This window comes from Sciurus vulgaris (genome assembly GCF_902686455.1).
Source record: "Sciurus vulgaris genome assembly, chromosome: 2".
NCBI classification, from domain to species: domain Eukaryota; kingdom Metazoa; phylum Chordata; class Mammalia; order Rodentia; family Sciuridae; genus Sciurus; species Sciurus vulgaris.
This window is the reverse complement of record NC_136462.1, coordinates 92,473,433-92,592,816: the sequence shown is the minus strand read 5'-3', so window position 1 is coordinate 92,592,816 and position 119,384 is coordinate 92,473,433. Positions and strand designations below refer to the sequence as shown.

Genomic DNA, 119,384 nt, shown 5'->3' with positions numbered 1-119,384 from the left:
CCTACTTGTTCTTGGTAGATTCCTTAGGATCTTCTATGTAAATAATCATGTTATCTGTTAATAGAGATCTTTCCTTTTTCATTCTAATCTTCCCTCTTTTATTTCTTTTTCTTTCCTATTGCACTAACTAGGATCTCTACTTCAGAACTGAAAAGCAGTGATTAAAGAGAGCATATACCTTTACTTGTTCACAATCTTTAGAGGAAAACATTCAATACTTTTAAATTTGATGTTAACTGCAGGTTCTCATAAATTCTGTCAGCCAATCCACATATTTTAAATTTTGAAACTTCACACAGGAGAACTTACGCTGTCCTCATGCTCCTACCCCCAGTTAAGGCTAGCATGACTTTTATATTGTGAAAACGACTTCACAAAAAAGTTAAGAAACTAAAATCTTTTGTCCCACTAGTGTTTATCTATCTATCTATCTATATACACATATACATACACACACATATATATTAAACAAAACATGGACTACAAAATTGTCTATACCAGTTTCACTGAATATATTACGTATACTTTCATGTCATTAAATTTTCTTTTAGAACATTTTACAGGCTGTAAAACATTCACATTTTATGGATAAAGCATTTTTTTAACTATGCAATATCTGAGTGAGTGGGGGTAAAGAATAATAAAATGCTATGTAAGGTTACAAATACATCTAAGAACGTCAAAAACCTAAGATCTTCCCTCTACTCTATTCCCTAAAAGAAAGCAAGCTTATTAGAAACTCTTAGTAATTGAAATTAGGGATGTCATCAGCCTTTCTTTCCTCATACCAGGGGAAAATGTACATTCTAACAAGCAAAGCAATTCAAACATACTTTGGTATCTAATGAATTATCTTACCATTCAGAATTGATCTTAGTTGTCCCTTGTCTTCAGCTAAAGGAGCCATGATATGTGAGTTTATGTAAGTCTGCGCAGGTGTCCGTTGTGTAGGGGAGGGATCATAGGAGACCCAAAGAATTCTAGTAACCACAACATTACCACTATTGAAAATAACTTTTGAATTGAGGAAAATGTTGAGTAGTAAGGTGGAAATCCTGGAAACTTGCACAAGAAAAAGCTCAAGTGACAGAAACTGATTTAAAAACAAGCTGCAGCAGTTTACTTCTCACTCCTCAGTCAACTATTCTCTCCTACATTGGAGCAAAGACTTTAATCCCTCTCAAGTATTGACAAGGATAATCATGAGAAGGGCAAAATCAGATTTCAGCAGCTAGCTTTGTCACTAGGATCCCCAAATAGATGAACCCTGGCTATTGGGCATTCACACAAACCTAGGGTGTCCAGTGTGGCCTGGCATCAACAGTTTTGGGGGCTCATACTTAGGAGAGTTAAAGCAAATGAGGGGAATCTCATTAAAGTTAGCACAACATAATAGAGCTACTGTCAAAAGCTAGCTGCTTAAAGGTCTTGGTGATCATGTGTTTCCCCTTTCTCCTTACTTTAGACTAGTATTTCCAAAACTTTTCCTAATGAGAAATTACTGTGATTTCCCTGAAGTTCCATAACTGCTAATGAGGAAAAAAATTTACTTAGCAAAAACTCTAGTTCCTTCCTATTAGAAGGAGCATGGAGGTAACCCATTAAGACCTCAAGGCCTACTAACAGCAGAGTTTTGAAACGAAACTTGATTCCCTGCTTCTGCTGGCAGGTGAGACTGGAGTTTCTCTGCTTCTGCTGGTGGGTCTACATAAGGATACAGGTCTCCGCAGCCAAGAAGTGTTGTAGCTCTTAATGATGGGCCATGCCCTCCAGTGTTCCAATTTCTTCTTGTTTGTGGATTCTTGTCTTATGGATTCAAAGAATGAAATGCACAGACCAGGATGAGTGAGTATAAGAGTAGGACTTACTGAAGAAAATAGGAACAGAACGCTGCTGTGTAAGAGGACACCAGATGGCAGGTTCTAGTTCATCTGAGTGTGCTTGTCCAGGGGTTTATATAGCACTTGGTTCAACACTATTGGTCTAAACTTATGCTAATTAGGGTTTGAAAAAGTACTGTTTGTTATTGGTTCAAAATTATGCTAATTAGGATTTGGAAAAGTACTAACACTGTTGGTTATCCCTGAATTCCATTAGGTTTGCCTTGCTTCCATTTTCTCCCCACTTTTTGGGAAGCAGGAGGTTTGAGGTCAGCGAATTGCACATGCTCAATAGGGGCAGAGGTCCTGGAACAACACAACCCTGTGAAACCCTGTGGAGCCCCATGGGGTGGGTGTCTGCACTGTTGGGGTCAAGCTGTGGTGGGATGACAGGTCAGTGGCATGCCTGTGGCACTGGTCCATCCTGGTTGAGGCCCTCTGCACTTCAGGCCCACGGCAGCATGGTAGTCTCTGCGCAGCCATGGCCAATGCTTGCCTCCTGCATTCCATCTGGCCTGGGCTGCTGCTCTGCCACTCCACTGCTCCCCTGCTGCTTCTCAGCAGGGACCAATGGCTAGTTGCAAGGCTTGGCAGCCAGGAAGCCATGTCACTACTAGTCAGTTTAAGATGTATTTACTGAGTACCTGCCATGTGTAAGGTCCTGGTGATAAAGCCCATAAATTTGCTATGCTTTAAAGGAAGTGGTAGACAATTTACTAAGTGGGACATAGCAGAAAGATCTTGTTTGAAACATATACAAAAGTAGTTCACCTTTGGCTGAGGATTTGGCTCAGTGGTAGAGGATTGCCTGGCATGAATGAAGCCCTGGATTTGGTCCCCAGAACCCGCCCCCCCATTCCCAAAAAAAGTAGTTCATCTCTTTACAGCTCAAAAGTGTAACACTCTGGGCTTCAGATGATTCCACTTCTTTCTCAATTCAGATCTGGTGCTGTCAGAAGCAAAGATGTAGCTGATGGATTCATAAGACAGATCCCACACCTGAGACTGGGTCAAATTAAATGTTTCAGCAGCCAGTTGGTACTCTTGAGAAAGATATGTTGCAAAAACACCCTTATCATCAGTCTGTCAATATAAATAAGAATGTTTCAAAATGAGTAAGGAAAATACTTTTAAAAAATAACTTTTTTTAATTCCCCCAGATATTGCCCAGGACCCCTTCCTTTAGAACCAAACCAGAGTCATTCTGGCCCTTTGCAGCCTCTCAAGGACAAATCCCCTCTTAACACTTTTACTCAGGCATTCCCCTCAGGCACTTAAAAGCAACTTACTTAAAAAAAAAAAAAAAGCAAAATACTTTAAACAAAACACCTTACACAGATCACAGAAGGATGAGCAATGCTGTACCAAAATCCAAAGTGATGCTGGTCATAAGATGGAACTGTCTGACTTTTGATGTTTGAGGTCAAACACAGTTCTAGATGGAAGGGGGAAAGGAAAAAAAAAACCTCATTTAAAGCAGGTAAGTAAACTCATTCAGTGCTCACCAAGATAACTGGTGAGAAACCTTTACAAACCATGTTGGTTTGCAGTAGTTTTATTATTCTACAAAACTGACCTTATGTGTGATATAAAAATTTACAGTTCAATTAATGTAGTTGTACAGGAAGTATGTGCTTAAGTATGGCAGCAACTATACCAGGCAAGGAGTTATATTCTTTTCACAGCCACATGATTCCCTTTCTTTACCAGAATGAAGAGCAAAGAAGAATGTTATAAGTTAGTCATGATGAACATTATGACAGTAGAGCAGAAGGTTTTTTGAAGGGTTATTGTAGTTCCTCCTAGTCTTATAGTAGAGACCAAACAAAGGTAAGGAAACCTTTTTTAACACTGCTTGAGTGTTACAGCACTATAAAGAGGCAAGAGTGAGTCATATATTTTTCCCGTGGCTTCTAAGAAAACTCCTGAACACCCTTTACCCAGACCATCCATTCACTGCCTGCTACTTCTGGGTAAGTTCATCTTAAGAATTTGTTGTGCTATTAACAAAATTCCTACCTTGAAACACTGTACTTGGCTCCTCAGACAGAGTAAAATACTTCACTGACTTGACTGCTGGCATCTGCTCACTTGGATAAAGGAGCCTCAGTACAGGTCCATCAAGTCCAGGTGATGCCCCCTCACTTAGCTGGGAGTAGAGCTGGGCCACCATACCAAATAAGATCATTATGAAAGAGGTTTCCATTCTCTCTACTTTTGTGGATATTTAAAAATCTTAGTAAAAAAAAAACTCACTATGAATTGCTAAAAACTCCAAATAATTAAAAAAGTATCCATCAAAGGTTTTAGTAAACTGATGGATTTGTAAATTTAGTAAATTGACCATTCAGTAAAATGATTTGTAGGCATTCACTTCTTGCCTTCTTCAGAAAGATCTTCCCTGACCACCAAAAAAGTGGTTATCTGATCACTATTTTATCAGCCAGTTTAATTTTCTTCATAGACCATAACAGTGATAATTTCCCTTGTATTTGTTTACTATCTGTTCTCCACTAGAATGATTTACTTGAGAAGGAAACCCTGCCTGTTTTGTTTATTGCTATATTATAAGCAATTAACAGCAATAACAACAAAGTAGGCACTTCATAAATAAATCCACCAAGTATGTAAGGTCAAGAGACATATAAAAATATATATTTGAGAAGGAGGGACTGTATAGTGGGAAAAGAGGGGTGGGGGGGAAGGAAAAAATAACAGAATTAATCAAAACATCATTACCCTATGTAAATGTATGATTACACAAATGGTATGCTGTTACTCCATGTACAAACAGAAACAACATGTATCCCATTTGTTTACAATAAAAATAAATTTAAAAAATAAAATAAAATAAAATTAGATTAAAAAATATTTTATGTAGTTGAATAGAAAAAAATTTTGATGTTGTTGGACTCTTTATACTATGATTTCTATGCATTAGTAAGACAGGTTAGCAAGGTGATTTGTGATGCATGCTTAATTTTGTTTTATGTTTAATTCATGCTACTTAAAAAAACATTTTCATATTTTAAATTAACTCGTTGCAAATTTAATCAAACCCTAAATAAAAGCTCTGCAATTGAAAAAAATATATTTGAATTTTCCATAATTAGTTTTTAAATAAATGTTACATATTTTCATTACATGTCAATTTCATAAAAGCTATTTTCAAAATCCTGGTGACCCTTAGTCCTTCAAAAAATACTTACTGAAGATTATAGGGTGAACAAGACAGAGAGGGACCCACTTTCATAGAGCTTTCATTCTAACAGGAGTTAAAACTCACTTAAATGAGGCTCAGAAAACACATATCCAATGCATCTTTGAATTCTATATGGTATTTATAATTTCAGAACACTACTTTTCCATTTATGGCTTGCAATCTGGGGGATTAGAGAAGAAAAGCCAGAGAGTTATCTGGGAGACCTGAAATCTAAGCCTTACCCAGTGGTATCCGGTGTTGCCTCACAAAGTCCACCAGATCAAGGGATCCTTCCTCAGAGGAATTGAGAAATGTTCCATGCCCAATTCTGTCAGGAAGCAGATCCAGGAGCATTTGTGTTTCTTTATTTTGGTTTGGAATCTTCAGAAAAGTGAAACAAAGGGATAAATGATCTCTTTCATTTGTTCTTTTTTAAAAATGTTTTTAGATATTGGTGGACCTTTATTTTATTCATTCATTTATATGTGATGCTGAGAATTGAACCCAGTGCCTCACACATGCTAGGCAAGCACTCTACCACTGAGCCACAACCCCTACCCCTTTCAGTTGTTCTTACAAGCTTTTTTTTTCTACAGTGCATACTCTGTCCCTCTATGTAGTTAACACAGATAGCTGAACTATTAATATCTTTCCAGCTCTCTTTATCGTTTTTTGTTTTAGTTTTGGGTGCTGAGACTGAATGCAGGGCCAGGTACTCTACAGTACACTGAGCTACATTCAGAACCCCTTCTTCCTTTTATCTTATTCATTCCTCAATACTATTCTATATTCATTTCAGTAATAACAATAAACTTAAACTTTCTATGAACTTGCTTTATGCCTTTCCACATCAATTCTTTAAGAATATTACAAAGTGTTAAGATGAAGACATTAAAACTCAGAAAAGATAATTTCAAAAAACAAAATACCTAACTCTATATGCATGTGTGTTTTGTGTTGTGTCTATGTGTTCAAAGATAATCAAAAAGACTTAGAAAAATATAAAAACAAAACTGTTAACAGCATTAACTCTGGGGAATAGAATTGAAATAGGAAGGGGACTTTCCATTTTAATTTTTTTCCTTCTGATTATACTTCCCTGTACTTGAAATTTCTTCAGGTACATAAAACTTTTATAGTTAAAAATATAAAGAATTTTTAAAAAGTTGTTCAAGGTCCTAGAGCTAATGTATGGTGGAGATTAAGGGTAAAACCTAACTCCATCTGACTCCAGGGCCCAGACATCTCACACATAATGTGCTCCTATTTTATTCTGACAAAGCGCACTACCACAATTACCATGAAAATATCCAGCTGTACTCTTTATCTCCTAGATAGCCCAAAGGCCCAAAAGGTAAATGATTGGAACATTTTTAAATGAAATGTTACAATTCAAACAAGAAGAGCAATAGAATCTAAGGTATACCTCAAACAGAAACTTCAGCCAGGTGCCTACCACCACACCTAGCCCTTACCATTTTAATTTACATTTTAAAATATTTCAAGGCTGGGCATGGTGGCACATGCCTGTAATCCCAGTGGCTCAGGAGGCTGAGGCAGGAGGATCACAAGTTCAAGGCCAGCCTCAGCAACTAAGCAAGGCCCTAAGCAACTTAGAGACCCTGTCTCAAAACTTAAAAAAAGGGCTGGGGAAATGGCTCAGTGGTTAAGTACCCACGGGTTCAATCTCTAGTATCAAAAAAAAAAAAAAAAAAAAAAAATCTGCAACTAAAAATATTCGTACATTCCCCCTTCAAAAATGTTTTTTCTAAGCCAGGTTTATTTTTAGTTACTCAAAAATAACTATTATATTCTGTGAGAATCTGCCCTCTTTCACTTAAGACAATATTATTTACCTCTGAAAGATGCAATGCCAACTTCAGACCTGTTTTTTTAGCTTCTAAAAGAGGTTCCAAGAAATCTTTTGCTTGTCCTATCTTGAAGATAAAAGTTAAAATGAGGATACATGAGAATTCTAGGCAAACTGAGGAACTGGATACTCTGTCCCATTAAACAAATAAATAAAAAAATGGCAGACCAATTTGCACATTTTATAAAACACCTACAATGTGCTATACACTTTGGGGAATACAAAGCTGACAAAGGCACAGTCCCTGCCCTCAAGAATCTTAAGCCCAATATCAGTGAACCTGAGGTCAATCAGCTAGACTATATATGGCAGTTAACACATTTTATTTTTGGAAAGATATCTAAATATGTAGTGCTCAGGAGAACTCACTTGATTCAGGAAATTTTATGATTACCAAAAAACTGTTAAATGAAAATAAGATGCAGGGCGGGGTTGTGGCTCAGTGGCAGAGCCCTTGCCTAGCATGTGTGAGGCCCTGGGGTTCAATTCTCAGCACCACATATAAATAAATGAACAAAATAAAGGTCCCCCTTTGGCTTATTACATGTGAGGCCAATGACCCATACTGGGGTAGGGGCAAGGCAGGTGTATAGCCAGGCCTCTGCCTGTTAGGAGCCAACTGTCTGACTGCTGAGGAACAGGAAGCAAATAGTTACACAAATAAATATATAACTAACATTGCTTTAAAAAAAAAAAAAAGAAAGAAAATAAGATGCAAGTTGGATGTGATGGTGCACACCTGTAATCCCAGTGGCTTGGGAGGCTAAGGCAGGAGAATTATACAAAACAAGGCTGAGGATGTGGCTCAGTAGTCAAGTGCCCCTGAATTCAATCCCCGGTACCCCCCGCAAAAAACCAAGATGCAGAATAGTCCACGTTTAGACAAAGTCATTAGAACTAGTTTCACTGAACATTCTAATCATTCAGGGGTTTTCAGCTAGACAATCTTGCTCTCCAGGGAACATCTGGCAATTACTGGAGATATTTTTGGTTGCCACATGGGAGGTTGTTACTGGCATCTAGTAGGTAGAGGTCAGGGATGCTACTAAACATCCTATAAGGCACAGGGCAGCCCCCACAACATAGAATTATCTGGCCCAAAATGTCAAAACGTCTGCTTGAATCTTTCACTCAAGCAACTCAGGAAAACTTTTCTTATCTGGGGATTCTATGAGAATAATTAAGCCTTAATACTCTAAGACATCCATCCCCTGTACCTAAGGAACTAACTTATCTTCCATGCATATGAGCTGGTAACAGTTGTGCACCATCTTTAAAGAATGGAGAAAATGGTTACATAATGAGGCAAAAAAAAAAAAAAATTAAGGATGTTTAATTCTTTCATAGAACTTTGTTGAGAATAGCTGTTCTATCTAGACATTCATCATCCAAGGCAGAACAAAGCTTCATTCACAGAGTATGGGGTGGAATCTCTGGAAAAGGTAGGATGCTCCAAGTTAATCCTTACCTCACTGAATGATTCTACCTTTTAGAAATAAAATACATTTAGAAAAACTTACAGTAGGGTCTCCACTGAGGTCAAGGCCAAGAACTGTATCCTCAGTAGAAAGGAAGAACTCTTCAGCAAGTTTAACAGTCTCCTTGGCTACTAAAGGGCCACCTCTTCTGTCAATTGCCATCAAGTATCTTTAATATAAGATGAAATATAATAGATGAAAATTATAGTGGTATAAATGAAATAAAAAACAACTCTGGTGTGGCTGGACAGGTATAGCAAGCCACATGTAATACAGCTTACTAGGAAAAGCAAAGCCTGCATCTAGACATCATGACATTTTACTATACCAGGGAGAATGAGATGTGAATTCTTAAATAGCATCAAATATCTAGTTAGTGTTCACATTTCTAATTGTCTCACTTATTTTGTTTATTATTTGACTTTTTATAGTTTGTTTTTACAGATTTTTTTTTTTTTTTTTTTTTTTTTTTTTTTTTGTGGTGCTGAGGATGGAACCCATGGGCCTTGTGCATGTGAGGTATGCATTCTACCTAGTGCATTATATTCCCAGCCCTGTTTTAACAATTTCTTGATACAGAACCCAAATAAGGTCTACATCTTGATTTAGTCACTGTATCTCTCTCTTTTTTCTAATCTACAGCCACTCATTCTTCTCCTTCCCCCATTTCCAACCCCACCTCTTTTCTTGTTATTTATTAAAGAAAATCATGTTGTTCATTTTGTTGATTATGTCTGGTGTTAACATGTTCTCCTGTCTCTTCTACTTCCTATAAACTGATAATTGGATCTAGTCTAGAGGCTTAATCAGAATAGATTCAATCTTTTGGCAAGAATAAATCACTGATAGTATTTTCTCAGGAAGACAGATTCATTATTTCATTAGGGATTACAAAATTAATATAATTCTAATTCTAAAATATATTAAATATTTGATACAAACTCATTCTTCATATATTAGTTGGAATTCAATAGGACTTAAATACCCAAAGAACCCCTGCTTTATTGTTGTGATTTTCTTCAGCATTTATTAATTTATTTATTCACAAAATAAATTCCTCTAGCATTTGTTCATTTATTTACAAAATTTGGATCAACTGTATAGAAGACACAGGGTCTTTTCCTTCATTCAATTTCCTATGCCACTGAGTAATGCTAGAAAATAGTATAAATCATATTAACATACCATAATGTAATTGACCTCTGATGGCTGGATATTTTAGGATATTTTCTTTTTTCGTTATAAATACTATAATAGTCTTATGCATACATTAATCTATCTCCTTACAATCCATTTCCAGATCTGTTTCTTTTATGATTCACTACTGATCAGAGGAAAAACCTTCAAAAATATTGATACACAGTGCTCATTAAAGAGATTTTATTAATTACATATGGTATATTATACAACAGCAGTGTATAACTTAACAAACATTGGTTCTTTTTTTAAACTACTGAAACAAAACTGTGATCCCTCCTTTTAAAACTATCTGATTAATGAGGATAAATATTTTCTATATATTTAGTGACCATCTGTATTCTAGTCTTGTCTTCTGCTTGGTCTTTTATTGGGCTTTTAGTCTAGTTAAGTTTAATTTTTTAGAGATCTTATAGCCTGAAACTACCTAGCTAACTTGCCTTCTTTCTTCACTCAAGGACTTACTGAGTCCCTACTATCTGCCTGCTGTTCAAAGTACTGGAGACAGTGGTAAACTAAAGATAAAGCCTCTGGCCTCTCTGAACTTAAATTCTGGTAGGTGGGTATATGTACACAAATAACAGAAGATAATTCTGTATCTCTTATAAAAGGAATGCCATAAAGGAAACAGATGGTGACTACAGAATTTGTGTGTGTTTGTGTTGGGGGGTGCACTTAAAGTGCTAAGGAAGGCTGTTCTGAGGAAGTGACAGCCAAATTGAGACCTAAAAATAATGTGAAAAAGCCTGCTGTGCAAGGATACGATGGAGGGGAAAGTGGCAGGAAGTACAAGGTGGTAAGTGGGATAGTTTTGGCTTATTTTAGGAACAGAGTACAGACCAGTGTGTAGTAATTGAGGATAACTGGCCTAGATGAGCTGTTAAATAACAGAGGCAATCAGATCACAAGGACCATGGAGGCCATGGTAAGAAATCCACTTAAACTGGGCATGGTGTCACATGCCTATAATCCCAGTGGCTTAGGAGGCTGAGGTAGGAGGATCATGAGTTTAAAGCTAGCCTCAGCAAAAGCGAGGTGCTAAAGCAATTTAGTGACACCCTGTTCTCTAAATAAAATACAAAATAGGGCTGGAGATGTGGCTCAGTGGTTGAGTGTCCCTGAGTTCAATCCCTGGTACCACCTGCTGCCAAAAAAAAAAAAGTCCACTAAAAAGTTTAACAGCAATGAGAAGCCATACTCCACTCAAGTAAAAATACTCAGAATTCAGAATTCTATTGCCACATGAATAAATTCAGAATTGTATTCTCATCTTAAACAATAAGGTTCTTGATTCTATTTTTTTCTCTTATAGGTAGAAATCAGTTGATGGTTAATTTTGTAAAAATCCATAACATCTATATAATGATGTAGAAAAATATCACATTCTACTGTTTTTGTTTGTTTGTTTGTTTTTAATGGCTAACTACTAAGGTACAATCTTCTTACCTAACATCAATGTCTAAATTTTCTTGTTTGGACTGTTTTATACCCTCAAGTATGGATTCCACGTAGGTCTTTTTAGTCATTCCTGGAAAGAACACATAGGAAAGTAACAGTAGAAAAATGAAAGAGAAAAAACAGCACTATTTGAAAGTGGTAGAATCTTAGGAGGCAGGGCCTAATTGAAGGAAATAGGTCACTAAGGGCTAAGCCCCTGGGATATATACAGGGACCCTGTTTTCTCTCTCTTCCCACATCCCAGCTATCTGAGGTAAGTAGTTCTGCTCCATTATATGCTCCCCACCATGATATTCTGCCTCACTTGGCCCTGGTGAGGCAGAAAGGTCCCCATGAAAATAGACAATAGTGTAAAAGTTAGTGCTTCATGCTCCCAACTTCTAAACACATGAATGATCAAAGCACATGGGAAAAGGGACAGTATGTTCACTGAGAAGGAATTAAATTCTACCAGTATCATTTTCTCTTCTAGGTGTGCTTCTCAGTTCCAGGTACTTGACACCATCATCTGCAAACTCTTTAATGACATCTTTTGTGACCTGATAATAAAGGCAATGTACACAACATCATTAATACTAGAGCAATGGTCACAGTGGAAGTGCTAAGTTGTATAGCTTTATTTCATTTATTGAATTTGAATTGTGACCAGGTGTGGTGGCACATGCTTATAATCCCAGCTGCTTAGGAGGCTGAGATAGGAGGATCACAGGTTTGAAGCCAGCCTCAGCAATACAGCAAAGCTGTAAGCAGCCTAGTGAGCCCTATCTCAGAATAAAAAATAAAAAGGGCTGGGGATGTGGCTCAGTGGCTCAGCACCCATGGGTTCAGTCCCTGGTAACAAGAGAAAAAAAAACATGATAGCTGCAACATTTCCAAACATCTCCCATCATTCCTCTCATTCCCACATTAAATCCAAATCTGCACATCAGTCACATTCTCCTGTGCTTTTAACCATTCCTCTATTTCCTAGCGTTCCTAATGGCAAACTGATAAAACAAAGAAATGAGGCAAAAACAACTGGAATCATCCATGTCGGTATAGTGCTAAGAAATGTATATATAGAAATAAACAAATAAACCCTTATTCTTTTTCACATATGCCAGGCAAGCACTTCACCACTGAACCATGTCCCCGACCCCTTTTCTTGTTATTTGGGAATGAGTTGTATTTTTCTATAAATTCTGGTAGGGTTAAATTTTCCCCCAAAGTATTTAGGAAAATGTAGGCACAGAAATTGGGTTATAACTAAAAGCAAAATAGTATCTAATATTGTTTAAATTTTAACAACCAAAAAGTACTGAAAACATGTTTTCCTTATCTACCATAAATCCTAAGGAAAATCTAATCTAGATGAAAATAGACCAGGCTGAGGATGCTATGACCAGCCTGCCTTAGTTAGCCCTTCAGTTGGTATCCTAATCTTAATCTGCTTTGACTATGTGCATATAAGCAAGAAGTCCAGAGTCCTAACAAAGGAACAGGGTTGACTGTGCAGTGTCTAATGGTACGGTACTATGTTACTGAATTCCTAGAAGTCCAAGGTCTGGGACATTTTAAAAAAAATTTCCCACTAAAGCCAAAAAGAAATTCATTATAATGTAAATGGATGGGGAGTTCAGATTCACCAGGAGGTATGGAAAAACACACTTGAGACTACCCAGCTTAAGACAACACTACAGCATTCAAAATCATGTACCACTTCTACACCATGTAAGATGCCACTGCTACCTCCACTACTGGGCATAACCCTGCAGCCTCCAAGCCTTCACTGCTGGCACCTGACCCTATGGTGACATTGGCAGCAAGACCTCCATCTTGCTGCCAATGTCACCATCAACGTGTGGGTCTCATCTTTGCAAGCTGGATCTTATCACTACTCCAGAACCAAAGAGACCCAGAGGAACCAACCCATCCTACCCCAGCTAACTTGAGACTGACACAGAAGCCTGTTAGAGAATGAAGGGTTGGGCTGAATGAGGGTTTGAAACAGCAGTCCCTTCCAGTGACTAAAGTGATCACAGTCACTATACAAAGCCCTCCTTTTCTGAGTATTTTGTTATATATGAAAACAAATGATTAATGAAGAGGTTGCTAGCAGGTATGTGACAAGAACAAAGTGAGGAAGATTTATCAAGACCGAGTGAGGCCTATGGAATCATCCCTAATCCACACCCAAGAACCCTTCCCTGGGATCCACACTGTTATCTGCCAGATTTAGCCCCTTCTGTTCATTGTCGTAGGTTCTGAGGGCAACTCTTCTCTTTTTTGGGCTTTCCTCTCTCTGGACTGAGAATATCTTTTCCAGTTCTTTCTCCAGATAGAGTACATCACAATTAGTTAAGCTCCTGAATGGGAAAGCTCATGGGCTCTGAAATCAATCAGAGACAGTCAGTTCTGCTACTTATTCTCTGCGTGAGACCCTGAACAAGTTCCACTTAATCTCTTTTGGGTGGGGAGCGGGGTAGTGCTGGGGAGAGAACCCAGAGTCCTGTGTAAACTAAGTGTGTACTCTACCATTGAACTATTCACCCAATCCCCATTTAACCTCTTCAAGATCATTTTTCACCTGTAACAAGGGAACAATAAAAATACCTACTTCAGAAAGAAGTGTTGGCACACATAATAAGGAATATTGTTTCCAGCTACATTTCATCCTCTCTTTGACATTCTACCCAGGTCACCCTGACTACAGTTTTAAGTGATTCCCCCTCTCAGTGCCACATTTACAAGCAAACAATCTCTTGGCTTACTCTCACAGATGTTTCAACTATTATTTGGGTACCTCACTGTCATCTACCACCACCTGTGCTCATTCCAGTAGCACTAAGCCTAATGCTCAGAATCTCACCTCATTTAAGAGCTTTTTACCTACTTTCATTTTGAAATTAATGAAGTGATAAGAATGACATTATTATACCAACGAAGTATGAAGCTCTCAGAATCTAAAATTACATCACTTTGAAATACTGAGAACAAAGTGAAACTTAAGTCTCTATGGCAGACATTCCTACCAGTGTTCAAAGATCTGTTGAGGGCAGGGGATGTGGCTCAGTGGTAGAGAGCTTGCCTAGCACGTGTGAGGCACTGGGTTCAATCCTCAGCACCACATAAAAATAAATACATAAAAATACAGGTATTGTGTCCATCTACAACTAAAAAAAAAAAAAAAAAAAAAAAACCTTAAAAAAAAAAAGGTATCTGTTGAGTGGCTAATTAGAGAATGTTTCTTGAGTTCCTATAAATACCTGTGTATATCTTGAACACAGAGCTTACCATGTTATATTGAATTCTGCTGATGGGTCTGTCTGTCCAACCTGACTATAAATTCCTTAGGAATAGAGGCTGTATCTATCTTTATATCTCCAAGTCTTTGGCATAGTGTCTAGAACACTGCAGGCACTCAGTCAACTTCTGCCGAACTTAACTATTAAACTTAACTCTCCTCTAAAAGGTAGTTAATGAACATACTACTTAACATGAAAATCAGTCTTGGCCAAGAAGGAAAATGTTTCTCTAGAAACATAGTATACTTCTTACTTTTTTTCTTTCCTTTTTTCATTCATTCTTTTCTTTTTGCTTGCAGTGTTAAGGATCAAATTCAGGCCTCACATACACTAGGCAAACATTCATCTCTGAGCTACATCCCAAGCCCCATTTTTTCCTCAATGGTTAAGAACACTGAAAAGATTTTGCTTCTCTTCACTTACAAAGAGATTATTTTAAAATGTTATCATGGAATACCTAAAAAGAACAAATAAAACAATGTTTTGAAAAAATCAAATAAAATGTCATATTGGTCAGATCAATGATACATAAGCTAGTCTTCCATGTCAGACTCTAGTATCATGACACTTCAGAGAGAACACAGTGGTATCCTTGAGTTCATCATCCCAAAAGAGGGCACAATTTCTCTAAGGATTAATCACTCAATCTCTAAGTGCTTCATGAATTTCATTGTCTACAATGTCCACCTAGGCAATGAAAAATCTCCTCCAGAATATAGATAAGTCTTACCAAGAGCACTGCTATCTGAGGTCAAATATTTCATATGATAGGTTATATATGGAAAACCGGATTTTCTCCTCCATAGTGTGTCCTAACCAATAGAAAATGCTGATCTTGGTTCTTTCCTCATATCTTTTACATTAAACAGTACTTTTTTTTTTTTTTTTTTTTTAACATTAGCTCTTAGGAAAGTGTCTTAAAACTGGTTTTAAAAAGAGTGGTCATAAAAAAAGAAGACATTTTTCATCAGACTCTTGATGAAAGCAAAAGGTCATGTTCAACCACAGAAGAGTAAATTAGTTAATAATTTTTAAATCATTATAAAAATTCGTTCATGTCTCACCATGAGAATATCTTCAGGGCTAGTAGTAAGTTGATGGATAATTTGAAACATCTGGAAACACCTACAATATGAAAAGTTTTAACATCCTAGTCACAAAAAATTTGTCACTTAAGAAATTTCCTAAGCTGAATTAATAAATAGATTTTAGGCTAACAGTAAGTATATATTTAGATTTACAAAGAACTATAGAATAGGTTTTTCAAAAATTACATATATCTGGCAAGGTAATCAAATGACTGAAAATAAAACATTATTCTCTAACCTTGCCTCTGCTGCCTTTACTTTCAAGTCTAAAGAATATTCAAATATAGTATCATTCATAAATAACACAAATCATTAAAAATACTGTCAATAGTCTGACAGTTGAAAAAATGCTACATTGTATTCCCAGTGCCAGATGACTACCCTATTTCTTTTAACTACTAAAAGACTGAAGTCTTATGTATTAAATTATTACAATCTGAAAATACTGATTAAAAAAAAGAGAAGAAACAGCAGCCAGGCACGGTGGCACACACCTATAATCCCAGTGGTTTGGGAGGCTGAGGCAGGAGGATCATTAGTTCCAAAGCCAGCCTCAGCAACTTAGTGAGGTCTTAAGTAACTCAGTAAGACTCTGTCTCTAAATAAAAATACAAAAAAGGACCGGTTCAATGGTTAAGTGCCCATGGGTTCAATCCCTGGTGCCAAAAAAAGAGAGAAGTATTTCCACAACTTCCCCAAACTCACTCTTCTAGAGTTCTTTTCTTTCCCTTGTCAATCATAGTCATCTGATCATGGATTTTAAGATTTGGCTTCTTGGCTATTAATTTCCTCATGGTAGTAGAACTAATGGATCCATTCAAGTGGGCATGAAGTTCCTAAAACAAGAGAATACAATCAGTAAGAACTTATCAAGTATTCACTGGCTGCACAGCATCATACTAGGTACTAGATGTTTGTAGTTTGAATTAAACAAATTGCCTATTAGAGTTAGCTATATAACTTGCAAAGTTTATAAATTCTACTCATGAAATTTACTTTTCTTTTGTGGAAAGAAACAGCATAAAAGTCATTATAAGGAGTAACCATTCAAGAATTCTCACCACTTTTGGCAATTCTGAGTAAAAGCTGGTCTTCCGTGGCTGCTGATGTTCTTCTACCTCCATGATCTTAGCACGAGAAATAATTCTTCTCCACTCTTATTCTTGGTTTGAACAATACATTGTATTTCAGCTGATAAATTCTGTGGTTCTAGATTTTCTTCAGAATGATTTACTTCCATGCATTTTTATAATATTGACTCTACATGTAGCTCTGGACTCAATTTTACCTATTTTAACAAATGTGAACATTTTCAGATGCTGATATATAAGCAAAGGACAGAATTTTGCTAATATACGCTTTAAAAGGCAAAAGCCCCTACAAAGCTAACTTAAATGTATCTAAAGTGGAGAAATGATTGGTAAGCAGTAATTAATCAAACAAAAAATAGGAAAAGGCCTCAAGGTAGTAAGAGGTGTATTAAAACCTGAAATCTGGTTGTTTTTGTTTTTGTATTGGGGATTGAACCCAGGGCACTCAACTACTGAGCCACATTCACAGCCCATTTTTGTATTTTATTTAGAGACAGGGTCTCACTGAGATGCTTAGGGCCTTGCCAAATTGCTGAGGCTGGCTTTGAACTTGTGATCCTCCTGCCTCAGCCTCCCAAGCCACTGGGATTACATGCATGCACCAGTATGCCCGGCAAATTTGTATTTTTTTAAATATATATTTATTTTTATTGTAAACAAATGGGATACATGTTGATTCTCTGTACATGGAGTAAAGGCATACCATTTGTGTAATCATACATTTACATAGGGTAATGTTGTTTGATTCATTCTGTTATTTTCCCCCTACCCTCCCACCCTCTTTTCCCTCTATACAGTCCCTCCTTCCTTCATTCTCTCCCCCCGCATTATGTGTCATCATCCACTTATCAGCGAGATCATTCTTCCTTTGGTTTTTTGAGATTGGCTTATCTCACTTAGCATGATAATCTCCAGTTTCATCCATTTGCCTGCAAATGCCATAATTTTATTATTCTTTATGGCTGAGTAATATTCCATTGTATAAATATATCACAGTTTCTTTATCCATTCATCAATTGAAGGGCATCTAGGTTGGTTCACAATCTGGCTATTGTGAATTGAGCAGCTATGAACATTGATGTGGCTGCATCTTTGTAGTATTCTGCTTTTAAGTCCTTTGGGAAATTTGTATTTTTAATTGTTTAAAATATACAAAGGAAAAGCAGAGATGCTTTCGGATTGGTGTTTGTCCCTTTACCAGTGCTGCATTCTACTAGTTGTAAGACCCTGTTACTTATTCCTCATAGCTTTAGTTTCCTTATTTGTAAAAATAGCTACTGACAACTGTAAGGGTTAATAAGGTAAACTGTTTCATTAAAGTGCAAAATCATACCTACTCTTGCATAGGTAAAGTCAACTTACCATAAATTGACTAACAGGTTATATATCTGTTATCCAAAATGCTTGGGACCAGAATTGTTTTTAGATTTTGGAATGTTTGTTTCATATACATGTTTCACACAGGGCCTAGAGGTAATTTTATACAATATTTTAAATAATTTTTTGCATGAAACAAAGTTTTATGGTGTGAAATTTTCTACTTGCAGCATGGTCAATGCTCAAAAAGTTTTAGATATTGGGGCATTTCAGATTTAAGATTAGGAAAGCTCAACAGGTATAAAGTAAATATTAATCAAAATATTCCCCACAAAAAAATTCCTAAAAAAATTATTCTAAAATTCATGTGGAAAACTTAACTTGTAAAAATAACCAAAAAAAAAAAAAAAAAAATCTGAATCCCAGAAGAATAATACTCAATGTTGGTAAAGGTATGAGTAAAAAGTCTGATAGGAAGAGAATCTGCTAGTCTTTAAAAAACATTTTGGCAATATCTGTCAATGTAAAAACAAAACAAAAAAAATCCACTTATTTTTGACCCTTTAATTTCACTTATAGGAATATATCCTGTATCTTATAAGATGTACAAGTATTTTCTTATAGCATCATTTATAGCAGCAAAAAACTAGAACTAACCTAACTGTTACCAGTTTGGTACTGACTAAATTATATATCCATCGACTGAATATCTATGACTATATGCAAAGATTTCTATGACAGTGTCACTTTCAAAAAGTAATGGATTATTTAGGAAGATGACATCTATTAACAAAATGTAAATATGTATGTATGTGTACATATATACATACATTCATATATAGACACAAGAATTTTTATTTGTATCTTTATGCCTAAAACACACTGTTACCACTAAAAAGTAGGCTGGGAATGGGAAAGGTTGGGAGAGAGTATTTTACTTTTGTTTACCTTATATATATTTTTGTGTAACCTGAAGTTCTTACAAAAAGTATGTGATTATTTTATTATTATTATTTATTTTTATTTATTTATTTATTTTTTTTTGGTACCAGGGATTGAATTCAGAGGCACTCAACCACTGGGCCACATCCCCAGCCCTAGTTTGTATTTTAATTAGAGACAAGGTCTCGCTGAGTTGCTTTGTGCCTCACCTTTGCTGAGGCTGGCTTTGAACTTGCAATCTTCCTGCCTGTTTCCCAAGCTGCTGGGATTATATACGAGCACCACTGTGCCCCAGCATTGATTATTTTTAGCTTTAGTATCATGAATTGCAAGGGGAATTTTATGTTTAGACAATAGAATGACAGCCTAAAAAGGCACTTAGTTCATTTTATAATGCAAGCCTACAACAAAACTAACAGTTGGCCAGCTTTCTATATACACTTTCAACTCTATTCCAGGATACTGAACTTATTTTGTAACCCACTCAAACTGTACCCCAGACTGACCTTTAGTTGTAAGCAAATTTACTGGCCCACTCAATGTCAATCTATGGAAACCTGAAAGTCACCCAAATAGTCATGCTGTTCTTTGCCTAAAATGCTGCTTCCCAACAATACCAAGTCCTGCCAAATCCATGCTTCCTGGGCTGATTTTTGTTTGGGTCAGAAGAAACTGGGGTAGGGGTGAGAATCCAAAAGGCAATGAACACTGGTGTAAGTTCCTTCTACATTAGTGGTATTTAATTGAGTTAGAGTAGTACCAGAACCAAATCTGTCTCCCAGGGAACTTTTTTCATATTGTCATCCCTCCCAAAAAGGGAACTCAGATTAATAAAAATATTTGTTACTATTTATTATGCACTTGCTATGAGACAATCACTGTGTTAAGTATCTTAGAAAATTCTTTTAAATCCTCACAACTCACTAGGTATTATTATCCCTATTTTACATAAACATAAACTGAGATTAAAAATAAACACTCATAAGGTACCCAAATCACAAATTTTACTCCATTTTCTTTCTTCTTACATATTTTTTCTTGCTCTGCTCTTTGCAAAAAAGAGCAAAAAGTATTTTAAACATGACATCTACATTTTACTAATTTGTCATTAAATAAATTTATTTCTACAGTGCTTTCTTTTAATTTTTTTTTTTTAGTTGTAGATGGACACAATACCTTTATTTATTCTATGGTGCTGAGAATTGCCCAGGGCCTCACACATGCTAGGCAAGTACTCTACCACTGAGTCACAACCCTAGTCCCTACTTTTTTTTTTTTTTTTTTGGTCCTTCAATTATTCTTTTTCTCTCTCAACTGGCCTAAATCAACACTGAGATACCTCAAGAGCAGCACTGAAACTTCTCATTTTAAAGATGAGACTCCAAAGAGTCAGAATGCTTAGATGAGTCCTTCTCTCAGTCCCTTCAGAGGCAACTCTAAACTCAAGTATTCCACCAGATCCAACTGACTTATGCTAAACTGATAACCCTGCCACCAACTTTACAGAGAAAATAGAAAACATTAAGTATGAATTCCTTCTATTTTTCTTTGCCTTCATCTAATTCTAAACTAATCTTTATCCAGATTCTTTTGAGTCAGAGAAAAATGCTAATGTTTGCTGGGTCCCACTTCCTATCTATTCCAAGTTGTTACTCCACCAGTGAGTTATCTTCTCATTTTTCAGTTCCTTCAACTTCTCCCTCTCCACTGGCTGATTTCCTTCAGGGGAACAACATGCGTGTGCAGCATGTATTTGCTTCCACCTGAAAACAAAACAAAACAAAACTCTTATCTCACTTTCTTCATTAGCTACTACACTCTTTTCTTCTTCTGAACTAAGCTCCTTGAAAGCATAATTTAACCTAGATGCCTCCATTGACTTATCTCTTATTCCTGAGACATGGATTCTACCCTGATTGTGCCACAGAAGCTGTTTCTCCCTAAGGTCATCAATAAGCTCTTAAGCACCAGAGCTAAATTATATTTTTCAATCACCAAATCTTCATCCTGATCTAAGTTTTTTATTGACTTTAGTATCCAAATTAGCTGGACTCCAAAACTCATGCTCTTAACCATTTTGTGGTACTGCTTGGAGGTAGATACAATTAAAGTCATCCTGATTTCCTTCTCTATTTCAGCCAGGCACAAAATTGATGAATTGTAAATTTCCTAAATATCTCTGAAAGCAGTTTCTTATTGGTGACTGCTAGGCACCCAATTTGGAAGCTTTATTTCAGAATACAGCCTGAATTTCCTCCTTAAAAGCAGGCTCATAATATGTCACAGGGAATAATCAACTCTCTTCCATTACCTATCATGGACATATTCAACATCACTTTAGAACTACAGAATTTTGGAAGTGAAGGGGAGTAACATTTTACAGATGAGAAACAGAGGGTGAGTCTTTTACTCATTCTTAACCTCGCAGAAGAATACAAGATAATCAATAATATACATCTGTGGGGGAAAGTTATCATAAATACTTATAAATTATCTGTAAAGGTCTGTTTCTTCACATTCCATCTGGCCTGATTTTAAACAGATTCTCTTTTGTACGACGAAAGCATTAAGTAAATTAGCAACTATTATTAGCATTCAAGAAACGACTTCTTGCTCTCTAAAGGTCCGTGGTGCTGACCCCTTCTTGGTCCCTACTAAACCCTTCCTTCGCCATCCAAGGAAGTCAGGTCGTCAGTTCCCACACTCACCTCTGACAGATGCCTCAACTATAAGGGCCTAGATAAGCTTCCCCTCAGACTGAAAGCGTTGAAGAAAAGTGCCAGCCCCAGCTCCCCTACACACGTTGTCACAGAGGTAGCAAGATGTCTTCTTGAGGAAACGTAATCCGCAGAATCAAAGAAAGGTCATTCGCAGTTGAACTTTAGGACAAGTAACACCCTCCTCAATCCTGATTGGAGAACCGCACTCTTCTCGGAAGTGACGTAACTCGCACACGGGCGTGGTGACCAGGAGGAGGGGTAGTTTTTCCTTACGGAGGAACGTGAGATCTGTACAGGCGAACAGCCGGCAGTTCACGACTGTGACGGACGCCGTTCCTGAGTTTCTCCTGGCCATGGGCCCGCGGAGCCGGGAGCGGCGAGCGGGAGCAGTACAGAGTACCAATGACAGCAGCGGTCTCAGCAAGAGTTCCCTGGCCGCGCGCGGGTACGTGCAGGACCCCTTCGCTGCGCTGCTGGTTCCGGGGACCGCGCGCCGCGCGCCGCTTATTCACAGAGGTTACTACGTCCGCGCGCGCGCTGTGCGGCACTGCGTGCACGCCTTCCTGAAGCTAACGCGTGCGTGCCCCGAGGCACCTCGCGCCCAGATTTTGTCTTTGGGGGCGGGTTCTGACTCGCTATACTTTTGCCTCAAAACTGCTGGCCTCCTGACCAGGGCTGCAATGTGGGAGGTGGATTTCCCGAATGTGGCGCGGCGCAAAGCCGAGAGAATTGCAGAAACACAGGAACTGTGCGCGTTAACTGGGCCGTTCCAGAGGGGCGGTCCAGCGTCTGTGCTGTGCTTTCAGAGCTTGGACTACTGCATTCTGGGCTTGGACCTACAGCAGCTCCAGGAATTGGATGAGGCCCTGGCCGCCGCGGGCCTGGACGTGGCCTCACCCACTCTGCTCCTGGCTGAGGCGGTACTGACCTACCTCGAGCCGGATAGTGCTGCATCCCTGATCACGTGGGCAGCCCGGCGTTTTCCTGATGCCCTTTTCGTGATCTATGAGCAAATGAAGCCTCAGGATGCATTTGGGCACTTCATGCTGCAACACTTTCAGCAGCTGAATTCTCCCCTTCATGGTCTGGACCGCTTTCCAGACGTGGAGTCCCAGCGGTGCCGCTTCCTTCAAGCTGGCTGGACTGCCTGCAGTGCCATGGATATGAATGAATTCTATCACCGCTTTCTCCCCGCAGAGGAACGCCGACGAATGGAAAATCTTGAAACCTTTGATGAGTTTGAGGAGTGGCATCTCAAGTGTGCCCACTATTTTGTTTTGGCAGCTTCTAGGGGAGACACCCTGTCCCAGACTCTGGTGTTTCCACCCTCAGAGGCATTTCCTCGGGTAGACCCTGCTTCGCCTTCAGGAGTCTTCAGTGCCAGAATAGTCTCTAGTGACAATCAGGGCCCAACCCTTAAGGCATATGGCCATGCCTCTGTCCTCCTGAGCCGGGGCCTTATTCTCAGTACAGGAGGATTTGGAGAACAGGAGAGGCGGCACTGCCGAGTAAGCAAATTTCACTTGCTCTCAAGAAATTGTGACTCTGAATGGAAAGGGTTCCAAATAGACAGTTGGGGGACTGGAACTCAGTGGGATGGACGTCTTTATCACACCATGACAAGACTTTCAGATACTCAGGTTCTGGTTCTGGGAGGGAGACAATCCCCAGTAAGTCCAGCCTTGGGCCCTCTACAGATTCATTTATTTAAGAATGAAGATAATAGCACTGAGAGCCTGAATGTGACAGTAACAAAGGCTGACCCAGAAGATTTCACTTTGTCTTGTTGGCGGCATTCAACAACTGAAGTGTCTTATCAGAATCAGAAATATTTGTTTGTGTATGGGGGTCGAAGTGTGCTAGAACCTGTACTAAGTAACTGGCATTTCCTGCATGTAGGGACAATGACTTGGGTCAAGATCCCAGTGGAGGGGGTAGCACCTGAAGCTAGGCATTCCCACAGTGCCTGCAGTTGGCAAGGGGGAGCCCTTATTGCTGGAGGTCTTGGGGCTTCTGAGGAGCTATTGAACTCTGTACTCTTTCTGAGGCCAATCTCTTATGGATTTCTTTGGGAATCAATAGATATCCAGCCTCCCATTACCCCAAGATACTCCCACACAGCTCATATACTCAATGGAAATCTTCTACTGGTGGGAGGGGTCTGGATTCATTCTTCCTTAATCCCGGGAGTGACTGTTATCAATTTGACTACAAGATTGAGCTCTGAGTATCAGATTGACACAACATGTGTGCCGTGGCCATTAATGCTACACAACCATACTAGCATTCTACTTCCTGAAGAGCAACAACTCTTGCTCCTTGGAGGTGGGGGGAACTGCTTTTCCTTTGGCACTTATTTCAACCCCCATACAGTGACTTTAGACCTTTCTTCTTTAATTGTTGGGCAGTAAAGACTGAACTCTTGATATATTCAGAACTTACTAAAGTAGACAATAAAGGTTTCCACAAATTGGACTTGAATCTGGCTCTAGATATTGCTGCTTCTTCCTCCCTCTTTGTTTTTCTCCTTAGCTCTAAAGGAGTTTTAAGAAAGTGAAAAAGGGGGCTGGGGATATAGCTCAGTTGGTAGAGTGCTTGCCTCCCAAGCCCAAGGCCCTGGGTTTAAATCCCCAGCACCAAAAAAGAAAATGTGAAAAAAGGTATTAAAATACATACCAACAATCAGAGAGATGATATAGTTAGAACAATCATACAGTCCTAGAGCAAGGACTTTTGCATTCATGTATCCTGTTTATTGGACTTTTTCCATCTTCAAATCTAAGTTTAGCCATTTATTGAGTTTTAGTAGCCTTCATACTAAGGCAAGTATAAAATTTCCCAAACCTAGGCCTTGTGACTTGAGAATGTACCTTAGAAAAAGTTACACACAGATTCTTGGTAAGAAATAAAGTTGAATATAGTTGAATGAACATGAGGAACATGGCATTAATTTAATTATTTGTGTATGAAATCTAAGTGAAGACAGTTGAAGTTTTGTTAAGGTATTGTGCTTTTAAGTGCCACTCAACAGCTTTAACAGGAAGCATTGTACGGCTATTGAAAACCATGTTTTAATTTATTTTTTGCTACTTGTTTTATATTTATTTAGATTTATAAGTGTCAATAAGCCAGATATTTGATGACTCAATTCATATTGTACATGGCATAATAATGTTTCATTCTACTCTACCTTTCACTGTCCATCCATCCCTATGTTCTGTGCCCAAAGCACCTTATTTTGATGCACTGCGTCAATCAACTCTAGTTTTTGGTTGAGTTCTACTAGAGGCACTACAAGAGGGGAATAGTGGCAGGAAGAGTGAATCAGGGTATTCCCAGCCCTTCCGCTGCTGGTCTATGGATTGATGCCAGCAACATTCTTCAAAGGCTTAAATTCTATTGTACTATAGTTCTGTCCTGTAAGCTAGAGCTCTAATTCTGCATCACTACAGATTTTAGTAGTTGATCCTTTTCCTTAACCTCTTCAGGCTTAGGAGTTAAATGGCTCTTAGACCTGAGCTGCACTGCCCATTATCGTAGCTATTAGCAGCATGTAGCTATTTAATCAAATTAAGATTAAATCGAATTGGGGCTGGGGGTGTAGCTCAGTGGTAGAGCACAGGCCTGGCATGCATGAGACCCTGGGTTCCATCCCTAACACCAGGGGGGAAAAAAAGATAAAATAAAATTAGGAATTCAGAGACTTAGTTATACTAACCATGTTTTAAGTGCTTAATAGTCACCTGAGGCTAATGGCTACTATATTAGACAATGTAGATGTAGAACATTTCCATCATTGTAGAAAGATCTGGACACTGCTGAGATACTTTACCATTTGACTTGATTTCCCTAATCCATTCAGTCCCAAGTTTTCAATTCTGAATATTTCAATGGGATGTATGTGGGTGTATTAAAATAGATTGGAAATCAAAATCTAGAGCTTATATATAATTTATAAATATGTTCATGTACATATGTGGAAACATATTTTTCAAATGCTCTAATCATTTACCTATTTTCTCAAAAGAATAGAACTGTAAAAACAATATTTTAAAGTGACCATAAGTGGTATATTTGTTACTCAACTTAAGTTTTAATAGGTGTTCTATATATGGGGCAACGAGTTTAACTCTGATCATTAATAATAGCTATTAAACTCTCCTTAATTATCCCCTTTAAATAATTGGACAACTGTTTCCATATAAACCTGTGAGATCAACAAATATCTAGATATTTATTCTTAAACTTTGAGCCTTAATTTTTCATCTAAGTTGTTCATGCCTTGTGAAATTCATATGTAATGGCTTTGGTGATATTAAATTTACTACTTTAGTATTATTTCTGGTTAGTTTTTGATCCTAGAAACAGTGGTGTCTTGAGATTCTACAAGTTTTTAAATTAATATATTATCAGTGTTAGTATCTTGATGGACTTAGTATGGCACAGAATCCGTTTTCTCTAAGTATTTTTTATTAACTTTGCATATAAATGGATGTGAAAGGTGGCTAATATAAAAACAGTAGCAAATGCAAACTGAAGTGTATGGAGAGGGCAATGTTGGCTCTGTTCGATGAAGCCCCCAGGAGAAGACAAGCTGCATAAAGGGTTATAGTCTAACTTCAACTTTACCAAGACCATGCAAGAGCCTTTCATGGAACAAGACATTGGTTATGGCCATGAGTGATTCTGGGAGACAAAGGACTTATACATCCAGACAACATCTGGCAGGACTATTAGTGGCTAGGTACTATATAATTGGTAGGACTGTGATCAGTGTGGGAAACTTCTTCCTGTTTCTAAGTTCACCACAGCCTACCTCCAGCTTTGAGGAACAAATCAAAGCAGAACATTTTGATGACATGAGTGTTCTCAGCTACGTAGTAGATAGTACAAAATTCCTAGATCTTACTCAGAAGCCTAGGTTACACTTTCAGTTATGCTACTGCTTAGATGATGCCATATAATTTATAATTTATATTTTATAATTCATAATTTCAGTACTTCAGGGGAAAATAGGGTGTGATCATCACAACAATGTGGATGTGTGCCAGACCTAAATTAGTAGTGCAGTGGCGCCTATTGTCTTGAGCACTGCCCAGTATGGCACATTATGAGTAATTGGACTTGTTCTACCCAGAGAAATTAACCACATTTTCTATAAGTGATTATCAGATTAAGCATGCCCTCCACCTCTAACCCTATTTTTGCATCATGCTCAGTTAAGGAATTATTCATCTCTCAAACTCTGTACATTAGAGCAATTAGAAGTTTTATTAGCAACAGTTACCCTGTGACTTTGGAGTAGCACTTGGTATGTATTTAGTTATGTACTGGTGCTGGATCACAGCTTTGGTAATATTAAATATACTACTTTAGTATTACTTCTGGTTAGTTTTTGATCCTATTTTTAATTACTATGATTTCACACTGTGTTTTGATTTTCTAGTGATAATCTCCTATTTTAATATTATATATTTATTATTAATTTATTACTTATGTTAGCTTCACTAAACCACATCTACATTCACCAAGAGAGGGACCCTATTTACCCCAGTTAATATTGCAACACACTACCTCCACCCCCATGAACTCCTGATATCCCCCTTACCCTACTTTACTTTTTTTCCCAAGTCCTTATAACTTCTAATATAATATTTAATGTACTTATTAGCTTTATTGTTTTATTTCTTGTCTTCCCCATGATAGATGTAAATTCCACAAGGGATTATTTTTTGTTCACTGATATAGCTGCTTAGCTATATAGGTTATATATATAGGTTCACTTAAGCTGCTCACTTAAGTGTTGAGTGGATGAATGATCAAATATCCTCAGTTGAAAATTTTACTTTCCTGTATTCAAATTCCATACCCTCCCCCCTCACTTTTTTTTTTTTTTTTTTTTTGGTACTGGGGATTGAACCCTGGAGCAGTTTACTACTGAGCTACATCCCCAGTTCTTTTTATTCTGAGACTAGGTCTCCCTATATTGCTGAGAGTCTTACTAAATTGTCTTGAATTTGGGATTCTCCTGTTTCAACCTCCCAAATTGCTGGGATTACCAGCACGTTCAGACCAAATTTTTCATTTTTATTATATGGCAGAAGCTAGTATTGAGAAACTGAGGAATAAGTCCCAAGCATTTTAATTCCTTCACTGAATGACAAAGAAAAACAAAAATCTCTCTAGAGCATAACCCAAAGGAGAGGAGACACCTCTGTGAGTTTTTCTTCTAAGAAGACTCAAAGGAAAAGAGGAATTACAAAATTAGTTGCCTACTAGTATTTTAACATTTTAATGTATTTTCTCAATGTCTAGAAAGTCTGAAGTATATAATTAAACTTACTGAATTTTTTCCTCTACGTGTTTTGTTTGCATTTATGTGTTCTTTGTGGTCTTTCCTGCCATTTAGATTAAAGCATATTCTTTTACACTTGTCCTAATATTCATGTAATATAGGCTGAGGTTATTTTGTTTTATTTTAATTTGGTTCTGGTCTTCTTTCTTTTTTAAACATTTTATATATATATATATATATATTATATATATTAGTTGTAAGCAGACACAATACCTTTATATTATTTTTATGTGGTTCTGAGGGTCAAACCCAGGGCCTCACACATGCTAGGCGAGCACTCTACCACCGAGCCACAACCCCAGCCCCTGAGCTGGTCTTTAATTCACTTGGAATATATGTTTGTGATTTGTGAGGAATGGGGAACTGATATAATTTTTCAAAAATGCAGGTGATCCCAAACCAAATACTAAATAGTTCCTTTTCCTTCTATAAATATACAGATCAAACTCAGGAGTGGGAAATAACTGAATTGGAAATACACATTGTGACTTGAAGAACAGGAGAAGCAAATGCTCACAGCCCAAGCTTGGCTCCTGGCTCTTAGAACCAATTTTATTCAGACCTGTTGTCTTGTTTTGTTTTGTTTTCTGATTTCATTTTTTCTATATTTTATCTTATGCACTATGTGATTCTTTATTAGCAGCTTTTCCAGAAAACTAGAATTGAATATTCACTGTCTCACAGGCTTAACCCTTGTAATCACCATCTCACACTATTCCTTCTCACACCTTCTCCCCTCACTTGGCATCCTAGTTATATGAAACTATACCTACTTCCTGATGTATTCAGCCCTATTTCATGCTTCCATTCCTTTATTTACAATGTTCTTCCTGCCTGGACTCAATTCTACCCCTATAACCCACTCCCATGCCGTGCCAACCATGTTCACACACTCCTATTTGATTTTCAAAGCTTCTTTGGGAAGTATTCCCTGATTCTAACCCTCTCTTATTTCAGATTGAAACATGCTCTCCTTTTGTAATTGCCATAGCACCTTGTAAATATCCTGAATTTTTCATATTGTGCTATAATCTGTTTTTTAACATGTATTCTCCATACTGAAGTTCCTTGAGGTCAGGGGTAGTATCTTATTCATCTTTATATTCCCAGTACCAAGCACTCTACAAGCACTTGAACTGAAGAAGGTGTCTCACTGTGGGTATTTTACTTCTTGAAGCCAGAACTTTCTTATACCCCCTCAATATAATAAATTCCAGGCAAGAATGGAGGAAGGCAGAACTGTATAGAGGGAAAAGAGGGGTGAGAGGGTGGGGGGGAGGAAGAAATAACAGAATGAATCAAACACCATTACCCTATGTAAATGTATGATTACGCAAATGGTACGCCTCTACTTCATGTACAACCAGAGAAACAAGTTGTACCCCATTTGTTTACAATAAAAAATATATATAATAAATTCCATGCCACTGTCTTCCTGGGAAAGGGGAGAGAAACACCAGAGAAATCTTTGAAACACAGCTATGGTATTACATACCTGCTTTTAGGAATCCCATGCTTAGTTCTGCTTCTTCCTTCACCTCCTACTTAAGACATCTGGTGGATAAAGATAGAGGTAAATAACCATATAAACAGGTTGGGGTTTTTGCATTGTTTTAGAAGGCCAGAATATGAATCATTTTTATAGCTAAAAAGGTTCACGCCCCTGTGACTTGAACATGTAAACTATAGTCTAGCCCAGTTTCCTTTGATTTTTTTCAGTTCAGATTTCAGCTGAGCCCCCGGACTCATATCAATGTCAGTTCAACAACATGGGTTCAGCTAGAAAACACAGCAACTTGAAGTTTCTGTATCCTGATTTGTGCTGGTCAACAGTTCATTTAAAAGCCCTAATAGCTTCTACCTATTGTATGTCATAAGTGCTCATTGTAGAAATGCTAGAAAAAGCAAGATCTATTTAAAAACATTTTCTAGGATTTTCTGATCATATTAGGTGTCACATTATTTCCCTTTTTCGCAACTATGAATAAAATTTTCTCTCTGGCTCTTTTACATGACTCTTGTTTGTCCAGTATCTGCATGCCAATTCCTCGGGTTGATTAATCCCCTTACCGACGACTAATTGCATTATTCTCTTGCCTATACTTGATAAGAATAACTTCAAATCCCTACAGATATTAAGGTTAGGAAACCAAGACATATGATATTCTGCATGCCGCTGTCTTACAAGATGAGAAATATGGTCTGCAAAGTTAGTGTGGGGGAGACCTGAAGGGGAAAATATTATTCAAACGAAGAATGAAAACATTTCTACTCAGCGTTGGCAAGAAGCAAAATAGAAACCTGAGAATGTATAGTCACTGATAATGTATAGTCCCTGGCAACCTGAACTAATGTTTACTCACCCTGAAGACCTAACTAGAAAGAACTGTGAAAAAATTTACCCTGGACAACTGAACCAATGGTGGCCATGTCAGTAGTGGTTTAAAAGCATATGATTTGAAGTCAGACAGACCTGGATTTGAATCCTGATTTTACTCCTTACACCATGTGACCTTGGGAAAGTTGCTTAATAGCTGGAAAATCTGTTTCCACAACTGTAGAATGGTACAATGACACCACATTATAAGTTGATGATAGAATTGTATAAGATGATGTCAATGAGCATTTAACAGCATGTGAGACATATAGTAAAATAAATTAACCCAGGACATGACAAAGTAGGGAAGGATAGTCTATAAGCTCCCCCAAGTAGTTTGTCCCTGGAGTTTAACAGTCTCTTTTTAAGAACCGTTTAACATTGTGCTAGGTCTTGTGGGGGTAAACATGGTCTCTGCCCTCAAGAAGCCTACAACCTAACAAAAAAGTATTGCACTGAAGCAACTGTAGAACAATTGGTAGAACAGAAAGTCTTCAAGTCAGAAAAAAACAGATAAAGAGCTTAGTGGAAAGAGGTTACACAGTTACATGGGTGATTCTTGGAAAAATATGTTTTGATTGGAATAAAGAATGCCTCAAAGATAATATGGGATGAATGCCCTATATTGAAAGAATGAATAGAATACAGAAGAACAGAAAAAAAGAAATAAACACTTCTCAGGTAAATTAGGATAAGGCTTTTGAAATGTTTCAAAAGTAATATATTTTCCCTTCTTTTTTTTGGGGGGTGGGAGGGTGGGTACTGGGGATCAAACCCAGGGCCTTATGCTTGCAAGGCTAGCACTCTACCAACTGAGATATCTCCCCAGCCCCTTATTTTCCCTTCTTAATGATTCTTATTTGGTTCCCTTAGCTGTTAGCACTACGCCATGAGGTGTAGAAGAAAGGAAAGGCATAAGACATAAGAGAAGGACCTTCTAAATGAGAAGGTGAGCTGAAACTCCTAATATTGGAGGAGAAAGTCAAGGAAGGCATGTGGCAAGACTCTAAGAATATTCTGGTTTCTTACCCTTCCACCTCCATCTCTACAACTCTGAAGAGGAGGGGTAAATGGTGTGGAGCCATCCAGACGGACTTAGATAACTCTCAGTCCAGGGACTTTGTTCTCAATTCTTAGAGTGAAGCCTAGGGAAACTATAAACTGCTCAGAGAGGCTCCATAATCAACATGGCACCAGAGCAATATGGGCCCAACCAGGAAGTAGTTTAGAAATTGCTGTGGGTATGACGATCTGAAATAGCACCACAGTTTTTACAGCCTGTGTGTGGAAGGTAATGGAACCAGAAGTTTCTTCATAACTAGTGTAATGCAAAACTACTGGACTATTCAGTGGACCAGCAGAAGCCTGGGGTTAAGCTAAGGAAAACTACCAAGAGGGACCATGAACTTCAGTGGAGGAAAGAGGAGTCCAACATGAGTTTCGTAGAAAGCGGGTCAACTTGTACCTCAGCAGCCAGTGCAGGACACAGCAGGACCAGATGAGATCACAGGACATCCAAGATCAGGGAGTAGCTGAGGGCATGTGCTTCCATCCCTGGGAGGATATATGAGCTTCCCTCTCCCACCATGTCCAGAAACCATCTTAGGAAGAGGGCAGTGAGGGAGAGTTATATCTTGAGAGTGTAGAAACAGTCTGAATAAAGAGTTTGAATTTTGAAATAGCTAAAGGAACAGTTATTTAAGGTTGCACAGTTAGCAAGTGTTGGAGCCCCAGAGCATGTGTCCTCAGTCACTACATTATACCTGGATGGCACTGAGTAGGGTGATTTCTCAAGAGCCTTGGAAGTTTCCCAAAGGATGAATACCATAGGCACTAGGGAGCCATTATGAATTCTGATCTAGAGACCTCAATGGTATTTTAAGGAAGAACAGTGTGGCAAAGCCCTGTAGGATGGGATGAGGAAAGTCTGAAAGCAGAATAAAATGAAACAGCAGTATCTATAACATAGGCCAAAAATGATAACAGCTTAAAGTAGAGCAGTTGCAATTAAAACATAGGAAGGAACATATCGACTACTTGTAATAATAATAAAATTAGTAGTAGACTGTTTCATGCACTTATTATGTGCCAGCACTGTACTAAACATTACCTCACTTGATTCTCACAGCAACTGTTATTTTTAGTCTATTATTTTAAGTCTGGTATTTTTCCTTTTCAAAATTTATTTATGTTTTTACAATACTAGGGCTTGACCCCAGGAGCAGTCAACCACTAAAATATACCCCCATCCCTTTTAACTTTTAATTTTTGAGCTAGGATCTGTGATAAATACTGAGACTGGCCTTGAACTTGGAATCTTCCTGCCGCAGTCTCCCAAGTAGCTGGGATTACAGGTGAGCGCCACCACACTAGCTGTTATTTTTCCCATTTTGCAGATGAGGAAATGAAAGTATAGGGGCTGTTAAGTAATGGGCCCAAGGTCACACAGCAGTAAGTGGTTAAGCCAGGCATCAAACCCTACATGCATTTGTAAGGAAATATGCAAAGCAGTTTGGAAAGTAGTAACCTAAAGGTTCCAATGTAGTATGGTATGAATTCACTGGAAGAACATTGCAGAGAATGAATCATTTAAGAATAATGTTCTGTCTGTTCATAGAGCACAAGATCTTAACCAGTCTTCTGATCATGGGGAAAGAGGTAGAAGAATCAGAGATTATATCAAGACCCTCATTTTTGAGATTAGAAAATGGTAATATTGGTGACAGAAATGGGTAGTTGGAAAGGAGAGGTAGTAAAAGAGGAAATCATAGAAAATAAATTTAGTTTAGGATATGTTGAGTATGCCAACATGGCATGCACTAATCAACTTCCCAAGGGCTAGAATAGGGTTTAATTGGACATAAGTGAGTTTTTCTCGGCAAAATCTATAAATTTGAGTCTTTGGTGTGTATAGGGAATAGCAATGCCAATCTTCAAATGTAAAAACATGCATTATTTTTAACTTGACTCCTCTCTATTGTCTTTATACTATAATAAATAAGAAAAGAGTAACTTGTTTTCTGTCCATGATATTAGAGGTATTTACATCAAGTGACAAGTGAATTTAGAAATCTAAAGCAGAACATAAATTATCATCATTGTTTTACATTGAGCACAATACTTTTTGTTGTAATGTGAGGTCCAGCAATTTCTAGATGCTAGACCCAGGCTTTTGGTTACTCAACAAACATCTTCACCTTTCCTTCTTTCTTATATCACATAAGGTGTCAACAAGCCATAGCCCTGCCTTCTTCATTACCAAAAATCCTGAGTCATTTGCTGAGGTAATCACCTTGGGTAACCACCTTAGGACATAAGATGATCTATCCAGAAATGGAATGGAATGGAACAATGAGTAATGAAGTACACTATCAACTGGTCAACCTCTGTAGTTCTAGCCAGGGGGTCCTTCAACAAAAATAAGGAAGAGAAAGCAAAAAGAAGGGCAGACATGTGACTTTAAATAAATAGTCACAATTTTTTCTATTTATTGAGAGCTGACTCTGGGCCCAGAACTGGAACAAGTGGTTTCACGTATTACCTCTGTAATCCTCACACCCTGTAAAGAGGTACTATTATCATGTCCTCTTTGAAGATGAGGAAACTGAGGCTTAGAGAAGGGATGTCATTTGTTCATGGATATGGGCCAATAATAGAGACAGGATTCAAATTCAGGATCGAGAATCGTGTCATAATCCAATGTCAAGGTAACTCCAAGGTGTGGACTGAATCCAAACACACCATGCTAATCTTCTTTATAAGAACAACCACTACCACATTTTATAGGATCAAACTGGAGGAGTCAAGTTGGCACTTCAGGGAACCTGCTGCTGGTTGGACTGGCCATACAGGTGGCATTGACCCTGCCCCTGAAATGCCAAAACTCCCTTCTTCTCATTGTTAATCCAGCAACCTGAAACCCATTTCTGTTGACTTTGAGAACTAAACCTTACATAACCCTTCATTGACTTACTTCTTTTATAGGCCCATGATTTCATGCTACACAAAATAAGGAAGGCACAAGTTTCTGTCACAGTTGGTGAACACAAGCCATTAAGGAGAATCATTGTCCTTTTGTCCAAAAGAGCCAACCAAGCATGGAACTATGATAGAAATGTGTGGTATTTCCTGGGGAGGTGTAGGGCAGGCAAATATCCCAGGTGCCCAGTATTTATCTTACTGGGGAATGAATTAACATGGAAGTCATTCTCTCATCGGGAAATTTGCTGCTGTTCTACCAAGTAACTTAGAAACCAGATCCTTTAAGCTCCCTGTCTCACATCTTTAACCTCATTTGGTCAAAAGTTAAAGAATGGGTGCTAACTTTCAAATCCTCATATGAGGATATAACTACCCACATAAAAAAAATGATGTCTGCCCCAATAATAAAAGCTCTTTGAGAGGTATCTTTACCTCTTTTTAATACTACAGAAAAGTGTCAATTTCAGGGGGACTTAGTGAATCTCTGGCCAAGAACTGAGTGGAAGTGACTGTTTTGGACCTGGAACCTTGCTTAGTGGTTGCACATAGTTCCTGGTTATCACCACACCCCTGAAGTATTGGTGAAACCACAGGGCACCTCTGACACCTTGTCTCATTCTTTTTTTTTTTTTTTTCTTTTTTCTTCTTTTCTTTTGTACTGGGTGTTGAACCCAGGGGTGCTTTACTACTGAACTACATCCTCAGTCCTTTTATTTTTTATTTGGAAGTAGGGTCTCAATAAGTTGGTAAGGCTGATCTCAAACTTGCAATTTTCCTCCCTCAGCCTCCTGACTCACTGGGATTACAGATGTGTGCCACTGTACCCAGGTACCTTATCTCATTCTTAACACTATCCAGATGCTCCCTTTCAGGATACTATGTTTACAAACAAATGGGCTTCCCATTGCTCTCTCTTTAGTGAACATCCTGACTTTTTGCCTTCACAAGGAACTCCACTTAACTGATTCATTTGTAATTATTTATGGGGTCATAAACAATGGGGAAAGGAAGGCTCAAGAGAAGAAGACCAAGATGTTGTAAAAATACTAAAACTCTTTTCTGACACAAAACTAACACACCTTAGGAGATGAAGCTATCTCTCATTCAAGGCTTCTGGAGAAAGTGTTGCAATGATGACTTATCCATGTAGCCAAACTTAAAGGCTGGCCTGGCCCCTTGCCTAGGTGCAGGGCTTCATCACACCTCACTTTAATGATTTTTGCCTAAAGTCTATCCCAACCAATGAGTATCTAAACCAGAATAATCATTAACAACACTAAAAACTGACACAGAATGATCTTAGCCTGATTTCTTGTCGGGTTCTAAATAAACTTTCTATCACCTAGACCAGCTGCTTTTCTTCTGGTTTAAAAGTTGTTCAGAGAGTTGCTTGGGTTCATTCCACACTTGAGCTGAACCTTCCCCAAACAAAAGTCAGGAAATTATCATCACAGGTGGAGCCCTAGGAACTGGGACAAGGACTTAGGAACTGTGGAACCAAGGGATGAACATCAGGCAAGGGTGTTCCCTTTCCTTTTGTCTATAAAGAGATCAGAATGGGTCTTTGGGCTATGACCAAAATCTAGTCATAGATTGGTCAGTTAGAGAATATCTAGCAGATCAGAGTGCATACTCCTTATGGAGAAGCGGTTCATGCCCTTTTAAAAGGAGTGGGAAAGGCAAGACCCTTCATGGCAGTCACATGGGTCATAGAGTCATTTTAGAACCTGGATCCACCACTGGGTAGTCTGAGGGAAGTCATGTAATCTCTCTAGGACACACTTTCCTCATCTGTAAAGTGGGTTTGATAAAATCATCCACTTTATAAGGTGCTTATGAGGATCAAATGAAGTAAATATATTTCATGGTCCTCGTTAAGTAGGGCACACCCAAAACAAATGCTGGTTTTCATCTCTTACTCTGAAGTTCACATCAATTCCAGATCATCAGGGAACTGCTGTCCTGAGACCTGGGCATGAGACCTTACACCTTAGAGAGCGTGGCACTTTGGAGTGCCTTCCTCAAAGTTTTCTAAACCCTTTCCCAGGTTCCTAGCCTAGCCTCAACTTGGTTCCACATGGGCCCTCACTCCTGTTTCCCCTCTTTGGGACACTCTGACTCTCAACACCTCTCTCTTTACTCCCACATGTGGGGTTGATTGGATGCCATGAAGAGTTCCATGGCTCCTATTTGTGGGGTCGTCTCTGGGCCCTGTGGCCAGAGACAGGTTCTAGGAGGACAGCCTGGTGAGTGGATTATTGCAACTTGATATTTCTTTGAGGGACCTTCAAGATTAAACTGTCAGAATGGGACTGACATGCTGACTTAGGAACACTTAAATTTTTTTTTAGACAGGGTTCCTACAAAAAATACTTGCCCAGGGACCTTCAAACTCTAAGGGTATTTCTGCTTCTAGGAACTTGGAAACACTGGTCTTCATAGGTGGCAAGATTTATGTGGGCTTGTATTAAGCATAGTAATTATTAGTATAAGGACTGACAAAATTATCAAATGTTTAAGCTTTAAAAGTGGCAACAATTTGAAACATTACCTTTAAGTTAAAATTCCAGAATCATCCCCATTTTCCTCTCCTATCTATTAGACTCCTGTCTTTCTCACACTGTCACCAAATGCCATCAGTTCTAACTCTACATTTCTCTCAAATCTAACCCCTTCTTTCTATCTGTGGCCTTCAGATATCCAAGGGGCCTTTCTCCATCTGGACAATGGAGTCAATTGCCTGACTGCTTTTAGATTCTCCCCATACCATTCTTTCTCCCATGCTGACAGGGCAGGAGGAAAAGCCAATATGAAAATGTGCCATCATTCAAAGTAGCATCATTTACAACAGACAAAAGGTGAAGACAAATCAAATGTATATTAATTAATGAATAGATAAGCAAACCAAACATGTTATATCCATGCAATGAAGTGTTATTATTCAGCCAGACAAAGGAATGAAGTACTGGTACATGCTTCAACATGAAAAAACTTCAAAAATATTATGCTAAGAGAAAGAATCCAGACATAAAAGACACATATTGTATGACCCCATTTATACGTAACACCCAGAATAGGCAAATTCATAGACACAGAAAAAAGATTAGTGATTAGGGGAGGGAGGAACAGAGTGACAGTTTAATGGATATGGGGTTTCTTTCTGGAATAGTGGAAATGTTCCGGAACTAGGGGTGGTTATAGTTGTACAACATTGTGAATATACTAGATGTCATTGATTTGTACACTTTAAAATTGTTAAAAAGTGTTAGCACAATAAAAAAAAAAGTGTTAGCAAGTTGGTTACTGCTATGGGCACCTGGGGCTCAGTCTTGCTAGGATCCTCTATGGAGCCAGATAGAATTTACCTCAGTATTTTCTGCCCTCAAGGAAGCCAGAGGGAACATTTATTCACAGATCCTGGTCCCCAGTGGTTAAAGTTTGCTCCTTGGGTTATTAACTTTCTCCCTTTCTGGGTTTGCACATGTGTGAGTGCCTGGCAGATCAGAGAAGTCCTGGGGCAGAACATGACCAATTCCTGATAAAGGTGTGCTCTCAGGTCACACCAACTGCTGCAGAACTAGCTGAAGTTAAAGGTAAGCAAAGGGAATGTGAGATTTTGTACACTCTCAGCTTGAAATCCCACAGATATAGACTCACAGAACCAAGAAGTAGGTGGGGAGGAGAGTGAACAGGAGAGAAGTCTGGAGGCTTCTTTTCACTCCCTGATCTTCATTTTAGCTTCAGAATGTCATCTCTTCTCTCTTTAAGCAGCATTTTATCCTCAACCTACCTTCTCCCTCTCCACCACAATCTCCTGTGGTTCAAGCTTGCCCACCCAGCTTCTTCCACAGGGAAGTCTTCCTCTGCATGGTCATTAGGTCTCCATTTTCTCTCCATCCATCAACTTCTTTCTGTCATCAATTTTATCCCAAATCCAGTTTAGAATCCATGGTCCTTAATTTTAATCACTCTGACATGACAGTTCTAGACTCACCTCTATTAGCACTTCCATACCATGCATCTGATAAAATTCCAACCTCTGGTGAAACCAATTCTAGTCACAACATGAGATGAGCCCCATTAGAGAACAAAAAGCACATGACAGGCCATCTCACTGTGCTAGAGATGACCTGTTCTGCACTCTAGTCTGTATTCTTTGATAATAGGACCTTTATACCAAATTGGACACTTTGCCACCAGGGATGAAAGAGTGCATTTCCCAGATGCCCCTGTGTGCAGGTACAGTCATGTGACTTAAGTTCCAGCAAATGAGGGGGAATATTGAGGGTTGTAGGCAGGAAAGCTTAAAGAAAACTGACAGTAGTCAATTTTTTGTTAATTCAGTAGTCCCCTTTTCTGTCTTCTGACACAGTTCCTGTGGCCACTTTGAATCATGAGATGACCTTGACGATAGAAGCCTCCAGCAAAGATATCAAAGCAAAAACCAGTAGTTTCAATCACTAATGTAACCTACACTAGCCATAGTCTTACCTCCACAATTCTCTTCTGTGAAAGAGAAATCAATTTTGTTCTTATTTAAATTGCTATTTTTTTTCTGTTTTCTGTTACATGAGCTGAACTCAATTCTAATAAATATAATCACCAATCTCAGTAGAGCCTGGAATACTACCTGACAGTCCTACACCTTTTTCTGGCCAATTCATTAATGTGTTCTCATCTGTAGCTTTATCACTTTCCTGAAATATAGCTGACTTTTCACTTCCTACCTCATAGTCAGCATGTGACCAGGTCTTCTGCTTCACTGGCAAAACAGAAGTCATCAGATCAGAAATCTCTCAAGTTCCTGCCACAAACTTCCCTGCCTTCCTTCATTCCCCACTGCCTCTCCTCTTTTACCAGGAGGGATTGTAACCCTTCTTCACCTAAGGCACATCTCTCCACTTGGGGTTGGGGTCCCCTACCTCCCATTTTTTCAGAAACCATATTCTCCTTTTCCTGTCCTACCATTATACCATCAAAAACTCTCAATAAGATACCAATGGTCTCCATACCACAAAATGATGGACACTTCTCAGACTTTGTTACTTAATTGCTGGCAGGACTTCCTACCAATAAGCACTATCTACTTCCTCACACATTCTCTTTCTTTGGCTTCTTGGGACAATCACCACTCCCAACCCTGAGTTTTCCTCCTGCCTCTCTGGCTGTGGTTCTGTCTCCATTGCATCTTCCTTCTCCTCTACCCAACCTTAAATGCTAGAGTTCCGTAAGGATCTGTCCTAGCTCTCTATTCCATTCTCACTCTGTAATGGTTCCCTAGATGCCCTTATCCCTGACACCAATTACTATCTATTTATGTCTCTAATCCTGACCTTTCCTCTTAGCTCTGGGTTCATCTGTTCAACCAGATGATAAACTCTGTTACATGTCTCACGGACATCTCAAACTCAAGCATGTATCCTGAACTTGACCCATAATCTGACGCTCTAACTCTCCAAACTTGGTTGTTACCCAGTGTGTTCTATTTCAGAGAAAAGCATGAGACCAGGAATTGTAGGACTCAAGACATCTTCCTCTCCCTCACTCCATATATCCAATTAATTACCACAGTCTGCCAATTTTAGGTTATTTTTTCCCACATTTTAAAATTGGTGGATTATAGTTATACATAATGATGGGGTTTGTTGTTGCATATTCATACATGCACACAATATAACAATATAATTTGACCAAGGTCACTCCCCAATTTTAGGTTCTAGAATCCTCCACTGGGAGCAACTCTAATGCCACTACCCTGGTTCAGGTCTCCCTCATGCCTCACCTAGATTATTGCTGGAATCCCCCTGTGAGTCTCTTCCCTTCTACCTCAACCCCCTTCTCATTCAGTCTCCACACTAAAATCAGAATGATCTTTTAGGAATAAATCTAACATTTGACTACCATGTATAAAACCCTTAATGTCTTCTCATTACTCTTAGAAAAAAAAATTCCCAAAACAAAATCTCAGATATGACTTTGTTTCATCCTATGTTCCCCTTTGCTCAAGGGACTTCAGTCAGCTTTCTCTCATAAATGTTAATGGAATCACACTTGCTTCCACCTAGGAGTGTTTGTATAGCTGTTCCTATTGTAAGAAAAGAACCTTCCCATTCAGTATCATCTCATTCTCGAAATTCCCAGTCATTCTTCAAAACAAAGTCAACCATCACTCCCTGTGAGATCCTTCCAGTAGTGGCATTAGAGCTATTCCCAGTGGAGGATTCTAGAGGCTTGAGTACAGCCAAATAACCTTTGTCCTCCTTGGGGTTGTTGAAGGAAATTATGACTTAAACAAACTAGAATACTTGGTGCTTACCATTTGAGAAGCAGCCAGTTTCCAATATCAGCACTTGTCATTAAGTGTGAGGCCCCAATTTGAAATTGCTGCTTTCTCTGGTCACTGCATTTCATAAGCTGCATCTCTTCCAGCCTGAAGATTCTTATCTGCTCGCTGTTTTCACCACTGCTCTGCTCTGGAGGATGGCTGTCTCTTTGAGATAGTCTCCAAGAGAATCCCCAAAGATAGAGTTCTGCATGTAAATCATATCTTCCATCGTATCATTCTCAACGTACTTTTCTAATTTGATGAAAATCTGTGTAATTATATTTGCAGAGCCTGGAACAGTACATAGCACATAACAGGTACTCAATAAGTGCCTGTGGAATAAATGAATGAAATGCATCATAATGTGAGAGCATTTATGAAGACAAGCTCATGGGGTTATTGATAGCAGAATTAGGCCTAAACTTCTACCCTAGGTTTTAGATGGAGAAACTAAAGAATACACTTCCTCCATCACTTTCAAGGGAGAAAAAGAACATCCTGGGAGGAGGTTGGGGGATAGACCACGATTATTCTCCTTGGATATTTAGTTATTGAAACAAGTTTGAGCCAGATGTGGTGGCACACATCTGTAATCCCAGCAACTTGGAAAGTTGAGGCAGGAGGATCACAAGTGAGAGACCAACCTCAGCAACTTAGAGCTGAGCAAAATAAAAAACAAATAAATATAAAAGGGCTGGATATATAGTAGAATGGTAGAGGACCCTTGGTAGTTCATTCCCCAGTACTGTGAAAAGAGAGATAGAGATAGAGATGGAGAGATAGAGAGATGGAGAGATGGAAAGAGAGAGAGAGAGAGAGAGAGAGAGAGAGAGACAGAGAGAGAGAGAGAGAGAGAGAGAGAGAGAGAGAGAGAAACTGGGGTGGTGCAGCCTGGGGTTGAGGTCATACAGACAGGTGAAGACAGGAAAAGTGCAGCTCCCTAGCAGGAAGGGACCTTCAGAATGAGTATCTAGTATTCAATAACAGGAGCCCAGGAACTGATAGAGGATATAACTGGTTTCTTTAACACCTCCTGCCCTGCTCTCCTGGCTTTGTAATGGAAGGTCTCTGTGAACCTCTCAGGCCTGTGGACATCAACAGGCCTGTGTGACTGACCCCCAGGTAGGGTCAGTCAGCCCAATCTCAAAGAGTGTTACTGTTCCCATTCTCTAAGCAGGACCAGCTGGTGCAGAAGCAGGACTGATCTGAGGATACAAGTAAGCAACCCAGGGATTCTCTTGGACTTCTGGGGCAGGGGCCCTGAGAAATCCACAACTTCCAGTCAGTTTCACAGGGATAGGATTAGTGATGTGTAATACAGTTATTGTAGAAAATTGACATTATTTCATTGATGGCTAATTTCAGGTGGGATCATCTAAGTGAACACATGGAGAGTCTAAAGAGGAAGAAAAATTATACAAATGGCTATTTAGAGACTGATAGAACAGCAGTGTTCCAAGGGAATAAAAATGGGGGACCTCAGCTAGACAGGAAAAGCGTCTATGAGGAAGTGACATTTCAGGTAGGCTCTGAAGAAGGCAGAAAGAGCAGCTAGGGAAGGGAATGGCTTGGGGAGGGACTTTAATTTGAGAATTCAGTAATTGAGAAAATCAACCAAAAAAGATCAGCAAGCTAGGGAGAGGGAGAACTGAGGAAGGTATGGCTAGAGATGTGGTCAGAGTAAAGTAAGGGGACAGAAAGTGTGTTCTATGTTAAGACTGGACTCTGGAGCAGTATAAGCCATGGATGAATTTTAAGCTGGGGTGTGGCCTTATCAGTTTAGGTTGGATATGAGGTCTTCAGTTCCCCAAGAATAATCAAGCCAGAAACACTGACAAGAAGAGAATGAGGCTGGATTCTGTACTATTCCAAATTCTTCATGGTTAGGAATGTCTCCTTGGGCAGCTTAGCAGCAAGTCTTGATGTAACTTTCCACTAATATGAATCTCGTATTTGTGTGTGTGTGTGGGGGGGTGCTGGGGATTGAACCCAGGGCCTTGTGCATGCAAGGCAAGCACTTTACCAACTGAGCTATGTCCCCAGCCCAGAATCTTGTATTTTGAAGCATCATAAATGTTGTCATTATTGCTAATGAAAGTGGTTAATGCTTATGTAGTGCTTTATACTTTACACAAACATTATCAATTTTATTCTGAAACCAACCCCATGAAGTAGGCATTGCTATTAGCCCCATGTTACATGGGAGCCAAGTGGCGCTCAGTGAGACTAACTTGCTTAAGGTCAACTAAGTAGTAGAGCACAGAGGCCAGAGCAGGATCCTGAACCAGGTTCTATCCCTCTGCCTATATGACTTTCAAATAGTAGGTTCTAAATAATGAAATAATATGAATTTAGGGTTGTTGGGTAGAATTAATGAGTTCAATTTTGAACACTTTTTAAAATTATTTATTTATGTGGTGCTGAGGATCGAACCCTGTGCCCTTGGCATGCTAGGCAAGTGCTCTACCACTAAGCCACAACCCCAGCCCCTTGAACATGTTTAATTTCAGGTGATCACAGGATCTTCAAGTGGAGAAATGTAGACACACGTAAGGGTGTACAGCCAGGAAAGGATCTTAGTGTATCTGTCTTTATTTTAGAGTTAAAAGTCCTTAGAAAATGCTGTCTTGTTTTAGAGCAAATATGGTAGATTAATTAATTTAGCAGAGCTCAGTCTATTAATAAGGTTGGGATGAGTCTGTAGTAGAAAGCCCTTTTTGTTCTGAAAGCTAAATTAAAACTTGAATGTATCAGGTGTCTGTCTTACAGGGAAAACATTTGATCAATTAAAGAACAGAATTTGAGTCCACAGAAGTGACACATGCCTATAATCCTAACTACTCTGGAGGCTGAGGCAGAAGAATCACAAGTTCAAGGCCAGAATCAGCAACTTCATAAAACCCTGTTTCAAAATTAAAAATTAAAAAAGGGCTGGGGATGTAACTCAGTGGTAGAGTGTCCCTGGGTTCAATCCACAGTACTGTAAAACAAAAACAAAACAATAAGAAGAACAGGATTTGTAATGCCATGATAGGCATTGATCATAACTTAATCAGTTGATTATAACTTAATTCAAAAATTAGTTGTCTGATATAACTGGTTAGCTAGAGTGTGAGGTAGGAATGACAATAATGTATAAGATGCCAATATATGGTATAGCATGAAAAAAAAAAGCTAGGGGTAGTCAAAAGCTTAATTTGATTAGTGATGTTTAGGTTTTAAAACCAATCATCCTTGGGATTGGGGTTATGACTCAGTGGTAGAGCACTTACCTAGCATGCATGAGGCCCTGGGTTCCAACCTCAGCATCACATAAAAATAAAATAAAGATATCGTGTCCACCTACAACTAAAATGAAGTATTTAATAAAAAACAATATCCATAGCTATAAAACTCTAATATCTAAAGCAGTGCAGGGAACACAGCTTTGATTTTGCAGGTCTGAAACTCTCAAGACTCTGGCTCCTTTTCTTCCATATTGAGAACAACTGCTGTATAGAACAAGTTTTAGTTGCTGCAGGCATTCCTATGCAGGGTTTAGAAGAAGCCCCAACTGTCCTTACTTTTCCTACCTTGCTCATGCTGTGCCTTAGGCCTGGAATGCCTTTCTCAAAGTATCTCTTTTCTCTCAAATCTTCTTCATCCATCCTTCATTGGCACATCACAAACCATAGTTCCTTTTGAGCTCTTCTCTGGACCTGCTCTCTGGGTTTGAGCCTGCTGCCCACAGCAGTTTCCTTTGTAGAGGATATCTGTGTGTGTTTTGTCTTCGCCTATGGATTCTAACCTTCTTGGGGTTCAAGATCAGCTCTTACTTTGTGTGCTTTAGATCTTCTATTGTGTAACAGTAACAGTATAGTCATTCAGTATTTGTAAAATAAATAAAAGAATGAAAGAATGAAAAGTACAGTCATCCCTCAGTATCCAAGGAGGCTTGGTTTCAGAGGCCCATCTCCCCGACAATACCAAAATCTGTGGATGATCAAGTTCCTTAGGGGTAAAATGTGGTAGTATTTGTATGTAACCTATACAATTCTATCATCTACCTTAAATCATCGCTAGATTACGTATAATGCCTACAATGTAAATGATATGTAAATATATGTAGTTATTCTGTACTGTTTATGGAATAATGACAAGAAAAAGAAAAGACTATGTGTTCAGAATAGACATGACCATCATAGGCCTACATTCCATCTGCATTTGACTGAATCTGAGGATGCACAACCTGTGGATATAGAGGGCCAATTGTAGTAATAGAAATTGGGGAGGTTTCAAGATGGCGGCCTAGAAGGTGGCTGCATTTCATGGTGCTCCAGGACTCAGGATTCAAAAGAGGAGATATTTAGAGACTTGGGACCAGCTCAAAGCAGCCGGGTGAGTCTCTCCCGTTGGGGAGGCATCCCGGATGGGATGGTAGTCCCAGAACGCAGGGAACTTTGTGAAGTAGAGCTGCCGGCGAGGCACCCCTCCCCCCGCTGGAGCGGTGAACTGGGACAACTGGGAGCGCCGTAGAGGAGGCCGCTCAGCACAGCGCTGGGACTCGGAGCAAACACTGGGGCTCCGGTGGCTGCCCAGGGGAGGAGCAGTGAGGAGAGCTGTGTGGACTCAGAACACCGGGGCCTGCCCTGAGGAGGAGGAGAAGGAGCGTGGCCACTTGGATTCGGAGTGACTACACCAGAGCTACAGGCGGTGGCCAGAGGTGGAGCAGCGCGGCGAGCTGTTTGGACTCAGACCGCTTCTGAACACCGGGGCCTGCCCTGAGGAGTAGGAGGAGGAGGAGGAGGAGCGCGGCGGGTCGTTTGGACTCGCAGTGACTGCATTAGAGCTCCAGGCGGCTGCTCAGAGGAGGAGGCGATTGGTGAGTTGTTTGGACTTAAAGCGACCGCTCCTGAACACAGGGGCGCTGCCTGGAGGAGAAGCGCGGTGGGTCACTTGGTCTCGAGTGGCTGCACCAGAGCTCCAGGCAGCTGCCCAGAGGACGCATGCAGCGGGTCACGTGGATTCAGAGCCACTCAGAGCGACCGCTCCTGAACACCCGGGGGGTTACCTGGAGGAGGAGGAGGAACAGGGAGGGTCACTTCGACTCGGAGTGATTGATTGCCCAGGGCTACGGGTAGTTGGTGGGAGGAGGAGGCAAGCAGTGAGTTGCTTGGACTCCTAGTGACCGTACCGGAATACTGGGTGGCTGTCTGATAAACAAAAGCTAAAAGAATTTACAAAAAGAAAGCCAGCATTACAGAACATTCTCAGCAAAATATTCCATGAGGAAGAGATGAAAAACAAAGAAGCAAATCAGAAAAGGGAGGAATTATCCTAAAGGAATTGTCAAATAAAGGAGGAACCAAGTTGTGTCAAACAAATAAATAAATAAAATTTAAAAAATGAACCAAATGACCGGGAAACCAAATCATATCTCAATAATAACCCTGAATGTTAATGGCCTGAATTCATCAATCAAAAGACATAGACTGGCAGATTGGATTAAAAAGAAAGATCCAACAATATGTTGCCTGCAAGAGACTCACCTCATAGAAAAAGATACCCATAGACTAAAGGTGAAAGGATGGGGAAAAACATACCATGCACATGGACTCAGCAAAAAAGCTGGAGTATCCATCCTCATTTCCGATAATGTGGACTTCAAGCCAAAGTTAGTCAGAAGGGATAAAGAAGGTCATTTCACACTGCTTAAGGGAAGCATAAATCAGCAAGATATAACAATCATAAACATCTATGCCCCAACAGTGGCTCATCCATGTATGTCAAACAAATCCTTCTCAATTTCAGAAACCAAATAGACCATAACACAATAATACTAGGTGATTTTAACACACCTCTCTCACCACTGGACAGATCTTCCAGACAAAAATTGAACAAAGAAACCATAGATCTCAATAACACAATCAATAATTTAGACTTAACGGACATTTATAGAATATACCATCCAACCAAGAGCGAATACACTTTCTTCTCAGCAGCACATAGATCCTTCTCTAAAATAGACCATATATTATGCCACAAAGCTAATGTTAGCAAATACAAGAAGATAGAGACACTACCATATATGCTATCAGATCATAATGGATTGAAGTTAGAAATAAATGAAAGAGTAAAACACAGAAACTATTCCAACATCTGGAGATTAAACAATATGCTATTATATGATGAATGGATAACAGAAGATATTAGGAAGGAAATTAAAAAATTCTTAGAGATAAATGAGAACAAAGAAACATCATATCAAAATCTCTGGGACACTATGAAAGTAGTTCTTAGAGGGAAATTTATTTCATGGAGGGCATTTAATAAAAGAAGTAAAACTCAACAAATAAACGACCTAACACTACAGCTCAAAGTCCTAGAAAAAGAAGAACAGACCAACACCAAAAGTAGTAGAAGACAGGAAATAGTTAAACTCAGAGCTGAAATCAATGAAATTGAAACAAAAGAAACAATACAAAAAATTGACAAAATAAATAGTTGGTTCTTCGAAAAAATAAACAAAATTGATAAACCTTTAGCCACACTAACAAAGAGAAAGAGGGAGAAAACCCAAATCACCAAAATTCGAATGAACACAGAAATATCACAACAGACAGGATTGAAATACAAAACATAATTAGAAGCTATTTTGAAAATCTATACTCCAACAAAATAGAAAATTTCGAAGACATCAACTGGTTTCTAGAGACATATGAATTGCCTAAACTGAACGAGGAGGACATACACAATTTAAATAGACCAATTTCAAGTAATGAAATAGAAGAAGTCATCAAAAGCCTACCAACAAAGAAAAGTCCGGGACCAGATGGGTTCTCAGCCGAGTTCTACAAAACCTTTAAAGAAGAGCTCATTCCAATACTTCTCAAAGTATTCCATAAAATAGAAGAGGAGGGAACCCTCCCAAACTCATTCTATCAAGCCAATATCACACTGATACCTAAACCAGACAAAGACTCATCAAAGAAAGAAAATTTCAGACCAATATTCTTAATGAACATCGACGCAAAAATTCTCAACAAAATTTTAGCAAATCGCATACAAAAACATATTAAAAAGATAGTGCACCACGATCAAGTGGGTTTCATCCCAGGGATGCAAGGTTGGTTCAACATCCAGAAATCAATAAATGTCATTCACCATATCAATAGACTTAAAGTCAAGAATCACATGATTATTTCAATAGATGCAGAAAAAGCATTTGATAAAATACAGCACCCCTTCATGCTCAAAACACTAGAAAAAATAGGGATAGTGGGAACATTCCTTAACATTGTAAAGGCCATTTATGCTAAGCCCATGGCTAATATCATTCTAAATGGTGAAAAACTGAAAGCATTCCCCCTAAAAACTGGAACAAGGCAGGGATGCCCTCTTTCACCACTTCTATTCAACATTGTTCTTGAGACTCTAGCCAGAGCAATTAGACAAACCAAAGAAATTAAAGGGATACGAATTGGAAAAGAAGAACTCAAACTATCCCTGTTCGCTGATGACATGATTATGTATTTAGAGGAACCTGGAAATTCCACCAGAAAACTCTTAGAACTCATAAGTGAATTCAGTAAAGTAGCAGGTTACAAAATCAATGCTCATAAATCCAACGCATTTTTATACATAAGTGATGAATCTTCAGAAAGAGAAATTAGGAAAACTACCCCATTCACAATAGCCTCGAAAAAAATAAAATACTTGGGAATCAATCTCACAAAAGAGGTGAAAGACCTCTACAATGAGAACTACAGAACACCAAAGAAAGAAATTAAAGAACACCTTAGAAGATGGAAAGATCTCCCATGTTCTTGGATAGGCAGAATTAATACTGTCAAAATGGCCATACTACCTAAAGTGCTATACAGATTCAATGCAATTCCAATTAAAATCCCAATGATGTACCTTACAGAAATAGAGCAAGCAATTATGAAATTCATCTGGAAGAATAAGAAACCCAGAATAGCTAAAGCAATCCTCAGTAGAAAGAGCGAAATAGGGGGTATCGCAATACCAGATCTTCAACTCTACTACAAAGCAATAGTAACAAAAACGGCATGGTATTGGTACCAAAATAGAAAGGTAGATCAATGGTACAGAATAGAGGACACGGACACAAACCCAAATAAATTCAATTTTCTCATACTAGACAAAGGGGCCAAAAATATGCAATGGAGAAAAAATAGCCTCTTCAACAAATGGTGCTGGGAGAATTGGAAATCCATAGGCAGCAGAATGAAACTAAACCCATATCTCTCACCATGCACGAAACTAAACTCAAAATGGATTAAGGACCTCAGAATCAGACCAGAGACCCTGCAGATTATAGAAGAAAAAGTAGGTCCAGATCTTCACCTTGTTGGTCTAGGATCAGACTTCCTTAACAGGACTCCCATAGCAGAAGAAATAAAAGCTAGAATCAACCACTGGGATAGATTCAAACTAAAAAGCTTTCTCTCAGCAAAGGAAACTATCAGCAATGCGAAGAAAGAGCCTACAGAGTGGGAGAATATCTTTGCCAATTATACTTCAGATAGAGCACTAATCTCCAGAATCTATAAAGAACTCAAAAAACTCTACTCCAAGAATTCAAATAATCCAGTCGACAAATGGGCTAAGGAAATGAATAGACACTTCACAGAAGAAGATCTACAAGCAATCAACAAACATATGGAAAAATGTTCAACATCTCTAGTAATAAGAGGAATGCAAATCAAAACCACCCTAAGATTCCATCTCACCCCAATTAGAATGGCGATTATCAAGAATACGAGCAACAATAGGTGTTGGCGAGGATGTGGGGAGAAAGGTACACTCATACATTGCTGGTGGGGCTGCAAATTAGTGCAGCCACTCTGGAAAGCAGTGTGGAGATTCCTTGGAAAACTTGGAATGGACTCACCATTTGACCCAGCTATCCCACTCCTTGGCCTATACCCAAAGGACTTAAAATCAGCATACTACAGAGATACAGCCACATCAATGTTCATAGCTGCTCAATTCACAATAGCCAGACTGTGGAACCAACCTAGATGCCCTTCAATTGATGAGAGGATAAAGAAACTGTGGTATATATATACAATGGAATATTACTCAGCCATAAGGAATGATAAAATTATGGCATTTGCAGGCAAATGGATGAAATTGGAGAATATCAAGCTAAGTGAGATAAGCCAATCTCAAAAAGCCAAAGGACGAATGATATTGCTAATAAGTGAATGATGACACATAATGGGGGGAGGGAAGGGTTAGTGTTAGGGTTAGAGTTAGGGTTAGGGAGGGGGGCAAGTATGGAGGAAGGAAGCACTGTATAGAGGGAAAAGAGGGGTGGGAGGAGTGGGGGGAAGGGAAAAAATAACAGAATGAATCAAACAACATTACTCTATGTAAATTTATGATCACACAAATGGTATGCCTCTACACCATGTACAGAGAAACAACATGTATCCCATTTGTTTACAATAAAATAAAAAAAAAATAAAAGACATCTCTGATATCTTCAGAGAAGCAGAGGAAAAAAAAAAAGAAATTGGGACACTGAGTCTTATAATGGGGTCCTTAGGGTTGTTCAAATGAAACCTCTTCAAATTAACTCATATAATACCATTGTATTTACTTTTATTGTGACACAGAGAAACCTCACATCCCATTTGTCTTAATCTGTTTTCTGTTGATATAACAGAACACTGAAGACTGGGTGATTTCTAAAGTATAAAAGTTTATTCAGCTCACCATTCTGGAGTCTGGGAAATTCAAGGTTAAGGTGATGGCATGTGGTGAGAACTTTCTTGCTGGTAGAGACTGCAGAGTTCCAAGGTGATAGAGGGTTTCAAATGGTGAGAGGGGTACATGTAAAAGACAGAATCAAACTTACTAGTATAAGACCTAATCAAAATATAAACCATTAACCCATCCATACATTAATCCATTAATGGGTTAATCCATTCATGAGGGCAGAGCCCTTAAGTCTAATCAGTCCTTAAAGGTCTCACCTCTTGATACCTATTGATTAAATTTCAACAAGAGATTTGGTGGAACATTCTAACTATAGCACCACCTAAGTCCCAAAATAAGAGATGAGAAAGTTTATTTTTACAAGGAAAAATCTGTTATATTGTTAAAGCTTTATTTTCAAATTAGATGGTAAATTGCATTATATGGAAAATTTCACTTTTAAAGAAATCATATTTTCAAAGTAGTATATGATTGCAGCTTTGATAGAAAAAAAATAATCCACCTATGCATGAGAAAATAACAGGAAGGAAATTTACCAAAATCTATACTTCCTTCCACCATTAAAGAAAAAATCTATATTCAAAAAATCTATATTCATTTATATGAATTAGAAATTTTATTATAAAAATTATTTTCAAAAACTCCATCTTCTTCAAAAGAGCATATATTTATAGTATAAATTATTCTTAGCATTAGTACTCAGTTATATTTCTGACCCAAAGTATAGCAACTTCAACAAAATAAAAGCCCACAGAGTGCTCAGTAAACCTTTGTTAATGAATGAGGTTTTCGTGTCTGACTGGGGAACAGTTCTCAAATACACACTATACATTCAGAAAGGCAGGGTGTCTGACAGTTTAGGGTTACAGTAGGTGTAAGGAATCTTGCAGTGAATCACATGATTATCCCAGGGTATTATGAACCCTGTCATGCCTTCACAATGATTAGTAAACATGTAAATAGCTTTGTGTTTTCTCTGCTGCATTTACTCTGATCCATCTGAATCCCTCCCCAGAAGAATTGAATGGATACTTTCTTTAAACTCTAAATTTGGTAAACATAGAAACTCCTGCCATGGTCTTCCTACTCCTTTTCTCCTTTTTTAACTTTCTCTTTAAAAACTCATTTTCCCTCCCTGATTTCTCTTACACTCCAACTGTGGATTTTTTTTTTTTTCCTCTTAGTTCTGGGGATTGAACTCAGGGAGTTAGGTACTGAGCTCCATTCCCAGCTCAGAATTTTGTTGTTGTTGTTGTTCAGTAAAATATAAAGAAGAAAATCATAATCATTCGTAATCTCTTTGCTCTTAGACAACCACAATTTCTTATATTTTCTTCCATCTTTTAAAAATGAGTCTGTAAACATTGCTTATAGGGTGAGAAAGTTATAATGGTTTATATCCTACTTTTTCCTCCAGTTAACATCATGTCATAGGCATTTTTCCCTTGTCCTTAGAAACTTCACCAGCTTCCTTTTAAATTTGGAGCATAATTCTTCATTTCAATTTGCCTTACTTTTCTTCAAGAGGTAAAGCCGTGGGCTGTACAAACAACCCCCTTTTCATGACTATCCATCTTTGGCCTTCCTTGGGGCAGCTGTTTCTTCACTCATCCACTGACTATCAGGTGAGGCCAGACTGAGCTAGTCCCAGTTCCAGACTTGAAGTGAGAGGAGCAAAGGGATAGATTCAAGCCAAGCTTTGCCTTCCACATAAGCTAAGTCTTCTCGGCTTAAACAGCAGACCGCAGGAAAAACATCTTTCAGCAAATGTTTTAAAGGCTAAGGTTGAAGCTCCTTCCCTAAAGTAAAAGGAACCTGGAACAACGGGAAATTTCACAGAAGGGGTGGGAGGAGGAGGAAGTGGCAGCCCCACCCGACTCAGGGATGGAAAAAAAGGTTCTAGTAGGATGACTGTAAATGCTCAGGGAGGCAATTAGGTCTAGAATCCTAATGCTGACGAGCTGAAGGGTTTTGGCGGACGGGAGAAGGAGGGAGATGGAACAGGGTGAGTACTGGCAACTTGTTTAATATTTCTGAGGTACTGAAAGAGGAGAAGTTTAGAGAGGGTAGGGGGTAAACAGGAGAGACAGGAGATCCTAAATGGACAGCAGATGGTTAGTTGTATAATCTGGCTCCTTCTTCCTATTTTCCCATCTTCATCTGGACCTTTGGGCACAGATCGTACAGCTATTCGTTATCTATCTGAAGCTGTGAACAAGTTTTTCTTTAAAATGTTGGGGCTGGGATGGCCTTGGGAAATCTAAGGAGTCTTGGGAAGTCTTTGTCCCTGCCACCAGGTGTCTTTGAGTACCTGGGAGGTCATTTCTGTGGCTAGCCCTGGAGCTGTGGGAGGACTTCTTTCAGGCCCTTGACATTTCTTTGGTCCAGTTTCTCCTCTGGCTTTCAGCTCCTCATTGAGGCTTGCTGTTCCTGCTCCTGAACTCAGGTTCCTGGTCCCTTTAGGATCCTCTCAGAACCTCTACTGCTTAGGCCCCAACTCAGGGTCTGCCAGGAGAGGGCATCTCACATGAGTTATGTATTTCTTAATCCTATTATAAATCATATATCATAGACACTATCAGAAATTAAAGATGTGCTGGTTTTAAAATATAATTCAGAGTTTAATATAAAAGGTTCAAGTGGCTCGTCCATGCACTCCATTCCAGAATATTTTTGTGCTAAATTCTAGATTATCTTCCCCCTCAGTTATCTTTAACTAGGTAAACCTAAAATGTTACATTATCTTTTAAAATAGTATACTTTATTTTATTTTACTTTTGATGCTGCAGATTGAACCCAGGACTTTGCACCTGCTAAGTACATACTCTACAAATGAACTACATCCCCAGCCCCTGAAACAGAATACCTTAGTCAAACAAGTAATACATAAAAATATATACTGGGACTGGAGGTATAACTCCAGTTATACCTATAATAGAATGTGTGTGTTTAGCATGTGCAAGGCCCTGGGTTCAATCCCCAGCACCAAATAAAATAAAATAAAAATATATAGTGCACACACATACACACACTTGTAAAAAGTAAAAAGTTTTAAAATTAGAACTTAAAACCTCAAACACACCTTTGCATATATACATACTCCCAATCCTTCTTCTTCCCCATGGGAAAGCACCTATACTTATTAACTAGGTTAAAAATTTAATCAACTGCTTTCAAATAATATATTACATAAATTATATGTAAATTACATAAAATTTTAATAAAATTTACAGAAATGAGATTGTATAACATATTGTTTGATAGCTTTTTTTTAAAACTTAGAAGTGTATCATGGAAATCTTTCCATGTCAGTGCATATTGGTCTATCAAAAATTTGCAAAGACTTACAGTTGTCCATTCTTGGCATATAAGCACAATTTATTTAATATATTTGTTAACTTGTTTAGTTTGTTATTATCCCTTATTGATTGGAATTTAGATTGTTTTTAATATTTGCTCCTTCTAAATAATGCTTCAATGGATGTCCCTATTGATATAACTTCGTATATGCATACAATTTTTTTGTATGAAATATTTCTGAAAGATCAAATGTTGGAAAAGGCAATGACCACTTTAAATATTTAATAAATATCAACCAATGTTCCTCCAATTGTATATGAATTTACATTCCTACCATAAGTATATAAGACAGCCCATTTCCATATGCCTTCAACAAAATAGGTTACTAGTCTTTTAAATATTTTTGAATGGATCAAATATAATCATTGTTTTAATTTGCATTTCTGTGGTACTAGCAAACCTGTCTTAATATTTTCACCCAGTTTTATATATTATAAATAATAATCCTTTGTCACATCTGAGGCAAAAGACCTAATAACCTGATAGGTACAGTGGAACATGCCTGTAGTGCCAGTGACTCCAGAGGATGAGGCAATAGGATCACAAGTTCAAAGCCAGCCTCAGCAACTTAGGGAGATCCTGTCTCAAAATAAAAAATAAAAAGGGCCATGGATGTAGCTCAGTGATAAAGCACCCCTTGGTTAAATCCTCAGTACAAAAAAAAAAAAAAAAAAAGAAGAAGAAGATCTAATAATCTAACTTGTACAACCAACTGGGGAATACCTTTCTCATGCCAGTGGCTATTGGAATTGCTAAGTACCAGGTGTAAACAAATAATCACATAAAAACCAGTGAGCAAAAACAATGTTTCAAGGAAACAATATAGTAGTAAGTGATTAACTGAAAAATAGGTGATTCAGAGCCTAGAAATTATAGAGCAGGGAGACATCTGGGAATTCCTGGAGCTGGTACTGTCCTGACCCATGAGCTACTTGAGGGTTTGTGTCTTCTTTGGCATGTAAGGATGAGGAGGTTGAGACAGAGCTGTGGTTTTTGTTGTGTTGTTTGGACTCCTTGAGCTCTAAAGAGAAATCTGGTATAGAGGAAGATGCCTGCCAGTTCTTTCACCAGGGCAGCTGTTCTTTATTATATTTTCATTTGAAGAAAGCACAATAATTACTTGGGGGTTGGATGGGGGATGGTCAAAACCTCCACACCAGTACCACCAGCCAGAAATTAAAAGTTAGGTTTTATTTTATTTTATTTTTATTTTATTTTTTTTTACATTATAAAGGCAAATATCATCATTTAAAAGAATTTGCAGCAGTGAGATGTCAAAGCAAATTATAAATAGCCATAAATTAATCCATTTGGTTTCAAAAGATTTTCTAGTAAAGAGTTGAAGTATGTAGTAGATACATGCATAAAATTTGTAAGGGTTTTATAATATTATTGCCGAATATACTTTATCTTGAAGCAAGGCAACATTAGAATTTGGACATTATTGGAGAATCCAGTTTGGTAATACAGATAAAATTGGAAAAAATTAAATAACAATTAATAATAAATACATATCCTATAGTAAATTGCTCAAATAAAATTCCAAGCCACAGAACTCCATAGAGGCTTTCCAACTTGGTGAACTAAAAAAGGAACATCTCATACAATTCTTTACTCTTACATGCTTGTATGTTGTGTGTTTTGTTTAAAATAAAACATAATGTATCTTCAGAGTACAACTAACTATATTCTCATGCACCCCAGGCACATTTGCTTGCTTGTAGTAAAATAATTCCACTGGTTTCTAGGGCCAAAAGTTCAATACAGATGTGACCAGTATGCATGAGGTTGGCAAAAAATACTGTAGTACAGGCAATGCTACGAGTGGCAAATATCAGAAAACACAAATAAGAACAAATGATGGGAAATGCTAATGATTTTCTGCTCATATCACAAAACGTTGGGAATCCACAAGAATATTTTTCCCTTGTATTGAAGAAAATTGTGATTAAAAGTTTTTTTTCCCCCAATTTTCAGAATCAAAAGCATTTTAGAAGGTTTATAAGGCTACCATGAGTCTTCTAGATCTCCAGCACCCCCATCACTTTCTCTATGTGGATTCAGTCTACTATAAACAGCTTCAATAATATTGCACTTGCCAAAAGTTAGGTTTTAGAGTTGAATTATCTTGGTTTAAATACCAGTTTTTCTGCTTATTAGGTAGATGACACTGGGCAAATTACTTAATCCCATTGATCATCTTTCTACTCATCTGTTACATGGAGTTGATAATATCTCATTGGGAAGTTGTAGGGATAAAAGGAGATAATGCATATAATGCCTGGAGCTTAATAACACTCACTGAATATAAGCTAGATAGAAAACTATTGTTGCAGGTGCTAAATGTCCCCATGTTCTGAAATGCTTGGGAAGGAATTCAGGGAGGAGGTGGATGCTGAGTTTTGCTTGAAGAACTGGTACAATAGTGACACAGAATTAGGGAAGGGGCAGAGGCTATCCAGAGGTGGACATGGCACATTAGGAATGAAGCAGAGTTATTTTAGGAGTTATTGAGAGATAAGACTGGGGTATGTTGGAACCACACTGTGGAGGGATTTTGAACCCTTGGCTAAGGAATTTGGATTTGAAATATTAATTAGTAAGACACTTTTATTCTTGCACAGAGCACTGCAGTCATCACACCACATAGGAATCTCTTCATGTGCTTTTGCACAGATACCCTTTCACATTTTTTAAAAGGGAGGAAATGAAAGAGTGAAGTGTAAAAACCAACAATAATAAGAAAAAGTGGAAAAAGAAAAGAAGCTAGAAAACGGAGAGCCAAAGACAGAAGGGAAGGAGCTGAGTCCACCTGGCATTTAGTGGTTGGTGCTGATTATCTCTGCTGGCTGCAGGTATAATGTGCCCTCTGTGGTCTCCACCTGAAGCTTTCCAGGCCTTCACCACCAGCCTGATTGGTGTAGGACCTTGTCTGCAGAGGATTCCTTGACCCAGCCCCTGTCTTCATCCACACTAGCTGGGGTCTTAGGAAACCCTGCAAGTCAAGGCATTTCACCATGTATTTAGACTGCCACATGCCCCTGGTGCCTGTTCCTCACACATGAAGGGTGGTCCCTATTTTCCCCTTACCAACTTCTGTGCTTAAGTCTTCATTAGCCTTTGGCTTAGATCACAGTGACAAAACTCTCACTGCCTTCTCCACTCTTGTCTTTTTTCCCCTCTGGTCTAGGCTAAATGCCATAGCCAAATTAATCCTAAAGTACATTTTTGATCCTGCCATTCCTGTTCAAAAACCTGTCTTTAGTCAGGGTTAACACTTTTTCTTAAATGCAAAAGGAACCCATGTTCAAAACAAAAGCTGGGAGAGCATTGAAGAACTTAAAGAAAAATCTCCCACAATGTTACTACCTAATGATAATCTACATATACTATTTTGGTCTTTTTTATTTTACTTTTTAATATTTAGGGCATCATTGCCCCAGGTTCTTTGTTCTTTTTGCTGTTGCTGTTGGTGTCCTCTTTGTTGGTTACATCAGGTTACATTCAACTCTTCTCACAGGACCCTTGGTTGGCAATGAACATTCTTTTGCTTATATTGTATATGAATGATGATCTTCTTAGAAAAAACTCCTAGAAGAGGAATTTGTGGGTCAAAGGCATTGATGTTTCAAGGCTTTCTTTTGTTTTGTGATAAATATTGATAAATTACCCACAGAAAGGTATAACAGTTTATCCTCCATCAGGGATAGATATACCTATTACCACTGAAACAAACACCGGAAGTCAGGCCTCTCCAGCCTGGCCATGCTGTCCTCATAGGCTTATTCCCTCTTCTCCCCTACATCCAAGTCCAGCTTTGCATACATATATGCTCCAAATCCTGTTCCTCCCAACAGGAAAACACCTATGTTCAGCATTCTTGTGAACAATTTGATCAACACCTTCCAAATAATACTAGATATGGAATTGTTTTATGCAAATGAGATTATATAAAATGTATTATATGACGACTTGCTTGCTTTTTTAAAAAGTATCATACATCTTGGAAATATTTGCATGTCAATACATTTTAGTCTACTAAGAATTTATAACAACTTAAGAGTTTTCCATTTCGGGCATATAAGCACAATTTATTTAATACATTTGTTGATTTGTTTAGTTTGTTACTATCCCTTATTGATGGACATTCAGATTGTTTCTAATATTTGCTCTTATAAACAATGCTATAGTAGATGTCCCCATTGGAATAAAATGTGCAGATATTTTATACCTAACATTTCTGCAAGGGCAATTATTAGATTGAAGGTAATACCCATTTTAAGTTTTGATGGTAATTAACTGGTTTTTTCTAAAAGGTCTGTATGAATTTACTTTCACTCCCATAGTCAGTATATGAGACAGCTCATTTCCATACACCCTCAACAAAATAGGTTATTTTTATTTTTTTAAATATTTTTAAATGGATCAAATATGGATCTCATTATTGTGTTAGTTTGCATTTCTGTGATGATAGCAAGGCTGTCTTAATATTTATGGTCATTTTTGTATATTATGAATAGTAATCCTTTGTTACTGCCCTCCTGATGGATTATTCCTCAAATGTTATGCACATATGCATCTGACCCTTCAGCAAACATCACTGAGCACCCAGTGGGGAAGGCAGGAAATTATGAAGTTAAAAAGAGGAAAGACTCTGGAGCCAGCCTTCCTGGAGTTGAAACCCAGCTCTGCCCAGCACCTTCCTACATGTCAGGAACAATATTAATACTCCATCATAGAGTGGTTGTGAGAACATAAATTATCTTAGACATGTAAGATGTTTCAAACTTGGACTGCCATGGAGTTGAGAATTCCATGGACCTTAGTGATAGCTTTCTGAAATTAAGTACCATGCTGCATTCTAGGCTTAGAGGAGTCTACATTTAAGAGGATGACTGAAGTTTTTACTTCTGTGAAACTAATTCTAAGATTCTATTATTAAGTGTTCTACAGAAAATAAAGTGTTGTGATAGTGAGTAATTGTAGGGTGAGAGGTGGAGCATTATATTCTGTGGTGGAAGAAAGCTCCTATTCAGTGGTTACCTCTGAACCGAGATCTGAGTTGTGGGATGGAGGCGTCCATGAGAGCAGGGCTGTCTCAGGTTTTGGTTTCTCAGAAGACAGGAGTTTCACTTCTCCAAACTCCCTGCAGGCAGATAGTTGTTTTAATCTCTCTCTCTCTCTCTCTCTCTCTCTCTCTCTCTCTCTCTCTCTCTAAAGCTGATAATATATCAGGATATGATTATATAATTTGATCCTTTAATACCCCTGTCTTTGCATTAGTCATTAGTGCCAGGAGTCTTGTGTCTGGGGCTCACCTCTCCTCTTATGTCATTAACTCCCAAGGAACTGTGGCCAAGTCAGGCCTTGTGGGTGCTGACGTGTTTTTACTAATTGAGTCTGCTAGAATTCCTGCATTGTTGAACCTCTTCCTGATGCTCTTGGCTTTCTTTTCTGGCTCCTTTGGAAGCCTTTGCTTTTGTTCTCTTAAGTCATCATCTCCTTGACATGAAAAACCCTTCAGTGAGCTAAATGCATAATAATATTAAGTGGAATAGAAAAGATCCTAAGCGTCCCATGGAGAATGCATTTTCTCTGTGCACTGCAACTTTGGACAAGGAGAGGAAGACATCTTCCCTTCTCTCCCCTTTCCTTTCCAAACTGAGAGAAGCTGTGTAAAGCCAACATTGAGCTGGTTACCCTCAGGAACTATGCTCAAATTATGAACAGGAAAAGACTTCCCTGGCCCTGTTCCCTCCTGTGCAGGGCAGGTCAGGGTTCCCAGTGCTCACTGCCTCTTTTGGGTATATGTTTCAGGGTGGCCAGGCCCCTGGCAAGTATATATAGGATTCACGTGTTTCTGGGAAGGCTCAGTGGTCTTGGTAGGAAAATTTCAGGCCCCTTATGAACCAATGAGATGCAAACAGTTTCCAGCAGGATCTAGGCCAGTTGCTTTCAGACTTTTGACCATGACCTATATACAGTTTATATCATGACAAAAAATTGTTCTTGTTCCATCATGCTAAGAGAATAAGCCAGACTCTGAAAGTCAAGTGTCCAATGTTTTCTCTCATATATGGAAACGTGAGAGAGAGAGAGAGAAGGAAAAAAAGGAATTAAAAAAAGGGGGATCTACTGGTGTGACTCAGCACCATGTTCAGCCAGAGGAATGAGAAGTGATGCTCCATTTGTGTACAATGTGTCAAAATGCATTCTACTGTCATGTATAACCAATTATAACAAATTTTAAAAAGGGAATCTCACAAAAATAGAAGGGAAATCAGTAAAGGAAGGGAATGGAGAGAGAGGGAGGACAGGAGGGTATGAGGAAGTACTGGGGAAATGAAATACCAAATTATGCCATACCCATGTATATACCACAATGAATCTTATATATGAGATTATTTTAATTAGTGCATTATAATTATATATGCATATATATTAAAATAATAATAATAGAAGGGAGATCAATAGAGTAAAGCAAGTGAATGGGGGAGGGAGGAGGGGACAGAAAGGGTTAGGATTAGGGTTAAGGTACTGGGGAATGAGATTGATCAAATTATGTAATGTGCACGTATGAATATGAATCCAACTTTTGTGTATCATGATAATGCACCAATAAAAATAAAATAAAAAAGTTATACTTGTCATTTCTATGTGTGATGCATTATGATATTTTTGAATCTATTTTTCTTAATGGTGATCACCTTCCTCCAAGTTTATTCCACAAACTACTAATGGGCTGGATCTGAAGTTTAAAAATTGCTGTTGAATAACTGAAAGCCACCTTTCTTAGATCTTTCTCTGAATTTTCTGGTCTCAATGGCATATTTATTTAAGTGCCCAACTTACATCAAGAGGCTCAAAAACTTTGTACCATTTGGTTCAGTAATTCACCTTTGATGACTCTACCCCAAGGAAAGATTGTTCCCAGCAGGATGGTCAAAGAACCTTAGTGAACATTCTGTTTTCAGCTAGAGATTTGACAAACTTATGGGAAAGACAAAAATATGAAAGCTGGCTTAATTTTAGACTTCAACTGCAATTTTTAAACACCAAATTCAATTATTTTTACCTAGGTAATTAGATATAGTCACAGTTAGTTGAACAATTACACCCAAAGAGTATTCCCAATAGCTCAGTGTTAACCTGAAGGACAGCTCCAAGGATACTCCATTGGTGTCCCAACTTAAAGCCCTCATGCTTAGAACCATCTTATTACCAATGACTTGGACGAAGACATGGAAGACAGTTTTGCCAATCCACAGATGGTCAGGTAAAATATTTGGATGAAAGAATCAGGATTCACAAACTTCGGACAGGAGAGATGGAAAAACAGATAACTTATGTGGAAGTTCAGGATGCAAAGGGCACAAAAACTGGGAGCAAATATGAGTTTTTCCTCTAGGATGCTATTTAGCCACATCCCTGGTCTCTTCCCACTAGATCCCAGAAGCAACCTCTCTCCAGTCATGACAACAGAAATGTCTCCAGACATTTCCAAGGGTTCTGCAGGGGAGGTGGGGGGAAATTTCCTGTTGAGGTTCACTAGGATAATTTGATGCTCTACTAAGGGAAAGACTTAATGGGGTTTTGTTGACAATAAACACAATATAACTCAGCAAAAATAGCAAAGTGTGCAATCTGAGGCTGCATTTTTACTACTAAGATGATGCATCCTCTCACATGCCCAGGAAAACTCCATGAAATAGAAATATGATTGACTCCCCATTTTCCAGATGAGAACACCGATGTCTAAGAACATAAGTGACTTGCTCAAGGTCTCACAAGAAACCTGGTGGTGACCTTGGGCTGTATCACTCCGGAACCTGCATGCTTGCCTACCATGCTATGAGCATTTCACAGCCATATACTAGGTGTACATCCTAGAAAGCAGTCAATGCCCTCCTCATAGACCTGGAACATGGCTGAGAAGCAAGCAATAAGTTACAAGTAACCCTACACTTGCCTCGTATCCTAAAACAGGAACTTGCCCTAGAGTTGTAGCCCCAGCCTCCATCAGCTCAACTTCATTCCTACAAAATGCTAATATGTTTATTCTTATGTCAGCAGGATAATAGAGTAAATTTCAGTTACCTGGAATCATTTTGCCTTCTGGGAAGCCCAATCCTCTAGCACTGTGGCTCCAGGTCCAGGTGTGGAGGTTATCAGAATGGAAATCCTCCCCCTCCCAGGCCAGGGACTATTGGATTGCCCTCTGAGGCTGAGTCATGAAATTAAGAAACAGGAAGGCAGACGAGCTAAAACCTGAATGGGAATATTACCTGTCAGAGTCAGGTTCCACAGAAATGACTGAGAAACTTTGGGGACACCTGGACCCAAAGAGTCTCAGCTGGGCATTGACCCATATCCTCTTTTTCCCCAGTGGCAGCCTTGGAGCTCAGGTCTGTTGACCTGCAGAGCCCCAGGAACAACAAAGGACACCACACACAGGAGATGGGTCTGAAGCGGCTCATTGTGCGCAGAGGTCAACTCTTCAACCTCCAACTGAACTTCAGCAGACCCTTCCAGCCCCACACAGACTCCATCACTTTCGTGGCTGAGACTGGTGAGCTCTCCCTGCCCCTAGGCTCTACGCATTCCCACAAAACTCAGATATTAGCAAAGTTTGTCAGCAGGACCCTGCCTCTCCTTTTTGAGGTGCTCTCTCCCCTCTTCTCCTGGGATCTGCAGGAGCCTAATGCTCAGTACCCTGCTGTTAAGGAAAGATTTGGCCAGTTCAGCAAACTCTGAAGTTGTGATCATAACAGTCAATTTATAAGTCAATTATAATTTATAAGTCGATTATAACAGTCAATTTATAATTTATAGCCTCTGTGCTAAAACCTCACTCATGATTTCATCTAATCCCTGAGAGGCTTTCAGGTAGGTGCTTCATTTTACAGATAAGAAAAACGAACAAACAAACTTGAACCAAAGGTACAGAGATCTCAAGTGGTTTGCCCAAGTACTCTCAGTGGCAGTAAAAGTGTAGAACAAAGGAATTAGCAAGTGGTGGGAGATGGCAAGGATCCTTCCAGGTCAGAGGAATCCTATACCACATAGATTTTTGAACCTTCCTTTTGGGTCATTCTCTCCTACACAGGACCCGAGCCCACAGAGCTGCTGGGAACTCGAGCTACGTTCTTTCTTACCCAGGACCGGCAGGAGAAAGTTTGGAGTGCTTCTGACTTCATCATTGACTCCAATTCTCTCCAAGTCTCACTTTTTACACCAGCCAATGCAGTCATTGGCCACTACACGCTGAAAATAGAGATCTCTTGGGACAAGGGTCATAGTGTGATTTACCCACTGGGGACTTTCATCCTGCTTTTTAACCCATGGAGTGCAGGTAGGACTTGCTCACAGGTTATAATGCTAACTTGATCCACGAGGAACTCTGTGAAATTCGTCTGAGAAAGCCTGGAAGATGAGTTGTAGTCTATACCAGTGCAGTGTAGTACCATGTGCTCAAACTAAACATCATCTTTACAAAGAAATTTTAATGGTACCATGAAGATATTCAAAGTATGATGTCAAGCAAAATTAGTTCAGAAATTGGAAAACGATATGTTCTTAATTTATTAAACATATGTGCCTAGAAAGAAAGTGGACAGAATATATTACAATGTAATGGTGGGTGTCTCTGAATAGTGGGAATGAATGATTTTCATTGTCTTTTTTCTGTCCATCAATACTTTCCAAAACTACAATAGCTTTTAATTCTTACAATCTATATATATATATTTTAAAGTATAGGTTACATTTCTGGCCTCTGGAGAAGCATATGCTAGACTTAAGGGAATCCAGTCTTAATGTCTGTTGCCATCAATTCACTGACTACTTCTGTTTCCAGAAAGATACTGTCATTACTGGTTTTTAATTTTATTGCTCTGTTTTTTGGTTTGGGGTTTTGCTCCCTCTGCTACTCTTTACTGCTCAGAGGACGACGTGTACCTGCCAAGTGAAATACTGCTGCAGGAGTATATCATGAGGGATTATGGCTTTGTTTACAAGGGTCGTGAAAGTTTCGTCACCTCCTGGCCCTGGAACTATGGGCAGGTAATAGGATCACCTGGGGTGGGCTCCTAAGGCTGGTCACCACAACTCTGTTAGTTCATGAAGGACCGCTAACAAAAGGTACAGTGTGAGCTGCTGGGACAATTTCCCATCCAATGAGAGGGACAAGGAAGAAGGGGAAGATGTCTTTCCCTTGTCACCTTTTATGTTCTTATGGAAAGCTAAAACATACTCAAAGTAGACAGGTGAGTATAATAAACTTTCCATGTGCCTATCTCTCAGTTTCAATAGTGACCAATTTATGGTTTGACAAACAATAGCCCAGGGGTCAGATGTGGCCTACTGCCTATCTTGTATGGCCCACAAATAAGAATGTTTTTCACATTTGAAAGTTGTTGAAAAGAATTTCACAAGAACAATATTTGATGACATTGAAAATTACATGAAGTTCAAATGTTGGTGTCCATAAATAACATCTTATTGGAACACAGTCATGCTTGTTCATTTGGAGATTGTCTGGGGATGTTTTTGTGCTCAGAGGTAGAATTGAGTTATTGAGACAGAGCCTGTGACCTCCTAAGGCTGAAATACTTACTATCTGTCCTTGACTGGAAAGATATACCAATCCCTGGTCTTTACTCCTCTAATCCCTTTTCACCATGAATTTTTGTGAAGTACATTACATTACTTATCATTTAATCCAGTATACTTCAGAACATAGCTCCAAAAGATAATTCCTTCTGAAAAATATAACCACAACACATGATCAAAGTTAAAAAGAGGAACAGTAATTCTTCAATAAAATTAAATATTCTGTCCTATATGGAGGGTTCTTGGGCTCTGGACAACTTTTCCACTCCCAATCACCAACTGCGGTGGGTATGGTTTCTCTCTCCCTCCTACTGCCACTCAGTCATATGCACAAACTACAGCGGGGAAGAGCTGGGGATGTGGGAGAGTCTTGCTGAAGAAACACATTTTCTCCATTTTCCAACTATGGCAACTTGTGGAAAATTTGAAACTGAGATGGATATCAGTGCATTAAGGCAGCCAAAAGGGTTGTGACACATGTCACAGACACAAAATGCAAACCTATGTTGGGAGTTTACACCGGCTTTCCAATGCTCACAGTGTCAACTCTGAGTTCTACCTGATTTCAAAATCTGTCACAATCTTTTCCCTCTCCCCCTGCTGGCCCTATACCTATGTATCCATCTGATACTTTTCTGATCTCACAAGTCCTTGTGACCCACCACCACCATGCTCAAAGACCTCAGGTAAAGGTTTCCCACTCTTCTCACTTCCTGTCTACTTCATCCTTCCAGGCCCACTAGTTGCAAAGCCTTCTCTGATCTCTTCAGTCAACAAGATCTCTGACTCTCTGCATTCTCTGCATTTTCTATCAGAGTCACACGGTTTACTTTTTCCAAATTTAATACATTCCCAATTTGATTTATAAGCTCATGGAAGGCAGGACCTTGTCTCGTATTTATCCCCCACATCCCCACCACATACAAACACTCCCTAAAAGTCTGCCAGTGACTCGAAGTTTCAGAATTCTAGACATTTTGCTCTTCTCTCTTTTCTCTCTTGAAATGTCTTGGAAGTTTGAAGAAGACATCATAGATATCTGTTTTGAGATCCTGAACAAGAGCCTGTACTTCTTAAAGAACCCATCCAAAGACTATTCCCAGCGGAATGATGTGGTGTATGTGTGCAGGGTGGTGAGCGCCATGGTAAGGATACAGGCTTCCTGCCCCTCTCTGAGGACAGTCTTAATTTACCCTGGCACTATGGAAACCCCCTTGACTGTGCTTTGCAGATCAACAGCAATGATGACAGTGGTGTGCTGCAAGGGAACTGGGGAGAGGACTACTCCAGGGGCATCAGCCCCCTGGAATGGAACGGCAGTGTGGCCATCCTGCGGCAGTGGTCTGCTGGGGGTGGGCAGCCTGTGAAGTATGGACAGTGCTGGGTCTTTGCCTCTGTTATGTGCACTGGTGAGTGGAGAATCATTCAATTTTTGTGATATTCCTTTGAGACTGGGCTCATAAAGTTTCAGTAGCTCACCCCACAGCCACGGAGTGACGGGCATGCATGCTCTTAACCAGCATGCTACTCAATCTTGCAGGGTTGACCTGTTGCAGTCACTCCATGGTCTCCTTGATGGCATAGTGAGACTGTTAACATGGCCACCTGGATAAAGCAGCTTGTGGTCTCAAAGCAGAGGTAAAATGGCTTCTTCGGGCCACCTGCTTGGCTTATCAGCTCAAGGTGAACCTGGAGTCAAGGAACAGGTTGGGGAGTGGGGTGCAAGCAGATGGTCTAGGGTAACCTACCTTACTTGTAAGCTTGTCTCTCTTGAGGAGTGACAACTAGAGATGTATTACTTTGCTAGTTAAGGGGCATTGAGGTTTTATGCATGATCAGTTATTTACAATTCAGTGCAAAGTCATTGGCTAGATTATTTGTGAATTTGAGGGAGGGAGAGACAGAGTACCAAGGTGCTGCCTGTCTCCCCCATGCAAGACCAGCAGACCTTCACATGGCTGCCTTGTCATACTGTGGTACTCAGGAAATGTTTGCTCAACTAACAGGTTGACTCTGAGTTGGAGAAAGGAGGAGCACAGGACAGAGAGGACAGAGACAGGGGCCAAAGCCCTAGGTTTTCTGAGAGGATCAGCGTAGCCCGGCAGTTATGTTCAGGTGCTACAAAGAGAGGTTTACATCTGAGTGTTAAAGTCAAATGGACTCCCTTGCCTGTTTGTGAAATGGGGCTGGGGCTACACCAAAACTTAGTATTCCTGGTTTTGCTTGACCTGGGAAGTCTGCCAGTGGTGGCCAGGTTGCTATTATGGAGGGAGCCTTGGGTCTTCAGACTCTGGGGTCAGGAGAAGAAGGACTATGTTCACAACCTAGCTCCATCTCCAAGCCCTGGGGCCACTGAGTGGGGACTGCTGCTCCTGCCAAGCTGCCTCTGGTCACTTGCAGCCCAGACCTTGTTCACAGGAACTGTGCTGGGATTGGATAGGTGACTATAAACAGTGGCCCTCTTGAGGTGAATCAAAACAAAAGGATCAGTTACTCTAAGCAGTCCTCTTACTTCTCCAAGCATTGTAAGCCTCCCAGCAGTGTCAGTTGGTACCTGCTGCTCCTCCTGGGAAGGAGCCAGGCAGGATGAGCCTCTGAACGCCTTGCCACACTGACCAAAGTGTTACACACAGTTAAAGTTCATGCCTGGCTCTTGGCTTGATTTCATCTGGCTCTGGCAGATTGAGTGTGTGTGTGTGCTGGATTTGTGGCATCTTAATTCAGCTTTAAAAAGCCATTGTAGTACTATCCTGAGAAGCCACAAGAGGGAGCTGCTGCCTTATCAAAAATGGTCACTACCTTCTGATGGTTTCTCCTTATCTCTGATAGCATCTTCCATTGTTATCTCTAGAAGTCTACTGTATCCTTCTATCCATTTTCTAATGTCCTTCTTCTCTTCCCCAACTCTTGTCTTTAAGTAAAATTACAGATCCAGAATTTAATTTAATTTTAAAAATTTCTTTGGACTGGGGATCGAACCCAGGGGTGCTATACCACTGAGCTACGTCTCTAGTCCTTTTTATTTTGAAACAGGTTCTCACCAAGTTGCTGGTCTCACTAAGTTACCAAGGTTGGCTTGAACTTCTGATCCTCCTGACTTAACCTCCAGAGTTGCTGGAATTACAGGCACTGTGCCCAGTTAGACTCAGAATTTTAGAACTGAAAATCATCTGATCTAACTCCATTTTGTTACAGGCAAGGAGACTAACCCAGAGAAGTTAAGTCACTTAACTGGTAACTCAGCTTTTGAAACTGGCCACAGTATAGGTTCAAAAAAGTTTTTAAATTTCTAATTGCTTTAGGTTCTCTGTTTTTAACTTGGAAAGTTGCTGAGTATAGAAAGCCCTAAATGATATAAAGGCATTTGCAAATAAATGGATGGAATTGGAGAATATCATGCTAAGTGAAATAAGTCAAGCCCAAAAAACCAAAGGCTGAATGTTTTCCCTGATAAGTGGAAAATGATATATAATGAGGGTGGGAAGTGGGGAGTGAGAGAAGAATGGGGGAACTTTAGATTATGTAGAAGGAAATGAGAGGGATGGGGGTATGAAAAATGGTGGAATGAGACAGACATCATTACCCTATGTACATGTATGATTACACGAATGGTATGAATCTATATCACGTACAACCATAGAAACAGAATGATGCACCCCATTTGTGTATGATGAATCAAAATGCAGTCTGTAAAAAATTAAAAGATAAATAAAAAATAATTTTAAAAAGACTACCAAAAATGGAACACATCAGAATTTGTAGGATGTGGTGAAAGTGGGGCTTACAGGAAAATATGTAAAATAAAGTCTTTATATTAGAAAAGAAAAAAAAGCCCTAAATGATAAATTGAGCCATTAATTTAAGTGTTTTAAGTGACCATCAAGTGATTTCTTTCTCTTGTGAGATGGATACCATTGATGGGACCAGTAGGCAGCAGGGTTCTGAGCCTGGGTGTGACACTCTGGGAATAAAGGAGTTATTACAGGTGTGGATCTACAAGAATATTGACTTTTTTCTCTTACCAGCTTACAGTTAAAAATTATGCAAAGCAATAATTTTGCTTGCTTTGAGCTCAGCAATTCTCTCTTCTTTTTCTTTTCTTTAGTAATGAGATGCTTAGGCGTTCCAACCCGTGTGGTTTCTAATTTCCATTCTGCACACAACATGGATGGGAACTTGACTATTGATACCTACTATGACCAAAATGCAGAGATGCTGCCATCTGAGAAACAAGACAAAATATGGTAAGGGGAATTCTCAGGCAGGGAGGAATAAATACTTCAGAGTGAATTGTGTCTGACTCAGGAAGCAGCGGTATATCTGAAAAGGATGTATTAGGTTAGAATTCTGTCTGTGAGTGCATAACCTGAATCTAATCGTAATGAAAGATCAGATGAGCCCAGAATGGGAGCCATTCTGGTAAAATAAACAAATACTATTTTCAGAATGTCAACATAATAAATGAAAGAAAGGTTGAGGAACTATACTAAGATCAAAGGAGACTTAAGATACTGGACCACCAAATGAAATGTTATCCTAGACTAAATCTTGTACTGGGAGGGAAAGAATGCTACACAGGACATTATTAGGTCAACTGACAACATTGGAATATAGACAGTAAATTAGATAAAGGTATTATGTCCATAATAAATACTAAGGTTGGCTAACTGTACAGGGTTATGTAAGAGAAGATTCCAATTCTTAGGAAATACATACTGAAGTGTGAATGTATATATCCGTATCGATATTGAAAGAAAGTAAATGGGGAAAATGTTAATAATAGATGAATTGGGTATATAGATGTTCTTTGTACTTTTTTTTTATAACTTTAAGGTTGAAATTACTTTCTAATAAAAAGTGAAAAAAGCTAAGTGAGATAAGCCAATCTCAAAAAACCAAAGGATGAATGATCTTGCTGATAAGCGAATGATGACACATAATGAGGGGTGGGAGGGGGGCAAGAAATGAGGAAGGAGGGACTGTATAGAGGGAAAAGAGGGGTGGGGGGGGAGGAAAAAAATAACAGAATGAATCAAAACTATTATCCTATGTAAATGTATGACTACACAAATGGTATGCCTCTACTTCATGTACCAACAGAGAAACAAGATGTATTCCATTTGTTTACAACAAAAATAAATTTAAAAAAAAAAAGATTACACACACACACACACACACACACACACAAAGTGAAAAAAGAAGAAGAAGAGGAGGAAGAGGAGGAGGAGGAGGAGGAGGAGATCCTTAGGAAATTTAAGTCCTGACTGTTTCTTCCTTTCTGCAGGAACTTTCATGTCTGGAACGAGTGCTGGATGATCCGGAAAGATCTCCCACCAGGATACAATGGGTGGCAGGTTCTGGACCCCACTCCCCAGCAAACCAGCAGTGGTACGTGAGGAAGCAGGATCTGGGAGGCCAACGAGGGTGACTGACCATGTGAACAGGAGGCCAGAGGGGAGCAGTGTTTTCACACTTTACCCACTTCCCAGAGTCATAGCTGAGACAGCTTCAGACTGGGTCTAACCTTGTCACTGACAGTGAAGTCACCTAGATAAGTCACTGGGCTGCTCTGTTCTTTCCTCACCTGTGAAGTGGGAAAGATGGTGATGGCAATGGTCTCTTCAGAAGGTGAATCACATAAATTAATGAACTCAAAAGTGCTTGATACCTGGGGGACCCTCCAAGGAGGCAGGTCGTTAGTGCCACTGTCCACACGTTTCCCCACCTCCCATGGCCATGACCAACTGCACTGGTCCACGTGTCAGCAGTCACATCTCACAACTCCTGTTGCCTCCACAGGGCTGTTCTGCTGCGGCCCTGCCTCTGTGAGGGCCATTAAGGAAGGGGAGGTCCACCTGGCCTATGATACCCCTTTTGTGTATGCCGAGGTGAACGCTGATGAAGTCATTTGGCTCTTCAGGGATGGTCAGGCCCAGGAAATCCTGGCCCACAACACCAGTTCCATCGGGAAGGAGATTAGCACCAAGATGGTAGGGTCAGACCAGCGCCAAGACATCACTGACTCCTACAAGTATCCAGAAGGTGCTTGGGACGGGAATTAGAGGAGGGGGCGGGTGAGAACATCTTTCTACTGTTCCCCAAAACAGATAGCTTCAGGTTAAAACCATCACCACCTAATCACTTCCTCCTTATAGGGGACTTTCCTGGACCCTGGGCCTGTGACCTTCAGGTATGGTTGACAGATTTAGCAAATAAAAGTACAGCATGCCCAGTTAAATTTGTATTTCAGATAAATTCAGATAGACAAAATTAATTCAGTATAAGTAGATCTCAAATGGTTTATGTGACATACTAAAAAATATTCACTATCTGAAATGCAAATTTAACTGGGTGTGATTTTTAGTGTTTCAAATATTCCATGAAACATATTATATTAAAATTATTTGTTGTTATCTGAAATTCAAATTAAATTGGACATCCTATCTTTTATCTGGTAACTGTATCTCAGTGTTGTACCATTATCTTCCTGTGTCCCTGCCAGAAGGGGTAGCAGCAAGGAGGAAGGTGGACACTCAGAAGGAAAGGGCTCTAGGGCCTGTGAGAGGGAGTGGACATCCCCATGAAGAGAGCTGGGGTGGAGTCAGGTCACCTGAGAACTAAACAAGGCTCTGTCATGTTCTAGCCATGAAAGCCTGAACAGTCTCACCATCCCTGGGCCTCCACTGTAAAATGCGATAACAGTACCTCAGAGGGTTAAATGAACTAATGCATAGAATTCACAGGGAACAGCACCTCTGGCACACAGTAACTGCTCTAGTGGAGTCCACAGTATGGGAATAATTTGGGTCCAGCCTTAATGTTGAGTAGCTCCCAAGGGTGAGGTTTAAAGCTCTATTTATTTATTTATTTTTAGAACATTCTTTCTTTTTTATTTAAAAAAATTTATTGGTTCTTTTTAGTTATACATGACAGTTAAAACCATTTTGATATAATTATATAAGCATGGAATATATCTTATTCTAATTAGGACCCAAATACTTCTCCTTCCCCTTGCTTTCCCCAACCCCTGTTCCCCTCCAACTGTCAATCTTTCTGCCATTTGCCCATTCTTATTTTTATTTTCTAAAATTAATTTCTCATGTATGTACACAGTGGTGAGATTCACTGTGGTGTAGTCATAGGTACATAGGAAAGTTATGTCAGATTCATTCCACTTTCCTTTTCTTATTCTCCCTCCCTTCCCTTCATTCCCCTTTGTCTAATCCACTGAATTTCTATCCCCTTTCCTCTTATTGTGGATTAGTTCCCACATATCAGAGAAAACATTTGACCTTTGGTTTTTTTGGGACCAGATTATTTCACTTAGCATGGTCTCTAGATCCATTCATTTACCAGAAAATGTCATAAAGTCATCCTTTTTATGGCTAATACTCCATATATATATATATATATATATATATATATATCACATATATATATATATATCACATTTTTTTATTCATTGTTCTGTTGAAGGGCACCTAGGTTGGCTCCATAGTTTAGCTATTGTGAATTGTGTGAAGCTCTATTTTAAAAGTTTAATGTGTATCTTAGGAAAGATGATGTTGGTCAGGGGAGAAGCCTCTGACCTGGATGATGAAAGTGTTGTTGGTGGCAATATTGATGACAAAGAATAGTGCTGAGTGCTTACACTCAACAACGACTCACTTAACCCAACTTTTTTTTTTTTTTTTTTTCTTGCATCTGTATGATGAAAGCAGCTAACATCCCTGGGTTACAGATGACAGAACTGAGCCTCAGGAGGACTACTGGGAGTTGAGTTGCTAGTTTCCCCAGGAAGGGAATTGGTTCTCTCCACCCTTCCCCATGGATGTCTTTGCTGTGTCTCTGTTCTGCCAGGATCCCCTGAGGAGCGATCTGTTTTCATGAGGGCTTCCCGGAAAATGCTGGGACCAAGAAGAACTTCATCACCCCTCCTGGATCTCCTGGGGTCCAGGGACTTTGAGGACCGACCAGTGCAGCTGCAGCTTCACCTGGCCAGAATGCCAGTGTGGGGCCAGGATGTGCTGCTTATGTTGCATATCTGGATGGTACCAGACAGAGCCCACCCCTGGGGTCCTGTCAGACTGGTGGTGCGCTTCTGTGCACAGCCCCTGCTGCATGGCGGTGGCACTCGGGAGCCCCTCTGGAGGCAGATGGTGCACTTGAGCCTGGACATTGGGAAGGGTGAGTATGAGGCAGGCCTGAGAAGCACCTATGGGAGGAGAGCTTTGGGTCCATGAACAAGGCTGGGCTGTCCCAGTCAGATCACAGAGTCCCCCTTTCCCACCCCATAACACACACATGCTGGAGAGTGAGGCTGCTGTTGGTAGGAAGTCGAATGAATGCCTGCCGCTATATTTCTGAGGCATCCCACCAGGTGAGACAGAGCAGTGAGCTCTGGGGACAGTCTCAGGGTAAGCATGCTCTCTCTCTCATTCTCTTTTTCTCTCTTCCCTCTCTCTCCTGCCCTGTTTCTCTCTGACCCATTCCCTAGTCTTAGGATTTTTTTTTTTTTTTTTTTTGTCTGTACTCAGAGATACAGTGGCCACTCCTCCTGCCCTACAACAATTACAGAAATAAGCTGACTGATGAAAAGTTGATTCGTGTGTCTGGCATCGCTGAGGTTGAAAAGACAGGGCAATCCATGCTGGTCCTGAAAGATCTCTACCTGGAGCCTCCTCTCTTATCTATTGAGGTGAGGTCTTGGGCAGAGATGGGGGCCCAGGGATTCTCTGACTCACGAACACAGGGGCTGGGTGTATAGCAGTGAACAAGACACTGTGCCAGCCTCAGACACGAACCAACGATTAAAGCACAGTATGGCATTGTCTCTTGTGCTTCATATAAAGTGCAGGACAAGGTCTGGAGGCATCTCAGAGAGGCGACAGTTTGTGCAGACTGAATTAGAAGGTGCTGTATAGAGAAATGAGAAAGACATGAAGGCATTTTAAGTAAGGAAATTACTTTCCAAAGGCAAAAAAAAAAACAAGACAAGTATAACTGGGGGATGGATTCAAGGAGGCAGATTTGAGAGAGATCATAAGATGAAATTCTAAAGGTGACTGCTAATAAGATGAGGGTGATAAGGAAAATGAGAAGAGAGACTCAGATTTCAGGTTCAGGTGCCTGGATAAATGATGTGGCTCTTGCATTTAGAAGGAATGAAGGGCAAGTGGAGGAGGGCAGGAATGTTTCCCATTTCCTATTACCAGTATTTTCCTTCCCTGAAGGCTCATTTCCCCATCTTCCCTCCCATTCTCAAAGACTTTCCCACTGTCTTTTCCAAACCTGGCTCAATACCTGGTGGCTTTGTCGACAGCAGGACCCACCCCACCCAGTAGGATAATTGGGAGGCTCTAGATCAGATCCTAAATCTGCTGGCCCACTCCATGGTTTTTACCTGGCTATTGGTTCAGGTAATGCTGGGCAGACTCTGTGGTGGGGCAAGCAGTGGGCAGAAACCCAAGTGCAGTCAAAGCCTAATGCTGAGATGGGGCCCTTGCCTGTTACCTGGAGCAGAGCCCTGGTTGCAACAGGGTCCTGAAGCAGCATAGCAGATGCCAAGTAGGCTGTGAACTGGTCCCCCTCAGTAGGGGACCTAGGAATGATTTGTGTGACTGCTGGATTCTGAGGTTATTTTAACCTATTTTACTTGGACATCTTCATTAAGGACTTTGTTCTTCTGTTTGAATTCCAGATAAGTCAGGGTATGCTCTTCCTTCTGCTCAATTCTGTGGCCAAGTCAGAACACGCCCCTCTTATGATTGGGTGGTCAGAGCTCATTTCAGTTCAATACTCCTTTACTGATATCCATCATGTAGCTGGCACTACACTAGGCACTGAGGTTCCAGAAGGGAGTAGGACAGAATCCCTGCCTCCCACTCACAGGCCAAGGTCTGCCACCCCATGACAGCAACCTCAGGAGTGAAGCTTAACACACCTAGGAAAACTCAAGAGTGTGTTCTGATGATATATATGGAGCTTCAGCAGCACAGGGGAGAAATCTTGGGCTGGGGTCTGGGCCTGCTGGGTCAGGTCCATGGGCTTCATTGTTTCCTCCCTGATGGAGCAAAAGGGTGGAATGATGTCACTGATGGCACACAGGTGGCACATGACACTCTTTCTTTATCCTGTAACTGGGTCAGACACTATTAATTCACTATGATTTTTTGGATTTGTCCGTGGGATGTTGCTTAACACAGAACTACTGTTAGCTACCACTAACTCTTTGCACCTGGCACTTCAGTTGAACTCTAGTAGACATCTTGAACTAGATGGAGGAGAGGGAAAGAGGTTTTAACTTGGTTCCTATTCCTGATTGGTGGTATTGCTGGAGTATCTTGATCTTCTAAAACAGGCCAGCATGTGTTAATCTCAAACATTCTCAGCTCCTAGTTTCCTTTCCTAACTGAAGCTCTGAGTAGCAGTCCCTGGTGATAACCAGCAGGGTGGGGGAGAAAGGTAATTGAACAGAGTGCAGAGATGAGTGAGTTGCCCAGGATGCCTGTGTCTCCTCCCAATGCAGGTCTCTGAGAGGACTGAGGTGGGCAAGGCCCTGAGAGTCCACATCACCCTCACCAATACCCTAATGGTGCCGCTGAGTAACTGTGCCATGGTGTTGGAGGGAAGCGGCCTCATCAATGGGCAGATAACAAAAGAGTAAGTAAAGTTGTCCGTCCACCTCTTGAGTTGGTCTCTGAAAAGCAGTGCCTCATGGGGTCATAAGACCTTCTTCAGTCTCTGGATATACCTCCTTGCCCCCACTTTTCCACCTTGGTGGAACTTGGTGGTGCTGGGGAGCAGGAGGGGTCCTTGTCACCCACCCAAGGAGTCACTCTTCCAAGCTCTTCTTGGCTTTCAGCCTTGGGACTCTGATGGCTGGACACACCATCCGAATTCAAGTGGACTTCTACCCCATCAAGACTGGACCCCGCCAGCTGCAAGTCCTCATCAGCAGCAATGAGGTCAAGGAGATCAAGGGCTACAAGGACATCTTTGTTGCTGCAGCTTCAGCATCCTGAGTCCTACCTTGCCCTCTGGATGCCTTCCACCACCCCCTTTAACCCCATCTTGCTCTTTTCTACTCCTATTGCATTCTCTTTGCTCCACTTCTGTCCTGGTGTTCCCACCCTGGGAACAAACAATAAAGGTGTCTTTAGTTATCACTGGCATTGTCTTCTCCTATGCTAACAAACCACTTATTGCTACTAGCCTGGCTACCAGCTGTGTGACTGGACCCTCCCTGCCCCTCCTGTCCTCTCTTCTCTTAAGGACCTCAACCATGACAATGCCCACCATGATCCCCTCTACAGCTGCCTCTTTGGAATTAAGGATCCCAGGTCTCTCCACTTACATTGTCTTAACAAGCCTGCAGCTGGGGCCTGGAGACAGATCTGGCAAGGGCTTCCTGGATGGGCTGAGAGGATGCCAACTGCCAGAAGCTGACCAGCAGGACTTTTTGATGCAGACCTGAGAGCATCCAGCATGGCAGGGCAGCCCCTTTTCATCAAGCATTCATCCCACAAACATTACCTGAGGCCCCCAGGAGGCCACTTCACAGCTGGCTGCTCTCTGGCATCAGGCCCTGCTTTTCCCAACCCCATCCTTCGGCTCTGGCTTCCTCCTCATCTTTCATCCTCTCCCTGTCTCCCTAACTCCTCAGCCTCACTTCCTTTGTATCCTTTTTGTACTCTTTGGTACTCTTTTTCCCTGAAGTTATCAGAATCATTCCTATTATTCTTGATAATTTGGAAAGGACATAAAAATGGAAGAGAATGAAAGAAAACCCATCGGTAGCTTCCCCCATCCCAGAGGAAATCTTTTCTAACATTTTATATCATTCTGGTCCTCCCCCCCACCCCCCGACCCTCTTCATTGAGTTTTTTTTTTTTTTTTAAAGCTATCATTACTCCATGTACAAGGCCCTTAGTCCAATCCCAAGCATCACGTGAAAAAAAAAAGTCATCATTACAAATCTACAGCTGCCTCACAGATAATTTATAAAACCCCCAAATAGAGAAAAGTGGAGTATCTTCCTGTTGGCTCGTGTTCACTCCTCATCTGCTCCACAGCTCTGCATGTTCATCTGGCTTCACCCTCCTCTTTCTCCTCACCCTCCCACTTCCCCTCTTCTCTGTTTTGCTTGCTTGCCCCTAGTCCTCCTCCTCCCTTCTATTTCTCTCTCATACTGGCCACCCAGGCCTGTGCCTCCCCAGCCCTACACACCTGGCTGCTTGGTCCAGGAAGTGTAGGAGCCTGCATACCCTACTCCACCCTGTATCAGTGTGCCTGCCCCTATTAAGTTTCTTCAGACATTTCTGTGGACTCTGTCACTATCTCATCAGCACTGCATTCCAGGTGGCTCCTCACCCTCAGGACAGAAATGTGGCATCTTGCTTGTCTGCTGAGGGCTGTGTCCTCATCTGTTTAGTCACTGTCTTCCTGTCCTATCCCTGGCACTGTCACTGGAGAGGGAAGAATGGGCAGGCTACCCAGGGGAATGTGACTATTAGTCATCTGTCTTTCCAGGTCACTTCTCAAATAATTTCCCCTTCTCACCTAAAAATTGACTTTAAAAGTGGGCACAGTAGCACATGCCTATAAATCCCAGCAGCTCTGGAGACTGAGGCAAGAGGACCATAAGTTCAAAGCTAGCCTCAACATCTTAGCGAGGCCCTAAGCAACTCAGCAAGACCCTGTCTCTAAATAAAATATTTTAAAAAGGTGGGGGATGTGGCTCAGTGTTTAGGCACCCCTGGGTTCAATCCCTGGTATAAAAAAAAAAAAAAAAAGAAAAAGTTGGTCTTAAAATTCAAACTCTGTAGTGTTTTATTCTTTTTTTCACTTATAAAAGTCCACCTAGTTTTGTTTCCCCACCTTATGTCAGATGATCTAGATGATCTCAAAGCTCCCCTCCAGATTGACATCCTCCAGGGCCAGAACACGGGGTTCATCCCACTGCAGTAGTGCACCCTGAGATTAAATCCTGAGAGACTCTCCTCTCACCTCTCAACAACCCAGTGAGGTCAATTCATGGGGCCAAGCAGGGGTACCCACACAAAAACCATGGCAAAAGAACAGCTTGGGCAGTGCAGCAAGAAGGCAGCATGAGCTGGGCCAGCAGCCATGGCTCCTGGCTGGTCTTCCTGCCCCCCAGTGTATGCACAGAGCCTGTCATTCTCAGGTTCTTGAGGCTGGTAATTTTGGGGTCTACAATATCCAGCATCATTGCATGATACAAGGCAAAGAGCTCTTGACTCTATGGTGAGACCCTGGTTTCCTCAGAAGTAAGATGATAGCAATAGTGATGCCAGCCCCACCTTCACTAGCAGGGTTGTTGTGAGGATCAAATGAGAAAGTTGATTCTAAAGTGCTTTGTAAATTGTGAAGCACATTCCCAGGCAGAGGTCTTCTGGTCAGTTTAATCCCTTCTGCTGAATGCCCATCTCCTTTTCTGGAGGTGGGAAGAGGGAGGGGCATATGAATCCACTTGGATCTGCTAACTCTTTCTTCCCTTTGTGATCATCTGTGAGTAATCTTCTTACCCTCCCTGTAGACTTGGGCATCTGGGATCTCATGGGTCCTGACTCTACAGATATAGAAGCTATACCTTTATAAAAAGCATAACAGGAATTCATGTCAGGTCCAGAATTAGCGCTCAAGTCTCTCTGAGTCTTAGAAACGTCTGCAGGTCCCCTACCTCACTTTGCTAGAGCTGGCCTGCCCCATGGGGATGGCAGGTATGTTCACATCTCTATTCAGGCGGCTCTCCCTGAGGTCTTCCTGCTTCTGTTCAGGCAGGAAGGTGCTCATCAACTCTGCTCAGCTTCCCCAGACCAAGGGAACAGAGTTGCTCTCTCTCCTGTTCCCTACACCTTCCTTATATCCTCTGACTGATGATTCTCAGGAATCAAATGAAAAATTGAACCTGTAAATCAGTTCATTAGGCCTAGAGTTCAGGGCTCATTCAGACCCAAAATCCTGGCAGAGGAATCATTGCGGGTTTTCCTAGTCCCATGAATGTCCTGGTGGTATGTTTACCTCTTCTCCCCTGTCTGGTGACTACTTTAGCAAATTTTCTCAGTGTGCCTGACCATGAGAGGGCCTTTGGGGAGACTTGGTGTGAATGTTCTACTCTCTGCTCCAAGTGTGGGAGAATTTGAAGTGTGGGCAGAGCTGTGCAGAGTTCAGGCCACTTGGGCTGGCACAACTCAAAGAACTTTAGTCATGGTGGCTGCCTGATGGTTCTAGAATTCTCTCAGCTTTTCCCAGCTGTTCTAGGTTGGCCCTAGGGGCACCATTTCTTTCCATGGCCATCAGTCTCCTTCCCTTTTGACCACCACACCTCTCCAGACCAGATCACCTTAGCTGCACTGACCTTCCTATCTACCTTTAAAATGAACTCTCATGCCTATGCCTCTTCCTCCTCCCCAACCAACCCATCTCAGCCCTTGACAGTGGTTCAGGCATTGATGTCTTTGTTCACGCATGGACCATATTTTAATTCATTTGCTCCATCAGGCAAGTAATATGAACTGGAAAGTTGACTGTATTTCAGATACTGCATTAAGCACTTGGAAAGCTCTGAAGTCTGACTGCATTTAAAAGCAGGATCACCAGAGTTTTGTCAGGGATCTTGGGAATGCTAATGTCTTCATGCCACAATTTCCTCATCTGTAATATAGGAACTACAAGAATTCCTAACTCATAAAGCTCTTTTGAGATTAAATGGCATAGTATACATAAAGAACTTAAAACAGAATCTGGAGCTTGAAAGTCATTACCGGTTCTATTAGTAGTTCTGCTATTAGCAACTGTCATTAATAAACACTGGCGATAGTATTTATAAGACAACAGTCCATGTCTTCAAGAGGAACTGTAGGAAAGATTGGTAGGTGTAACATTGATGTGTGAGTTGACCAGTAGGGAATGCAGGGGAGCGAGTCTTTGAACCTCCAGTGCAGCAGAGGGAGGGTGTCAGGAAGACTTCCTGGAGGGCTGATGCTTGAGCCTGGAGGTAGGTACTGGAAGAAGCAGAGGAAAGAGAAGACCACTTAAAAAAGAGAGAGAACAACACACAGGAAAGAGAGACGACAGAGAGAGAAAGAGAGAGAGAGAGAACATACAGAGGTGTGGAGAGAGGTCTCCATCAGAGCTGAAGGCATTTGATCTGCCTGGACCCTGGGTTGGGAGGGAAAGCTCAAGGGCTTTGAGGGTGATGTTGAGAAGTCTGAACTGGATCCACTGTTGGATATTAAGCAGGGAAGAAACAGGGTCAAACTGGAACCTCAGAAAAATCACTGGTGACCCACTGGAGAAATAAAGGTAGGAAACTGGTTAGGAGTTGCCTAAGCAAATAGGGTTTAATCGAGGCAGGACCAAGGGACACAGAGAGGAAGTGCCAGTTTTAAGAGATTATCAGGAGTTGGATGGACTAGTGGGCTAAAGGGAGGTAAGAAGTCTAGAGAAGCATGAAGAAGTACATAGATTTTGCCTGGAGTGACTGGGTAGACAGTGTCCTCACTCAGCAAGACCAGAAGTACAGGAGGCAAGGCAGGTATTTTGAGAGGAAGGGGAGAAGGAAAGAGGTCCATTTTGACACATTGGGTCTGAGGCTGGCACAGTCAAAGGTTCCAGCAGGTGGAGCCTGCCATCCATAGTTCAGGAAGTCCCCTGTCATGAGGGACAGAGTGAAGTGAGAATAGAGGAGACCCTAAGACAAATCCCTGGGAAGCACCAGGATGGAGGTGAGGGGAACTCATGAAAGGGACTGAGAAGAAGACAGAGTGGATGGAGAAGTCAGGTAATATCAGAGAGGGAGAGAGAGGTCTCCTAAGCCAGAGGGAATAGTCAGCACACTCAGAGCTGCAGGAGGCATTGCAAGATAAGAGGAGGAATGGGTGCCTGGTGCCATCAGAGGGCTAGGTGACAGTAGTGTCAGGAGACTCTGGGGACAGAAGGCAGACTGCAGTAAGGTGAAGGGTGGTCAGGAAGCAAAATAGTGGAAGAGGGGCTTGGCCAAGAAGTGGAGTTGAGAGAAAGAGCAGGGGCTGGCTAGGGGGGAACACAGGATTGAAGAGGGTGAGGGCAGAAAGTTAGTGCAGTTGTGTTAAAATAGTGCACTGTATTTGTGCATATAAAAGCTGTAAGAGCTGACTGGGGACAGAGAGAGTAGAAAAACAAGAGAGAGAACGATGCTGGTGTACAGGTTCCTGAGAGAAAGGCTCAGAAATCAGGCAGATGCAGGAAGAAGTTTCCCCACAGCTGGAAAGATGGTGGGTGTCCCACTCCTTACTCGGGGCCCTTACTCCTGTCTTCTCCCTTCTCACATCTGTGCTCTTCTCCCTAAACATTCCTCAAAACCTCCTTGCTTCCAGAAGCAGTGATACATTTATTCCAAGGACTTGTACTTCATTTATTTTGCAGTGCTGAGGATCAAACCCAGTGCTTCATGCATGCTAGGTAAGTGCTCTGTCACTGAGTCACATCCTCAGCCCTCTTATTTTCCTTATTAGGATCAAGGTCTTTGTTCACTGGCATTCCATCCTCTCAGCTATTTCCAAAACTCCTACATAAATCTTAATATTTCTCCTGCATAAATCTTGATTCAGCATAGCTGAATGTTTTTATTTAAGATTCTCATTGGATCTGGAAGGTCTCACCCCAACAGTGCCATTGACAAAAAATAAATATAATTAAAGTCATATCAAGGGTGATACAGAGTGGGTTCTGTTTGCATTTAATGTCCAGAGAGTAATTCTGTTTTTCAAAAATACCTCATTTTTTAAAAATATATTTTTGTTGTAGATGAACACAGTACCTTTATTTTATTTATTTATTTTTATGTGGTGCTGAGGATCGAACCCAGGGCCTCACATGTGCTAGGCAAGTACTCTCCCACTGAGCCACAACCCCAGCCACAGAGAGTGACACTTTGGGATAAATGAGAGGGTTCAGGCACACAGCAGATTCACTGAGGCTCTCGTAGCTGTGAGTAGTAGTCCTTTCCACAGAGGCCCACCCCACTTCATCACTTTGGACACCCTATCAGTTCACCTGTTTCTCCTGGCTCCCCCACCACAGCACAGCTCCTGCTAGGAAATGCCCTACTGTCTAAGAGCTATCAAAGAGCCACATGGCACTAGGCCCTGATGGTTCCTTTGCCTCTGTACCTCCTCTCAGCCAAGCGATGCTGCCAAAAAAAAAACCAGAAGACAAGTGAGAAAACCAGTTGTGATCTGCCCAGTAAGCAGGCGGCAGTGCAGCAACTGCCCCACCTTCTGAGTCTCCCAGAGTCTTAGGATGGAAAGGGTAGCAGACGCTCCAGGACCAGTTTCCTGAGGCTCCAGTCCATCCAGCTGTTCAGTGGGAAGCATCCCAGGAGCCTGGAGGCAGCTACCATGGCCCAAGGTAGGGGAGGTTCTTGGGGTTGCTGGAGTGCCAGGACAAGGACACAGAGAGAATTAGGAAGTCCAGGGGAGGAGGTTGGATTCCAAGGAATAAAGGAGAATATATAGAGTTGACCCAGGAAGAGAAGGACCTCCAGAATCCTCAGAATTCATAGTTGGTCTGAGAATCAGGAGATAGGCTGGAGGCTGGCAGGTAAACACACCTGCAAGCCAGCATGGCTGCTTCCAAAGCTGAATGGGATGGGGCAGAGCCAGGGAGTAGGGGGTCAGATTCCTATCCTTCTCTGCCACTAGTTGACCTTTTTTCACTGGGCAAGTCATTTCTTTAATTCCCATCTTCCATGCTTGAAAATGGAAGGGGTTGGAACACAGTCTTGAAGTTGTCTACCAACTCTAAAGTTCTCCGGATCTTCATACCTTCCCTTCTCTTGTTCCAGAGGGTATCCCCCTCATTTTAGCTTATCTCCCCACCATCATCCTTCTCTCTACATTATCTCCTCTCTCTAGAAATAGCTGTTATGAAGATTCAATGGTTAGTGGAAACCATTTAAAGGTATGAACTTTTAATTTGCTCTACAAATGTAACAGCCTCACCTTTACTTTTTTGTGTTTAAGTTTTTTCAAAAAATCATTTGTATAATTTTAATTAGCAAGGAAATATAAGAATATATAGTTGGAGTAAAATAAAGCAATAATTATAGATAAAACTATAGTACCCCAATTCTACTTCCAATTTAATCCCACACATCATCCTCATCTTCAGAGTAAATACTGTTATCAGTCTTTGGTCTACATGGTAACTTTATATATATATATATATATATATATATATATATATGTTATATTATACACACGCACACATATATATACATATATACATGTATATACACAGATATATACATGAATACACACACACACACATATATATACACATATATTCAACGTAATACATAATATTAACATGTATGACTTTTTTTATACCCATGGTATCGTCATACAGTAAACACTTTTCTACAACTTGATTTTTTTTCACTCGATAGTTTATCTTGATGCTCTGTCCATGCCAGTCAGTATCTATAGATCTACCTCAACATTTTCCACTTAGCATAGTATTCCACAATATGCATATAAGTAATTTATTTATGCAGTCCCCTTCTGATGGACATTTAGGTTGTTTCTAATTTCTCAGTTATATGTGCAATATTGCAATGAACATCCTTGTGTGTGCTTCTTTGTACTATATGACAGACATTGAGATCACTTACTTTAAAAGATCTTTCTACAAACTTGTTATTTCCATGATCATTTTACCTCATTCTACCCTCACCTCAAAGAGAATCAATATGCCCACTAGAGAATGAAACTTCTATTTGGATGCCTGGTGTCAGGATTGAAGAACAATCCTCATGCTATGGGTAGAAATTAGCCTGACTCATAATATATCCAAGGGATGAGATTTGATGCCGTGCTTGCTGAAAGGCAGATGCCACCATACCTGTTGGGTAGCCTAAGTCATGCGCCCCACCTGAGCTGGAGCCAGTTAGTGCTCCCTTGTCTAGTCATCTGGTCTCCAAAAGGGTTGAGCTTCTTTTTCCATGACCAGGAAAAAGCTAAGTGCCTTCCCAATGGCAGTGTTGGAATGTTCTTTCCAAACATGAGTGAAAGACAGCAATAGACAGCCGCTGTTGAATAATGGAAAGAGCGCTAGACTTGGATCAGGAATCCTGGGTTTAACCTAAGGCAAAACATTTAAGCTACCTGAATCTCAGTTTTCTTGTCTCCAAGTGCAGATGGCATAACATTTCATCTCTCCAAGGTTATTGTGAGGATTAAAGGAGGTGACTGTCCTAGAGTGTCTAGCACAGCGTCCAACACATAGTAGATAGGCATTGATAAATGCTTAATTGAATCTGAAGTCTAAAATAAATTCAGGGTGACCATGCAAAAGATAGAGAATTCTGTTCAACCTCGCACACATTTCTGAATACCTAAAATGTGCTGATATATCTATACAAATATATACAGAGAGAGACAAGTCCCATATTGGATATATTATTTATAAACATTTTCTTAAATTCTGTGGGTTATCTTTTCACTTTATAAAGTTCTTGAAGCAAAGACATTATTAATTTTGATGAACTTCAATTTATCTGTATTTTTTCTTTTCTCTGCTTATTGCTTCTGCTGTCATAGCTAAGAAACTATTGCCTGGTCCAAAATCATGGACTACATTTTCTTCCATGGGTTTTATAGTTTTTGCTGTAATGTTTAGGTCTTGATCTATTTTGAGTTAATTTCTGCATATTGTATGAGGTTGGCATCCAACTTCATTCTTTCACATGGGATGTCCACTTGTCCTGACATCAGTTTTTGAAAGGAGTATTTCTCCATTAAATAGACTAGGCACCTGTGTCAAAGATCAATTGACAGTAAATGTGAGAGTTTATTTCTATACTCTCAGTGCTATTCCTGATATAGTCTATATAAACACCATAACCACATTGCTTTAATTTCTGTAGCTTTGTTGTAAAATTTTAAATAGGGGAGTATTAGTCATCTAGCTTTGTATTCGTCATTTAATTTTTTTTTTCTTTTTAAAATTTGCATTGACTATTACGGAACCCTTGTATTTAGAATCCACTTCTCAATTTCTGTAAAATAGTGGTTGGGATTTTGAAGGTATTATGTTGAATTTATAAATCAATTTGTCATCTTAGACAATCCATGAAATGGAGTATCTTTCCATTTATTTAAGTGTTTTTTAATTTCTTCAACTGTGTGTGTGTGTGTGTGTGTTAGAAGTTTTACACTTATTCAAAATTTATTTTTAAGTGTTTCATTCTTCCCATGCAATTACAAATGTAATTAAAAATTTTTATCCTCAGAAGATTCATTGCAAGTGCAAGGGAACTATATAGTGTTATTTGTAACTATTGTTTTATTTTACCCCAATTTTTAAATACTTATATTGTGTCCTACAACCTTGCTGAATTTACTTATTAATTCTAATTTGGGGGTATTGCTTCAAAATTTTTAATAGACAAATTTATCTCATCTATGAATAGAGATAATTTGACTTATCTTTCCAATCTGAATGTTTTAAATTTCTTATCCTTGCCTAATAGCCCTGACCAAAATGTCCAATGTTAAATAGATGGCAAGGGTAGACATCTTTGTTCTTTTAGCAGGAAATTATCCAGTCCCTTTTTTTTTTTTTTTTTTTTTTTTTTTGCGGTACTGGGGATCAAACTCAGAGCCTTGTGCTTGCAAGGCAAGCACTCTACCAGCTGAGCTATCTCCCCAGCCCTAGTATCCAGTCTTTTGCTATTAAATATGGTTAGCTGTGAGGTCTTATTGATACCATTTATCAGTTTGAGGAAACTCCCTTCTATTCTTAGTTTGTTGAGCATTTTATCTTAAAAGGGCATTATATTTTGTCAAGTACTTTTATTTATTTATTTTTTAAATCTTACAGATGAGGCAAAGCAGCTACGTCTGTCCTTACTGGCTTACATCTAGTAGGGGGAAAACAGACAAAAAAGTAACTAAGAAAAATATCTGAGCACCTTATGCTGATCCTGAAAGTAATAGGAGCTCAGTAAAAATTTGTTGATATCAATGAACAATAAGCATGACACCTAACTTAACTTGTTGATGAAGCAGTCAAGACTTAAGGTAGTTCAATTAAATGCCATGGATCACTGGGAGATGGGAAGAAGGGTGTGCCAACTGGGGCATGCTTCATGAGGAAGTGGATCTCAAGACAGGTGGAATTTGGTTAAACAGTGAGGGGGCATTCTGAGTTGGGGCTGTAGCAGGAACAAAATGCACAGACAGGTAGTTGCCATTTGCTTAGGGCATGGCCGGAGGAGAGGACCCACGTTGGGAGTGGTTAGAAGTAGATTTCAAATATAATTAGGATCTAAGTATAAGTTATAAGGTCAGGTAAAGGAGTTTTATTCTTATATGGTGGATATAAGGTGTCCTCAAACTTTTAAAACAAAAGAATGGCATGATCAAATTGTCTTGAGGAGGTAATTGGGTGATGTGTTAAGGGAAGGTGGTAGAGAGAGACACAGGAGGCAGAGACCTGTTGAAGGCTGTTACTCACAAGGAATGAGGTGAGGAGAGAGGAACTACGTGAATGTGAAAAGGGACAGTCCTCCTCCATGGTCAAACAAGAAGTCAAAAACAGGTCCTTCTGGGAGAGCCACTCTTGGAGAACAGTGAATTCAGTTTAGCAGAAGGTTCTAAAGTCCAGGAGTAAAACTTTCTTTGACTTTCCTCAGCATTCAAGCTCCCAGAACATTGAGCACATTGGCATTGGAGGTGGTCAGAGAGCCAGCATCATCTTTGTTAAAAGTAAGGCAACTAATCTAGGAACAGTTAACCCAGGGGAAGCTGACCCATGGACTTGCTCCCAAGTTTGGAGGCTAGGAACAAGTAAGACTGTTAACTTGAATCCAAGAAAGTGGATCTTGGGGTAAATCTGAAGACATGCTGGACTGTAATCAAACTTAGGAGCAATTAAACTAGGGTGGGTCTTCTGAAGAAGTTAGAGGTAGAAAATCATGCATATCCAGTTGTGCAGGGGATGAAAGTTCAGAGAAAATAGAAGGAAGGAAGGAAGGAAGAGGAAATCACATTCAAAGAGCCTTATGTAATCTTCAAACCAACCCTGTCAGACTGGTATTATAGATTGTTTCACCAACATGGAAACCAGTGCAGAGAGGCCACATTACTTTCTCAAATTTGCACAATTATTAAGTGATTAACAAGATTGAATTGGGCTCCACAACCCTGCCCTTTTGTCTGTCCTTGGATGTCCCATCACAGGGCTAGAGGTGGCTCTCACAGACCTCCAGAGCTCCCAGAACAATATGCGGCACCACACAGATGAAATCAGCGTTGACCGGCTCCTTGTTCGCCGGGGCCAGGCCTTCAACATCACCCTGTACTTTAAGAATCGGGGCTTCCAGCCAGGCCTGGACAACATCATCTTTGTGACTGAGACTGGTGAGGACCTCTGTTGGCTCACTGCGTGTGTGTGTGTGTGTGTGTGTGTGTGTTGCGGGGGACTTTAGGTGCCTGGGAGGTAACCGTAGAGGGCCTCAGCTCTACTTCTCTCCCAGGACCCCTGCCAGACCTGACCAAAGGGACTCGAGCAGTGTTCAGCCTGGCAAGTCATGATGGCCCTAGCCCCTGGATTGCCTCTCTGGAGACCAATGGGGCCACTTCCCTAGAAGTGAGTCTGTGTCCCCCACCCATGGCAGCTGTGGGTCGGTACCTACTGAAAGTTCATATAAACTCCTTCCAAGGGCCTGTCACAGCCTACCAACTTGGAGAGTTCGTCTTGCTCTTCAATCCCTGGTGTCCAGGTAAGGTGGGTGCCCATGCAAGGCTCCTTCACTCTGTCTGTCCTTCCACAGAAAGCCAAGCTCAAGGGTTTCCAGACCCTACTCCTACCATCCACAAGTACCTCAAAATCCCTTGAACTCAGCATCTACCCCCAAACTGTCAACAACCAGGGCAGGGAGACCTTGTTACTTATTTAGAATTTTAAAATTATGAACCAAATAATCTTTACTTAAATAGAAAACTATCGTAATTAAATTGGACCAATGTTAGCACCTAACTTCATCACACGTTTTTTAAAGTTCATTTGAGTTTTCTCATTTTAAAGGTGATAAACACACTACATTGAAAATTAGATGAATGAAATAAAAGGGTTAAACCAAAAGAGAGAAACAGAGAAAGAGAAAAGAAAAGGGAGGGAGGAAAGAAGAGAAAGAAAGAGGAGAAAGGAAAAGGGAAGGGGTGGAAAGGAGAAAAAGGCTTAAGGTGAAAAGTAATAATTTCCAATCCCCAATCTCCATTCTCCAGCAGAAACCCTGTTAACATTGTCTTCTGTAGCCTTATAAAGGCCTTCTACACTTAATCAAATACGCACGTGCATGTGTGTGCCTGTGTGTGATTCTATAATACATACCACAAGTGGGATTATATAATACCTGCCAGTCTCCAACTTGCTTTCTTCATGTCAGCATTCAACTTTGGACACATTTTCCTATCAGAACATTTTTCTTAACAGTTGCATTCATTTCACTACTTGGATGTACCAAGTGTTTATTTCCAGGCATTTTAGCTATTTACAGTTTTTCCCCTTTTTTTTTTCTTTTTAATATTTTTCACTTGTCAATGGACCTTTATTTTATTAATTTATATGCAGTGCTGAGGATGGAACCCAGGGCCTCACACATGCCAGGCAAGTGCTCTACCACTGAGCCACAACCCCAGCCCCACAGTTTTTTTCTTATACAAACAAAGCCATGGTGACTATCGCAGCACCACCTGTCCCATGAGCCTTGTTTTCTAAATCTACCCAGAGGCAGAAATAATACATAGATAGACATAAGGACATAGGTGTGGGCAGAATGAAGCATGGGGCAGTAGGAGATAGTGGGAAGAAGCCCGGAGAGCACTGATAGTGGAGAATGCTGTCTGCTTTAGAGAGAAGCCAGACAAACTTCTGACTGGGAGGATGATCCCCTTCACACCTTCCTGTCACTGAATGGCTGAGGACTGTCACTGACTCTGGGTAAAGAGGCCTGCTTCTGGAGCAAGGAGAGCCAGTTGTCTGACTTCTCTGTGTGTGTCTGTTTCTCTCTGTATGTTTCTCTCTGTCTCTCTTGTCTCTCTCTAACACACTGATGCACACACACCTCTTCTGATCTCCAAGACAGTGGGCTTTAGGGGTGTAATGAGGACCTATCTGAGCTGAGGGAAGGACTGTTGGGCTTCTCTCCTGAGCTTGGGCTGGACCCAGAGCCCAGGGAGACCCAATATTGGGGTAGGGACTGGTGGGAGCTGCAGTTGGGACGAGCAGCTGCCTTATCACTATGCCCAGGATCTTGGCTAGGAAGCTCCACCCTGTAGCTTAGGGATGTATGTGGTCTCAACCATGAATCTGCAGTTTCTCACCACACTGGTTCAAACCCTCCATAAAGCACATCTCAGCAAGGAGTTCTGCACCAGCAACCTGTTAGGTTGTGTCTGAGGCTGCCTCTGAGGAGGACAGAACGCCTCTTTTCCTCAGGCTCAGGCAGTGCTTCCAGACAGGTCCAGAACACTGCAAAGAGGACATTGCCCCCTGGCCTTTTGTTTCCTTAAGTATATTTTAACTTTAAAAGATAATTTGGTGGGGGGGCACCTAGGATTGAACTCAGGGGCACTCGCCCAGTAAGCAATATCCCCAGTCCTATTTTGTATTTTATTTAGAGACAGAGTCGCACTGAGTTGCTTAACCTCGCTTTTGCTGAGGCTGGCTTTGAACTCGAAATTCTCCTACCTCAGTCTCCTGAGCCTCTGGGATTACAGGTGTGTGCCACTGTGCCTGGCAAAAGATAATTTTTTAAAAATACTTTTCTAGTTGGCAATGAACTTTTATTTTATTTATTTATATGTGGTGCTAAGAATTGATCCCAGTGCCTCACACTTACTGGGCAAGCACTCTGCTACTGAGCCACAGCCACAGCCCAAAAGATAATTTTTTATATCACTAAAAACAACACATTCATTTGGAAAAATCTGGAGAACCCAATAAGTAAACAGGTAAACAAAAACAATTACCTTTAACATCCTCTGGAATAAGCTTCAAAATCCTTTGCTTGTATATGCATATATGTTTAACAAAAATTGATGAATGCCATACACATTATTTTTTTATTTGAATATTTGCTTATTTTTATTTTTAATTAATTTTTAGTTGTTCTAATTAGTTGTACATGACAGTAGAATGCATTTATACATTTTGATAAGTCATACATAAATGGAGTGTATTTTCACATTTTTCTGATTGTACATATTATAGTATCACATCAGTCATGCAGTCATATATGTACATGAGGTAATAATGTCTGTTTCACTCTACTATCCTTCCTATTATTTTATAGCCTATTTTAATTTAATATATCACATGTAGATTTCCATGTCCATATATACAAATTTGTCCCTTTCTAGCAATACCATATAGAATTCTGTGGTGGAGATACAATGAAGTTATTTGACCAGTTCCAAAGAATAGCTTGTTGATTGTTTCTAGCTTTTCAATCCTGTAAACTGCACTCAGACAAGCAACTTAGTGTCTAAATCTTTGTGCACAACCTGAATACTCTCTTTAGATTGGATTCCTACAACAGGAAGGAGGAGATCAATGCCAACTCTTAAATTCTATTTGCTCTTTTCCAACCAAGATTAGTTGAATATAACAGAAAGCACAGAATATGGAGTTGCATGAGCTCTGTATTCAGATTCCAACTTTGTATTTACATAGGATTGGGTTATTTAATCACTTGTCAATTTTTTTCAACCTTAAAATGGGACTAGCGTGTAAATGTGTTTTGGAAACCCAGAAATTTCACCAAAGGTAAATTTTTAATTATCCCACCTCAAGTTCATATTGAGTCTATTGCTGATGTCGGGGATGTTGTCTCCCCTGCTTGTGTCTCTCATGGTGCCTCCAAGTGCCCTCTCCAGAGCTCAGTTTCCAGGGGACCCTGAGGGATAGGATTGGGACAGGAAGGGCAAGATGACTTTTCTGTTTTGTGCTCTCCCACTTTGAATCCTAGGGGACACTGTCTACTTGGACAGTGAGCCCCAAAGGCAGGAGTACGTTATGAATGACTACGGCTTCATCTACCAAGGGAACAAGAACTGGATCCGCCCGTGCCCCTGGAACTATGGACAGGTGAGTCTCAGCCCATCCAGGCCCTGGGCTTGTGGGGAGAGGGGAGCAGAAGTGGAGTGAACTGCTGAGCGACACTAACTAAATGGCAGCAGCAAGGGGTGAGATGGACCTCAGATTTCCAGTGGAGCCATAGGAAGGCATCTGTGCTGCTCAAAACATCTGATTTAGACAACAGGATCTAAAGGGAAAAGGCAGATAAGACAGCACGCCAGGTGGTCCAGTGAGTGTGAGGGTGAAAATGAAGGGACATGATCATAATGTGTTTCCTGTGGGATCCCATTTTCCACTTTCTTGCTTCATTCTCACAACACTTGGTGATGGACCCTAGCATCAAATTGAAAACACTGATGAAAACTTGCTTTTGAACATCTCAGCCAGAACCTGGGCTGATGAGTAGCAATACATCTTTCTCCATGTGACTCTTGCCTCTTTATTTTTAATTTTGATGTTAGATCTTTTCATTAAAAAAGTAGAACATGATTGCTTTAAAAATCATGCAAAGAAATGTTGCAAAAATAGACACCTAGAACACAAAGGTTATCCAAAGCACTGTCACCAGCTTGGTGTATGTTCCTCTCTATTTTTTTTTTTTTTATATTTTTTTAGATGTTGATAGACCTTTATTTTTATTCATTTATTTATATGTAGTGCTGAGAATCAAATCCAGTGCCTCACACATGATAGGCTCTATCACTGAGTCACAACCCTAACCATCCTCTACACTTTTTCTACACATATTCTAAAATATATGATTTCATATATGAAATAGTGTCCTATTCACAGCAATGCTTGACAACCAAACACCTGCCTCTCCTTTAAAGCTCAGCCCCCAACAGATGCTCCAGGAAGTCCAAGACCAGGCCAGAGAAGAGGGCTCTCTAGGTTGAGCCTAGGTGCTAGGAGCACTGAGGGAGGGAGAGGATAAGCCCTTTGGCCACTCAGAAGCGGTGACAGCTGGGATACCTTGGGAGTTCTTGCGAAATGTACTTTCAGTTAGATATAGGTTCCTCTCCCGAACTTGCCGTGATAAAACTCTAATACATGTGGCCTTCAAACCCAACCTGGACCCAGGTGACTACAACTAAGAGGAGACAGCAGCCTCCACTGGCCACAACTCACTTCCCTAACTTCTCACTCAGATGGAGCATTTGGAAATTTCAGAGAGCCCCTTGACAACAGTTACTGTTATCTGTGAGAAGCAGAGGCAAGGAGTTGTTGCTTTCTGTGCCTGGTTTCCACCCTTTCTGTCTCTCTTCTTCAGTAAACTTATACTAAATGGTGGGTTCAGTGCCAGGCAAGGTGCTCAGCACTAGAGACATGGAAGTAAATAAAATATGGTACCTGATCCCACAGTGTAGTGGGGCCCAGACAAACAAAGAGGTCATGTATCATTCAGTGGGATAAGTGAAGACTGACAGGTGCAGATGTTCTGGGGATCAGGAGGAAGGTTCTTGTTTGGGGAAAAGTATTGAGAAAGATTCTTGAGAGAGACAGTACTCAAGTGAAGTGCCAAGTGAAGGCAGATGGTAGGCATAAGCAAAGACATGAAGGCCTTCTGCTGATTGCCCACTGTTATATGGGAATAAATTGCACTCATTCCACAAAGATATATGGAGTTCCTTCTATGTGCTGGACACTGTGCCAGATCTGGGGTCCAGAGTTAAATGAAGAGCTGGAATGAGACAGTGGGTACAGTCAGGCAGGAAGGATGGATCTCAACTATGTTGTCTACTGAATCTGATGGTAGAGAAAACTCTCCCAGGGTTAAAGACCTACCCCAAGTTCAGAATCAGGGAAGACTCAGAGGAAGTGACATCACACCAAGCCTGGAGGGTGAGGAAGAACCAGGCTTCTCTGAGTGGGAAGTTCTGTAACTCATAAGTGTGGTAGAACCAGAGCCCCACTGAGTTGTGGGTGCCATGACAGGTTGGCATCATGACCTCAGCATGGCTTCTAATGATAATCTGGGTCATGAAGCGAGTGTGGAAGAAGAGAAAACATGGTTTTAGTAATAATATCCCAGCAGAGCCAGAATAGAAGGGGGAAGAAGACTTTTTTGCTAGCCTAACTCACTGGGGAAAAACAAGCAGTAGCAACCATCGCTTCAAAATCAAGGAAGTGGAATTTGACTTGCAGGACATACTTGTCAAGTAGATTGTGACCCCAGAGCTTTGAAAACCCACACCTGCCTGGAAGGCAGTCAATGACTTTCCCTTGGACAGTCACCATCCAAACTGGTTTGTATTCCACAAACACTCAATTGGAGAGCTCAGCTGTGTGTTTCTTTACATACCTTCACTTGCCAAGCACAGGCATCTGCCTTCTCTGTACTTCCCCTTGCAGTTTGAAGAAAATATCATAGACATTTGCCTGAAGCTGCTAGACAAGAGCCTGAACTTCCAGATCGACTCAGCCACAGACTGTGCTCTGAGGGGAAGCCCTGTCTACATTAGCAGAGTCGTGTGTGCCATGGTGAGTTCCCTTGTGGGCCCAGGGAGGGAAGTGGCTGCACAGGAGCCCCTGCCCTTTCACAGTTGCCCCCTGCAAGGGTGGAATATGGTCAAGGGGAAGGGGCCCTCTGGCAAAGCTGTTTGGATTAAGACTGATGCCAGAATGTGGGTAAAGAGTTTTCTCAACTGAGCTCTGAAATAGCTGATCATGGATCATCACCTCTATTAGTTCCAAATTGTATGTTTTGGGAAGAGCTGATTGTAACTCCAGTTTGGGAAATTATCTTGATGTTTCTAAATTTCCTTTGTTCTGAAATATTTTTTAAAGTACTTAGAGCCAACCTCCAGCTTTGCAAGAGATAGAATAATAAACTTAAAGTGGAGAACAAGAATGAGCAGTGACTTTCCAACTTTACCCCTTCCCCAGAGGATCTGGAAGATCCTCAGTAAAGTAAGGTCAAAAGTCTCCTCTGGCCAGGCACAGTAGTATATACCTATAATCCCAGCGGCTCTGAAGGCTGAGACAGGAGGAACGAGAATTCAAAGCCAGCCTCAGCAGCTTAGTAAGGCACTAAGCAATTTAGTGAGACTGACCCTGTCTCTAAATTAAATACAAAAAAGGCATGTGACTCAGTGGTTGAGTGCCCCTGGGTTCACTCCCGGTACAAAAAAAAAAGTCTCCTCCATGTCTCTGGCTCATAGGCCTTCCGTGGCATCCCGTGTATCACATCTTACTGAGGAAAAAGATGTTTTTAATATTTCCATATATGGCTTCTCTTCAGATCAACAGCAATGATGACAATGGGGTGCTCAATGGAAACTGGAGCGAGAATTACATGGATGGTGTCAACCCTGCAGAATGGACTGGCAGTGTGGCCATCCTGAAGCAGTGGCATGCCACAGGCTGCCAGCCAGTGCGCTATGGGCAGTGCTGGGTCTTTGCCGCAGTCATGTGCACAGGTAGGAGGTGGAAAGGGTGCCAGGGAAAGACCAAATGTATTTAAGAGCTCTCTGAACTGTTCTTGTCCCAGTCTCGCAAATTCCACCAAGAGACATTTGGAAGAAAACACTTTCCACTAATGGAAATGTCTCATCACTAACCTTATGTTTCACAAATCTGGGCTTATTTCAGACAATGGTTCTGAAGTGAAAATCACACACATCCCAAGACTTGGCACCCCTCCCTTCTTCTGAGCTCAGGAAATCTAACAATATTCCTAAAAGTATGGCTAGGTATTGACCAGGTCCAAGAGAAAGGGGGGGGGGGGATGAAAGAACAAGTAATTAGAACTCTTACAAACCGAATTGTGCTCTTTCAGATCACAGAGAATGGGCTTAGTGGAGATATGCACATGGGAGAGAAATGGGCATCTAAGCAGTGGTTTGGACCTTGGAGTCAGAACAAGATGGCAGCCTAGTAAAATTACCTTGAATTTGGAGTTGTCATAAGGTCAAAGGAAACTGGAGGTCTGACTGAAGCTAGGGAGTTAGGTGATGGAAGCAAAATGGAGATCAGCTTTTCAGACAGGGAGTGGATACTATATTAATAGAAGAAAAGATACATACAGAGCAAAGAACAAAAATGGAAGTTGTATGTGTGTGACAAGAGGAGCAAGCAGAAAAATGAGGTGGGGAGGAAATCTTGAGGGAAGTGATGTCTAGAAATGAGTCACATGCTGGAGGTGACAGGAGGAGACATTCTGCCTCACCCAGGGCCACGCTCCTGCTCTTGGTCCTCACCCTCCCTCTGCTCCCGTGCCCCAGCCAGCTCTCAGCTTGTTGACACATGCATATCCATATGCTTGATTTGGTCACAATGGGTAAGTTATTATATGTTAGCTGGAGAATAAGGCCAAATAAGGCTTTCACTCACAGGACTCTAGTAGAATCCAGGGAGTCTAGATCTGCCTATGTCTTGGCTGATTGAAGGCTCAGGTCTTCTGTGTAGAAATTCCCTGTGTGACAGGTTTGGTGTAGTCTGTGTGCATGTGAGTGCTATCTCTGGGCTCTCAAAGGAATATGACAATTTGGAGGAATCCCAGAGAGCCCACACTTCTGAACAGACAGGCACAGGAAGGTCTCTGTCAACACTGACAGAGAGTGACAGAGAAGGACTTTAGAGTGAGTTGATGATGATGAAATCCCAAGCTTACTCATCCTCTGCATCTGCAGAGCCGACCTTGAATTGGATATTTTGATGGCCCAGGGATAAGAAACAAATAACTCAACAGCTTTTGTATCAAAAGTCATGGAGATTGGGGTGAAGTGGAAGGTCTGAGTGATTCAGAAAGCAGACACAAGACTGACAAAGAATGGATCCTGTGCAAGATAAAGAGGGAACCTTCTGGAATGTGGAAAAGCCAAGAGCCTAATGTGCCAGGAGTGTGTGTATAGAGGGAGAGACAGGTTTGGGTGTGGTTGTCTGGAACTGGGTGATGAAAGAGATGGAGCCAGTGGATGAAGATTATGCAATGATGACAGACAAATTAAAATGTTTATGAGAATCATGGCCCTTCAGTGACCTTGGAACAGAGTTGAGTAAAGGGAATCTAATGTGGCCTAGTCCAGTTGCAGCTCAGTCACCACCAGCCTTCCCCAAAAGGGCACTGATATCATATATCATCCAATAACAATTAGTGAGTTCTTATGCTATGCCAGGCACTGTGTTCCAAGTACTCTTTATATAAAGATGGGAAAGATCCGCCTGTCCTCCACCAAAGTTAAAGATAAGGATTTAGTCAAATTCCTTAACCCAATACAGCTGTCAAAGTATGTCTTTTAAAAATAACATTATTGTAAAGCAATATGAGAAAAAAAAAAAAAAACGCATTATTATTATTATTCCATAGCCACCATAGCTAGTTTACTGGGGGCTTCCTTTGTGCCTTCAACTACATTAAAACCTTGACAACCTAGATCAATGACAATGGAAACTCTGGAGACAGGCTGTTTGGGGTTACTGTAGTCTCCTTCATCCATGGAGCAAACATTCCAAAGCCCCCAGTAGATGCCTGAAACCATGGATAAGACTGAATACTAGAAATATATACTATGTTTTTTCTTATGCATATGTACCTATGATAAAGTTTAATTTAAGCTTGGCACAGTAAGAGATTAACAACACTAAGAAAATAGAACACCTGGGCATGGTGGTGCATGCCTGTAATCCCAGCAGTTTGGGAGGCTGAGGCAGGAAGATTGTGAGTTCAAAGTCATCCTCAGAAACTTAGAGAGGCTCTAAGCAACTTAGGAAGGCTATGTCTCAAAATAAAAAAATAGAAAGGGCTGGGAATGTGGTTCAGTGTTTAAGCACCCCTGGGTTCAATCCCCAGTATATATATTAAAAAAAGAACAATTATAACATTATACCATAATAAAGTCACCAGCATCACTATTCTCATGCTTTGGGGTCATTATTAAACAAAATAAGGGTCACTTGAACACAAGCACTGTGATACCATGATAGGTGATTTTATAACTCAGAAGGATGTTAAATGACTAACGAGCAGGTAGTATATATGATGTGGACACATTGGACTGAGGGATGTTTCATGTCCTAGCAGAATGGCTTGAGATTTCATCATACTACTCAGAACTATGCACAATTTAAAATTAGTGACTTGTTTATTTCTGAAAATTTCCATATTTTCAAGTGATTATTGAATGAGGGTAACTGTAACTACAGAAAGCAAACAACAGGTAAGGAGGTACTACTATAAAGATTAGCACTCCTATTAATTGACTGAGTAACCTTGGGCAAGTCACTTAACTTGAGCCTCATTTTCCTCAGATGTGTGTGGTGGGGAAAGTAACGGTAACTACCTCCTAGTGTTATTGAAAAAATTCATACATGGAGAGTGCCTAATTATAGTGAGAGTTCAGTAAGGGTTGTGCTGGTTGACCCCCTGAAAGACTTTATGAGGCTCTTTTATTATCTCCATTTGACAGAAAAGGAATATGAGTGGCAGAGCCAGTCTCACCCCCAAGTCTAACTGGCACTACAGATCATGTTCTAACTACTAGGCTGTACTGCCTCAGAAACATGCTAGCAGTTGCCATTTATCCAACATCTGCTGTGCTTCAGGCACCCACAGGATACTTTCACTGTTTCTAATCCTTCCCACCATCTGCAGAGTAGATATCATTACAACCACCATACACATAAGAAAACTGAGGGGACTGGGGTTGTGCTCAGTGATAGAGCACTTGCCTAGCACAGGTGAGGCACTGGGTTCGATCCTCAGCACCACATTAAATAAGTAAATAAGTAAATAAATAAATAAATAAAGGTATTATGTCTATCTATAGCTAAAAAATACATTAAAAAAAAGAAAGAAATGAAAACTGAGGCTTAAAGTGACCAAATGACTGTGGTCTGACTCAGATGTGCATTCTCCCTCTGTAGCCCTCCTCCTAGTGTTGTCTTTTTAAACATAAAACATAACAACTTCAAATTCCTGTAGAAAAATCACAAAGGAGGCTTTGCATGATATCAAAGATACGGTTATACTTTTTAGACAGGAGGTATCCTTGGCGTCCATTTAGTTGATTGTTACTTGGGAATTTCAGAGAGATCCCTGTCCTACTATCCTGTGCTCAGCACCAGCTCCCCTCAGAGCTCGAGGTCATCAGGCTTTTTGGTTCTGACCAAGTACTCCCTGAAAAGGTTGGAACCCTCAGCCCTTGGCTGAAGTCTGAGAAGTTGCCTGGATGCCTTGAGCTAGAGTGAGGGAACAGATATTCTGTTTGAAAATTCCCCCAAAACAGGGTGTCAAAAAGCCACATATCATTCAGGCATAGGGGCACATTCCTATAATTACAGTGACTTGGGATGCTGAGGCAGGAGGATTGCAAATTCAAGGCCAATGTCAGGAACTTAGCAAGATTCTATATCAAAAAATAAAAATGGTTGGGGATGTAGCTTAGTGGTAATGCTCCCCTGGTTCAATCCCCAGTACCAAAAAAAAAAAAAAAAAAAAAAAACAACAACAACAACAAAAACAAACAAAAAAGCCACATATTACGTGATTGCATACATATGAAATACCCAGAACAGTAGCAAATTCAGTCAGAATGTAGATCAGCAGTTGCTTAGGAACAGGGCAGAGGGAATAATGGGGAGTCTTCTTGAGGTGGCGAAAATGTTCTGAATTTAGATAGGGGGGATTGTTACACAGCCCATGAGTACATTACAAACCACTGATATGTACACTTTAAAAGGGGAATTTTACGGTATGTGAATACCTCAAGAAGTTGCATGTGAGATACCCTAGGTTCTATCACCAGCATGGCAAAATAAACAAAAGGGGGTGGGGGAAGTTGTTTGAGAAACAGCCAGGCATCCAGGGAACACGCTTGGTCTGTTCTTTTCTGTTATTGCATGAGAGCTAAGGGATGGGGGCAGCAATGACTTGGACAGGAAGACACTAATGTGTGACTGTGAGCAGGTCTATGGGGCATCAACCCCTCCTCTGTAAAACTGCACCTGGGCCTTGGGAACCACAGCAGGAAGGGGAAGTAGAAACTGCTGTGGGGGGGTGTGGGGGGCTGTGGGGGGTACTGGGCGTCCCTCTTCAACAACAGCAACCCACTCGTACATCTTACTTATTGGATTCCCACTTATGGTTTGGCTTGCACACAGTGTCCTCCGCTTAGAACTTTTTGAATCCCTGCCCTCAAGCTAGATGTTCTCTAAGGTATCTTCTGGCTTAATTGTGTAGTGGCCTCTATAGAGTCTTTCAGCTTTATTTCAATACACTCTTGTTATTGTTTTCACTGAGCACTGAGTCTCTAAGAAGGAACCTCAGCCAAATGCCTGGTATGTTTTTCTCCAATCTTTCTTCACATCTGATTTCAAGCTTTCTTTTGTGCAATTCCCTGGCTTGACCACATATCTACCGTTATTTTCCATTGATTTATGAGACATCAAGATTCTACCGTTATTTTCCATTGATTTATGAGACATCAAGATTGTATGGAATGTTCCCTCTTAATTAACACATGACACATATTTAGAAAGACTCTTGTGCATGGTTTTACCTAAGTGTTAGGTGTCATAATTAATCTGATAATGTTTCAACCTCTGCCTCTTGGCAGTGGTTTGACTGAGTCTTGTTCAAAAATATTTCTAGCTATCCTGAAAATTTTAGTTTCCTATCCTTTTAACCACTTTATTTCCTTCATTTCTTTCTTGAAATCTTTAGTGTTAAATTAATCGTATTCCTCATTTCATGACATTGTCTAATTGGTCTGTTTCAGCTCTCTCTCTCTCTCTCTCTCTCTCTCTTTTTAAGGTAGTTATTGAATTTTCTCTTTTTATACCATAACCAACTTCCATTCACTTTCTCTCACAAAATTTTTTTTCACTTCCAACTTCCCCACATTTATTAGTTTACTAATATGTCTCCCCTGCTCAACTCCTTGAGGTAAGTAATGTCATCTTTTTCTTTCTGGGCCCACACTCAACACTGCTGTGCATGCACAGGACATGTTCATGAAGGTTTGTTCAGTGAAGACTTGTAGCAAAAGCGACTTCATTAACATAGGAGATGCATTTCTCAGGTAAATCATAGAAAGCCATATAGGCAGCTGTCTGGTTTTTAAACAGACTACTGTAAGCTTGGGAGACTGAGACAGGAGGATCACAAGTTCAAAACCAGCCTCAGCAATTTGGTGAGGCCCCTAAACAACTCAGCAAGACCCCGTCTTTAAATAAAATATAAAAAAGGTCTAGGGATGTGGCTCAGTGGGTAAGCTCCCTTGGGTTCAATTCTCAGTATTGAACAAAGCACTGAGGGTTGAATCTGGCAACACTTGAAATTCATAAATTCCCTCCAGCAGACAGCAGGGCATGCACCCTTTTCACTCCCCATGTTCCTTTCTTGCTTCCCCACATTTTCTGGCAGCTTGTGTCCAGGGAGATATTTTACATTTTCATGGTCATTGTGTCTGATGTCTGTCAGTTTTCTCCCATCAACTTTCTTCAAAGATCTAAAGATTTTGACTATGGAGGCAAACTTCTGCAGTTTCTTGACATTATTTCAATTATTTTTTGCAACAGCTGAACCCCAGTTTCCCGAGCCCACAATGCACACTTTCAGGGGAGCTGCTGCCATGGCCAGGTCGGTGTGCAGCAGCCCAGATTGTGCCTCTCAGGCCAACTGCCGGCCGCGACCTGCTCAGCCTAGCCTGCAGGGGCTCAAGGTGACCCCGCCTTGCTTTCCTACATTTAAAATGTTTTGTATGTGGCATTGTAGTTGAATGTGTTCTTACAAAAATATATTGCAATTTTTTCCAGTATGTTTTTGGTTTCATATATATTTTTTATCTTTAGAAGTTCTGTCGAGTCTTTTTTTCTATCTTCAATTTCTCTCCTCATTATGTTCAGGCTTTTCTCTACTTCCCCTTGAGTATATTTATAATATTTAAAACAGCTCTTTTAGATCTTTGTCTGATAATTCTGTCATCTCTGTCATTTCTGGATCTAGCTCTGTTGATTGATTTTTCTTCTGGTTATGGGTCATCTTTTCTTATTCTATATGCTTGTTAATTTTTTATTGGAAATGATCATTGTGTGAGAACTGTATTTTATTTTATTCCTTTAAAGGACATTGCTGTGGTTTGCCAGTAAGTTCCTAACAGTTCAATTTGAGCTGTCAGAGGCTTGCTTTTAAGCTTCATTTCGGTGGGTCCAGAGCAGCCTTTAAACCTGACTTATCCCCACTAGTAAGTCTCGACTCTCTGAGAACTCTTCCTGTGTGTGATGAAGTCTATCTACTCTATTACTTTATCTGTCCTCTTGGAATTTCATTCTCATACATGCACATATCATCATTCAGTCAGAGACCTGAAGGACCCCTCTGAAAATCTCTGGAGTATTCTGTTTAACTCTCTCCCTTCTATACTATGCTACCCTGCAAGTTCTAGCCACCTTGTCTTACCTGAATGTGATCTCATCTCCTCAACTCAGTAAGATTGCTGGGGTCTGCTTGGGTTCTTCTTCTCTATATTGTGGCCTGGAAGTCACCTTTAGGAAGTCCCTCAGTTGGGATGTGTCTGATATTTTTCTCATGATTGAACTAGAGTTATGTGTTTGGGGAGGAAGATCACAACGGCTGAATGCCGCTCTCATCATGTCTATCAGGTGAACTTACTATCGGCTTGACTTCTCACTCTTGAAGTGGCCTGGATACCTGGCTGAGGTGGTTTGGCCTTTGCTGGCATGGGGTGGCAAGGGTGCAGCTACAGTTTTTTCTGTATAGTTGCTTGTCCAAATCAAAATCTTATTTGGAACCAAACATTAAACCTAGTTGCAATGTCTCTTTTAATCTAGAAAAGACATTTTATTCACTATGTGATCTTGTTGAAGACACTGGGACATTGTCATCTTCAAGTTGAAGTAGAATGCTTGTTTTTTGATTTATCTGCAGGAGTCATTGTATTGTTGCTCTTCTTATGCTCCTGTTTCTTGTTTTGAGAAGTCGAATATAAGGGCTTGAAATATTCAAATGGAAAATTTTTGACTAGAGGCTCTTCCTTTTAAAGCAGCTGGAGTTTTTGATATTTCTTTGTTGGTTTAGGTGACTGAGTTCTGTGAGGACAGAGGGAGTAATCTGTAGGAGTACTCATTGTGAAGCGTTCATTCTGCCATTTAAGACTCCTGCACCACAGAACCACAGAGCAGGTCTGGCTCTATGAACTGCCCAATTGTCCCTGCATGAGTGTATAGATATAAGTGCCCTATATGGTCTCTTTTTCTGAGGGAGTCAGCCCCACAAAATTATCAGTGAAAGAGTCATCTGAATCTCATGTCAAACTATGAGTCATCAGGACTGATAGTCTGCAGAAACTTTGTTCACAGGTTAAAGACATCTTGCTTCAACAGAAAATGAATGAGCCTCTACTCTATGCTCAGCACTGTGCTAGGAACAAAGAAATGCAGACAGAGTATCTGATATGAGCCCAACTTTAAGGTTATTAGTAAGCTGACTGACAAGATAAAACATATATTAAATTATAGAGAGCTTTATCCAGTGCTAAAATGTATGGCACAAGTGATTGGGATTATGTTAGAGCATGAGAAGGGAGGCAATTGTGTTCTGGAGTAGTCAGTGAAAACTTCATAGAGGAAGGTGCATTGAGCCTGAGGTGTGGCTGGGATGTCCAGTGAAGTTGCAGGGGGCTTGTCTTTAGAACCAGAGAAGATTGGAGATCAGAAGAACATGGGCTTAAATCCTGGTCTGGCTTTCCTCTTCTTGTCATGTGACCTCACCTCTCTAAATTTCAAGGCATCTCATCTTTAAATTGGGACAGTCAAGTTCTTGGAGAGGATTAAGTGAGATTATGCCTGTGCAGTGCTTGGTACCACACCTGGCACCTACAATGAAGATGATATCCTTGACTAGAAAGGAAAATTGGGGAGACTGAAAGACATTCAACTGGAGATGTGTAACAGCAAGGTGTCCATACAGTTCCAGATTCAAAGTCAGGAGTCTCACAGAAGTGAGAGATGAAGTCAGTGACTGGGTAAGCTGTTTATGGCAAGACTCAGCAGGAAGGACAGAAGGAGAAAGACCCCAGGGAATGTGCACATGCATGCACAACTTTGGCTACACAGGTCTGAGTACCATTAGCTCCCTTCACATGCACTTCGCCTCCTATACAAGAAACCATGCTTCCTCCTCTCTAGTTTCATTTATTTCCACTGGGACAATATGTCACATAAGCCATGAAGAGGAAGAATGAGAATGCATCAGTGCAAATCCATCACCATTCAAAGTTTGTGCTCTATGGAAAGTTGAGATTGATACCCAAAGCATAGTATGCTGCCATTATGACTGTGCTACCCGGAAGTTGGAAATCAACAGAATGGTCAAAAGGTTGACAAAACACCACTCACCTCTTCATCTATCCAGTAAAAATGACCAAATGTTAGCAAAACAGGCCTTGCCCTGTATTGTTCATGGCTGTGTAATGATAAAATGAATCATACACAATCCCTGTCCTCAGGAAGACACACTAGTAAATAGTTGGGGAAAAGCCATGTGCTCTGGTCTAATAGAGAATTTCAAAGTGCTATGAAACAACTTACCTGTGTTAAGGTGGAAAAGTGCCCATCAGGCCATGTTTAGCAGGAGTTAACACCACCGCTGCAAGTGGCCGTTCATGAACTCATCAGCGTGAAGATGGGGAGGAGCTGCCCCTGCTCTCTCCCTGGCTGCCCTTCCTTGGCACACTCTCTTGTTACCTTGAGTATCATCCACCCTCCTGGCCACAGTTTTAGCATAAAATGTGCCCATGCATTGCTTCTCTCTTGCCTCACTTCCATTGTACATTTCCTCAGTGACAGCTTTTCAACCTTTGCCATTGCCTTTCAGACTATTCTGTGTTACCTCCACCTTCCACCCACTTGTTAGCACTGCCCTAGTTCTTTGGCCCTGTTCAGACCTGCCTCTCCAGGGAGAGGTCAAGGAACCCCTCTGGCTTCTCTTCTCTCTATCCTAGGTTGCATCCAGGGAGGGGTTCCCCACCTTGGTCTGGAGAAGCTAAAAACTATATGCAATTAAATGCTCAAACTAAAATTTCCAAACACTTTTTAAAATGATAGTACTATATCTGAAGAACCTTTAGAAATATTTGTATTTTTTAGTCAGTCATTTTACCTTTTGGAATGTCCCAAGGGATGGGGTTGGGGTTGGGATTGACCTACAAAGATATTCATCACAGCCTCATTTACAACAGAGAAAATATTGAACACCAGTCAAATGTCTAAAAATAACCACTACTAGAAATCTCTTGGCAAATATTTGATTACATGGGAAAATAATTGGATATATAATTAGATAAAAACACTAGAATACTGAACTCTGGGCATACTGCCCAGAGGTGAACTCAGTATTGAGTACAGTCTTAGCAGTGAAACCAGGAATTGAGTGATAGCTCTATCCCTTACTAGCTGTGTGACCTTGGTCAGTATAGCAAACTTTACTTAGCCTCTGATTCTCCATCTTCGAAAGGAGACAATAATAGTACATACCATGTAGAATTGTCCTGAAGATAATGTACATGAAACATAACACTATATACATGAAACATTTGACACTTATTATTATCATTATCATTATTGAATTGGGTGGGACTTCACTGCTGTGTGGAAGGGACAGAGGTACCCAGGGTACTTGGTAGTGGGATGGGGGATATCACTTTACTTGAAAGAATACAGAATGAAGGAGATGTGGCAAAGGACAAAGAATGAAGTTGGCTGGCAAAGGGAATGGATGTCCCTCAGGAATAAAGACAACATTCTACCTCCTTTCAAGTATTCGTCTACCAGGTACAGATTCTCACTTTTCGAAGCGTTTGTTATATTGTTTTCTTCCATTCCTGGCTTAATTTGTGATGCTTTCCTAGAGAGGCTTCCAAGATAATATTCCCAAGAGAAATCTAAGCCACAGAACCCTTTGCCTGAGAATCTGTTAGTTTCACCCATTAATCTAATGACAGGAAGAAATAGAATCCCAACTATTTGGTTTGAAGATGGAGATTCAAGGCCTGGAGAGAAGTGAGGTTCAGTCGTCTCTGAAACTCACTGGTGGAGAGGTATGCTGTCCCATCCTTCTGGCATGGGCAAGAAACCTGACAACTTGCTAGACTTTCTGTTGGCTCTAGCAGTGCTTGTCATAGCAGCTAACCTTTGCACAGTTATCCTGTGAGCTCAGGAGGTAGAGAGGGAGATTAGAAATATCACCAACATCAAACCCAGACAATTTCTGTCTGGTCCTGCAGATGTTAAAAGAAAGCTTTCCTTCAGTCCAGGGTCCTCATCCAGGAAACCACAGGCCACAGGTCATTTTTCTGCCCTTTTTACAGTGATGAGGTGCCTGGGGATCCCCACCCGTGTGGTCACCAACTTTGACTCTGGCCATGATACAGATGGAAACCTGATCATAGATGAATATTATGACAACACAGGCAGGATTTTGGAGAATAAGAAGAAGGATACCATCTGGTGAGATACAATCTCTTGGTCTGTTTCTAGGGTCACATATCCAAGCCAAACCCCACAAGCAGGAAATAGGGCAGGACTGGTCCATAGCCTCCTGTCCCTTGCATCCTCTCATTTCTTGCCAGCCTCAGGGTTTGGTATCTCCACCTTATGCTGGGAGACAAGTGAGCAAAAAACATTTTGGGTTTAGAATACTCACATCATCAGAGTTCTGGGCACTGGGTTGAGGTTTTCCTCTTTGTCAAGTCCTTCGTCTACTACTTAGTCTACAGTTCTGACCACAGGAGGGCCTGTAGTTACACCTCTGGACACGTGCCTCCATGAACCAGCAACCCATTCAGGAAAAGGGCCACAAGGACATTTTTGAGGGAGAGAGAAGGAGTTTTAACTTCTGTAGACTAGAAGCCTTTGCTGCCTATTCATGAAGTCAGCAGAGGAACACTTTTCTAGAGGCAGACAGAGGCTCACGGGAGACAGATATGAAACTACTCACCCACAGAGGCTTCGAGCCCTATGAGGAAGTATGTCTTTCTATCGAACAGTTCACTTACTCACCCATCTTGCTCTAGAAAGAAGACAAGAGGGACACTTCTCCCTGAGCTGCAGTTAACGTGTACTCTGGTTTCTCCCTCAGGAATTTCCACGTCTGGAATGAATGCTGGATGGCCCGAAAGGATCTCCCTCCCGGATATGGAGGCTGGCAGGTACTGGATGCCACACCTCAAGAGACCAGCAATGGTAAGAACCTCTGGAGGGAAAGCAAGACCCACTCCCACAGAATCTGCCCCACCACTCATGGCCTGTCATAGAGTCTTCCCCAGCCACTGAGTGGTCTGCCTCAACCCCCACCCAGGCTCTCTTGTTCTCCTTCAGGTCTCTACTGCTGTGGCCCTGCCTCCGTTAGGGCCATCAAAGAAGGAGAAGTGGATCTGAACTACGACACACCCTTTGCATTTTCTATGGTGAATGCTGACTGTACATCCTGGCTCGTCTATGGTGGGAAGGAGCAGAAACTGCACCAGGACACAAATTCTGTTGGCAATTTTATCAGCACTAAGAGTATCCAGAGTGACGAGCGGGATGACATCACAGAGAACTACAAGTATGGAGAAGGTATAACTAAGATGCCCCACTCAGAGTCCAAGTCTGTGGGCACCTTCCCTTGTCCAACCCCAGGGAGCCAGAGGACATCTGCAGGTGGGATCCAGGTCCACTGTCTCCTCAGCTGTTCAGTTGTCCCAGTTGAGGTATTCCACTGTCTCACTTCCCATGTCCACTGTTACCCCACATCCTACAGGCCAGAGAGCTACCTCCACAAGATGTGCACATTGATTAAAGAGCCATTCACAGGCTCTTTAATCTTCACTGGGAAGATATGAGTTCTTCACCCCTGCTTCTGGAAAAATCAGCCTCCCACTGAAGATGGGTGACAACTTAGTAAATTCCCTAATGATTAGTTTTATTTAACTTTTTGTTTGATTAAATGTGTTTTATTGAATGTTTGAAAGACAGGCCAGACCACAAGCCAACATCCAGGCTGATTAATGTAAGGCCAAACATTCATTCCCACCCTGTTGGACCAGAAGGGACAATAAGAGATTCATTTATTGATTGATTGACTGAGATGGGGTCAAGACACAGGCTAAGCTTAAACTTGTGACCCTCTAGCCTCAGCCTCCTAAGTAGCTAGGATTACAGATGTGCACCATCACTCCTAGCTTCCAGAGGGTGATTCTGAGGTGAGAGCCCTGGCAGGAGTTTCTTGCACAAGCCAGCAGGGCCAGAGCAGAGGCTAAGTTGGTCAGGTTAGATAAATTCCTGGAAATTGAGAAGGGCCATCCACTAGGTTCAGAAAGTCAAGCAAAAATGTCCAGCCATGAGGGCCAGAAGCAGGGTGAGGGCCAGAACTGAGATCCAGCAGGGGCAAGATCTGAGCAGGAGCAAGTTGGAGTGGGTTGGAGGGCTGGGGGAGCTGAGCGATTGCTGGAAGTACCAGTGAGTGCATGGTCTTCCAGCAGACCTTGGAATCTCAACCTGGGCTGGGGACGCACAGTAAGGGACAAGCTCATTTGGCCCTCCATATTCACAGGTTCTGCATTTGATCATTCCGCTAACTATGGATTGAAAATATTTGGGGAAGAAATGCATCTATATTGAACATGTACATAACTTTTTTCCTTGTTATTTTTAAAACAATACAGTATAAACAATACAGTATTTATGTAGCATTTATGCTTATTAGCGGTTGTAAATAATCTAGAGATGTTCAAAGTAGTCAAGAGATTGTCTATGGGCTATATGTAAATTTCTACGCCATTTTATATAACGGAGTTGAGCTTCCATAGATTTTGGTGTCCTTAGGGGTTCTGGAATGAACACCTCACAGATACTAAGTGACATGTGCTTTGAACACACAGCCTAGTAGTTACCATTACCCCTCCAGTACCTGTTGACTGAAGCTACCTTGGTTGAGTCGCCCTAGAAATAGATCTTGACGCCTTGGAGGAAAGGATTTAAGTATGAGTGGTTTATTTGTGAGGCACTCCTGGAACTCTGGCAGGAGAGTGAGGAAGTGATACAGAGAAGTAAAGGAAGTCAATGTAGGGCAGGTTACAAGCCTGTTAACACAACACTGTGGAAACACTGAGTAGGCTGGAGCCTATTCCTGGTGGGAGCTCCGGGAGGACAAATAATGCTGAAATTAAAATTAAATGGCCCTGTTAATTTGCTGAATCTGGCAGCCCTATCATTGACTCAGTGTGACATGTAGAACAACAGTAAAGTTTTGTTGTGCCTGAAAGACAGAGGTTTCTAGGGTGGCTCCAAAGGGGTGTTTAAGTTCCCTGGCTCTTCTGTCCTGCCCCATGAATGGTCTGAGCCTACTCTGGTGGCAGAGAAGGTGTTAGAAAGTCACAGGGGCTGAAATTTAAAGGAAAAGCCTGTGGAAATGGCAAGTGCCAGGAGATATGGGCAGAACACTGACAGCATTTACTGTAGAGGTCCACATCGAGTTACCCTGCAGTGGACCCGACTGTCCTGCTGAGTTGTGTCTCTTGGGCCAGCAGCATTCTGCCTCCTCACACCCATCCTGACAGGATCTGGAGGTGGAGCAGACCCCAGACGTGCTGAATTGGAATCACATCTGCCTGGGCCCACCCGTACTGAAGCAAATGTTTTAAGATCCTCTTCTGCCTGGAACTGGGCTTAGAAGCCCCAGAGCAGGGGCATCAAAAGGGCCTTTGGCTCAGGAGGTTGTGGCAAATTCACTGAAGGGGTGGAACCAGTCCCTGAAGATAGTAAGTTCTTAAGGCAGCTTCTGGGATTATTAGGGACTCATAGGAGAATATTCCTTTACATCCTGTTTATAAGCCTTCCCCCTAGACTGAATGCAGAGGCCTAGGCCACTCTGGGTTCTCTGCTTGCCTAGATGTCCTCTTTTATTTATTTATTTATTGTTTATTACATTTACTGCACTTCTTGGTTTCCCAATTTCTAGGAATTAGTTTATATCTGACCAATAATTTGATTCAGGGACAGGAAATCGCAACATGCCCTGCTGTCTTTTTAATTTTTTTTAACTTTTTAACTAACACATAAAATACAAAAATTATACACATTAATGGAATACCCTGAAATATTTCAATACATGTATACATTGCACAATGTTTAAGTCAGGTTAAACACATTTATCTTCTTAAACTTCTATCATTTCTTTATGGAGAAAACTTTCAAATCCCTTCTTTTAGTGACATATACAGAACATTATTGTTATCTGGTACTACCCTGCTATGCAAGAGCATATAGAACGTCTTCTTCCAATCTAACTGAAACAGTACCCATTGATCAACCTTTCCTGTACCCCCCGTAACCACTCTCTGGTAACTGCCTTGAACATCTACGAAATAAACTTTTAAAGATTCCACGTGAGATCACATAGTCCTTATTTTTCTGTGGCTGGCTTATTTCACTTAACATAATAATCTCTAATTCCATCCATGTTATCACAAATGACAGAGTTACATACTTTTAAACAGTTGAATAGTATTCTACTATGTATATATTTCCTTCATTCATTAGTTGATGGTCACTTAGGTTGCTTCCATTTCTTGGCAATTGTGAATACCGATACATTGAACATGGTATGCAAATGTCTCTTCAGCATACTGACTTCACTTCCTTTGGATATACACCCAGTAGTAAGATTGCTGGATCATAGAGTAGCTTTGTAATTTTTTAGAGAACCTCCATACTATTTTCCAAAGTCCCTGTACTAATTTGTATTCCCACCAACAGCTTATAATTAATTGTTCCCTTTTCTTCAGCATTTGTTATCTTAAGTCTTTTTGCTAATAGCCATTCTTACTGGAGTGAGGTGAAATCTCATCATGGTTTCAATTTGCACTTCCCTTATGATTAGTGATGTTGAGCATTTTTTCATGTGTCTGTTGCTCATTTGTATGTCTTCTTTTGAGAAATGTCTATGCAGACCTATTTGCTATGGAGTTTTTGGAGTTCCTTACATATTCTGGATATACCTTATCAGATTTGTAGTTTGCAAATATTTTCTCCCATGCTGTAGGATTTCTCTTCACTCTGTCAATTGCTTACTCTACTGGACAAAAGCTTTTTTGTGTGTATGATTTTTTGTTGTTTTTGGTTTGTTTGTTTTGATGGAGATGCTGGGGAGAAACATTTTTTTGTTTGCTGTAACTCCATTTGCCTTTGTTTGTTTCCTGTGCATTTGGGGGTCTTGTAAAAAAAGATCCTTAGCCAAGTGTGGCAGTGCACACCTGTAATCCTGGTGACTTGGGAGGCTGAGGTGGAAGGATCCCAAGTTCAAGTCCAACCTCAGCAATTCAGCAAGGCCTTAGGCAACTGAATGAGACCCTGTCTCAGCATAAAAACATAAAAGGGGCTAGGGACATAGCTCAGTGATGAAGTACCCCTGGATTCAATCCCCAGTATCAAACGCCCATTCCAATGTCCTGAAATGCCCTTTTCAATGTTCTTCTGTTTTCTTCTAGTAAATTTTGTAGTTCAAATTTTAAATTTAAGTCTTTAATCCATTTTGAGTTGGTTGTTAATGCTGGTAAGAGATAGAGAATTTAGTTTCATTCTTCAGCATGTGAATATTCAATTTTCCCAGCACCATTTATTCCAAATACTCTTCTCTAATAAGTGTCCTTAGCACCTTTCTGTAAAATCAGATGGTTGTAAATGCTTGAGTTTACTTTTAGGCTCTCTATTGTGTTCCACTGGTCTATGTGTCTATTTTTATACCAAAACAATGCTGTTTTGATCACCACAGTTTTTTTTTGTTTGTTTGTTTTAAAGTCATGTTGGGCAATGTCTTTTGTTTTGTTCTTTTTGCTGAAGATGGCTTTGGCTATTTGGGTTTTTTATGGCTCTATATAAATTTTAAGATTGTTTCTTCCAGTTTTGCAAAGAATGTCATTGATATTTTGATGGATATTGCATTTAATCTGTAGAGTGCTTGGGTAGTGTGGACGTTTTTGCAATATTGATTCTTCTGATCTATGAACACAGGATGTTTTCCCATTTTTTGTGTCATCTTCAGTTTCTTTCATCAGTGTTTAATTTTCTTTCACTTCTTTGATTAAAAATTTTCTCCTTGATATTTTATTTATTTTTTGGATCTATTGTAAATGGGATTGCTTTCTTGATTTCTATTTCAAATAATTCACTATTGGCATATAGCAACACTACATTTTTGTGCACTGATTTTATATCCTGTAACTTTTCTGAATTTATTTATTGGTTCTAATAGTTATTTGGTGGAGTTTTTGGTTTTCTATACATAAGATCACATCATCTGCAAAACATGTCAACTTGGTTTCTTTTCCAGTTTGAATGTCATTTATTTCTTTCTCTTGCCTGATTGCACTGATTAGGGCTTCCAGAACTATGTTGAAAAACGGGGTAAAAGTGAGCACCTTTGTCTTATTCCAGATCTTAGAAAGCTTTCAGCTTTTGCCTGTTCACTATTAGGTTAGCTGTTTGCTTATTATAAATGACCTTTATTATGTTGTGGTATATTTCTTCTATACCTAATTTGTTCCAACTTTTTATCATGGAAAGGTGTTAAACATTATCAAATGTCTTTTCTGCATTAGTGGAGAAGACCACGTGAATTTTGTCCTTCACTCTGTTGATGTGATGCGCATCACATTTATTGATTTGCATTTATTAAACCATCTTTTTATTCCTCCGATGAATTCCACTTGATCTTTTTAATGTGCTATTGTATTCTGTTTGGTACTGTTTTTTTGAGGATTTTTGCATCTATATTTATCAAGGATATTAGCCTATAGTTTTCTCTTTTTATTGTGTCCTTTTCTGATTTTGGTATCATGGTAATTCTGGCTTCATAGAATATATTTGGTAGAATTAGTTCCTCTTCTATTTTTGGAATAACTGAAGGAGAATTTGTTTTTATTTCAGTGTTTGGTAGAATTTGGTTGTGAAGCCATCTGGTCCTGGGACTTTCTTTGATGGGAGGTTTTATTATTGATACATTCTCATTACTGGTCTGTTTAGGGTTTCTATCTTCAGGATTCAGTCTTAGTAAGGTATATGAGTGTGGTAATTTGACCATTTCATCTAGTTATCGAACGTGTTAATATAGTTGTTCATAATAATGTCTAATGAGCTTTTTTATTTCTGTGGTATCATTTGTAATGTCTCCATTTCATCATGATTTTCTTTGTCAGTCTGGTTAAGGGTTTGTCTACTTCATTTATCTCTTCAAGGAACCAGCTCTTTATTTCACTGATATTTTGTACATTTTTAGTCTCCATTTCATTTATTTCTGCTTTTATCTTTATAATTTCTTTCCTTCTGCTAATGTTGGGTTTAGTTCATTCTTGTTCTTCTAGTTTCTTGAGATTGAGGGGTAGGTTGGTTGAGACCTTTCTACTTCTCTGATGTGGGCATTGATTGCTATGCACTTCCTTGAAAACTGCTTTTGCTATATCCATAGGTTTAGATACACTGTAGCTGCATTTTCATTTGTTTCAAGAAATTTTTATATTTCCTTCTTGATTTTTTCTTTGATCCATTGGTTGTTCAAAGTATGTTGCTTAATTTTCATGTATGTGTACAGTTTCCAAAGTTTTTCTTTTTATGGATTTTTAGTTTTACTAAAAATTGTGATTAGAAACCATGTTCAATAAGTGGAGGATGACACATAATGGGGGGGAGGGAAGGGTTAATGTTAGGGTTAGAGTTAGGGTTAGGGAGGGGGGCAAGTATGGAGGAAGAAAGTACTGTATAGAGGGTAAAGAGGGGTGGGAGGGGTGGGGGGAAGGGAAAAAATAACAGAATGAATCAAACAACATTACTGTATGTAAATTTATGATTACACAAATGGTATGCCTTTACGCCATGTACAAACAGAGAAACAACATGTATCCCATTTGTTTACAATAAAGAAAAAAAAAAAGAAACCATGTTCAATATGATTTAAAGTTTTTTAAATTTGTTGAGAATTGTTTTGTGGCCTGTCACATGGTCTATCTTGGAGAATGTTCTATGTGCTGATGAGAAAAATATGCATGATCTGTCCATTGCTGAAAGTGGGGTGTTCAATCCTCAACTATTATTCTATTGAAGTCTATCTCTCCCTTTGTTCTATATATTTGGATATTCCAATTTTGGGTGCATGTGTATTTGGAATCGCTATTTCCTTCTGCTGACTTGACCCCTTAATCATTGTATAATGACCTTTTCATCTCTTTTTACTGCTCTTGATTTAAAAGTCTATGTAATTTGGCTACTCCTGCTTTCTTTGGCATTCCATTTGCATGAAATATCTTTTCCCATCCTTCATTTTCAGTCTATGTGTGTCCTTAATGGTGAAGTGAGTTTCTTGTAAACAATATATTATAGGTTTTGGATTTTTTTTTTATCCATACAGTAACTCTGTGACTTTTAATTGGAGAATTTAGTCCATTTACATTCAAAGTAATTGCTAGTAGGTCTGATCTTACTACAGTCATTGTGTAACTTTGTTTTCTGGTTTTGTTGTAGTTCCTTTCTTCCTTTCTCCCTCTCTTAGGGTCTTCCTTTGTGATTAAGTGATTTACTCTAATACCATGTTTTGATTCCTTGCTTATTATTTTTGGTTTGTCTATAATAGATGCTCTGTGGTTCCTGTGAGGCTTACAAAAAAACCCCTCATGATTAGAGCAAGCTATTTTGAAATGATAGCAACTTCCTATAAAAAAGTAAGAATAGAAACAAAAGAGCAAGAGAAAATATACTAATAAGAAAACTCTATACTTGCACTCCATTTCTTCCCACATTTTGAATTTTTGAGATCCCATTCTACATATTTCTCTATTGCCTATGTTTTATATATTAATATAGTTATAATTTCTAATTATTTTGTTTTTTAGTCTTCATACTAAAGACATAAATGACCAGACATGTTGTCACACACCTGTAATCCCCATGACTCAGGAGGCTAAGGCAGGAGGTTCAAAAGTTTGAGCCTAGTTAACTTAGTGAGACCCTGTCTCAAAATAAAAAGTAAAACAAATGAACAACAACAACAACAAAAATATATATATATATATGTATGAATGGATGGTTTCCATGCCATCACCATGCTTACAATATTCAGCATTCAGAAATTTGTTTGTATAATTACTTTCATCATTGAGTTTTATACTTTCCTATTTTCTTCTTATTCATTAATGTCTATTTCAATTTAAAGAACTTCCTTTAATATTTCTTATAGAACAGGTATGGTGGAAATCCATTCTCTCAGCTTTCATTTGTTTGTATATGTCTTTATTTTTAAAGGATAGCTTTGCTGGGTATAGTATCCTCAGATGACAGGGTTTCCTCACCCCCTGTGAAAATCTCCTGCCACTCTCTCCTGGCCTATAAGGTTTCTGCTGAGAAGTCTGCTTTCAAGTGAATTGGGACACCCCTATGTGTTACTTCTTTCTTTTCTCTTGCAGCCTTGACAACCTTCTCTTTATCTTTCACCTTTGAGAGCTCAATTAGATATCTAAGGGTAGATTTGATTGAATTAAATTTAACGGGTGACCTACTTTCCTGTACCCGGATATTTGCATCTTTCTCTAGGTTAAAGAAGTGTTATGTTATTTATTTGAATAAAGTTTCTAACTTTGGCATTCTCAAGGCCTTCTTGAATTCTAGTAATTCAAATATTTGCTCTTTTAATACCGTTTCAAAATTTCCTGTAAACGTTCTTCATTATTCTTCATTCTTTTTCCTTCTCCAACTGCATACTTTCAGATAGCTTGTCTTTGTGCTCAGTGATTCTTCCTTCCGTTTGATCTATCCTATTGATACTTTCCATTGCATGTTTAATTTTGCTGAGTGTATTTTTCAACTCAAGATTTCTGTTTGATTTTTTAAAAAATTGTTTTGATCTCTTTGTTGTTTCTCTATTACAGTATTGAAACATTTCACTGTTTCTTCAAGCTCATTGACTTTTCTTTAAACAGCTGTTTTAAATTCTCTGTGAATTCTCCCATACTGATCACTCTCTGATCAGTTTCTGGTACCCCATTAGTTGAGGTCATAGTTTCCTAAAAGTTCTTGATGTGTGCTGGTATGCAACATCATCTGGTCATTGAAGGACTAGGTATTTATTCCAGTCTTTCTAATCTGGTTTTGTTTTTGCCTGTCTTTCCAGAAATTCTTAATAGGGTGCTTACTTTCTCAGAAACTATAGTCACTTTTACTATTTCAGCACTGAATGATGCCCAGGTTCAGGTTTGCCAGGAGTCTGCTGTTGATGTGTTATTGCTATTTCAGTATTAGAGGGCAATCCAAGTCCAGATTGAGTTTGTACCAAATGAACCATTGGTGTGGTTTAGAAAGAACCAGGAGAGTACCTAGGAAGAGTGTCCTTGATGAATGCTTTTCTAAATATTCATCACTGGTTTTAAGCCTACCCCTTGTTCAGCCTGACCCACAACTGATACTGTGTTCTACCATCCTAGGTTCTCCCCAAGAGAGGCAGGTGTTTCTGAAGGCTCTACAGAAACTGAAGACTGGAAGGTTCCAAGGCCCCCATTGGGCAGACTCACAACCCTCCAGGCCCATGCCACCTAGCCAGGACAGCCCTCGAAGCCTGGATACACCTTCCCTTCGACCCAGTGATGTTGTCCAGGTGTCCCTGAAATTCAAGCTACTAGACTCTCCCAACATGGGTCAGGACATAAACTTTGTCCTGCTGGCACTCAACATGTCATCCCAGTTCAAGGATCTCAAAGTAAACCTGAGTGCCCAGTCCCTGCTACATGATGGCAGCCCACTGTCCCCATTCTGGCAGGACACAGCATTTATCACACTGTCTCCTAAACAAGGTATGGGCTCTGAATATGGGTGTGGCACACACTGGGTGCACAGAGTCAGTTATATCATCACTGAGGAGTAAAGTCAGCCAACAGGGCTCTGGGGAAGGACCCCTGGGACACTGTTCTTCTTACTGTGTTCTCCAACCCGTATTCCTCTTCTTCCCCTTCTCTCATTCCCTCTTACTTCCTATTCCTCTTCTTCTCTCTCCCTCTTATTTCTCCTCCTCATTCCTGCTCCCCTTTAGAATCTCCAAGGAAAGTGGTTAGTTTAGTGGGAAAAATCTAAATTTAAGAGTCATCTAGACCTTGGCTAGAATCTCAGTTCACCCATTTGCTAGCAGAATGATTTTGGACAAGCCATTTCTTCACTCAACCTCAGTTTCTCTGAAAAACTAGTGCTTGCTTCAGCAGGACTTAGTACACGTTGGTTCCCTCTTCTCTATGGAAGAACCAACAGACCCAATCCAGGCCCAACTGATTTTCTCAGCTACTCTCACTTCGTCGTTGTGTTCTCTCCCTAGCAAAGAGCTACCCGTGCAAAATCTTCTATTCCCAGTACAGCCAGTACCTGTCAACGGACAAGCTAATCCGCATCAGTGCCCTGGGTGAAGAGAAGAGCAGTCCTGAGAAAATCCTGGCGAACAAGATCATCACCTTGACTTACCCAGGAATCATGATTAATGTAGGCAAGAACCCTGCAAATGACCATGGGCTCCCTTGACTCTGACTGGGAGGGGGTGGAGCCCTCGGCTCCTCCTTTTCTTTGCTTTTTCTGATGCCCCCAGGATGGGGAGGTTATCTGAGAGGTCTCCACCCTCTTGTACCACTAAGGCCTTATGAGTGAGTCCTTGAGCAGGAGCCATGGACTATCAGAAAGATTATTGTGCCACCTCCTGCTGTTGGCCTTCTAGGGTCAACACATAGAACCAGAGTCCAAATGGGAGGGGCTCCAATGGAAAGAAATACCTGCCTCAAGGTCAGCTCAGATTTAATTTGCCATTTCCTGGTTGTGCATCCTTGAGCTAATGTTGGATCTCTCCTTCTTTAACTGTCAAAAAAGAGGATTAGACTACTATGCTTCTGAGGATGCCTCCTGCTCTGACATTCTGTGGTCTTTTGAGTGGGACAACATTCAGGGCTCCTTTCTTCCAGTACCATTGCCCCAAGGCTAGTCCACCTCCTGGACCCCATGAAGTGAACCTATGGAACCCCTAGTGGGGCAACTCAAAGGTTTGGTTAGAACTTGGGCCTATTGTAGCATCTTAGCAAAGGATCAATGCACTTTTAGAGAAGCAATGAGACAAAGGAAAAGGACTTTTCTTATCTGTGTATAGGAGTAGTGGGTGGCAAACTGTGAGAAAGTCAGTAAATGGGAAATGCATGAAGGTAAGGGAGAGTTAGGAAAATTTGTTATGTAGATTCCTCTGGTGCCCTCTCATTTTAGGTTGTCTCAGGGATTAACTTTTGTCCTTCCTGGTAGAGAGAAGAGGAGGGGACATTTTAGTCAATACATGTCCTGCTTTTAAGTAAATAGAAGGAAGCCAGAGAACATTTCTTGTTGCCTCCAACTTAAAATAATCCTGATGTCAAAGTGGCATATTTTGGGGTGGCATATTCTGGAACCCTGCAAAGTAGTGTTATCCATAAATGTTCAGTGAATCAGGAATGAGAACTAAGCACTGCTTCCCTGCTTTGTTCTTTTAGGTGCTAGGAGCAGCCATTGTGAACCAGCCACTCACCATTCAGGTCATATTTTCAAATCCCCTCTCTGAACAAGTGGAAGATTGTGTCCTGACCTTGGAAGGAAGTGGCCTCTTTAAGAAGCAGCAGAGGGTCCTGTAAGTGCTGAAAGTGCTCAGCCTTCTCTCTCATTTTATTCTAGGATTAGCATTATCCTTCTTTCTAGACACAAGCTCCTGGGCCAGGTTCAGGACCCTGGAGGAGGGAGAGACCAGGAATTTTGTTGTAAAAGGGCTTTAGGGCTATCATAATGCCTATGGGTTATTCTGACATTCTCCATTCTTTGCTACAGAATTGGAATCCTCAAACCCCACTACAAAGTCAGTGTCTCTCTGAAGACTGTCCCCTTCAAGAGTGGCCAGAGGCAGATCCAAGCTAATCTGAGGAGCAACAAGTTTAAGGACATCAAGGGTTACCGGAATGTATATGTAGACTTTGGGTTATAAATCCTGGGACAATGAGCTGTACGTGTGGATTTTAAACTGTGGGAAAAGGAGCAAATTCAAACACAAGCTATACCTTTCCCCAACATCAAAGGCTCCACCAGGATCTGATGTGAGCAACAGGGGAAATGTCAATGATGGCTAGTTCCCTGGGCCATTGGTACAGCTGCCCAGGACTCCATTCAAGATCCAGGGATTCCATGGTTTCCCACAGAAGTGTGACAGACGTCAGAGGATACCAGTGGGACTTGGCCATGACTTACTACTCCTCAGATATCAAGGAAAGAAGACTCACTGAGCAGATTGTCCTGTGGTTGCAATGGCTAATTCCCTACTACCAATAAACTTCAGTCCTTGCTCTCATCTCCTTCATCACTTTCCCTACACAAGCTCCCGTCTGTTCTCTGGTTGCTGGGAGTGTCCTGTTGTTTCAATGCCTGAGCCCAATCACTCATTTGAGATTTATTGGTTGTCTGGTACATGCTGGACACTGTTCTGAGCACAGGAGGACAAGACGGTAAACAAGACAAACTCCCTGCCATCATGGAGCTTATGCTCTAATGGAGGTAGACACATAAACCTAGCAACAAATGGGGTATCAGTCATGATCCAATATGAAAAGCAAAAACCAGGCTGAGACAGGAGGATTGCAAGTTTGAGGCCAATCTGGACAACTTAGTGAGACCCTGTCTCATATTTAAAATCTCATAAAGGACTGGGATATAGCTCAGTGGTAGATCACTGAGTTCAATCCTCAGTAACGGCAGTAGAGGAGGAGGCTAAAACTTCTGCACATGTCTCTACATACACCTACCCTGTTTACATCTTGGGGAAAACCTGGGCAATCTCTCACTCTTGCCCTTCCCTTGGATCCCTTCCCATATGAATCCAAGCAACCCCTTGGTCCTCACAGTCCTAGCATTTTCTCTCAAAGTCCTGGAGGGTCTTGGGTTGACTAGGGTTCAGGAGATAAAGCCATCTGAATAATGCAGTGAGTTATGTTTTTTATTTTATTTCATATTTTAGTACTGGGATTGAACCCAGGGCCTCACACATGCTAGGTGAGTGCTCTGCCACTGAACTACATCCCTAGTCTTTTTTTTTTTTTTTTTTTGGAGACAAGTTCTCACTAAGTTGTTGAGGCTGGCCTACAACTTGTGATCCTCCTGACTGAACCTCCCCAGTAGCTAGGATCACAGGCTTGTACTACCAGGTTCAGTATGATGTAGATTTTGAATAGGAGATGAAATACCCACAGAGTTTTCTACTGGTTGTAGTGTGTTTTTAATGGTCATTTGAACTCCACCCTTTCTGGGTCCTGTGAAACACAAAGCAACTCCAATCATCACCTCCTCTTGGATGCACCTGCTTTCTCATGGCAGCACACAAAGTTCTGTACTGAGAAAGGCATGAAGCACCTGCCCTTCAGGCATTGGCTACGTGATGGAGACAACTGTCCTATTAAATGTACATACATTAAATAAAGAAGTTAAATGCATCCATTATATACAAACAAAAGGGTCAATGTAGTTAATTGGAGGAGAAGGGGTGTGGTGGGAATCACATAGCAGGCTGATCATCCTGTTAGTGAGTGAGCTGAGAATCAAGAGCTGGTGGCATGGAACTGCACGTAACCTGTAATTACTCCATCCTATAATTATTACATGACAATCATGAGAAATCATTTAAGGAAAACACCATGGAGAGGCACACAGAGACAATGCCCTCTGAAGTTCTTGGAAGATTTCCACTACCACACCCTCAGTCTTTCTGTTTTGTTTTTTGGTTTTTGTTTTATGTTTTTGTTGTTGTTTTGTTGTTGTTTTTGTTTTTTTCTTTTTCTGTTTTGGTACTAGGGATTGAATCCAGGGGTGCTTAACCACTGAGCCACATCCTCAGCCCTTTTTAATACTTTATTTAGAGACAGGATCTTCCTAAATTCCTTAGGCTCATTAAGTTGCAGAGGC

At 40.5% G+C, this 119,384-nt stretch overlaps 4 protein-coding genes across 16 annotated transcripts; 3 read left to right on the top strand and 1 right to left on the bottom strand.

The window, feature by feature from the left end:
- Nucleotides 1-2,606: 2,606 nt before the first annotated feature.
- On the bottom strand, nucleotides 2,607-21,766 carry MAPDA (N6-Methyl-AMP deaminase). Of its 11 annotated transcripts, none has more exons than XM_079127803.1 (10): nucleotides 21,516-21,740; nucleotides 16,163-16,293; nucleotides 15,434-15,494; nucleotides 11,537-11,624; nucleotides 11,074-11,155; nucleotides 8,473-8,599; nucleotides 6,939-7,019; nucleotides 5,325-5,463; nucleotides 3,215-3,315; nucleotides 2,607-2,963 (listed from the first exon to the last, which is right to left on the bottom strand). In XM_079127803.1, exons 2-10 carry the CDS (start codon nucleotides 16,249-16,251, stop codon nucleotides 2,769-2,771), a joined length of 963 nt encoding a protein of 320 aa, XP_078983929.1. In that variant the 5' UTR covers nucleotides 16,252-16,293; nucleotides 21,516-21,740; the 3' UTR covers nucleotides 2,607-2,768. The 11 variants fall into 11 exon arrangements, with proteins under 11 accessions (XP_078983929.1, XP_078983925.1, XP_078983931.1 ...); XM_079127799.1 differs by lacking the exon at nucleotides 21,516-21,740 and adding an exon at nucleotides 16,519-16,713; XM_079127804.1 differs by lacking the exon at nucleotides 21,516-21,740 and adding an exon at nucleotides 16,519-16,713 and having other exon boundaries at nucleotides 2,749-2,963; nucleotides 3,210-3,315.
- A 102-nt stretch (nucleotides 21,767-21,868) lies between these two features.
- LCMT2 (leucine carboxyl methyltransferase 2) lies at nucleotides 21,869-24,008 on the top strand. The gene has a single exon (XM_079127776.1). The coding sequence runs from the start codon at nucleotides 21,881-21,883 to the stop codon at nucleotides 23,936-23,938; it is 2,058 nt and encodes a 685-aa protein (XP_078983902.1). The 5' UTR covers nucleotides 21,869-21,880; the 3' UTR covers nucleotides 23,939-24,008.
- A 13,713-nt stretch (nucleotides 24,009-37,721) lies between these two features.
- On the top strand, nucleotides 37,722-75,398 carry TGM7 (transglutaminase 7; the record flags this gene model as incomplete). Its single annotated transcript, XM_079129695.1, has 13 exons — nucleotides 37,722-37,833; nucleotides 62,041-62,223; nucleotides 62,761-63,006; nucleotides 63,598-63,716; nucleotides 65,282-65,410; nucleotides 65,497-65,674; nucleotides 68,371-68,509; nucleotides 69,550-69,653; nucleotides 70,065-70,307; nucleotides 72,126-72,452; nucleotides 72,803-72,963; nucleotides 74,794-74,927; nucleotides 75,130-75,398. 13 exons carry the CDS (start codon nucleotides 37,722-37,724, stop codon nucleotides 75,287-75,289), a joined length of 2,235 nt encoding a protein of 744 aa, XP_078985821.1. The 3' UTR covers nucleotides 75,290-75,398.
- Nucleotides 75,399-81,510: 6,112 nt separating this feature from the next.
- TGM5 (transglutaminase 5) lies at nucleotides 81,511-118,855 on the top strand. 3 transcript variants are annotated; one of them, XM_079130211.1, is made up of 13 exons: nucleotides 81,514-81,677; nucleotides 86,513-86,692; nucleotides 86,809-87,054; nucleotides 90,379-90,422; nucleotides 92,766-92,894; nucleotides 93,655-93,832; nucleotides 104,741-104,879; nucleotides 105,511-105,614; nucleotides 105,750-105,989; nucleotides 114,878-115,243; nucleotides 115,756-115,916; nucleotides 116,939-117,072; nucleotides 117,267-118,855. In XM_079130211.1, exons 1-13 carry the CDS (start codon nucleotides 81,668-81,670, stop codon nucleotides 117,418-117,420), a joined length of 2,085 nt encoding a protein of 694 aa, XP_078986337.1. In that variant the 5' UTR covers nucleotides 81,514-81,667; the 3' UTR covers nucleotides 117,421-118,855. The 3 variants fall into 3 exon arrangements, 2 of the variants coding, with proteins under 2 accessions (XP_078986337.1, XP_078986336.1); XM_079130210.1 differs by having other exon boundaries at nucleotides 81,515-81,677; nucleotides 90,304-90,422; nucleotides 117,267-118,854; XR_013762303.1 differs by lacking the exon at nucleotides 115,756-115,916 and having other exon boundaries at nucleotides 81,511-81,677; nucleotides 90,304-90,422; nucleotides 117,267-117,407.
- Nucleotides 118,856-119,384: the final 529 nt, after the last annotated feature.

Coding starts and splice junctions, on each gene's coding strand:
- MAPDA (XM_079127799.1), bottom strand. CDS start 16,581: ATGGAGGTAGAAGAACATCAGCAGCCACGGAAGACCAGCTTTTACTCA. Junction 16,294..16,518: donor ACTCAGAATTGCCAAAAGTG/GTGAGAATTCTT, acceptor CTCTTGTTTTAG/GAACTTCATGCCCACTTGAA. Junction 15,495..16,162: donor AAGAAAAGAACTCTAGAAGA/GTGAGTTTGGGG, acceptor TTCATATTGTAG/GTGTTTCCAGATGTTTCAAA.
- LCMT2 (XM_079127776.1), top strand. CDS start 21,881: ATGGGCCCGCGGAGCCGGGAGCGGCGAGCGGGAGCAGTACAGAGTACC.
- TGM5 (XM_079130210.1), top strand. Junction 86,693..86,808: donor CATCTTTGTGACTGAGACTG/GTGAGGACCTCT, acceptor CTTCTCTCCCAG/GACCCCTGCCAGACCTGACC. Junction 105,990..114,877: donor GAACTACAAGTATGGAGAAG/GTATAACTAAGA, acceptor CTACCATCCTAG/GTTCTCCCCAAGAGAGGCAG.